The following is a 144179-nucleotide window of genomic DNA, read 5'->3' on the forward strand; positions in this document are numbered from 1 at the left end:
TGTTGAAACTCAACAAATTGATCTTGTATGTCAGTATCAATTTGGCAGTCCAGTCTTCAAAGGCTGATCTATCCTTTAAGCATTAGATTACCACCATATGGGGGGCAGTATGCCTTTTCATTATTCCCTCCTGGAGAACAACCATATGAGAGTTTACAACAAAATTCAGGTCAAACTGGAATTACATCCAGCGGTTGGATACCAATACTGCCTCAAAAACCAAGGGTTGTATATTCAATGAAACCAGTACAACCTGTATCGAATATTCCCACTACAACTACTTTTGTGATTGTATCGCAAGAACAAGCACTACCTATTGTGTGTCAACCTCAAGTCTCTCAAGTTGCAATACAACAGCCTCTTGTCTCTAAGGCTCAATCACAACCTCAGGTTAGTGCCTCCTTACCTGGAACAACTCAAGCTCAAACAGGTACTATCACTCCGCATCTTGGTCAATCATCCGGTATTGTGCAACAAAAAATGGCCCAACAACCATGGCTGGTACAATATCAACAAACGCAATTCCAGCAATCTTACCAAGGACCTAAGCAACAAGGCTTTGTAAGTAATGGGCAACTGCATTTTCAAAATGGTTATCAACAACCATACTATAATGGTTATGTCGATGAACTTTATCAAAGTTACCAACATCAGATACATTACGCTGGTATGCAAATACCTACTGCTCATGTGATTCCATCTTATCCTGGGTATGCTTCGCCTAAACTGAATCAACAGTTGTCTTTTGTAACAACTCTAGAATTACCGGATCTGAACCAGCTGACGAATGATCCAATTGCTTACACCCCTTGGTGGCCAATGATACCTCATAAAATTCCCTCTGATATTCCTAAATTTAATGGAAATCCAGGTGAAGATCCATCGAATCATGTAATGACCTTCCATTTGTGGTGCTCATCTAACACCCTGAATGATGATTCAATCAGGCTTCACCTTTTTTAATGAATGCTAACTGGTCTAGCAGCAAAATGGTATATTGAATTACTTAGAGCTTCGTTCGATAACTTCAGCACCCTTGCCACTACCTTTTTAACCCATTTTCAGTTACCATAAGGTACGAAACGGTGATAAAACTCCTTACCAACTTTAAACAGACAACAACTACTCATATATCTGATCATATTCATGAGTGGCGGCATCATCGTCGAATGGTAAAGACATATGTTCTTGATCAAATTTTAGCTGAATGGTTTATAAAGTCATTATTGCCCTCTATCATAGAGGATGTGGCTAAGGGAGGAGTTGTCACTGAAGAGCAAGTCATTGCTCGTGCACAATATTTAGACTTGATCTATACTTAGTCTGGCACACTCTACGATAAAATTCCTGATGCTCCTAGACCACAATTTTCTGTTCCTCCCCCTCCTAAATCAAACAGGGACTCTCATGCCAGCGATGGCGTGATTGGTACCATAAGCATGAAAACCACAAAGGCTACATCTAAAAAGCCCTTGCAGTTTCTAGTAAAAAAGCAAATGAAGAACCTCTTGCCTCAAAGGTTAATGCCGTGTCATCTGACAAGGGTAAAGAACGAAAGCAACCAGGGGGCAAGAAGAAAGGGAAAAACAAAAAGAAGAAACAGGAAGATTCAACTTCTGCGAAATCTTCTGGAAACCCTTCTGGGTGAAGGAAACATAATCAAGCATGTTTCATATGTGATGAGGACCATTATATGAGAGATTGTCCACTTCGAGCTGAGGTCACGAAGTTTTTAAAGACTTCAAATACCTCAGCGGTATTGACTGATCTGTTTCCAAACCCAGAAACTAATCTGGTTGCTATTGATCATGCTTCCCCATCCCAGGTGCTTATGCTATCCATCTCAAAACAATAAAATGATTCTTTGATATCAAAAAGGAATAAAGATTATGGAAATCCACAGTCATCGAACAACAAGGCTATAGATCAACCCAATAGTTCGACAACAACTTCACTAGAAGTTGTTCCACTCATCATTCCTGAATTAACTATAAAACCGCCAAAGGGAGTAGTACATAAATCGACATTTAATCCTTGTGCCTGAGGATCTGGCCCAATCGCCATCTACTATCTCGACACTCGAAGTACTACAGAATTGCCCCTCCCAAAAGCAGGCTTTGTTATCAGTGATAGGTGGGATTGATCCAGTGGATTCCAATCCGGTGACCTTTAATCATTAAGGACACAAACCTCAGTTACCAGCCCAGCTCGCCTTCCTTATACAGTAAAAAGCCCTCAATAAAATTGTTCATCAAACAATCATTGATGAGGGGGCATCTACCTGTGTTATGTCAATGAGTTGCTAGAAAACTTTAGGCTTTCCACCCTTGTCACGATCATCAATGACATTAAAATCATTTGATGGAAGAACATACACACCATATGGGATATTAATTAACTTGCAAGTCGAACTAAGGGGCAAGATAGTAGAAATTGAAGTCGAGGTCATTGATGGAAACCTTGACTACAATATCCTACTGGGCAGGCCTTGGATTTATGCTATGGCTGTTGTTGTGTCAACATATTTTAGAAAGATTTCATTTCCCTTTTAAGGTGGAATTACAATGATTGACCAAATGACCTTTCTCCCCAACAGTTCGCAAGTTACTGGAAGCATTCCATTGATCCATGGAAGTTCTCAATTGCTTCAAATATCAAAGTAGGTCTCCTAAACGACCCTTCCTTAATGGGTACTTTTTCCCTCTCGCCTCCGAGTAATCTGGCGGAAGTGGCCATAGTGGAAACCTGTCACATGATATCTTCTAAATCAACAAAGATTAAGAAGAACTCTGACCATTTGATAGTGTGGATCATCGCCAGGTGTTTCCCCCAAGCCCTATAGAATTGTTGTAGCAATTATTTTTTTGGGCATGGGTGGCGAGCCCAAATCAACACTCAGCAAGTGTTTAGATAGATAGGTCTCTAGAGTATGGCACCTCTTCTGATCCTTGGTTGCATGTACATTCTACAGACGAAGGAATCATTCAATCAATGATGATAGGAGAGGCACCATGGGAAGATCACCACAATCGTTCCCAGCTTCAAGATAATAAAATGAAGATTATTCTAGCGACCTTAGTCATCCTTCAGTTTTTGATTTTCTATCAAATACTGTAAATATGGTGGATTCCGAGCAAAATCTGTCCAATATTGAAGAAACTATCGCCATTAATATCTCAACCAAACCTAATGTGTAGAGAATATACATGTTGGCAAATCTTGTTCTCCTTCAGAACTAGAAATATACTGCGCTCTCTTTCATGAATTCAGAGATGTCTTTGCACGGTCATATGAAGAAATGCCATGCATTGACTCGAGTATTGTTGAACATGAAATAAATATGTATCTAGATGTCAAACGAGTAAGACAATGGCTTCAACTGGTTCACTCAAAGAAAGCCATCGCCATTAAGGCAGAAGTTGAAAAACTTTTGCATGCTGGTTTCATTTACCCTGTTCCTCTCATTGATTGGGTATCGAATATTGTTCCTTTGATGAAAAAGCAAGGAACGATTGGACTGTGCGTCGACTATAGGGATGTGAATCAAGCCTGTCCAAAGGAAAACTATCCTACACCCTTTATCGACCAGATAATTGATGGATGTGCTGGATGCGAAATATTTTCATCTATGTATGGATTTTCCGGATACAATCAGATCAATATCTGCCCACAGGACCAGTCAAAGACTGCATTTATATGTCCATGGGGCACATTCGCGTACCGTAAACTACCTTTCAGTTTGAAGGACGCAGGGGAAAATTTTTAAAGGGAAATGAACTATGCCTTCCATGACATCAAACACATCGTTCAACTATATCTCGACGATCTACCGGCTCATTCATGAAAGCGGACCAATCACCCGCAGCATTTGAGAGTTATATTTCTACGTTGCCGATACTACAAGATATGACTCAATCCACACAAGTGTGTGTTTTGTGTTGGTTCTGGTCGATTACTTGGTTTCGTAGTTTCTAAGGATGGAATTCGACTCAACCCATGTAAGGTTCAGGCAATCATTGACATGCCTCCACCTTCAAATTTGCTTCAAATTCAAAAACTCCAAGGGAAAGCAAACTTTCTAAGGAGGTTCATTCAAAATTACGCCAAAATTGCTAAAGGTTATATGCATATTTTGAAAAAGAAGTACCCTTCAACTAGTATCCCGTTGCGCAAGATTCCTTTGATGCTTTAAAAGATTCCCTAGTAAAAGCATCATTAATGTACGTTCCTGACTATCAAAAAGATTTTAACCTGTATCTCGTCGCTACAGATACAACCATCGCCATGGTTTTAGTACAAGAATACAATGGAATAGAACATCTTATGTATTATTTAACCGCAACTTAAATGATACAAAAAGCAAGTACTCCTATGTTGAAAAGCTAGCTTTAGCAGCTGTTCAAGTAGTACAGAGATTTCGACACTATATACTCTTTCGCAAAACTACCATTTTGTCAGATTGCAACCCTATGACCTATATTCTATTGCATCAATTGCTAGGGGCAAATATTCCAAATGGATAGCCATTTTGAGAGAGTTTGATCTGGAATTCACCAAATCCAAATCAAAAAAATCTCTAGTCTTCGCAGAGTTACTTTGTGACCTCCCATCACCATCCAATGATTTAACATCTAAAGCATCAATCGTGGATGAAACTCTGTTTCTGATATCATCAAGCGACCTGTGGTACAGAGATATACTAATCTATCTCCAAACCCAAACCTTTAGGCCTAACACCTCTCGCTCGGAACAACGATGTATTCGATACCAAGAAAAAGACTACATGATCGTCGGTGATACACTTTACTATCTTGGTGTTGATATAGTTCTGCAAAGGTGCCTCACGCATGAGGAGGCTGAAAAAGTCCTAAATGACTATCATTTAGGTGCATGTGGTGGGCATCTATCTGGTTACGCTACTGCATAAAAGATCTTACGAGCTGGTTACTTCTAGCCCACTATCTTCAAAGATTGCATAATTGCAGTCAGAAGTTGCCATGCTTATTAGATTTTTGATCGCAAAACCAGATTACATCGCTGCATCCAGTAGTTACTGTTGGGCCATTCACTAAATGGGGCATAGATTTCATGTCATGTAACCCCACTTTGGCCGGGGGGCATGGGTATATCATAGTCGTTGTCGACTATTTTACAAAATGGGCTGAGGTGATGCCTACATTAAACAACAACGGTGAAAAGACTGCTCTTTTCTGTTTCAATCATGTAGTCTCTAGGTTCGGTGTTCCACAGGCTATAGTCACAGACCATGGATCGCATTTTTGCAATCACATGATGGTTGAATTGACTGCCAAATTAGGACTATTCCATGATAGTTCTACTCCATATTATCCACAGGCTAATGGACAGGTTGAGGCAATCAACAAATTCCTTAAGCGCATGCTGCAAAGAATGATTAGAGTCCACAAACTGGATTGGAATTTAATCCTGTACTCAGCTCTGTGGGCATATAGGACTTCAGTGAGAAATGCGACTGGATTTACACCTTTTCAGTTGGCGTATGGCCTGGAAGCTGTCTTACCGATTCAGTGTGAAATTTCATCTCTCAAGCTCGCAATCGATCTACTTCTCGAAACTTTAGAGGAAGAGGCTCGTTTCTTGGAACTAATCCACTTGGATGAAACCCATCGGGACGCCGCGCTGGCTAATGAAGCAAATAAGAAACGTGTCAAAGCACAATTTGACAAAAATTTCAAGCCTCGTATCTTCTCAGAAGGTGACCTGGTCTTGCTCTACGATCAGGACTCTAATAAATTGGGAACGGGTAAGTTAAAATCATTATGGATGGGCCCCTACATTATTAAGCGAGTATTAGCGAAAGGAGCCTAGGAACTAGTAGATTACGATGGGATTCCACTGTCGCAACCCCGAAATGGGTTGTATCTTAAGCATTACTATGCTTGACCAAGTGTAGTAATCTCTTTGTAGATATGCTTTTGTTACATTTTTGTTTTCATCAAGAGTTGTCATTTTGGTTAGGTAATACACTTTGCATTTGTTGCAAATGTCGGCCTTTTTGGAATCATTCGTTGGGTACGCCGACGGAGCTAGTTGTAGTACGCAGAACCAATCTTCTCCATCCTGGGCCATTTTTGCTCCAAGCAGCAAGTTGGTGAGTTTCAGGGGGATATGTATTGGTTGATCAACGAACAACCTCGCTGAGTATAGCTTATTGATTGAGCTTCTCGTTGATGTCATTTCACACGGCATACACCGACTTGTTGCCAGGCTAGATTTGTAGCTCGTCATTCTACAGCTTACGGGCATCTATTCCGTTCATAACCCAGCTATTTATCATATGTTCCTAAGAGTCAGGATTTTGGAAAGACAATTTGATTCCATTCAATATCAACATATTTCCAAAAACTTAAACACATTAACTGATTCATTGGAAAATTATGTGTTAGATAGACATTTGTAGCATTTGTAAATAAAATCATTTCACATTAACATTTGCATCGGATCACATAACTTAACCAAAGTAAAACTCCAAAAATAAAAAAAATATATAACTATTTATAATGTTTTGTGTACAAGTAAAAATTGGTCACACAACTAGGAAACTCAAAAATGAATGTAGAAAAGCATCCTAAACTAATGATTTTGGTGATAACATGTCACCGCCTGTGCGATCATATGCAAGAGCCTAGTCTGTCGACTCGGCACGCCAGTAGTGTGGCATTGTAGCCTCAGAGGTAACTTGTCGGTCCTCACATCTTGAATACTAAGAGTGAGACCCTCGATCTGATCTTGAAACACTGCCAGGGTCTCTGCTATGTCCAGATCACAAAGGAAAACCCTCCCTACAGCCTCTCCTACTGGAACGTCAGCTGCCGCCCTTGGGCATGCCGCTCGTCGCACCGGCCCAACATCTACACAAGCATATGGGTTCGATTAGTCTTGATAAAATTTAAAAACATGAAAACATTATAAAACTGATAAACAAAGATGTGGTCAAATCATTTTTACCAATCACACTCCACTGCTCACCAGCCGGTAACACCAAATCCGGGTCGCCTCGGAAATCCATCCCGACATATGGATACTCTGCAAAGACCATCTCCTGATGGTCAAACCACTCAAAGAAGGAATCAGAGAAAGAAATATGTGACTGACCAGCATGTCTGGCCATGAGATCAACCCACCTCTGCATCCGTGGGTCCCTCGGCACTGACAATCCTAGTGAAATGTACTGAGGCTGCATCAGTGGAATCCTATCCAAGGCAAAAGCAGTCAAAATGGAACCGTAGCCAAAGTTATTGGATCTCCATTCTTCACCTTAGAGAGCTGTTCTTTTATCATAGGAAGTACTGCCTCACACCAGTTGAATACCTTTGGTTCCAGGCATTCCAGGGCATACTGCACATAAGATCTGTTTGCCAAATAAAGAGCCGCACTACCAACCAATCTAGAAAAGGTGAATAAAATGGTCCTCAGGGACCAATCAGTAACATCCTGGATATTTATCTTTTCGTCTCTGCTAGGCTGGGATTTATCTCTGCAAAACTGATGGATATAATCTCTCACAGATTCAACCCCACAGGCGGATCCCGACAGTGAAAGAGGGGCACCACGCCTCGATAACCCTGTCAAAACGTAGATATCCTCGACTATCAGTGGAATAGATTTGCCTCTAAAATGGAATACCTGGTTGATCGGATCCAAAGAAGCGAGAGAATACTACAACAAACTGATTTGTTGCCTCATGCTAGATATACGGAAGAAATTGAGAAAACCACAGTTTCACAATGCAATAATAGTACCCTTATCATGTAGGGAAATCATGTCCTCTTCTTCATGTTCGCATTCATGACATGTAACGACCATCTTGATCCAACAAATATCTGTGTCACAGACAAAATATGAATTAGGATCCTGATTTGAGCAAAAACAGGCAAAAATTTCATGAAAAATCATTGTGTAAAGTTTCCTTTTTGTGCCCATCGCACCCTGCCTGTTAGCAAGGTGAGATGCATACTAACTAGCAAGTGTCCAGCTCAGTATGCATCACACATTTTGATGTAGGCTAGGTGCGATGGATGGAGAATGAGTTCTTCAAACTCCAAGGGCCTAGAAGCAGGGAAAAACTTGCTCAAAATTAGAAAAGAATGGAATGAAAATGAAGAGCTCAGGGTTGGCTCCTACCTGGTCCTGACGGCGCGGAGAATAGTCCATCGGATCTCCCAAAATCAGCTGATGAAATGTGAGAGGGAAAACCACTCCAAAGCTCCCAAATCCCAAATTCGAAGAGAAATGGTAAAAATGAAAGATAAAACTACTTTTTATGTTACTATTCACGTACTTCGAGTAAAATGATAGTTTTTTATTCGTTTTTCAAGCATGTATATGTATTTCTAATCAGTTTGATGGAGCAATTGAGCAGGTTGAACGACCGAAGAAATAATCTAATGTGTTAAATGGTAAATTGAACATCTTAGACCACTATCATGAGCAATGTTTCCGCAAGGTTCAAGCGTGTTAAAAAATAAACCCGCCTATGAGCATAGCTTCTGCTAGTTCATGCTCATTAAAAAATGAATCCACCCTTGGTAAATAACCTTTGTCATTTCCCTGCTGTTAGCCTTTTGAACCTTGGTTGTGTTCTTACCGTCACCTCCATTCTTTTGGCCGATCATATGTTCCCACTTGATTGTTTACCCTTTTGAGGAACAACTGCGACAAGTGGTCTTGTTAACCACCCTCTTCACATTGCCATGTTTTGAGAAGTTCCAAACTTACCTGGAACCAGTTGCTACCCGAAAACACCGCTCATTCCTCAAAAATGAGTCTCTTTTAAACTCTTTTTAGACTCGTTAAATATAAAAAGATTGTCGAGCTATTGGCCTTTCCAGCTCGTTAAAGTAAAGGGAAGCGCCATCACTCCCATATATTTTATTTTTTTGGGACTTGAGGGATTATCAAACAAAAAGATCGAGCACTTGTCTTTTTCAGCTCGCTAAAGCGATCAAAAATTCATCCCTTTCATATTATTTTATACTTTTTTGGACTTAAGGGATTATGCTACGAAAAAGTACTATTGGAGTTTCCTTTTCATCCCTTTTAAAACTCTCTAAACATGAAAAGGATCGAGTTATCTTTGTTGTTAAACTCGTTAAAACTATAGCGACAAACTTGTCCATCCAGACAAGAACGAGTTTCACTGTCGCTAGGCTCGCTAAAATATAGCGACAGGTTTGCCTAAAGGGAAAATTATAGAACAAGCATATGTTATCATCCTCAAGCTTGACAAAAATAAAGAGGTACTAGTCAACAATGATTGGGGAAAACGGGAAGAAAACTTGAAGAATTTTAATGGTAGCAGGTCGCTCTTGAACATGACACTTTCACTCCATCACCATGATTGAGTCGGGTTGGGTTATTCCGTTCATCGGTCATATCACCATTGGTCCTCTGTACCATCCAAATTTTGGGGTTAACGCTACCAATCCATCTCAGTGTCATTGACATGTTCAAGAGAAGTCATTCAGAGAATTCACCATACAGCAAATGCCTCATCCACTGCAATACCTTCACCCTTCATTTTTCATGACTGCCATTCCTGAACCTTGTATCACCAGATCGTTTTCACCTCTAGAAAATCATTTGTTTCGTTTCATGTCATAGATGTGGGAGATATTAAGGCCCTCCTACAGCGAGTCACTTCTTGTCGACATCATCTCATTATCCAAGAAGTTGACTTAGAAACAACCCTTTTGTACTTTGGAGCTTGCATACGTCAATGGCAAGTTTCTCACTTCCAGTGATAGGTTTACATTAATGGCCTTCGACCGAAAGATTTTGCATGGTGTTCGACATCAGATCATATATTCACACCACGTGAATTGTACTGCAGTACCTTGAGGGTCATTATCATTATCGGTGATTCCTCTCGCGCCTATTAATAGCTTACATTATTGGTTGGTAATCAGGCGATGTCTTTCCATGTTCGACTTTAGAACATCTTTTCACATGGATCGACTTGTACATTGGGCGAAGATTGAACGAGTTTGAAGACCCCGGATCTAGTTTCATCCATCTAGGCTATGATATATTCAGGAAAATAAAGGCATCAATTGTACACAGAAGCTGCACAGATAGTCATCTGAGCTAGGGAAGATGACTCTTCATGCGAAGAATCACCAGTCTGCAACAGCAGATGATTGTCTGTCTTATGTACATGAAAATGAATTTATAAAGTTGAGCATGGGAATGCCCGCCTCAGCTAGATCATGAAAATAATATGATGATGATGTATTTTATTGTATATTATACATGTAACCTTCCAGTTGGAATACTTCAGATCCTCATGATAAAGCATTTCACCTGACATCAGAAGATTTACAACCTCATGCTTTAGGGGGAACTGTGATAGACATATTTGGGCACTGCAACCCCAAACTCATATGTCCATAAACCAAGGTATCTTTAACCCCTAAAAGTGTTGTTTCAAACCTAAAGGATGATGGTCAATTGATTACATCATTTCCCAGAAGTTCCACCTGAAAAACCACTCAGAACTGGCCAAACCTGGACCATACTGACTTCTCCATGGTCAAGGTGCAATGCATATTGGCTACTACACTAGCTAGGTGTGATGCATACTGAAAAGGCCTTCTGTAGGGTGTGATGAGCAAGAATGGACAAATGGCAGAGACATTTTGCTAAGTGGAAGCTCATGGAATCTTTCAGAAACTTCTCCCATGACACTTGCCTCTCTGAATTCGCCCAGGGATGAGTAAGAGATCAAACAAATCTCCAAGTGGAATCAAGAACTATCAATGGAATGACACTAATCAGAAACCCAGAGCTGTCTGACACCCTTGCAAGACATTTATAAATGGATCCCTCATCTTAGAGATCTAGAGGCTGGAATTTTGTAATTTGTAAGGAAGTGTTGTTGGTTTATCTGTGAGAAGAGACATTGTATTGTTGGGTGATCTTGCTTTTCATAAGGTGAAGAGGGCTTTGATGCTGGGAGGATGATGCTGGATCAGACAGCTGGGTTGTAATCCTCTCTTCTACTATTAATAAATTTCTTTGAGTTTTCCTCCATATAATCGTGTATTTGTGAATCTTGTTATTTGTGAATGAAATTGTATGGTCAATGTATTTCTGATTCTGCATTGTTTATGATATTATAGATCAAGATGCTTTGAAGGTATTTTGTTACTTTGACTCTACAGGTATTCTCTGAATCGGGACAAGTAGGAGAAGAGTGGCAAGCTCTATCAAGGGAGAGAGAAATCAAGCAAGGAGCCAAGCGGAAGATCCAGGTTGGTCCCCTTTGCTTCTCTCTTATCTGCCATACATAAAGGAAATCAAAAATTTATTTTATTGTTTGTTTCTAAGATAGCTACCCATTTTAGTGGGACTAGCAGATCGAAAAGACACTAGTTTTCCTGGAAACAACCTCCCATTTCCACTTTGGAATCGCGATTAGTTGTAGTAGTTCACCTGGATGTTTACACTCTGATTTCACTCGCTGACAATAAAAACATATCACCATGAACTCTAGTACATCCCTCTTCAAATTTGGCCAATAATAAAATATCTTCACTGTTGTCAGTGTCTTTTTATACCCTAGGTGACCCACATATGGTTTCACATGCAACTCCCTCAAGAACACCTTCTTGAACTCATTCTTATTTGATATATATATCCTGTCTCAGAATTGGACCAACCCATATGTTGTAAGACAATAATCCATACCATGTGCACCTGCACCTGCACCTGTACTCGTACCTATACCTATACCAACATCCTACTGCAATTTGTATGCAATCTCCATATTCTTGACATCCTACTGACATGCCTGCAAGATATTATATTGTAAGTCTATCCCATAGGAGATCATAAATTCCAAGAGATTTACTTGTACCCATCTGATGAGAACATATGCCACCATGTTCTCTTTACCTTTAATGTACCTGATCTCAAAATCAAACCCACTGATCGTTTCCAACCATCTACCTTACGTGGTGTTTAGATTAAACTGTTCAAACGAATACCTCAACCCAATGTGATCACTCATAAATACAAACCTTCTACCAAGAAGATATTGTCTCCACATCTTCAATGCATGTATGATGATTTCTAACTCCAAATCATGTGTCGGGCAGTTCTTCTCATGCTCTTTTAGTTTCTGAGACTCATAACATACCACCTGTCCATCCTGCATAATGAATCCACCAAGTTATCTCTTACAAGCATCTGTTCATACCACAAACTCTTTGTCCAGATCTCCAATATGTAGCACTGGTGCATGTGTCAATGACTGCTTAAGTTGCTCAAACCTAGCCTCACACTCCTCAGTCCATTCAAGCCTTTTGACTTTGCTTTGCAATGATGTGATAGGACAAGCAATCTGTGAGAAGTTCCTAATGAACCTCCTATAGTAGCCTACCAAACCCATGAAATATCTCACCTCATCTACATTCGTAGGGGCCACCCACTACATGATGGCTCTTATCTTCTCTAGATCTACTGCAATTCCCTCCTTGGAGACAACATGCCCTAAGTAGTGTACCTTAGTCTGAAAGAAACTACACCTGTTGAGCTTAACATACAACTGATGTTCTCTCAACAACCTCAACACTGCTACTAAATGTTCTACATGATCTTCCTCATTTTTAGAATATACAAGTGTATCATCAATGAACACAGTAACAAAATTATCCAAATACGGATGCAACACACTATTCATCAAATGCACAAATGTAGATGGAGCATTAGTTAAGTGAAATTGAACAACAACAAACTCATAATGTCCGTACTTGGTCCTAAATGCAGTCTTGTAAATGTCTTCCTCTTTGATGTGTACGTGATGGTATCCAGATGTTAGATCAATCTTCGAGAATATTGTTGCTCCCTTCAACTAATCGAACAAGTCATCAATCCTCGACAATGGATAGATGTTCTTGATAGTCACTTTTTTAAACTTCCTATAGTCAATTCATAATATCAATGTTCCATCTTTCTTCTCTACGAAAAATACCAGTGTGCCCCATGGTGACACACTTGGGCTAATGTAACCCTTGTCAAACATCTCCTTGAGATACAACTTTAACTCAACCAACTTAGGTGTGCTCATCCGGTAAATTGATTTTGATGTTGGAGCTTCCCCTGAAACTAAATCAATAGAAAAAGCTACCTCCCTGTGAGGTGGAAACTCTATAATGTCATTAGGGAGTATATCCTTGAATTTTTGTAAAACTAGGTACCTACTCAACACATCTATATCCTCAACTTCCTTACCCTTTTCAATAGAAATGTGCACTGTGAATAACTTACACCCTTTCTTGGGGCTACACTTTTCTTGCATAGCCGTCACCATCCTAATTGATGTAGCTTTATTCTTACCCTGTAAGACTCTTTGTTTCCCATTATCATTAACACACTCAATGGCTTTATCATAAAAATCCACCTTGGTTCTATGAAGAAACGACCAGTGCATGCCCAACAACATATTGTATGAACCCAACAATAATGCATTCAAATGTGTTACGGCAGGTATACATTCAAGTCAAATTCACAAGATCTTACCCAATGATGAACTCTTTTCTTCGTACCTGTATCCAACTGCACCAGCCAATACTCTGCATGCAGATCCTTACTTAGACTAGACTATCCACCAAGTCAGGACTCACATAGCTATACTTAGATCCAGGGTCAATCGAAATAGAAATAACTTGATCAGAAAGCTTACCGTCCATCTCAATGTTAGATGCCTAATGCTTTGCCTATTTTCTATCCAATGTTGCATAGATGCGTGGAATATTCTAACCAACATCTCTAACAGTTTTTTCCTTCTATGCATTATATATATTAGGCCTACCACTCTGGTACTATGGACATCTCTCCTGTGATGATCTCCTCCATAAGTCCAACACCACACAAGCTCCTTATTGTGTTCCTCAGATCGGTGTCTCTATCCATTGTCTGATGCATTGAACCTCTTAGGTGGTGCAACATTCTCCTTGTTACCTTTACCATGAGGCCTTGCTCTCTTTCTATCCTATTTTCCTTTTTTCTTTACATTACCTCTCAAGTTTGGCTTAGTCTTGGTTCTGTGCTTTGATTGTTCATAGCAATGCCTTAGATTCCAAATGGCCTCCTCCAATGATCTAGGCTCATTGAACTCAATTCTATCTTTAAATGCAACTGGTAACCCACTAGTGAACCTCTGAATCTTTTCCTTTTCCTTTATGAGATAAGGCACATAACTCAGTAACTCCAAGAACCTACTAGTGTACTCATCATCTGTCATAGATCTCATCTTTAGCTCATAATATTCCTTTGCCCTGCCATCAAAGTATATTTCTAACAAATAGTTCTTCTTGAATAATCACTCAAACTCACTCCAACTAAAATATTACTCATGAATACATCTGACATTCTTCACATCCTCCCACTAAATTTCTGCTTTACCTTTGAGACTAAATGCAACCACTCTAGCTTTCATGCTTTCTAAACAGTCATGCAACCTAAAGAATTTCCATATGCATCTTGTGTTTTCTTCATCTCTCCATCAAATATTGGTGGCTTTTCTTTCTTAAATTCATCTGGAAAATATCCCCTATCACTCCTCCTCTAAGGAGGATGAAGATGACGATCATGATGTCTATCTGAATCAGAACTAAAATAATACATGTGTTTATGTCCTCTCCTATTTTGAGTGTACAACAATTTGTCATTTCTCATTGTGTCATCTCTATGTGATTTGTGACCACGATGCGACTGACTACCATATGCCCCATTAGTTCTATCCTCCTTCTCATAGCTGATCTAATGTGGTCATTGTCATTGCAAATTTGACAAATTCTGAAGTATTACTACATTAACCTCTGCTTGTTTCTCCTATTCCTGTATGATTATGTAATTATCTTCCTTACAAATCCTTATTTATTCATTTAAGCTTCTCAGTGTAACTTCCAAATCAGAACAATTCCCAACACCATATTTCTCTTCGGATTCATAGGGAGAGTCTTTGTAGTCAACCATCTTGCTAGCGATTTGATATTTCTTCCTGCAAGGTGTATCATGTCAGCTAAACCAAATCACGGTAAACCAACGTAACTTAGTATAGCTCAGGAAGGATCCCTTGTTTGCAAGATCAACACATCAACATGATACAAGTATAACATAATCATGACATCACATAGGAACATAAAACATAAGCATACGACCATGTAACCATCATTCTAGCTAGGGTCTAGTCATCAATGCATGGCCTCAACAACAACACACACCATGACCTCATGCATGACAACCACCATCATTATGTCGCTAGACACTTAACCACATGCAACCATGAACATGCATAAGTGATGCATAACCATCCACAGATATGCATAAACATGTATGATCAAGCATGAATGAACAATCATTGAAATCAAACCTGCAAGAATGATACATGCAACCAAGCATACGAGAATGTAACCAAACATGAAATAATGTAACCAATCATACTACAATGAAACATGTAAGTGGCATAAATTGACATGTAACCAGTCATATACTGACACTGATGAATTCCATAATAACACCCTAAATTTCACATGAAGACATGACTACAACCATGAACAACCTCATGTAATGCAACAAGCACATGGAATGCATTATTGAGAGACACACGTGCAACTGACATGCATGCATGACCAACACATAGCTAATCCAGTTAGAGGGGTGAACCATGCTCTGATACCACTCTGTAACAACCTCCTCCCACATCTACGCAAGAAATTGGCCAGCCGAGGTAAACATGCAACGAGAGGCCACTATGATATGATTCGACCTCCTAAGTCACATTAAGGAAATGCAACCAACAGAAACACACCATACACACATTAATCCTTAGCTATAGGATGCTCAAGAGCCAATCCAATACTTTAGACAACTTGCCTTGGGGTCCCATTGAGCTTTTGGACAATTTAAGGCTTAATTGCTCCTAGGCTATAGGCACGAGTGCGACCAACAACCCAAAGTCGCTCTCACAGGATTTCCTGCTAGTAACCAGAGACCAAAACTATCAGTGTTATGCCAATGAATCCATGATTTGAGCCACTTTTTCAGGCTTAGAACCCAGGTTACTGCCTAGAATTGAACCATATCTTTAGATCAGTAAAACAACATGGAAATCACAATACTAAAGCAAATACTTCTTTAAGATCTTGACTAGACCCCTACTAGCCACGACAAGAATTTTGTCAAACATATTGCAAATGTGTAATCTACAGGTGTAATCAACAGCTCTCATCATAGGGGCCTCATACTTAGTTGAGAATTTCTAAGAACCATTGATGCCTCAACACATCAACTTCCATTCCATCCATTCGGTCATAGATACATTGATCATTCAATTACAAGTAAAAACATGATGAAAGCCATACATGGTTTTTGTCATAAAACACATACATAACCAACATAATAGGGACATAAATACTCATGAAAGTACAACCATATAGACCACATACAATCCATCAAAATTCTCATTGAAATACAAGGAGAAATAGCCTTTCATTAATGATTTAAAATCCAAACCCAACATGGGACTTCCACATTCCACCCGACTGTAGAATGGATGAGCCAAATCTCTCTTTAGCCATTCATCCCCGTGCCATATTCCAAGAATGAATGTGGGATCTCATAAAAAACATCAATCAAAACTCATCAAGGGCTTCTAGAGACCATCCACCTCAACCCAGCAAGCAGTGATTCCACCTCATGGTTGGACATTATTGTGTGTGGAGCCTGATTATATTTTTTATTCAGAGGAATCGTCGTGTTGGACCCCAGCTCGTGACAGGGCGGAAATGTTTCCCGTCATTTAATTGCCGTCAGGGGGGTCTATGGGGGTGACATGTAATTTCGTAGTCAATATGAGCCGTTCATTAGGTGGATGATCTAACAGTAGAAGTTATGTTTAATTTAGGGTTTTTTCCCCTAGAAGGCAACCCGTCGCTATATATGAGAGAATTATATTGTTCTTATTTATGTGTATTCTTAGCAAGAAAGAGAGAGGAGATTGTGTGAGAGTGAAGAGGGAATTACAATGGATCTGTTGTAGGTTGTATCTCTTCATTTTTTTGGATAATATAAAGGAAGGATTGGTTGTTTCTCCGTGGATGTAGCCCAAATTGGGTGAACCATGTATATCTATGTCTCTCTTGTTTTATGCGTTTTTTGTGTTTATATTTCTGCAATATTTTATGTGTTCCATTTCTCTGTAATATATAATTTTATAAAATACATCACAAAACCATCATCCGATCGGTCTCTATCCCAACCATCTAGGGATCTAGAGCATTTGTTCAGGACTAGTAACCCAACCCATATTTATCATCGGGATCTAGAGCGTTTATCCAACCAAGGCTCCAGGACTAGTAACTCAACTCACCAAGGGCTCCATAGCACTTTTCCAAACAAGGCTATGAAACTAGTAACTCAACCCAAGTTGTTACAGGGCTCCAATGCATTTGTCCAACCAAGGCTACAGGAATGAGTAACTCACCGCAAGCTAAGGAAACATGAGAACCAACCAAAAACAAACCATGAAAGTAAACCCACAATAACCATGGCTATCCAAGAAATGGAAAGGCTAGGAAATCAACTGCCAATCCAGGAAATCCTCCATGCCAATGATAGATCACAACCAAGAAACCACATGCATGTGCCATGTATGCCAAAACTAGTGAAGGAAACATAAATGCAACTTGATACCTGCAAGAAAATATGATGTAGTTGTTGATATTGATGCCTTCTTGCACTTTTCTTCTCTCCATTTGCCTTCTTGCTACAAAAACCCAAGTATGTCATGCACACCAAGGGTGCTCCAAGAAAACTCTAAGTGTCCAAGAGTATGAGACAGAGAGAGAATAGAAGAGAGATCCAACACTAAACTAACGAAAGGTTACCAACTTATCCTCAAAATCTTTTTTATGAATGAGGCCTCTATTTTCTTCATTTTCCATTATTTTCCTTCATTTTCCATCTCACATGAAACTTGTGACCTTTCACCTCCCTTTTCTCCTAGTTTCCATTATTCTCATAAATAAATGTGCCAAAAATGCCATTTTTCCTTTCCAAATCCTTAGCCATTTCCTTTTCCAATTTCGTTGGCCATAAACAATCACAAGTGATCCCCATCACTAGGATTTTGCCCAACATTTAGCTTGGAATAAGTGTCCCATCATCCGTGGTTATTATTTTTCCTTTATTTACATTTATTCCATGGAATTTTCACCACGGCTGTTACATTTATATCTTGAATAAAGCTCAAATACAAAAAAATAATATCAAAACTCCTTAGGAGATATGGAAAGGAATATCAACCACAGTCATACACTTCATAATTTTTGGACGTAAATGTTTGATTAAAATGAATAAAGAAAATATATGGAAATTTGAATCCAGTGCTGATGAAGTAATGTTATTTGGATATGCCTATCAAAGTAGAGCATAGAAATGTTATAACAAAAGGACACAGAAACTTGATGAATGTATTGATGTGAAGGTAGGTGAAGGTCATCCCATAATGAAGCGCATTCCCAAGCTCAATCTCAACCAATTTCCTTCGAAGAGTCACAATCTAATGAAGATGAGAAGAGTATGAAGAAGATCAAAGAGAAGAAGACGAGCCATTTCACACAAAAACTCCATCTAGATATGTTGAATAGAAGCACCAAGATAATCAAATTATATGAGATAAAGAATAAGGAGTTCCAACAAGAGGAAAACTCATTAATGCATCAAACCAAGAGAATAAACCTTCATATCTGTAATGGAGCCTCAAAGCTTTTCTCAGGATGATCAAGATGAACATTGGGCTAAAGATATGAATGAAGAGCTAGATCATATTGAGAAAAATAAGACTTGGGAATATTTTCCAAGTCCAAAAGAAAAAATGTTATTGGAACCAAATGGGTCTATAAAAACAAACTTAATGAATATGGACAAGTTGTAAGGAACAAGGAAAGCCTCTTACACAAAGGATATGCCTAGGTTGAATGTATGTATTTCAAAGAATCATTTGCTACAATATTAAGACTTCAAGAAATCAAAATGTTTTTGGCATTTCCTTGTTTTAAAGGTTTGAATATTTATCAAATGATTGTAAAATCGACATTTTTGAATGGGGAACTCAAAGAAGAAGTTTATGTTGAGCAACGAAAATGATTTAAATGATCAGAAGATAAATATTACATATGCAGAATAAATAAATCTTTGTATGGGATGAAGAAATAACCCAAGGAATAGTATACTATATTTGATAAATATATTCAACGAGGCGGTTTCAATAGAGGTACCACAAAAAAAATATCTATATTATGATTGAAAAATATAACATGTTGATTATTTTTGTCTATGTAGATGGCATTATTTTTGGTAGTGATGATGACTCTATGAACATGAGTTTTGTAGCCAACATGCAAAAAGAATTTGAGATCTCTATGCTAGGGAATTTTCCTTCTTTCTTGGATTATATGTTAATCAATCAAAGAAAGAAATTTTCATATCTCAAACCAATTACCTTAAGGAAAAAATGACAAATTGTGCTATGGAAAATTGTTCTTCTATTAGTATTACCATGGTTATAGATTGAAAACTTAGGAAGGATGATGAATCTCTAGAATTAAAACAAACCATGTATACATATATTATCGGAAACCCGATTTACCTATTAGAATCAAGGCCAAAAATTACACAATCAGAAGTATTGGTGTGCATATTTCATCATGTCCAAAGGAGTATCATGTGAATGAAGTTAAAATAATATTCAGATATTTGAAGGGAATGATGGATTATGGGTTATGATATCCAAGGGAATCATATCTAACACTCAAAATATATACATATGCATATTAGGTTGAAAGTGTTGATGACAAAAATATCACTATTGGAGGAGCCTCCTTTCTAAGAAAATTTATGGTTTCCTAGCTAAGCAAAAAATAAACTTCAATCTCTCTTTCTATAATTGAAGGTGTTAGAGTCGGTCTGGTCATCCCTCTGTCAGAGATCAAAACTCTTTTTGCATTTCATATTTAGGTGTCCCATCTCTCTCTCGATCAGTTGCATTTCGTTAGGAGCATGCCATAAATTTGACGGAAGGGCTTTTGTAATTCATTCCCCTCATGCTTTGCACTGCTGGCTCAGGTCCGTCCATCAAAATCAAATCTTAAAAGTCATTTGCAGTCCTGTTGCAGTTTCTAGGTCATAACAGTCATTTTAGTCATTAGGACTAGGGTTAGTCAATTTGGTCTTCGACAAGGTCTAATAAAGCTAGCAGGCCAGAGGGAGGTTCTTGATAAGTTGTTATTTCAAATATTTTTATCGTCATATAGATGGATTATGACTTTTCTTCAAAATTTTGTTTTGAAGACAAGTCGACATTTTGTTATTTGTAATAATTTTCAAAAATTTTCAGTTCTTGAATTTTTCAAGCACAGTGCTAGTCTCCTTTGCCAAATTCCATGATAACTATCCTTGCAAAAAATTGCCAAGAAATTCATCATTTCAACCAAAAATCAAGGAGGAAACAAAAAGTTAGAGTTCTATTAATTGTGAAAAAGTGTCAATTGTAAAACATTACAAAAATGGGTTTTGGAGAACCAAAAATCAAATTGATGTCTCTATAAAGGTTTTTCCATGAAGATGAAAGTCATTTTGTATGCCAAGGTTGGAGAAAAGCATTTCAAGGCGAATTTGGGTGAGCAGTGCGTGTTTTGGAGAGAAATCGTTTGCAACTAACCGGCACGGCGCACATAATAGGTGGTGTGGCGCACTGGAAGCGCGCGACGCACTGCGAGTTTCTGCCCAGTGTTAATTTGAACGGGCACGGTGCACAGAGAGCGTGCGGCGCATTGGGTTTTTGGTGCAGCGCACACAGTTCAAAGCTCGAAATTGCTTGAAACTTCACCAATTTGCTCATACTTTGAGTGGATTTTCCAGGTAGGCTTGCTATCTTGATGTTGCATCAAATTTTATGATAAGATATGGTGGTGTAAGGGTGATAAAGGTTGAAAAAAAAATTCAAACCCTCTTTCTATAAACAAGCAAACTTGCTGCCAGGGTTTCAGAACCCACAGTTTTGCCACCAAAATCATTTCTCCTTCCCCTTTCCCTTGTTTTCACCAATCCCTAATTCCCAATCACCTAAATTCATTATTCCCCTCTCCTACATGCTCTATCCCAAATCCTCCAACCTCACACCTCAAAACCTATACAATAAGCCCAAACCCTAAACCCTATTCCTATACATCAATCCCTCAAACCCTCTCCCATATTTCCCTATTAATTTTTTCCCAATAATTCCCATTCCTCACTACTGTTTCCCCTTCCTAACAGTCCCTGTTGCATTGGTTTTTTCCCTTTGGTGGCAGACTTCGCGGGCAGACTTTGCACCCTAAAGAGCAGTCAAAACAATTTTCATATACAACAACATCTTTCATTCAAGGTATTTTGTACAGCAGTCATGGCATCTGAGCATTCATTGGACTATGAGGTGGAAACCCAAAGTGACTCTCCCTTGGAAGAACAGGCACCCCGTAGACCTCATAGAAGTGGCAGACATGTTAGGGAAGAACCGATCACCCTTACAGAATTGCAGGCCTGCCCTCTTGCTATGCAGTGTTTTCAACATCAATCATGCTATGAGTTTTGTCAAAAGGTGGCAAGTGTCCAATTTCATCATGAGTTGGCTCATCTTTTTGTGCTGCACTTGCACGGAGATCAAGCTATCTTGGCTGGTGTCACCTTCACACTTACACTAGAATCTGTCTCATTAGCAACTAGTAGACCTAACGTTGGTGAACCATGGCACAAGAAACAGAAGATTGACCGGCAGCATTATGAGCCATACATTAAAACCAGTTTCTTGAGGCAGCTCAAGGGAGTGTTCCCGTTTCGATATCTGAAAGATGAATATGCTCCGCTAATGAGATTGATCATGAAATATTTCAGCTGTGAGGGATGATTCTCTCATCTTTATGCATATCACATCAGGTTGCTCATGCATTTCACCAGGGTACGGATGATGAACATTCCGTATTTCATTTGCTGGAACATAGAGAGGATGACCACCTTTATACAACATAAAACCCCTCAGCAGCAACTTAACAGTGTCTATCATTTTGTTGTTATTAAGATTTTGGTGGTTCATCAGCTTGGATTGCAGGGCATCACTTGGGATGATTTCATCTCTCGTGACTTCTTCAGAGCTTCACATAGATTATTAGAGGTTAGGCATGAAGGTGAACCTTCTCATCGATATGAGCATCATGAGACTGCTAGTGTGCCAGTATTCATCACATATCAGAAAGGCACCAGACGTTTGTTTGCAGCGGAAAAGTGAGTGTTATCTCCACCCGGGGTGGAAGGGGCCTTGCTTTCTCCATTAGCACCACAGGTACAGGACAAAGGCAAGGGGCCAATGCAGGATGAGGGGCCTTCAGGTGAACGAGAGGCCGACTTCATTCTCATTCATGATACAGATACAGATACGGGTTCACAAAGCGCCAAACTTAGAGAGATCATTTAAGAGCAGCAATCAGATATTGAAGCCTTATCCCTTGACTTGGAGAGGGCTAAGTGGACCATGAAGTACTTGGAGCAGAGGAACAAGTAGCTTGAAGATCAGCAGGCAATCATGGAGCTACAAAACATTCATGAGAATCGTCAAGCTGCACAAAGGAGAAGAATTGAGTTCACGTCTTTGGAGCAAGAGATTAATGAGGATCGGGAGGCCAATCTCGAGAGAGTTAACATGCACTTAGAGAGGCTGCTAGACAAGGCCGACAAGGACCATGCATTGCTGAGACACATGGCTTTTCACTACATGGCGCGAAACAAGGTGTGCAAGGCCCGAATCAGGAATTTGAAGGCGAAATTGAGGAAGGTAATCAAGAAGCAAAAGAGGCAAAGGGAGCTTGATCATCTTCAGATATTGGCCAAGGCCTCTTTAGCCCAACATAACACTTGATAAGGAAGCTCCAGCCCAAATTTCAAGAAATTTGGGGCATTTTTGGTATTTTTGTAAATTTTTGTGCAAAAAACAGGGTTTTTCTCCCTGTGCGCCGCGCCACGTGGCGTGCGCTTACGATAGGAGGCTAAAAATGCAAAAAAGTTTATGGTTTTGGATTTTTCATGAAAAATTACGAATTTTGGTGTATGGCCAAGAAGTTTGGGCAAGTTTTGAGTCCTCAGGAGGTCAAAAACACCCTAAAAATGACCTCTCTGCCCCTAATTTCACACACAGGAAGCAGTCTTGGGAGATTGAAGTTTTGGAGGGCCAAATGGGCACCAAATTCAAAAATTCCACTTGGGTTGGAAAGTAGACAGGAAACAAGCACACTTGGGCTCAATTTGGACTTCAGAAAGTGCCTTAAAAGCAGCTCTAAAGTGGCGCGACGCATATAGAAATTGGCGCAGCGCACAGAGGTTTTTTGCCCAATTTTTCACCTTCCAGCTCAGAAATTCGGACAGTTTGACTAGTTTTGCTTTGTGATGTTATTTTTGACTATCTTGATGTAATTGAGTAAACATGATGTAATTTTGGCACTTAGTTACTTGTTCTAGAAGATTCATTCTCTAAAAGGTGAAAATTTAATGAATGAATCAGTTTCCTACCTTATAGAGGCAAGTTGTTTTGACTGCCTAGATTTTAGTGCTTTGTTTAGAATTGGTTGAAACAGCTCCTAGAAGGATGAGCTCGACCCCTAGAGGCAAGGGAATAGGTTGGTTTTTCTATATTATGTAATTTATAAGTCATTTTCAGGGTTGGACTCTTGGGAAAAGTTTGGCACTCTATTGTACATTCATTTGTACATTTTTGGCTAAGGAAAGACCAGGGTTTTGCAGCACTGTTGGGGATCCATGTGGCTTTATGTTTTGATGGTGTGCTTCTTTGAGTAATTGTAAGTTTATCTAGTGTTATGTGTATCATTTTCAAATCTTTCTTCTTCTAAATTTGAACAAATGAGTGATTAAGGTAGAATCCATAACTGCTATGCTCTGCCTTTGAATTTGTTTAAATTTTCATGTTTTCATCTGTTTAAGGAGAATACTTGAGACTCTCTTGTTCTCCTTAGCTCCTCACCAGCCTGATCTATCCATATCACTCACTTTAAAGCTTCAAAATGATCGCCTTCCTTGCCCCAATCAGACCTCTGCAGAAACTACGCCTCATGCCCGAGCCCAAATTTGCCTTTCCCATTTTTTCAACAAAACCCTCAAAAAACCAAATCAAATCCCTGCACTTAATACCTATACTAAGATCAGTTTCAAATTTAGTCATCTAAAGCCTAATCGATTACCTTTTACCGAGATTGACCCGGAGAGAGCCCTCTCCTGTCCTTGTAGGGCTAGCTACAAGGCTGAGCGTGGTTTGATGTGGACTTATAACCTTGTCTTTTCAGCCTGAGACAAATCTAGGCTCTAACAGAAGGAAAATGTATTGTAGCATCCTCTTTCTTTTCTCAAGTTTTATGGATGAAGTAAATTCTAAAGGATATTCAATAAATTTGTTATCATCCTCTCTATATCATGTGTGACAACACTAGTGCGATTAATATCTCAAAGAATCCACTAATGCACTCTAAATAAAACCACATACCCATACAGTGTCATTTTATTCAAGAACAAGTTACTAAACAAACTATTAGATTGGAATACATCTGAACAAAAGAAAAAATCACAAACATATTCACTAAAACGTTACTAAGAGAAATATTTGAATATCTTAGACAAAAAATGGGAGTAATCTCTTCCTTACAGGAAGGAATGACTCACTAATCTTAACTAAAGAGGATAGTGCTACCCTCGAACCTCTAATAGGAGGAGTTTGTATATAGAAAGAAGAGAATTCATTCACATGAAGAACAAGTCCATAGAAATATATAAGAACATTTATGATGAGCAGCCATCTTTAGTAGGTGCCTTTTTCATTGATGTCAAAGGGAGATAGAAAGAAGACATTGAAGGAGAAATCATATTTTGGTCCAACATCAAAGAAATCTAGTAGCTTGATAGGGGGAGTTTAGTTCACTGAGGAGAGGAAGAAAAATGTAGGCATTGGCCAAATAGCTTGATAGGGGGTGTTCAGACTATTTCTATCAGTGACCATCTATGTATAATGGTGTTTCCATCAATTACAAAGGGGGAGATTGTTGGACATAGTGTTGTCATTGACGAAAACCAGTGTCATTGATATGAAAATGTAAGTTGAAGGAATAATGTTGTTGAATATGATAGTTTGATGACTTGAAATATCACATCAAATGATGACTATGTGGCTCAAAGTTTATTGAATTTTTGTTGATGATATGATGTCTAAATCAATCTATAAATGGAATGGTGTCGATGGTTCTCTTTGAGACCTTTCCAACAGTATATTGTACTTAGCCAAACTCTTCTTGGATGAAAAGATATGTCAGTTTCAAGTTTCTCATTGGAGAAAAGGGGGAAACAGAATTAAACCCGAAAGTTGTTAAAGGTCATGTATGCTCCATAGTGGATCTAGGTTTCCTTGGGAAATCAATGATGGTTGGCAACCAACATGGATGAAGTTTAATACGTTAATTTTCATGCATATTTGGGTAGATCATGTGGTTATAAATGAACTATGGCTTGATAAGCAATGGATTGTGTGCATACATGCATGATATTTAATAGAGTTAAAACCCCCACCACGTGGATGTGACATGCAAGCATCTAAGTGCAACAATCCCATAGTGACATGTGGCAACATGGTAATGATGTGGAAATGATGTCATGGTAGCACATGATGACATTGACTTAGTGACATGGAATTACAATGATAATATGTTAGCATGACAAGGTGCCATATTGAATGTTGATTTGGTAGTTTTGGTTGGATAATAGGATAGAATCTACTGAACACATGGTACCACTTAGAGAGTTCCACATGGAAATGGTGACATCATTTTAACATTAAAACAATTTGACTATGGACCCTTGGGTGTGAGTCATATAACATGGTCACATGGATGGTTTAAGGACCAAAAATCAAACCTGTTTTAGCTCAATTTTTCAAATTTGTGTCGACCTGGGGAGGTGACCACCCACATATATATGTGTTCCCAAGTGGTACCAAATTTCGTGTATGTTCAATATTTTATCTGTAAATAAATATGATGCCTGAAGGAACTCTTGGCTCATTACCTACATCTGAAACGTTTTTTTTCATATTGTTTATGTTGTTGGTGATTTATTTGTGTTATTGGCACATTGGTTACATTTTTGGATCAAAGGCTTTGTTGTCACATTAGTTACAATTGAGGCCTATGGGAACTATTAGATATTTATTTGATGTGTGGCCTTAAGGTACTATTGCATATTGGTTATGTTGTGGCCCAAAGGCATTGTTGTAAATTGTTTTTGAGTTTAGAAAGAACAATTGGCATATTGATTACGTCAAAGGCCTCGAGGCATTGTTAGTATATATCTATTGAGTTGTGAGGCCTAAAGGACTTGTTGGTTATGAGGCTCAATGACACTGCTGGGATATCTATTGCATGTGTGGCCTAAAGATATTGTTGGTACATTAGTTCAAAGGCCTGAAGGCACAGTTGGCATATTGATTATGTCGAAGGCCCGAAGGCACTATTGGCATATTGGTTAAGCTATATGGCCCAAATGAATTGTTGGCCTTTTGGTTATGTTTGAGGTTTGAAGGTATTGTTTTCATATTGTTACATTTTGAGGCTAGAAGGCATTGTTGGAATATTGGTTGTGTCTGAGGCCCAAAGGAACTACTAGCATATTAGCTACGATGTTGAGTCTGGTCTAAGACAAATCTGATAAGGGTTGAAGGCTTATTCATTTTACATTATCATCACAACATTGTTGGACCATTGATAAACAAGTATTGGATTCATTCTTTGTAATGACACATCACATAGGAATATTGGTGGTTTTGCTTGGTTAGTTTTGTGGCAGCCATGAGGTCGATTCACAACAAAAGGCATTCAAGGATTTGAAGTACCACCTTTTCTCTGAACTAACCCCCACCAAGTTAGGCCCGTGACAACCATTTGAGATTTAGAAATATTCATCTAATTATGCTCTCAATTAGAAAGGACATCAAATGGTCTATCATAATAAAACACTCTCTAATATTGTCTGGAGATACCCAAACTATGATAAGGAGATGTACTCCATCGTGCAGGCTTGCCAAAATTGGAAGAATTATATTATAGGGAAGGAGATGATCATCCACATTCATTATAGGCCTTTGCAGTCTATGTATACATAAGGAAAGTTCCAAAATTATTGTCATAGAAAATGGTCCACATACCTGAAACAATTCCATTTGAACATCAAATGCAAAAAGGGTAGCACAATTGTGGCACTAACCATAGTTCTTAACTCTTACAGGAATGAGAGCGCTAGGTGGCCATAGTTATACAAAAATGACTCTAACTTTGTTGTGACAAATAAATAAATTTCTATACTTCCGCCTCTAGGATGCAAACTTATGCTACCTAGGCCACCTTTATGTTCCTTCAAGTGAGTGTGCCAAGCTGATCTAGGAGGCACATTACAATCAAGTGGCAGGGCACTTTGGTGTGGATAAGATAGTAACATTAATTGATATAGGTGGATATTGGTGGCCACCCTTTAATTCCACTTGGACGTCCACCATTGTTTCTTTCAATTTTTCAGTTTCCTTAATTGTAGCACAATTTACTATTTTTAGCAGTTTTTCGGGTCCTGAACTTTTGAGCCGTTTTGAGTCCCAAAACAACGTTTTTTGGGAAACCTAGGAGCAACATGGGACCATGGAATGATGATGCTCATTTCAAAGTTTTATTCCTCAGATAAATCTTTCAAACGAGGTATTGTGCACATCAAACGGAGATCGTATGCCAAAGTTACGACCCTGGAAAGTTGATGTACCAACTTACCCAAAACGGGGCCCATAGTTTGGCGCTTCGTCTCTTAGGGTTAGGCATTTCAATGTCTAAGGTTTTCCATTGCTTCTCGACAATAAATAGGCCTTCGAGACTCATTGTAAGACAATTGAGAGGAATGTAGCCGCCACATCTCTTCTCATAGATAAGCTACCATCACCCTAGCTAGTTTATTTCCATTTCTATTTGTAAGCATATTTCAGTATTTTACAGTAATGAAATGAAGTATTATTTATGTTGCATCTCTGTGTGTATGGTTATATCTATAATTTGTTGCGTTCTTGTTTAAATCTGGATCAATGGTATCAAAGTGGTCTTCTCTTTCTCTATCTTTCTTTGCATGTCCCCAACAAGGTCGGGATATAAGGAGTTAGGGCTTCAATTGGTTGAACCTTTGCAAGAATAGGATCATAAATCCTGACGACCTCCCATGGTGGACGAAAAGAAAGAAGAGGGGGCAGGAGATCCTATCAAAATCTTGCTTGAAGAGCCCCTCGAGCGACAAAGGAATGCGATGATGGACAGATTTTCCCAGATCCTTCAGCGGCTACCCAGGGGCAAAACATCTACTTCCAGCAGCTACTCTGGAAGTGCCACACACTTTAAGGTACAAGTTAAATTTGACATCCCCATATTTGAGGGTCAGATAGATGCAGACGCCCTAGATAAATGGTTAAATCTACTAGAAGGGTATTTTTCTATTCATGATCTTTCCAACTGCGAAAAGATTACTTTCGGTATTCTCAAAGCACCCCCCACGTCAAGGACTGGTGGGAAACCTACTGCAAGCAGAAGGATGAAAGTATAACCTCACTGTTTTCAACCGCACCCACTTGGAATTCATTATGCGCTGCCATCAAGGAGTAGTACTACCTTGTCGGAAGCTATAAGGATCAATATATAAAGTGGACCATGCTCCGGCAGGGAAGGGACCAAGACATGCCGCAATTTACCAATATTTCCCATACCCTTCGCACAAAGTTGGGTATCAAGGATTCAGAGCAGCATTTGGTACTCAAATACCACGGCTGCCTGCACAGGTATATCCAGGACGAAATAGAATTCTTGAACATCTCCTCGCTCGGAACAACATACCGATATGTGTTATGTGTAATTTTGCATCTACAGATAAATAAAATTTCCCTAGGTGGGTATCTACACCTATAACAATAGATTTAAATATTTAACCTTTTTCTATAGAAGATAAATAAGAAAAGGGACCTACTTGTTATCTTTTGCTTTCTCTTTCTCTCCTTTGTATGGCTCCTGTCGCTCCTTCTCGAACTTAATCCACTCGAAAAGTACCTGCAATCATAAACATAAGACAAAGACCAATCAAACCAAGAGATATATCTACTATAAGCAAATGGAATCGAAAGCATTTACACATATAATCATCCTACATAAAGACAAGAATATGGGAAAAGGTGTAAACAACGTTATTAAGTAGAAGGAAGAGTTACAACCAAGAAGTACGATCCCATGTCACTCATCCAACTTGAGTTTCATCCTTCATCACACCATAAGCACAATACTCTGGTAGCATAACAATACTTGCTTACAATCTCAAATCTCACGCCAACAGTATCTTCTTACAAATTCTCAAAGTCTAGCGCTTGATCACTTAGATGAGTGCTCAATTTATAGGAAAATGGGGGTAGTTTTGTCATAAATGAGGGTTGAATGGCCTTCCAAACTTAGAGTTAGTTTCCATGGAGGAAGGGATGAGAGGATAGGAGGTTACTTAACACATTCCCTATCCAATTTTGAGCTCATAGGAGATGAGAAGTGTGGGAATCTTCTAGAATGCTCGAGAAGATAAGAATATTCCCATAACCCTATGAATATTTTGTTCAATCTCGCCCAATGCAGGTCAAAGTGGGCCTAGGTGCTCTGCAGTGCACTTACCCTTGACCAAGGCTGCACTGGTCCCTCAAGGAGTCATTTCAGGATGTCTTCAGGCGAGGACACTCTTAGGAATGATAGCATTCAATGTGATGATTTGTCTAGGGCATGTGGCAACATAATTAGGGTGTTATGAGACCTAGAAGTACTGATCTGAATGATGGTAGTGATGTGCCCAAATAGACCTGTAATAGTTGCCTCCTAAAGCATGAATTCAAAAATGATAATGTTGAGTGATATGCTTTATGATGTGATGAGGAGGTTTTGAAGCGGATGTAACCTGCATCAATTACAATACATAATATCATGATATTTTGGATTTTTCATGAATTGTCAAGGTCAAGCATACCCATGCTCAGCATATAAACTTTTCATTACATGTACAATGATAGTCGTCAATAGATATAGACCCATGGTGGAATGACCATCAATGTAAAGCCATTGTACGAATGATTTGGTACATTCTTGAAATCCCAGCCTGGATGGATGAAACTAGATCCGAGGTCTTATATCTCGTTAAATCATTCGCTCAAGTACAAGTCTAACCATGTGAATATGTGATCTAAAGTCAAACATGGGAAGACATCGTCTGATTACCAAACAATGATGTAAGCCGTTAACAGACGTGAGAGAGATCACCAATAGTGATAATGATTCTCAAGGTATTGCAGTACATTATACATGGTGTGAATGGATGTTTTGATGTCAAACACCATAAAAAGTCTTTCGGTCGAAGGCTAGTGATTCAACCTATCGTCGGAAGCGAGAAACTTGAAATTGATGCATGCAAGCCTCAAGGTACTAGAAGGGTGTTTCTAAGTCCACTTCTTGGATAATGTGCTGATGTCAACAAGAATTGACTTGTCATAGGAGGGCCTTGATGTATCCCACATCAACGACATGAAACGAGTGTAATGATTTTTGGAGATGGAATGTGATTGGCGACACAAGGTTCAAGAATGGCGGTCATGAAAATGAAGGTTTATGAGTATTGAAAATAGTGAATTTAACTGAGTGACTTCTCTTAAACATGTCGGTGACACTGAATTAATTGACAACATTGACCCAAAACCAAAGTAATGGATGATATGATAGACAACGGTATGATGACCATCAAGCAGATAACCCAACCCAAGTAGTCACAGTGATGAAGTGAAAGTGTCATGTTCAAGAGCGACCTGCTGCCATAAAGTGGTTTACCCCTTTTCCCATTTCCCCAGTCATCACTGACCAGCACCTCTTTATTTTTTATCAAGCTTGAGGAGGATAACATATGCTTGTTGTATAATTCCACCCTTCTGGTGAATCCATCACTATGTGATGTTTTAACGAGTCTAGCGAAGGGGAAACTCGGTCTTGTCACGATGGACAAGTTTGTCGCTATTTGATGTTTTATCGAGTTTAATGACAATGATAACTCGGTCCTTTTCATGTTTATAGAGTTTGAAAAGGGACAAAAAGAAAACTCCACAAGTTATTTTTCATAGATTTGTCTCTTAAGTATGAAAAAGTGTAAAATAATACGAGAGAGAACCTATTGACCATGTTCGATCAACGCATTCCTTTTTCGTAAATAATCTATCTCAGTCAGAAAAGGGTTAAATTTATATTAAGTATATGTCATTTCCAATATATGGACGAGCTGAAAAAGACAAGTGCTCGACATTCTTTTCATATTTCGAGAGTCTGAAAAGAGCTTAAAGAGGACTCCACTTAGAGGAACGAGTGGTGTCTACGATAATCGCTGGTTCTGGTGATATTGGAACTTCTCAAAACATGTTGACTTATGTGAAGAGGCTAGATAATAAGACCACTCATTGCAACTGTTCCTCAGAAAGGTTAAAACAACCAAGTGAAAGCATATGATCGGCCAAGCAGATAGTGGCGATGGAAGGAGAAAAACCAAGGATCATCTGACAGAAGAGGCCAATAGAATGGCAATCACGAGGGTTAAAATGGAGATGGGTTCATTTTTACACAAGCCTGAACCATATGGAATTATGCTTGGATTCAATTTCATGTTTACACAAGCTTGAACCATATGGAACTATGCTTGGATTCAATTTCATGTTTACACAAGCTTGAAATGAAAAACTATGCTTGGATTCAGTTTCATTTTTACACAAGCTTGAAACGAAAAGCTATGATTGGATTCAGTTTACACGCCACCAGCATGATGACTCGATTCTAGGTGCATGCCCCCCAAGCTTCATTGCATTCCCCTAAATAGACTACTCGTGGCTATCAAGTGGATGGAATGAAGGTTTCATTTACGAGATCATGTGAAAGAATCGATTGGTATTTTATGAGATCTAATCAAAGACTCGAATTGGAACTTTTCTCTAGGGGACCTTGTTTCCATTTTTTAATGAGCTTGACACAAGACAAGGAACTTTGGTTAGATTCCTTGTTTAATTTTTAACGAGCTTGACACAAGACAAGGAACTATGCTCATACCCTTTGTTTCATTTTTTAACGAGGTTGACACAAGACCAGGAACTATCCTCATATTCCTTGTTTCATTTTTTAACGAGCTTGACACAAGACAAGGAACTATGCTCATATTCCTTGTTTCATTTTTTAACGAGGTTGACACAAGACTAGGAACTATCCTCATATTCCTTGTTTCATTTTTTAACGAGGTTAACACAAGACTAGGAACTATCCTCATATTCCTTGTTTCATTTTTTAACGAGGTCGACACAAGACTAGGAACTATCGTCATATTCCTTGTTTCATTTTTTAATGAGGTTGACAAAAGACCAAGAACTATCCTCATATTCCTTGTTTCATTTTTTATCGAGTTCAACACATGACTAGGAATTATTGTTTCATTTTTTATCGAGGTTGACACAAGACTAGGAACTATCCTCATATTCCTTGTTTCATTTTTTAATGATGTTGACACAACACAAGGAACTATGCTTGTACTCCTTGATCATGACCAATAAGAGCTCATGACTTCCAAGAGGTTCTCATCAAGTTGGAGAACAATACTCTTGAAGGGATCTGTAGCAAGGAATCTATTAGAGATATCGGGTTTGAATGCCCCCAGTACATAATGCACAACATCATGGAATTGATCGTCAGTTGATGTAGGCATGCAACGAGTTGCCACATAATTGAACCATGCCGAGAAAGATACCATTGGGACAAAAGGACCATTTAGGGAAGATGGTTGACTAGAAGGCATATTTGGACTAGAAAATGAAAGCTGGTCAACGGTGACAATTCTGCCTTCATGCGGGAAACACATCACTCGAAAATGTGTTGAAACAATAACTCCCATGTCATAAACATAGTCGCGCCCAAGAAGTAAATTGTAATCTAAAGGGCCTGGGACTACCATCACATTGAGATAAACAATTTTTCCTCCCAAAATAATAGGCAACTGAGGAAGGATCCCTAATGGTTGACTGGTTCCTTTGTTAAAAGCCTACAGATTGTGGGTAACATGCACAAGTGGCGGTGAACCGAGCACTTGCCAAGCAGTGGAGGAAAGGATACTCATAGATGCACCTTCATCTATAATAGTTCCAGGTACAATCATATTACAAACATGTACTATGATATGGAAAGGAACATAAGATGGAAAGCGACATCTTACCAGTCGATTCCAATCAAAGGAAGTGACCAGACTACTTGGAGGGGGTACCATAAGAATGGGAGAATTACCCCCTTGAGTTATGAGAATGGGAGGATTTTCCTCCTGTCTTGATGGAACAGGAGGGTTGCCTCCAAGCTCATTGGAATCTGAAGAAATGAAAAGAACCTGAGTGGTATCATACTCACTCTCTATGGGAAAAGTACGATTAATTGAAGGTGAAATTGGGTCAATTGTTTCCTTGACTTGTGATTGGTCAGGTATAGACTAATGGGATTCACATTCAGAGAGAGTTGGTTTGACTGATGGTTGATTTGGGTCAGTCAATTCATCAACTAATGAAGGATTAAGGGAGAGTCTCCCGTAACCAAATGGAAGTCATTGCGGAAAAGCAAGACGATTATCCAACACTCTTTTGGCTTCATCCAGATAGGGACAAAGGTGAATGGGGTGATTCCCTTCACATAGCCTAGAGGGAAACTTAACTTTACCCTTCTTTCCATGAACTTTAGTATCACTAGTTGATGGTGTGTCACCAGCATGATCTCCAGAAGTTGATGACATAGGATGATGTGAACGAGAAGACCAATCTTCTAAGATATAAGGAATACCCGAACAATTTGGAAGAATATAGTATCCCGTACAAAGTTTACAAGGATATCGAACTTTGTGAGGCTTATCAGATGGTTTGTCATAAGAAGTTGCATTCAAAGTAATGGTTACTTGGTTGACACCCTGCTGAATTTTCTTCATCTTCATCTTCTTCTTCTTCCCTTTCTTATTCTTCTTAGACACCCAGTTACTAGTGTCAATACTTTCACCAAGTGAAGAGGAAGAAGTGGAGGAACAAAAAACCGAGGAAGAAGGCAAGGGGTCAATTTTAGGATCAATTGGAGGTTGATTTTTTCTAGTTAGAGGAGTACACGATTGCGGAGAAATCATGACATTTTGAACTAAGGAGGTTGAAAACAACCATAATAGAAAGCCAATGGTAAATCCCAGAAGGGACAATGTAGCCATGTAAGGAGCACTAATATTTCCGAAAGGAGTAAAAGGACTAGGATTCCCATCAAAAGGAATTCCTTGATTGGTAGACCCTAGAGTTGTTGCCATATGTTTCAACCTAAGATCAACTAAGGAGTCATGTGGAGGATGTTATACATGGTCAATTAATTTTACTTTAATCAAAATAACATAACAAAACAAAAGAGGGATAATCTAGGTAAAACAATTACCAAGCAACTTTGAATTACAATATACTACCTCATTAAACCAAGGACTTAACATACGTGCAGGAAGTCTCCCTGAATGCTATGTTCGGTGTATCACAGTTTACAAGGGGGCCGACTCTGTTACGTAAGGATGGATAGAAACCTAATTTAGCCCTCCCATATATACCCAAAAGTACATGGATGCCCAATCTGTGTTAGCGTTGTCTAATGTGAAACCGCACAGTGAGAGCATTTCTTTATACTTTACATACTGTAACACCATCCTATATACCTAAAGGTACGTGGACGAGCTATGATATACTCACGTATGTGGAATGAGGTATCACACTTGGAATGTATCACAGACAAGTTAGTGACAGCTGCTATGTTTAACAACGCCGAACACATCTCTAGCATAGAACCTCTAAATGTTTTTTGTTAGGTGACAATGCTCCATTAGGTTAATTGAGGTTAATTTTAAGTTGATCTTGATTAAGAATTTTTCGTTCAAGGTTCACCACGTGATGTGTTTGAAATTCCTAGAATGCAACTAATATGATAAGAATTATTTTCACTCAATTTTAACAATGAAAACCTTAGCTAGTAGGGATAGAGCAATCAGATTCTTTTAATCAAAGAACAAAGAGAACATCTAATGCAATTTCCCTAAACTATTTCTATGAGCACACACAAACTTTTTTCAATGCATGATGCAAGTTTTTGTTTTCAATTCCCTTAATTCTAAAATGAACAAAAGGAAACTAATGCACATACAATCAATCAATCTTTTTGCAAGAATGAAGACTTTATGATTGTTCCTTTTCGAAAGAAATGAAGACTTTTACGACACTTTCTTTTGAGCAAATATTAATCGGCTATAAACTAACTTTGAAAATGAGTTGATAGTGATAAAGAAATCATTTAAGAAACACTAAACAATCAAGGCCAAAGTAGGGCTAGCAAAGGAAACAAAAATTGATTTCAGAGACACAACAATCATTGACTTTTCAGCAAGCAAAAACAGAAGGAAATTTGGGAAAAATCAAGTCAAAGGTGGGATTTTTGACCTAAGGAGGATTAGCAAAACCCTGAATGGGAGACAGTGTGCTTCAGAGCACTGCACTCAAGCCAAGGGTGCTCTACAGGGCTCTGTGTCCTGACCAAGCCTACGCTGGTGATAGAGAGGCCATTCTAGGGGCTTTCAAGCAAAAGTTTTACCAAAAAAAACTACAAAAAGGCTGAAACAAGATCAATGGAAGCAAGTAAAGTCTACTAGGTTGAACTAGGATGAAGGTAAGCTACTCGGAACTATGATCGTTCCCTAGTATGGTTGCCAATTTTTTATATGGAATTTTGTATCTACAGATAAATAAAATTCTGCTAGGTGGGTAGCTACACCTCGACAAAAGATTTAAAGAGTTTAACCTTTTTCTATAGAAGATAAATAAGACAAGGGACCTACTTGTTATCTTTCAGTTTCCCTTTGTCTCCTTTGCATGGCTCCCATCACTCCTTCTCGAACTTAATCTGCTCGACAAGTACCTGCAATCATAAACAGAAGACAAAAACCAATCAAAGCTAGATATATATCTACTATAAGCAAATGGAATCGAAAGAATTTACACATATAATCATCACACGTAAGACAAGAATATGGGAAAAGATGTAAACAACTTTATTAAGTAGAAGGAAGAGTTACAAACAAGAAGTCTGATCCCATGTCATGCATCTAGCTTGAGTTCCATCCTTCATCACACTATAAGAACAACACTTTGGCAGCATAACAATACTTGCTTACATTCTCAAACCTCACACCAAGAGTATCTCCTTACAAATTCTCAAAATCCAGCGCTTGATCACTTAGATGAGTGCTCAATTTATAGGAAAATGGAGGTAGTTTGGTCATAAATGAGGGTATTGAATGGCCTTCCAAACTTAGAGTTAGTTTCCATGGAGGAAGAAATGAGAGGATAGGAGGTTACTTAACTCATTCCCTATCCAATTTCGAGCTCATAGGAGATGATAAGTGTGGGAATCTTCTAGAATGCTCCAAAATATAAGAATATTCCTAGAACCCTTTGAAGATTTCGCTCAATCTCACCCAATGTAGGTCAAAGTGGGCCTAGGTGCTCTACAGAGCAGGCTTGAATGGGCCTAGGTGCTCTGCAGTGCACTCACCCTTGACCAAGGCTACACTGGTCCCTCAAGGAGTCATTTTAGGATGTCTTCAGGCCAGGAAACTCTCAGGAATGATGGCATTCAATGTGATTATTTGTCTAGGGCGTGTAGAAACATAATTAGGGTTTGATGAGCCCTAAAACTACTGATATGAATAATGGGAATGATGTGCCCAAATAGACCTCTAACAATATGCCGTCAAGATCGAGCAAAATTTTAAACAAAAGAAGCGGGACTTTGGATATATGAATTAGAAACAAGGGAAAGGTGCCCCCAAACCACATAACAAAGGACAAAGCCAAGGCGGGACAACCCAAGACAACCCACCAAAGTTGCAAGAAAAGAATAGCATCGTGAAGCTGAAAAGGGACACTGGAAAGTGGTGTGAGTTCCATAAGAGCTCTACTCACAACACAAGTGAGCGTCAGACCAAATAGTCACTGGTGATCGAGCTAAAGGTTTCAAAATTAGATGCATGTTCTGACTCTAAGTTAGAACCTGGTAGGGGGAACGACAAAGGGAAGCAGATTATCAATGGGGAGCCAATTGCCACTGTTGCTACCACGAAGATCCAGAAGGAGGAACTTGAAGATCTAGAGGAGGAGGAGTGCCTCCTCCACTCCTGGATGTGGGTAAAGGGCTCCCCCCTACAGTTCATTGTTGACAGTGGGAGCCAAAAGAACCTCATTTTGGTAGAGGTCGTGAAGTGGCTGGGCTTACTGACCACAACAAATCCACAACCATACACCATCGGGTGGCTTCACCAAGGATGGGATCTTCGCGTGAGCCAGTAGTGTCACCTTCCATACAACATCAAGCCCTTCACGGATGAGGTATTGTGTGACGTTGCTCCCCTTGATGTTTGTGATGTATTATTAGGCCAAAAATACTTTTGGAAGCGACATGATGTGTATGAATCAAGGCCTCATGCTTTTATTATTACATTGGGAAATAAGTTGTATAGGATACCAGAGGTAGCACCGCCTACTGCCATCTCTTTGGTTACTACAAAACAATGTAGTAAGCTCATTTCCAAAACTGAGAAATTTGTTTTCCTGATGATATGCCCTCAAGGAAAGAAGAAGATAGTGGACACGACCTCCTAGTAGGGCCCCTCTACATGACAACTATAGATGGATAAGGTCGTGGCGGAGTATAAGGACATCTTCACCTCCCCCGCAGGGGTTCCTCTGCACTGTCAGGTCAAGCACTCCATTGATCTAACCCCAGGTGTGCCGCTGCCTAATGGACCAGTCTATTAGTGCTCCGTTCTGTAGAACGATGAATAAAGAGGTAGATTCAGAATCTGCTGCAGAAAGGTCACATCCATCCGAGTTCATCACCCTGTGGGAGCCCGATCGTGTTGGTACAGAAGAATGATGGGACTTGGAGACTCTGTATCGACTATCAAGGGCTGAACAAGGTCACTATCTGTAATAGGTACCTAATCCCACAGATTGGTGACCTCCTGGACCAACTGAAGGGGGAAAATTATTTCAGAAAAATTGATTTGTAGTCAAGGTATCACCAGGTACCAATCGAACCCTCCGATATGTGGAAGACTGACTTCAAAGCCAAGGAGGGCCTTTTCGAATGGTTGGTTATGCCTTTCGGGTTGTTGAATGCTCCTGCAACCTTCATGAGGCTAATGGATGAAATCTTGTGGCCATTCACCAACTAATTTGTAGTGGTATACTTGGATGACATCCTGATCTTCATCCAAATTTTGGAAGAACACCTCCACCACATCCAACAGGTTCTCCAAACACTATGGCAACACGAGTTATTTTCCAATTTGGAGAAATGCACTTTTGGCATGACCTAGGTTCAGTATTTGGGATACATTATTGATGAACGTCGGGTGCATGTGGATCCAGCCAATATCTAAGTCATTTATGATTGGCCATCTCCAAGCACTCTGACAGAGCTCCGCAGCTTTTTGGGCCTCGCCAACTTCTACAGTAGGTTTGTGTTGGGATTTTCTCATATCACTTGGCCCTTGAGTCAAGTCACCAAGGGCAGAGCGAAAGAAAAATTCTTTTGGTCTGAATCTCAATAGAAGGCATTCATAGATTTGAAACATCGTCTATGCTCGGCACTAGTGCTTGCATTACCAGACTTGCAACAACCATTTGATATCGAGACAGATGCCTCTAACTATGCTATTAGGGCAGTCCTTACTCAACACGGGCATCCAGTGGCATATCACAGTGAGACACTTTCAGACACAGTCCGAAAGTATCCCACTTATGACAAAGAGATGTATTCCATTGTGTAGGCTTGCTAACAATGGAAGCATTACATTTTGGGGAAGGAAACAGTCATCCACATAGACCACTGACCCCTGTATTTCATACAGACCTAAGGGAAATTGCAAAATGATCGCCATCATAAGTGGTCCACATACCTCCAACAGTTCCATTTAAATATCAAGTATAATAAGGGTAGCGTCAATAATGTTACAGATTGCCTCAGTCGACCACCGATCATAGCATTAACTACCATGCTCAACTCTTGTGGGCACAAGACTTCCGATTGGCCATTTCTCTACAAAAGCGACCTAGAATTCAGCCACGCATACTAGACACTCTTGGAGGCTCAACATGTTCTAGATTTTAACCTCCAAGATGCCCTGTTATGCCACCCCGATCACCTTTGTGTTCCTCCAAGTGAGCATGCTAAGATGATTTGGGAAGCACACTATAGTTGGGTTGTTGGGCATTTTGGGGTTGAGAAAATGGTGGCAGTGCTGCAGAAGTATTTCTATTGGCCGAATCTTCGATAGGATGTCAGGAAGTACATCAGATCCTGCACTGCCTACATCATTGCCAAACCAACCGTCAAGAATCAAGGCCTCTATAGCTCGTTGCCTACCCCTAGTCGACCTTGGGAATCCATCACCATGGATTACATGTCGAGCCTTCCTTCCACTAAGCATGGAAACGACTGTGTTTTTATGGTCATGGAAAGGTTCTCGAAGATGGCCATTATGGCAGACTGCAAGAAGAATATCACAACAGAAGCCACTGCTAAACACTTCTTTGAATGAGTTTGGGTACACTTTGGGATCCCATAGTCTATCATCTCAGATTGGGATAGCAGGTTCCTCAGTACATTTTGGTCTAGTCTCTGGTCGATGCTCGACACCAAACTCACTAAGTCCATAGCCTTCTATCCCCAAACTGATGGCGAGACAGAGGTTGTCAACAGGATGATTGTACAAATTCTGTGCATGTACAACCCAATGAATCCATGCACATGGGGTTAGAGCCTCCCCTATGTTTAGCACAACTATAACCGAGCTCTCCACAACTCGACTGGCCACAACCATTTTCAGGTAGGCTTGGGATTCCAGCCACTGTGTCCCATTGATGTGGCCATGCCATTTGCAGCTACTCAGGCATATTCAGCTCATGTCCAGTCCAAAACAAAGAAGGAAAACAACTTCATTGAGCACATCCAACATATCCACCAGCAGGTTCACAACATTCTGAAGAAATCAAATGCCAAGTACAAGGAGTGACGTGATCAACATCGGGTGCCACACAAGTTTCAGGTGGGTGACAAAGTCTGGTTGTATTTGCAAAAGGAACGCCTTATCAGAGCCTATCGAAAACTTAGACCACTCCGATATGGTCCTTACACCATTAGCAAGGTTGTGGGAGACAATGCATTTGTGCTTAACATTCCCCCATTCCTTGGCTTGCACCCATTGTTCAATGTGGACCACCTTTGGCCATACTTTGCACCATTACTAGACACATCCAACATTGAAAAACAACTGACACCAACAGAGTTAAATCTAGATTGCATGGAACATGCAGCAACTAATCGGATCATGAACACACATATCAAGCACACTGGCCAGTAGAAGATCCAATTGTATCGAGTTGTCAAAGCAAGCCAACTACTTTACCAGGGCAAGTGGCTCACCGGGGACGAAGTTTAGTAGAAGTTTCCTCATCTCATGGAGGAACTCAACGCAATGGGGACCATTTCTTCCTAAGTGGGGAGGAATGATCCAGGTGGATATTGCTGGACACCTTCCAATTCCACTTGAACCCCCACCATTATTTCTTTCAATTTTTCAGTTTCCTTTATTGTGGCACAATTAACTATTTTTAGCAGTTTTTTGGGTCCTGGACTTCCGAAGCCTTTTTGAGGCCCTAAACGACGTTTTTTTGGAAAATTGGGAGCAACATGGGTCCATGGATTGATGTTGCTCATCCTAGAGTTGTAGTCCTCAAATAGATCTTTCTCAAAAGGTATTATGCATGTCAAACAGAGATCGTATGCCAAAGTTACGACCCCGGGAAGTTGATGTACTAACTTACCCAAAACATGGCCCATAGTTTGGCACTTCATCTCCTAGGGTTAGGTTTTTCGATGTTTAGGGTTTTCCATTGTTTCTTAACAATAAATAGACCTTTGAGCCTCATTTTAAGACTACTTAGAGGCATGTAGCTGCCACATCTCTTCATAGAGATAAGCTACCATCGCCCTAGCTAGTTTATTTCCATTTCTGTTTGTAAGCATATTTCAATATTTTATAGTAATGAAATGAAGTATTATTTATGCTGCATCTCTGTGTGTATGGTTATATCTGTAATTTTTTGCATTCTTGTTTAAATCAGGATCATTACTTGAACAATATTTCTACTGGCCAAAGCTTCAAAATGATGCTTTAATTTATATAAGATCATGCACTATCTATATCATTGCTAAACTAAACACCAAGAAGCTAGGGTATTACATTCCTCTACCTACCCCATACAAGCCCTAGGAGTCAATCTCCATGGATTACATGTCATTTTTTTCATCCACCAAACATGTAAATGGTTGTGTTTTTATGCTTCTTTACTGGTTCTCTAAGATGGCCATTCTGGCACCCGGAAACAAGAGTATCACAATTGAATCTACTACTAAACTCTTCTTTGTGTTTGGGTTTATTTTAGCCTACCTCAAACCATTATTTTAGATAGTGATAATAGGTTCCTAAACACCATTTGGTCCAACCTATGGTGTCTCATGCATACCAAGTTGGCCAAATTGACTTCCTTTCATCCCTAATCAGATTAACAAACATAAGTGTTCAATAAGATGATTGTGCATATCTTACAGATGTACAACTTGGAGCACTTACGTACATGGAAGAAACATTATAGAAATTTTAAAGTCTAAAATGGGCCTCCTAAGGAATATTATAAAATAATAGTGGAAATAATAAAATAAGATTAGACTACCTCGAAAAAGAGAAAAAACTACCTTTTCAACTCGTATTTCAACTTATCTTCCTACGGTTTTACTCAAATTTCAAGTGGGAGAACTCGTTAAATGAAAATTTTTACATTTCATCGAAGGAGTACCCATGTTTCATACTTTTGATGGACCCTACTACACGAAAAATGTGAAATACATTAAAAAACATGATTGTAATAACATTTTGTCATGTCTTTTACATTTTTCGTGTAGTAGGGTCTATTTAAAGTATGAAACATGGGTACTCCTTGGATGAGAAATTAATTATGCATCCAATGAGTGCTCCCACTTGAAATTTGAGTAAAATCATGGGGAGATAAGATGAAAAAGTAGTTTTTTTAATGTTTTAATTTTTTTACCTTTTTACTCCAAAAAAAGTGAATCATCACCCATGGTTGACATCATCATGTTGAATCCTATTGGCTATCATGTTGAAGATAGTTATAATAGGGCCCTTCTTAACTTAATTGGCCATATTATTTTTTAGGTGTGCATGGGGTTCCAACCATTAGCCCCACTTGATGTAGCTATTAAAATTGTATCTACACCGACAAATTCCTTCCATGCTTAGGTTGAGGTGGATAGGGCTACCGAATTTGTTGAGTGGTGTCACATACCCCCTGGGACTATTTCAGTAATTACCTACCAAGCTCTCTCTTAAATTATCGTCAATTAAAATTAGCTTCAATAGCCTTCACACGCATAGCTAGTCACTCATTTCTTGAACAAATACTAAGCATGCAACTATACACATACTCTAAAAAATTTGACAATATCAAAATTAATGCACCATATCCCCTAATACCATACCACAGACTTTTCCTTTGCTTTACTGCATACCTGATGGTAACCTTTATATCCAATTATAAGACTTACATTTCAACTCAACCTTACAACATAGAGGCATCATTCTTTGCATTCAACCTATACGATTCTTGATGACTCAATATTAGCATTAATGGAACATTATCTTATCATGACCATGAATCATGATCATAGTCCTGTTGACACTGCAGAAAGAAGACGGAAATATATCTCATGTAATACAAGCCTCAATAGATGCATTCCACTATATAATGCATAACATAGATGACGTGAACCATAGGCTTACCCAATTCAAGCCTTAGAACGTAATTATGTATATATAGTATCTCAGACCTACTATTTGCCATCTTCAAAACTGAGATAACACCTAAGTTTCAAGATGTTCCACATAAAAATCATTATATAAAACCCATTTAGTAGATTCCTTTACCAAACTTAAATTGAATTACATTTATGTGCAATAATTTTTCCATACCACCACATATAATCATCTCATAGACATAGTTAACACATGAAATTCTACACATGCTTAGTGATCACATACAATATCTCATAACAGTGACAACTCAAGAAATTTCTCACATATGCTAAAGGAATTAAAAATTTAGAGGGTAGGAATCCAACATATGGAACATCGCATGCAAACCAGATTATCTAAAAGGAATGTCAATTGGAAAACCGACCACTTCCACCCACCCTTGAACTGGCTTTCACCAATTCACCCTCGAGCCGAGAGCTCTTGCCATCGATCAACTACGTACTGTCGATCTCTTCCATGGGTATTTAATACCCTCTTTCATGATATGGTTGCCATTAGCAGCATCCCACTTTTATGGATCTTTTTCTCCATTTGCCTATGATTTTCCTAGAAAATCTTGCCTTTAACTCCCGCGAGGCTTTTCATCATAAAAGCATGCCTTTCTGTCCTGTGAGGCTTTTATGTTTTTCAAAACTTACCATATTTCTTTAGCTAAGTAGTTTAATGGATATTTATCTCCAATCCATTAAGCTTATCTAGAATTGGATTTAGAAGTCTTATCATGAAATAGTTATGCCTTCCCATTCACCAATGGGATTTGGCAGGAATCTTATCTCTTAGGATCTCACTTTTCCAAGTGATTAAATTACTTTATTTATTTCATAATAAAGTATTTAGTTTTCTTGTTACACATCAGACTGAGATTTTCTTCGCTTAGGCTATCAAAGTTTTACATACAATGGAGGGATGTTACATACTCCCCCCCTTGAATTTACACCGTCCTCGGTGTATTACTGCATCTTACAATATTATTTCCTTGTTCACAGGTAGCTGCCTTTGAATTTATAGGCTCCCATGGCCTTTCCATCTGATGCAAATCTTCCTATATATATCAGTTACAAAGGAGCACATTTCCTTCCATTGTTACCTATAATATCTATTTCAATCAAATTTGTGAGATATTTTAGATGTAGAAATTCAACTTTGTTTACCACAATGAATATCATAACTTGATATACAGTACTACTATTTGAGTAACTACGGGTTATATTGCCCACCATTTAAATATGATTCCTCATGTTTATTGTATTTGAAGAAATGCATGTTATTCCCCTTCATTCTTCTGAATCCTTTGTGTTCTTTCCGAACACTTGCTTTTTGTAGTTTCCCTACATTAGTCATAACAAGTCAACTAGCACATTTGACTAATCATTATGTATAAAATATCATATCAGATTAGCTCAAACATAACCATCAAATCATAGCCCATATGTATCCATCATAAGCAGAATCATATGTCATATGTTTATTAGGACTGAAGCAAACCATGGAAACTTATCCTTAGTTTCCCATACCAATTCTTAGTTTCCACTTTTATCCTACCTCTATACACACTCTGGATCAGTTGCCTTACCAGACAATCACCCAATGTCTTCATGTGCACCTACACGTATATACATGTCATATATTATCATGCAATACCCGTATCCATATTGGTGGCATATGTACCGCTTGTACACAATACCACACGTACAACTTGTACACCATACCAATGTCCATAACATCACCTGCGTAGCATATACTTCATCCACATTTTTCCAACCATGTTAGTATTATGCTAACAATTCCTTCAACTATTCATCTTACCTTTAGGCAAGTCCAATTAAACCATGTTTGGTTTTTTGACTGGGGAATACAGAATTTCAAAGACCTGTTCAATATCTGTAATCAGAGCATATGTAAATTTTTTTATGTCCAAGTATTCAAGTGCTTTTATTTAGCTAGTCCTTTTCATGTATTTTGGGGTTGCAAGATAATTCAAATAAAATGGTAGCATAGATGGACGACTTTATTATACCAATAACATTAAGTAGCATTTTATCAACAACGGAATATGACCTCCACTTAATCCTAAACAAACTATTGACTATGGTAGTTAGTCTAGTATGGAATTCAATGTTATATTTGAAGTCTAATAACAATCTTAACTTGTCCTTAACCAAGAACAAAATTGTTTGCTACTAAAAATTACTCACATAAAATAATCATGTCCTTTGGTGCATGTATTATTTTACTACTAGCATAACATCCTTGGATCCTCATAAGTTGTCTTAATGCAAAACCTTTTGGTTTTTATCAAGAATTTGTTACTTAATTTGGACAGGTCATACTCTGAATCTAATGTACTACTTACTAACCATTACGTTGATTTGAATTTCTCTACCATTATATCCAATTTGTTTGTTTTTATAAAGTTTAGATATATACAACCAAATTATTTTAATCACATTCCATATGAAGTTCCTTCGAAAAACATCTTTTTTCTTACTTTAGATTTGAAAGATTCTTATAATAATATATTAGTGGAACCCCCTATATATATGGATGGATATGCACATAAAAATTGTGAAGTTTGAGGTTATGTGTTATACTTTTGGGTGCCAGTCCCATTGACCCATTAATGTATGTTGTCTTCATGCATACAATAAGTTTTATTCCATGTGTGCATACTCTTCACAATTCTGACCCTAGTTTAGTCTAGTTTGAACATATAATTTGTGCTTCTTATTTATTACAATTATTTAGATACTGTGTTCCTCCAAGACACCAGCAGGTGCAAACTATGCATATTTAATTTGGTATGCAAGTTTCTACCGAATGTCTGAATAATGACCTGCTAAGGTTTAGTTTCCTTCAATAGTGTATATTTGAAGCATTTCCATTTAACGATTCAACCAATGGGAAAACCACATTCGAAAATGGATTGCATTATTAATCAACACAACCATATTAAATCGATTTTTTTTAAAATAATTTGTCTCTTGTGCTTAACGATATAAATAAAATCTTTAGAATTTATTCTAGGATGAAAATTAATTTACCTTCAACCTGTTGATAGACTCTCATGAGTTTCCTTTCAGTGCTTTACATATATTCCATCTATATACTTTATCTTTGACTTTTCCCCATGTTCTATGGGAAAATACTTGTTTCTCTCCCTTATCGTTCATCCTTTCTTAAAATTTCTAAGAGTATAAACTTTATTCCATTAATTTATGTTATTGACTGCACTATTTTTGCCTTAATTAGTTTGTAACTCATTAAACTATGTCCTCATAATATAATTTTAATATGAGTAAAATGATATGATGATCATATCATTAAAATCCATCAAATAACTATACTTAAAAAAAACATATTCACCACCATCATTTATTCATAACTTTCATATCAATTATCCTTTCTAGTGCTGGTTATAGGCTTTTACTCCTCTTATGTCGAGGTGTTTAGTATTTTAGCCTTCTCTAATTCCAGGATATAATAACTCATTAACTCGGTGCATGCAATTTCTAATACTCTATAAGTAGGCCCATATATATATATATATATATATATATATATATATATATATATATATATATATATATATATATATATATATATATATCTATATATATATATATATATATATATATATATATATATATATATATATATATATAGATATAGATATATATATATAACCAGTCTATGGTTGACCTTTTTCTTCCTTATTGAAATAATCAATATTTTATTTATTGTCTTATTTTTGCATTGCTCGTTTCTCCCCTACAATTCAACATGGCAGTATTATTTATTCCAACGTAGTTTTTCAGGGTTTCTCCTCTCTCGTGGCTACTATAGTTATCAAAAGAACTTAGATTTGGGCACATGCATTGGTTTCCTCCCTTGGTAGGGCATCTTGAGTCTCAAACTTTGTTGTTATTATAATTAGTGAGATTCATTGTATACCTAGCTGATAATGAATACTTTAGTTATTAAAGTTGTCAATAAGATCATAATATAGTATCATAAGTTTTTATTTTTCTTTTTTCTTCTTCTTACCCAAGCTTTTCCCACATCGGTAAGGTATTTTTACTTCTCAGTATCATTTAACCACATAACTCCAAGGATTGCATTCATATTTTCATGTGAGCCTTTATACAACGTAAAAAATATAGCTTATGTAAAGTTATACACACATATTTGTGTAGCTTGGTTATACATAATTTGTAACTTTGACCATGCACACCAATTTTAAAATAAGTATGTAGTTGTGCATCTCCAATTACCATAATGCATTCATCATAATACATAGACTTGAAAATTTCAAGATAAACAAGCAATGCATAATCATAATTATGGAATTTTAAACTGCAATATCAAGGAGGAATTTGTTACCATGATGCGAAAGTGATGCCATCCCGGCCAATTTCATCAAGCATTAAGTGCAAGCTTGCATGGAGGCACTTCATCACTAAGCTTGCCTTCAATCCCAACTGCCCTCATATCTCCAATTGCGGGACAACCACGTATTAGCAAAAAAATGTCAACATGCGCAATTTTCTTTAAAAAAACGAATCCATTCCCATAACAGTCAACATCATCAATTCACATGCTATGGTCATTCACCACTAATAGCACAATTTCATGATAACTACTATCTTACTAGTTAAAAGTTCTGAGCCTCAGTCAGAAAATCGAATTACACAATGTGTGTCATCATACTAAGATCCATATGTTATATGTAAAACAAATGCATGTCATCATGCCACAGTTTTGAAATCGTCATATGCAAAATAAGAAAGGAGGAACGCTTAATGAAATCACATAACTCCTAGGAGGGAGTAAACAAAAGATATGTGTTACACATTAAAACCACTAATTCATAATTTAATTTCCTTTGCCAGAGAGGCATAATCCCTTCGCTCAGGTCCAGTTCACCAACAGCAAAAACAAGCAGCTAGAGAGGCAATGTTCCTTCGTTTGGATCCTAGGTCCCATCTTTATACCCTCCATTTCCTGCGGAGTCTATTCCTGTTCTAAGCTAGGTATGCATGCATGACCTTACCGGTTTTGGTGCGACCAAAGTTTACCATGGACCTTGACTACAGGAACAGGAATATTGGTGAACATGAATAAAAGTATCGACGCTACCTCTGCAAACATATTACAGAGAATTGAAATTAGAGATTGAATGAATTGTTTCTCAATACAGTCACTACCATGGTACAGGGTAAGAAGTACCCTACTTACCAAATCTCTTGCATTTTCCATTGCCCCCATTTTCTTTTAGTGCATCCAATAGTTAGCAGTTAACCCTTACTTTTAGTCATACAGAAAAAAATCGGTTATTCCTATCCTCTTTACCTAAAAGCACCAATATACTATAACCATGCATACATGTGGGTGGCTTGAAGGACATTGGTTAATTAAATGATGAGACCACTTGCATACTACACTATGTTATGTACAGAAAATGCTTGCAAAGAGAAAAAATTCCCCACTTCTTCTTCTCTTATGCATGTCTACAGTTCTCATTTTTCTTAGCAGTCATTAAAGACCCAGTGAAAACACTGAAATGAGGAACTTTCAACATAAGATAGTTCTTTATAATCGACCGTTCTGTTGCACTTAGTTTGAATAACTTAACACAATTTTATGATCCCGATCTCTCTTTAGTCAAGTTCTACGTAGAGACATATAAATAAAAGTTTAGTTGAGCCTTAATTGATGACATGAGGCCCATAAGGCAATATTCCAGTTCAGTTCCATATCTTGCCTGGCTAGGCAAAATCTATTTTCTAATTTCTAAACCAATGAAAACGAAACTTATTGATGCGAGGTCGTATGTACATGTATGAGTAAAACAAAGATATGTGTTTCCTCCACTAGGATCTGATCAATTAAAATGAATTTAGCTCATTATATAAAACGGGCACAGAAAATGGGTTTTGTGGATTGAAAGGAAACAATCATCCTTACCATATTTTTCTCCAATCGAAGCTGAAAATGCAACGTCCCCTATCCAATTTGAGTATCTTGATGCCTATCCCACTGAATTTGATAGAATGGCTTGATCCACAGGATAATTTAAAGCTCGATGGACCAGACCTTTTTTCTTTTGTAAAGTTCATGAGAAAGGATTAAGGCATTACTTTCTCACCACTGCATGGAGTCTGAAGCTTCTCAGCCTAGCTCCATCAATTTTCATGCCAAGCCATTTGTTCAGTGCCAACTCAGCCAGAGACAAGCGAAGGAAGGAGTCGATGAGGGCACCCCCTATGAATTTTTAAATTCCTCATAACTTTACATTGTTCAGTTCTCAATTTTTCAAGAAGAGGGCCTTTTTTCTACAAGTTGCTTAAGGATACCATCAATTGTCTAGACACCTTTTATAAATTTATTGATTCTATGCCATCTATTTGTTTAGAAGCAAGGTCCTCTACAACCATGATGGGAGAGTGCTTGGTTTCTCTCACTCCAGAGATACTGATGGAATTAAATTGGCATGCGCAGAAGAGAATGGATATGGTGTTATGTTGGATATACAAAAATGTTGCTTCTCATAAGTCGATTGAAGAATGAGAAAAGAGTGATCAATTTGAGAAAGAAAAATGAGTTCATTCAATTGGTGATGAATATCTAGAGAAGTCTCATTCAGAAGCCTTTAATGAGAGCTTCCAATTATCAAATCTAATGACAGATACCACACTTTCATCATTACCTCATAAGAATGAGGATAAAATGTGTTCTTCTTCTGTAATTAAAACAAATAACGAATCTAATATGTTTGACTTCCTGGAACCATTCATGTTTTATGAGGATATAATGGTACTGAAGACCCCAAAAGATCGTAAGAGGCCACCAAAGTTAGAGCTTCCCAAGTTTCCAATGGAGTGCTTGTTTAACCAACCGATATCTACTCCTTTTTCTCTTCTCTCTACCCCATCTCCATTTCATATTTCATTAGTTTAAATAGAAATGTCTCTTATTTATAAATTGATACATTTAGTACGCGTTCTCAACGAATTCAAACTTGTGTGGTTTATAAAATCATATGGATGTGATTTTTCATCTTCTCATTTATGCAATATGTACATGACATAGTGACGTAATTTCTCTGCAAATGAGAGGCCCATTTTGGAAAGGTTTGTCTAAGGAAATAGTTTGTAATCTAGAATCAAAATTCAAATTGAAAAATATAAAGGAGTGGATGTCATTGCAAAGGTCTCTACTTGAGTAACATGATTGGATGCCTTTGCAAATATCTCTACCTCACCAATAGGATTGTGAAGTCATATATAAAATTTCCAGTGGTCTCTTGCAAATCCGATAGGATCTGGTCCAATTCCCTTATCTCTTGAATTGATGGCTCCCCAAATAACATAATTTAATCCATGAACTATTGGTGAGTGATGGGAAGATTATGACCACATAGTCTTAGACCCTAATTGAAGACATAAGTAAAAGGTAAAAACTCAAAAACTTAGAATTAAGTAACCTTGGAGGATTTAAGAGGCTTGAAAGCATCGATAAGTTGACAAGATAGTTTCAGCCACTTACTTTAATAAACAACTATTACTTTAAAACAATCTTGTTAAGATCTTTCCAAACATTCTATAGTAGGAATCCTGGAGAAAGAATCAACATGGGTATTCAACATGATAAAATTAGGCATTTTGATTTCAATTGCAACTATTATGGATTCTAGGATATTGGTCTATTGTAGCAGCTACAACCACCCTCCAAAATTTTTGCCTGCACCAATTTTGGAGCCTCCCTTAGAGAGTTTCACTTGATGACTGCACACACTCGACTTCACTCCGTGAGCTCATGTGAGTATTTACATTTACCTTGCTTGTTTATGGCATTGAAGTCTCTGCATGTTGATGTCTAAGTCATTCTTGCAACCATGTTCTGGTTATGCTCAAAGTATTTGCTTCATATGTGTTTGTTGTGTTTGCCATGACATCATCTATCGCACTAACACACGGAGTCACATTCACTATCGTGCAAGCATCGTCTTGATCATGAACGATCAATCACGAGTGTTGCGCTTGTCTCTTGCACTGTCGGTTAATCATGTTGAACATGTGTGTCTGGATGGTTCGGTCGTTTCGTCGTCAAGTCATGCGAGTGTGTGTTCATATGATAACCTATGCATATTTCTATTGTCCACACACTTAGTCATTTTTTTTGAAGTTACAATGACTAGACTCCTCACTGATAGCTAGACCATCACCCTAGTTTCGACTTGATAGATTGTCAATCAGAATAGTGCAAAAGCACCAAGCTAGTTCCTTCAAGCAGCGCTACCAGTAAGGAACTCAAGAAGCACTCATGCTGGCCACCTGGATAGTCGATCGACTGCTCATCTCAGAAATTGAGCAGTGCTCATGAGCAAGCCTCCCACTTCCCATCAGTTAGCTCAGCTCAGAAATTGCGCAGAGATGATCATCGGGCCGACCTTCTAGCTTTAGTGCAGTTTTGACAACCAGTATCTCCCAGCAGCAAACTACCTATTCCCTACAGGAATTGCACAGTTTTTGCTGCTAGTGACCCGAGCAACCAACTGGGAGTTCCCTCAGGGAATTTCACAAGTGTGGCTGCCAGTGACCCCAGCAACCAATTGGCAGTACCCTCTGGTAGTGCCCAAGTCTGGTTGCCAGTGACCCCATCAGCTAACTAGCAGTTCCATTTGGGAATTGTGTACGTTTGGTTGCTAGTGACCCCAACAGCCGACTGGCAGTTCCCCCAGGGAATTGCGCAGTTCTGGCTACCAGTCTCCCGGGTAGTTGCCTAGAAAAATTGTGTAATCCTTGCTTCCTGACCCTTCATGCAGCCCAGACCGTTCCTTTGGAAAATTACACAAATCTGGCTATCCATCCCCTACGGAATTTTCATTCCGGAAAATGCATAAAGCATGCTTGCCTTGCCCTCCTGTAGCCCAGCCTATCCCTCCAAAAATTTGAACAATTTTTCATCCCAACCGAGCCAGACCATGCAGACAGTCACTGTCGACTCAGATTTTTTATCTCCATCCCTCAATGACTCTTGCGCAGTTTTCATCAGTAGTTTCCCGAAGCCAACATCCCGCATCAAAGCCCTGCTACCTCTCCTGGTCACCCACATCTGAAAGATCATGTGTCATGGTAGACTAGGAGTTTTTGGATTTGATGTCATCTCGTCATGAGTGACTACAAGTATAGGTACACCAACAAACATGTCAGTACAAAAAACAAGAAGAACAAAGGGAGCACATGCAGATGGACAGGTTCACCAACAGACGAACGAATGAAGCATGCGAACCAGACGAACGTGATGAACATGCACCTTCATGAACAAGTGAGCCTATCAAGCCTTACAGCATGAAAGCAAGGAACAACATGCTAAAGCTTCATCAAGTGAACCAAGGACCATCAAAGACTCCGCACACTTAACCATTCAGAGGTGAAGCTTTGATACACCACGAAGATATACATCACTCAAAAACACTCTAGCTCAACATGCACTCTAACAGCAGCATGAATGTACCAACGTTGTCATGTCAAGTCATGTCGAGTGAAGTCATGAGTCATGTTTCCCACATCTCCACTATGGGCTTGTTGTCAATCAATGTGATGTAACGTGGAAGTCCAAGAGACCCACTTGTTGAACATAGAGTCATTTAAGTCGGAAAGTCATGGATGTCGAATGGTCATGAGGGTAGTTGAACAACCACAAGGGTCAGTTTCACCCTTGGCTATAAATAGCCCCCTCATTTGTACATGAAAGGACTTTTCACCTCATCTGTCCCCACATAACCAAGATAGCCTGTAATATTTTCCTTGAGGAGTAAGTAGTGGCTCCAACGCCCTACTAATGAGGTTAGTGATGTATGGTGTAATGATGTGTCTTGGAACTTTCGCTTAATTCAGAAGCATGTCAATAGGCCAGCACGTTTTCACGCATGTATTGTATTTTTTGTAACACTGATCTTTAACACTTGTAATCAATGTTGCTTTAACCATGCATTCTACATTGAACTGATTCATTTGTTGTAATGCATAATATATTAATGGAAATGTGTTGTATATGTGTTAATGTTGTCCTGTCCATGTCGACTGCTCTGCTGAAAATCAAACAGACCTTTCACATGAACCTTGTTGTAACAATCGTTGCACTCATCTTGGACTAATCCATGAGTGTTGTACATGTTATCTTACTTTATATGTTGTGACTGCCGCATCCGAGTGGATTGCTCCGCCACAAGATGTGTATGTCCTTTGTGTTGTGTGTTCCTAGCCAAGTTGGGACTGATCCCTTTCAAACTGGAACTCACCTTCACCTTTTTACCCTCACAGTGAAAGAACCATTGACACAAGTACACTTACACTCACTAGGCATGCGAACATCAGTTCTCGAAGACAAAGCGAACCACGATCCTATGTTGACAAGTAAGAGTTGAGGCAAATCCTTAAGAAAATGGCAACTGGGCCATCATACCAGATGGGACTCCCACACCAAATGGTGTGAGGTCTAGTTGGGACTTCATACTGGGGTAATCCTCTGAATGTTGGCGGGTCCAACACCGTCAACATTTCTGGTGCTAGGAGGAGGGCAGCTAGTTGTACATGGCTGAAATTGGCCTCACATTCACTCATCAACTCTCTGGTCAAGGCAGTAATTCACACTCCCTCTCACCTACATGTGACTCTGCAGTTGGTTACTCCTCACCTCCCAAAATTGACCATGAGATTCCATATCAACACCTTCACTCCATCCATCCCATCACTTGCCAGTTTGCAAAAGTAGTGGGACTAATCCTTGGCATACAACAACTTCCATATGCATCAAAGAAGTCAAAAGCTACTCCCACGGGAGTTGTTGTGTCATCAGTGGAAGAAGAAGTCCTTGCCACACTTGAAGGTTTGGTAGAAGCTATTGAAGATGGAGAGGAACCTGCTGTCTTCCAGCAAGGTGAACAAGGCACTCTTGTGATCTTGGGATTACACTCCGGTACATGAGGTGGAGGGGCAGGTAGTGGAGGAGGTGGAGGTGGAGACGAACCAACAAACTCAGAGTTGGAACCATTAGACTCGAAAAGAGATTAATAGGATGATGAAGAAGAAGAGATGGCTGACACAAATTTTGAATAGATGACTCAGGGACCATTGGCTCTCCCGGTTGTTCTACACAAGATGCCAAAGAGAACAGAGAGAATGAACATCAAGTTCAACCATGACAACATGTGAAGGCAGAAGATCATTTGGACAACTTCTACCTGCAGCTGCAGACCCTTGAGGTACGGCATGATGTCGTAGCTTGTAGATTGTTCCCATGTACCTTGGATGATCGTACAGTTGTGTGGTATCACAACCTTCCACCAAACTCCATACAGAACTAGGGTGCATTCATACGCATGTTCCTTGAAAATTTTGCTGATGACAAGACCCCATCTATGTTACTAAAATAATTGGGTAGCCTGAAGATGGAAGGGAAATAAAAGGTAAAATATTTCAACTAGAGGTTTACACGCATATTGAAAATATTTGCAGCAGACACCAAACCTCATTACTCCATCACTTTTGATTACTACACGTCTGTGCTACCGACCAGCATTGCACAGTTCATCAAACGAGCTACGAAACCAACACCCTTGATGAACTACGAAGAGGCTATTGTTGTTGAAAAATAACTGCACGCGATTGGACTCGTCAAGGATGATGAACCAGAAATGGACTCTAAAGATGTGAGAAGGAAGTCCCAAGCGATGGCAAGAAAGGGTAGAGACAAGGAAGCAAATGATATTGAAACCCTTACTTGCATTGTCAAGAACTTAACAACTGAAGTGTCCGAGCTTAAACAATCGAAAACATACACATTTTTAAGGAGCTATTTGCCTACACAGAGATAGGGAAGCAACTCATCAGGCAACAACTGGTCTGATAAAGAAATTGCGTGGAACTCTGTGTTCAATGTCGATCAGTGTGCAGATCCTGAGTTTCGCTCATTTGATGAAGAACATCACCCTGAGAACTTTTGTTCAAACTGGAAGCGAGTCACAAACTAGGCAATAGTCATACACTTGATGCAGAGAGCGGTATGCATAAGTAGCCGAATGACAAAGATTATGACTAAGGTATTGCACCTGTTGAAGCATCAAGTTCTGGGCATGTGGTGAACACATACAAGTGCTTGCAAGTCGTGCCGAGGTCAACACTAAGAAGCATCACCTAAGAAAAAATGACCATTACAATGTTAGGAGTAAAGGGGCTCCCCCTACACTTGGGGAAATGCAAGAGAAGATCAGATTGTTGGTAAGGAAGGTTGATCCATCGGCCGCCCCTAAGCAGAAAATATAAGACAAGTCCGAGAAGACAACGATGGGCAAGAGTACTTCCATGAGTAGCAAACTGCAAAACACTTCACCGAACAAAACGAACATCTATTCTACCCCGGACACCTTGGTAAGTCTACCCCTTTGGACTACAACATTGTTGATGACATGAAGAAAAATTGAGCAAACATTAATTTGTTCAAGTTGGTTAAGATCCAAAGTCAATGAGATATCCTGCTGCGCACACTGGGATAGACAACAACAGACATCACAACCTCTACCAGCAAGGGAGCAAGCACACCTCCCGGATAAATTCCCACTATGCTCAATACACTCCAGATGGAAGAAGCACATTTAGATTGCCCCCCATTCCTGCTATCTTTTCAAATTTTCAACTGCAATGTTCACAATTGTCTGGTTGATTCTAGCGCGACAACCAACGTCATGCCGCTCTCCATTACGAAAAAGATCAATGCATGATAGAGCGAAACATCTTTGCGAATCATAAAACTTGATTGAACATCGGTACCAGACATTGGTGAACTATGAGACATGATCATATGATTATCTCATGACAGTCGAGTCGACCAATGCATCAACATAGTGGTTGTAGACATCCTGGAAGCATACGATTTACTACTTAGCAGAGATTGGTCTAACAAGCTAGATGGATATTTTTCTCTACAGACTAGTCTCACATGTGGCTTTCGTATAAGGGAAAATGCAACAAAATCTAGGTAGAGTCTGAGAGGTACATGAAGCATAACGTTACTTCCCTTAACGACAAGAACAAACTGTTGGCCTTCGTAGAACTCATGTTTGGAAACTGCCTCCTGGAAAATACATTGGAGTGTTATCCTGCACGGCCTACTCCAACCTCATCAGACAAGTAGTTAGGACTCCTTCCTCACCCAGTTGATGATAATGAAACTTGTATAGTTTGTTTTTCTGATAGTAGCAGTAGTAGCAACAACATAGTAGCAGCAGTACCAGCATGCCAAATAGTCCATCTACAAACAATTTGTGGGCCATGAGTCCTGACAAATCAGGAACACATGATGGCTCAAGGATCGAGTGTATCTCAGTCATCCAAAACAATGAACCATGCGTGATTTCAAGATTTTTGAAGTCCAAAGTCACAAAATATGATGCTGAAGCACTCATGCTGAACACACGAAGGACCAACACTATGAATGAATAGAGCAACCCGGGAATCCACCATGATCCTAAGATGGCCAATATCAGTACAAGTTACACACTGCAAAAACAACCAATTGTTGACCACTTGATCAAACAGTACTGAGATGGGTCTACATTAGTTGATGATGACCTGCGTACCCATTGCACGTGAGAAATCCAATATGAGTTTCTAGGTAAAGGAGGAGACAAGCCATTGCAACAAAGAACATCTAACACATACATGTTGTTTTTCCTCCTTTTGCTGAAAAGATTGAATAACATTTGAACTGTTTGGATTACTTGCAAAGTTCATCATCATACTTGGTTTTTGATTTAAATACTGCATGTAAGAAATATTGGAATATCCACTTATGTATTGACTTTAGAAACTTGAACCCTTCTCGGAGTAAAAACAACTACCTCGTGCCATCATCCGAGCCCATGTGGCACATAGTACCTAAAACAGTGGTGTTGTCTTCACTTGAAGGTCTTCTAGAATGCCACCAGGTTCTAGTAGCAGAGCCCAGTGGATCGGTACTGGTCCACGAGAAACTTGGCTCACATACGTATCATTTGCAATCACTTGACGGGAGGATTGATAATCTTCATGTCAATGGCCAAGTCCTCAAACACTAGTTCTAGTAGGTCAGGCCACGCCCATGCCATGTACATAATCTGCTTGTTGTTCGTTTTTTAATTTGGTTTGTTTTGCTTATTATCTTTTCTTTCGCTTTATTTGATTATGCTTTACTATTTTTGTTTACGTTCATTTTGTTTGTTTGATATATTACTATTTTTGTTTCCAGAAATAAGTGCTGCCAACTACTATGTTCTGGGTTTTGAATAGAGTATGTGGTTGAAATTTGAAGAGACTTGTGACACTGCAACACTTGGCCCATCTTGTGTCCATTTTATTTGTGCTTTTTTACAACCTTCAGCTGATGAAGTCCTCATGGAAAATATGAACCATCTGTAAGGGAAGCTTTGGTCCAACTGTGAACCTGTGTCCACACTAGGAAGCCCCATTCTTGTACTCAGCATTCTGCTCTATGTGTTTAAGCTAATCCAACTAGTAGAAATGGAGAAGGGGAGAAATCTAAATGAGAAAACCTATGTCAGAGGTCTTACATGCTTCTTTGAAGGAACAACCTCTTCTGCTCTCAATAAGTCGGGATCCCTCTTCCACCCTCAAAAATAAATAAGTGTCTATGCATAGTTCTCTTTAAAAAGACAAAGGCAAAAGAAGAGAAAGGTTTCCTGCGCAGAGAGGTGAAGCATGCAACTCCACCGGGGTACTAACAAGGCTTGCTAGCAGTGGAGCAATGTGTGAGTTCTTACGTGACTCCGTCGGGGTACTGTCCAGACCTGTTGGCAACGGAGCAACACCAAAGATCAAAACTTATACTCTGGAAATATTCAACTCATGAACTAAACTACCCTTCCTGGATTCGAAACATTAAGATCTAATCTTAACTTTTGATTTTGTTTTACTGAGTTGGCAAAGGGTGAACCATGTATATCCATGGGGTAAGTGGGGAAACTGAAGTAACCTACACAATGATTCAATAGTCCCAGAAATACCAAGGCCCTGAGCTAGCAACAAACCAAAACAAAGAGGCTATAGTTCTACCAATGTGTCACCAAGTGTTGTAGTGGCTACAGCCACCCTCCAAAATTTTGGCTTGCACCAATTTTGGAGCCTCCCTTGGAGAGTTTCACTTGATGACTGCACACACTTGAGTTCACTTCGTGAGCTCATGTGAGTCTTTATATTCACCTTGCTTGTTTATTGCACTCAAGTCTCTACATGTTGATATCTAAGTCTTGCTTGCGACCATGTTCTGGTTATGCTCAAAGTCTTTGCTTCATATGTGTTTGTTGTGTTCACCATGAAAGCATATGTTGCACTCACACACAGAGTCACATTCACTATTGCGCAAGTGTCATATTGATCATGAATGATCAATCACAAGTGTCGCGCTTGTCGCTTGCACTCTCAGTCAATCGTGTTAAACACATGTGTCTGGATTGTTCGGTCATTTCGTCGTCAAGTCATGCCAGTGTGTGTTCGTATGATAACCTATGCATATTTCTACTATCCACACATTTAGTCATTTTTTGTTGAAGTTCTAACGACCAGACTCCTCACTAACAACTGGACCATCACCCTACTTTCGACTTGATCAAATGTCAACCAAAACAGCGCAGAAGCACCAATCTATTTCCTTCAAGCAGCACTACTTGCAAGCAACTCAAAAAGCACTCATGCTAGCCACTCAAACAATCGATGGGCTGTTCATCTCAGAATTTTGATAGTGCTCATAAGCAGGCCTCCCGTTGCCGATTAGTCAGCTCAGCTCTGAAATTATGCAGAGATGATCAGCAGGCCGACCTTCCAACCTTAGTGAAGTTTTCCTAGCCAGCAGATCCGAGTAGAAGACTTCCTATTCCCTCTAGGAATTGCATAGTTTTTGCTGCCGGTGACCCCAACAACCAACTTGGAGTTCCCTCTAGGAATTGAGCAAGTGTGGTTTCCATTGACCCTAGCCACCAACTAGCAGTTCCCTCTGGGAATTGTGCAAATCTAGCTGCCAGTGACCCCAGCAGCCAACTTGCAGTTCCCTTTGGGAATTGTGCAAGTCTGGGTGCTAGTGACCCCAGCAGCCAACTGGTAGTTCCCTCTAGGAAATGTGCAATTCTTGCTGCGAGTCTCCCGGGCATTTCTCCAGAAAAATTGTGGAATCCATGCTTGCTGACCCTTCATGCAGCCTCTCGCATTCCTCTGGAATATTGCGTAAATCTGGCTCTCCATCCCCTACTGACTGTTCATTCTGGAAAATGCATAGAGCATGCCTGCCTTGCCCTCTTGTAGCCTGGACTATCCCTGCCAAAATTTGTGCAATTTTGCATCCTAGTTGAGCCAGACCTAGCAAACAATCACTGTAGACTCAGATTGTCTGTCTCCATCCCTTAGTCGCTCTTGTGCATTTTTCATCAACAGTTGCCTGGAGCCATCATCCCGTATCACAACCCTACTTCCTCTCCCGGTCATCCGCATCTGAATGATCATGTGTCATGGTATATTAGGAGGTTTTAGATTTGACGTCGTCTCGTCATGAGTGAATGTAGGTATAGGTACACCAAGAAACATTTCAAGACAATGAACGAGATGAAAAAAGGGAGCACATGCAGATGGATAGGTTCACCAATGAACGAACGAGTAAAGCATGCAAAGTGGACTAACATGACAAACATGCACCTTCGTGAACAAGGGACCCTGTCAAGCCTTCTAGCATGAAAGAAAGGAACTACATGCTAAAGCTTCATCAAACGAATGAAGGACCATCGAAGACATTGCACACTTCGCCATGCGAAGGTGAAGCTATGATACACCATGAACACATCCATCACTCAACAACACTCTAGCTCGACATGCACTCCAGCAACAGACTGAATGTACCAACATTGTCATGTCAAGTCATGTCGAGTCAAGTCATGAGTCATGTTGCCCACATCTCCACTATGGCCTTGTTGTCAATCAATATGATGTAACATGGAAGTCCAAGAGACCCACTTGTTGAACATAGATTCACGTCAGTCGGAAAGTCATGGAAGTCAAATGGTCATGAGAGTAGTAGAACAACCACAAGGGTTAGTTTCACCCTTGGCTATAAATACCCCCCTCATTTGTACATGAAAGGATTTTTCAAATCCGCTCCTCCCACATAGCCAACAAAGTTTGTAATCTTTTCTTTGAGGAGTAAGTAATGGCTCCAATGCCCCGCTGACAGGGTTAGTGATGTATGGTGTAACGATGTGTCTTGGAACCTTTGCTTAATTCAGAATCCTATCAATAGGCCAACACGTTTTCACACATGTATTGTATGTATTGTAAGACTGATCTTTAACACTTTTAATGCGTGTTGCTTTAACCATGTGTTCTACATTTGAACTAATTCATTTGTTGTAATGCATAATCTATTAATGGAAATGTGTTGTATATGCTGCTAATGTTGTCTCGTCCGTGTTGACTACTCTGTTGGACATCAGATAGACCTTTCATATGAACCCTGTTGTAAAAACCATTTCACTCATCTCGGACTGATCCGTGAGTGTTCTACGTATTATCTTACCTTATATTTTGTGACTGCCACATCCGGGTGGACTGCTCCACCGGAAGATGTGTATGTCCTTTGTGTTGTGTGTTCCTACCTGAGTTGGGACTGATCCCTTTCAACCTGGAACTCACCTTCACCTTTTTCCCCTCATAGTGAAAGAACCATTGACACAAGTATATTTACTCTCACTAGGCACACAAACCTCACTTCTCGAAGACAAAGCGAACCACTCTCCTATGCTGACAAGCAAGAGTTGAGGCAAATCCTTAAGACAATGGTAATCGGGCCACCATATCGAATGGGACTCCCACACCAAACGGTGTGAGATCTAGTTGGGACTTCATATCGGGGTGATCCCCTCAATGTTGGCGGGTCCAGCACCGTTAAGATGGTCTTACAGTAATTTATACCTAAATCCTCCATTAAACTTCTTAGTTGTGTAAGGCCTAAGTGTAAGACATAAATTAGTACCTACAACTCATTCATATCATACAGATGTGGATTAGACCATAGGACTAAATGTTTGAACTTAGCACTCTGATACAATTTGTCACATACCCCCTGGGGCCATTTCAGCAATTACCTACGAGGCTCTTTTTCCTTAAATAACCATCAATTAAAATTATCTTCAATAGCCTTCACAGTCATAGCTATTCCTTCATTTCTTGAACAAATACTAATCATGCAACTATACACATACACTGAAAAATTTGACAATATCTAAAGTAATGCACCATATCCCCTAGTACCATACTACAGACTTTTCCTATGCTTTACTGCATACATGATGGTAATCTTTATATCCAATTATAATACTTACATTTCAACTCAACCTTAAAACATAGAGGCATCATTCATGGAATGTAACGAATATGATTCATGGTGACTCAATATTAGCATTAATGGAACATTATCTTATCATGGCCATGAATCATTATCATAGTCCTATTGACACTGTCGAAAGAAGATGGATTCCACTCTAAAATGCATAACATAGATGACCTGAACCATAGGCTTACCCAATTCAAGCTTTAGAACATAATTATGTATATATAGTATCGCAAGCCTACTATTTACCATCTTGAAAACTAAGATAGCAACTAAGTTTCATAATGTGCCACATAACAATCATTGTATAAAACCAATTTAGTAGATTCGTTAACCATAATTAACTTGGATAACATTTATGTGCAATAATTGTCCCATTCCACCACATATAATCATCCCATAGACATAATTAACGCGTGCATTTCTACACATACTTAGTGATCACATACAATATCTCATAGCAATTACAAATCAAGAAATTTCTCACATATGCTAAAGGAATTGAAAATACAGAGGGTAAGAATCCAACATACAAAACATTGCATGCAAACCAGATTATATGAAAGAATGTCACTTGGAATACCGAGCAACGCCACCCAACCTAGAACTGGATTTCACCAATTCACCCCCGAATTGAGAGCTCTTGACATCGATCAAATACCTCCTTTTGATCTCTTTGATGGCTATTTAATACCCTATTTCATGATATGGTTTCCATTAGCGGTGTCCCACTTTTATGGATATTTTTATCCATTTGCCTAGGCTTTTCCTAGAAAAGCTCACCTTTATCTCCTGCAAGGATTTTCCTCATAAAATATTGCCTTTCTCTCTCGCAAGGCTTTTATTTTTTTCTTAACTTAGCATCTTTCTCCAGCTAAGTAGCTTAATGGATATTTATCTCCAATCCATTAATCTTATCTAGAATTGGATCTAGAAGTCCTATCATGAAGGAATTATCCCTTCCCATTCACAAATGGGATTTGGCAAGAATCTCATCTCTTGGTGTCTCGCTTTTCCAAGTGATTAAATTATTTTATTTATTTCATAATAAAGTATTTAATTTTCTTATTACACATCAGACCTAGCTTTTCTTAGCTTAGGTTAGCAAAGTTTTACATACAATGGAGGGGTGTTACAAGTGGATCCAACATCTCCAACAATCGGTCCATGATATCCTATAGAAATTCAATGGAAAGTATAGTTGTGACATGACTGACATAGGCTTCCACAGAAGTTTCAAGTTGGTGATATGGTGTGGTTACATTTACAGAAAGAGCACTTCACAGGGCTCAATCAGAAGCTAAAACCACTCAAATATGGTCCTTACACAATCACAAAGGCAGTGGGTGATGATGCTTTTAAATTGAGCATTCCTCCTTTCCTTGACTTGCACCCAGTGTTTAATATGGAGCTGCATCGACCATATTTTCCATCTCTATGGAAACTTCAATGGTAGTTGAGCAATTTCCCCCAACAAAACTCAATCCTAATTGCATTGAATAAGCTGCACTAGATTAAACCATGTACACCAAGACAAACGATACCCATTAGCAACACAAAACTCTACACTTGACTATAATGTTTAAAAGAGAATCATTGACATCTTGAAATCTTATTACGATCTCGAATATGTGTATGTGAACGCGCATACCCAAAACCTCTCATAAACCTAATGTAAAAGTGAGAAAATCGTAAAACTTTGTAAAATTTTTGCAATTCATAATTTTAAAGTCAAACCAAAATACTTCTTAATCCATTGATTTGAAATTAGAATGTACTATATGATGCCTAAAGAAATCATTAGATATTAGTATACATTTATTTATTTTTAAATTGAATAAAGATAGACATATTATTATTATTTCTAATATAAAATGTAATATAAAATGTAACTAGCATAAAAAAAAAGGAGTCCAAATAGAAATTATGAAACTTAATTTAATCAAGTGTAGCTCAAAAAAATAAGTTAATAATATTAACCATATCAAATTTAATATTCTTATAAAATTTAAAAGCAAAAGAAAAATATTATTATTTTAAAATAATAATAAATATTCTTATATTCTTATTTATTATATATAAGATGACCAATCATACCATATAAAACTATAATTTTATTATTTTTATTATTATTAAATATCATATATTTTCATTAAAAAAAATTCTTACATTTATTTTTACAAGATTTAAATAAAAAAACAAAATTCACGTGGATATTGCCAAAAAAAATATCTAAACTTTTTATTGAATTGAGATGTTTATTCTACAACCCAATATGAGGGGATGTGTAATTTTGTCCCTTGGGATGCGTAAAATTGTTTATCCATTCATATTCTCTTAAAATAAAAGTAAAAATACAAAATAAAAATAATGTTTAATATAATTTAAAATAAAAAACGAGTATGCTCTAAAATAATTAGAAGTGAAAAAAAAGTTTCAAAAATATTTCAAGAGATTTACATAAACTATTTAAAGATATATGTTAACTAATTTATATGAATATCGATTTTATATATATTTATATATAGCAAAAAAAATAAATTTTTAATCTTATATATACTTTATTTAGCATTGTAACATCCCTCGTGAAAAGTTAATGTTAGTAAATAGTAAAAGTAATTATGAACAAAGACTTTATTTGAAAAAGTATATATAACTCTGTTATTAATTTTATGTTAATTAAAAACAATTGTGTTAGTACTATTTGAACTGAGCTTATGATTAATCATGGTTAGTAACTGTGGAATCAGTTACAATGGAACCCTAACTACCTTCAGGAGGTAGTTGAGACCCCAGAGGAAAAGGGGGGATTGCCAAGTCTGGTTGGGATCAGATGGCAGAGAAGAAAGAAAATGTTCATGCTATGTCTGGTTAGGATCAGATGGCATAAAGGAAAGGAATTTTCCTGTGTACGCTATGTCTGGTTAGGATCAGATAGCGTTTACTGGCGAGACCAGTGTAATTGCAGTCGAGAGGACCTGCAAGTGCTTGGGGGTGGAAGATCAAAGAAGAACTCTTCCTACGGACGGGTGGATTGACAAGCATTACAAATAGGTTTGCAGAGTAGCAGGTATGGCCTACTATGTATTTATTTATTTACCGAGATGTCTCTTATACTGTTCTATGCTAAGAAGATATACTGTTCTATGAGACAAAAATAGAAACAGTGGGAATTATTTGACTGTTATTCTTTAGTTGAAAATGGAAAAGAACAGTAGTTGCTGTAGTATAGACAGAGATTGAAACGCACTTGTATTCTGAAGAAACAAACATTAAACCCTTGCATTCCCATTTGGAAAATAACAGTAAAACAAAACAGAGCAATCAAGTCTTTGCTACTCGAGTAATGGCTAGAAATATGAACAGAGGTAATGCTGTAAACCCTCTACTTACTTTACATGTCAAAGAAATGAATATACATTCTTTACAGAAAGAGTCGAAAAGAAATGAACATACATTCTTTACAGGAGACTGTATTATGCATCTAAAAGCATGACATAAATTCATAAGGTGGGACTGGTATGTCTCGCAAACTGAGTGAATACAGATAAACTGTAACATTATTTACATAAAGTAAAGAAACATAAATGTATGCTAAACCTCAGTCAGGAGGACCGCAAGTATCTCAGAAAGTGAGAACCGAACCCCTGTAACATTCGCATGTGTGGATTAAATACACAGTCAAACGCATTTACGATTATTAACACAAATAAACAATATGTGCGCCAAGGAATGCATGGTAACTATGGTTACATGCATTCTCAGTCCGGCTTTTTAGTAAACCCTCACACAGAACTGTTTCTCAAGCTGGACTGAAGCTTGTTTAGTCATCAGGGGCGTCATAATCGAAACATAACAACACGAATTCATCATTTAACAGAAATACCATAACAGTAATGAAATACCATAACAGTGATAATTATTCAGCGGAATAAACCTTGCAAGTCAAACTTGAAACTGTAGATAAAATCCATCCGAGGAGACGGTTAATCAAGAGAATATGAACAACATCGGACTTGCGGGGTTACCCTTATCTTATACACAAGAAATCTTAACCAGCTTAAGACAGAGTCAAACTATAGTTCCGTCCACAACCATTGTCTGCAGATAGAACGATTCGAATGGCTTAAGATTAAATATACATGCTAAAATAGTTCAAGGACTAAATAATCAAAGCTCAGCCCGCAGTGCTTCCCGACAGTGGTGTTTTGCCTGAGCAGGGCAAGAAACCGGACTATTGACCAGAGAGAACCCTGGATTGTGCAGGGACCGAACCAGAATGGACAATGATTGATATCCCTGCTCAAGGGAGGATGGATTCAGACATTGCTTCGAATGAAGTGAATGTAGAAAGACCGACAGTATGTTCGCATACCTAGTTATGGGCAGCCGGCAAAATGTAAAAACCCCTTGTCCTCAATGATCGGCGATAGCCATTTACCTGAAACCTCAAATCGATAATCGAATTAGAACCTGGGGAAAGAGATGAAAGAACTGTAACAGATTAAAAATAAAATTAATACAGTGTATTACCAGCTAGGAATTGCTGAAGCGATGTAAACCATAACTGTAAACAAAAGAAAAGACCAACCGAAGACTATAGCCGCATACCTGAATCGAAGCACAGCCATGACGACAGCTGGAAGATTGGTGAAATACACACAAGGTTACAGAGCTGTAGCGACTCATCTCATGCACAGATGAAAATTAGAATCCGACAGAAGGGAGACCTGCTATTAAATATCCTTTTCCTTTTACCGTCTCGTGGCAGGTTCCCATCCATCGATCTGCCATAAGCCCTGATCGCCGTCCGATAGCCGGTGGGCATCGGAACCCTTTGGGCGCGAAAACAACATTAACCGAGGTGTCAGGCCGTAACACTTGGAGCTTCGAGCGCACATGGCCAAACGTCATCGCACCGGCTATCCTCCCAAATGGACGACGCTGGTTTGGGCAACTAGTGTCCGATGCAGAGGCCGGACGAGTATATTAAACTCAGACAACTTCGGGATATGGAAATCTGAATGGGTAGCTGTTGCCATTAATATTTATTGTATTCTGTGCAATGTATATGAATTGAAAGCATGCATAGTGGCGGAAACATTTAAAATGGTATATGTAAATGAACGCAATTATATAGCTTTATAACCCTTATGCAAACGAATAACACATGTACAGAATATCATTGATTGCGTACAAATATATGCATACCCACATATGTGTAGAGACAAACTTTAATTCATACCGCTGTATTGTATTTACATGATTATTACCATAGAGAAATTGTATAGTCCGTTGTATTGTATTTACATGATTATTACCATGGAGAAATTGTATAGTTATCAAGGTAATTAACTCCGTGTAACATTTAAATAAAAAAAAAAAAAAATTTTTACTTAGTATGAGAGTGTGACAAGCATTCAAAAATACAATTTAAGCAATGAAAAATAACACATTACATTTTACACTCTAAAAATATTTGGATATAAAAAAATTTAAACTCTTCCTATTAAATTCTTCCTATTAATTTTTTACTTACTAAATATTCCAAAAAAAAAAAAAAAAACTTTCTTTCCCTGAAAGATGAGTATGATCATTATTTTATATCACATTTTAATACATCACTCGTCCAATGTCAGAGAACATCTTTCTTATTAAAATGTATAGATCCTTCGTAATGAATGATGATGTCGACGTGACTCAACTTTTGGTCACCGACAAAGTGAATTAATCTAGAAACTAAGTACGTTATTTAAATATAGAAGGTCGTTGTCTTTTCTGTATTTAAAATACTAACCCTGCCACCAAAACCATTCCATCAATATCACATTAAAACAAAAGGATTTAAATGGCAAGAACATGAAGGCATGATCCATCACCCGACGAATCGAGAAATATGGGCAACATTGATGTGACAGACGCACGTTAGAAGGACCGACATGCAATAACGTGCCATAACCATATATTTTATCCTTTTTATGAAACCAACTTTGTTGAAACAATTTCACAGAACGTGAATGAAAGAAAATAAAGCCAAAAGTTTATTTTAAACTATTTTACTGGGAAAAAACTATTGTTGTATTTGAGGGGAAAATTACTATTTTATCTTAAAGGGTGGGTTGTAATAGCTTAGGAATTTCATTTTATCATAATTGGCCGAAATTTTTTTTGCTGGCAAAATCAATTTGTGAGATGTAATTTGTTTATCAAATTTTATTTTTAGTTGGAAAGAGGGGAGGATCTTTTAATGTTTAAGAGGAGGACAATATGTTCATATATTCATGAAGTGTTGATTATATGATAAATAATCAAGTAGAGATATATGGTGTCTATTAAGACTTCAGGATTTTTGTTAGCCAAAGAACATTATGTGGACACATTTATGCTTATGGGAGATTTTATGTTAATCTTGTATTATGTACTCAAATGCTCCCTCTTAAAGGAAAATTATATTGAAAACATCATCAAAAGAATTAAAAAAAATGTGGGATGTAAATTGAAGATAGGTGAATTAAATATTAATAGGGAAATTAACCCTGCTATATCTCCCTAATAGTAGATGATGTCTAAGTCTATTAATTTTGTTTTAGTTAAATTGGTTTATACAATAAAATATGAAAATGGAAAAATGTGGGGTTTATATGAGTTCATAGCAATCATGAGGAAACATACTTGTAAACAAGCTATCATAAAAGATTCTATAAACAATTACTAAGGTTATGTATTGTAAATTTATCATGAAAAATTCCATAATCAATTACTGCAGTTATGTATTGTAAATTTTCCATAATCAATTACTACGGTTACGTATTGTAAATTTTGTGTTTTGTTGAAATAATTTTATTAAAAAATCAGATGTTCAAAAAAATAATTATTTTAAATTAATTTTTTTTTAACAATTAAAATTACAAAATAAAATTATATAATTTACAAAATTTAAATATAATTTTTTCACCCTACTAAATTCTTTTATATAATTAAATAAAAACATATTTTACACAACACGATCACAACAATTTACACAGAGAAAACACTCCAAACATAAAATAGAATACACTGAAACCTAAACCTAAAACCATGAACTCTTTCCAGCAGGACCATGTTCACAGTCGTTTCCCTTGCATTGATGGCCACATAAAACCATTGAGTAGCGTTTTTGCTTACTTTTGTATACACACGATCCAAAAAGACAAAGCGGCGTTCCTATCCAGCACTCATTGATCCCAATCTTTAACCTAAAAGAGTAAGGCGGGGTATCAACTTTCTTAGTGCTACGTGACGCTTCTTCTAACGTCATAATATTTGTTGTTAATAAGGATACTGGTTATTAATACATATTTATTATTAATACTGGACGCTGTAAATTTAAAAACATATCGATATTTAATATATAAATCTAACATTTTACGTTAAAATATAACATTGAAAAATTAAATAAATACTTGTATTGAAAATAATTTTTATATTTTATAGACACCAAAAAATTTGAAAATATGACATAAAAATATATATTTAATAAAATATAATTACATTTATTTATAATTAATTGTAAACCACAATTCATTCTCATGTAACACTTATATTTATTTCTTTCAAACACCATATTAATATATTTAGACAATTCAATTCACCATCACTAACACTAATTTCGAACGCATTCACTTTGTTAAGTTCATTGAAAATCGATATTAGAAATGTATGTTCAATTCTTCCCCTTAACAAAAACAAAATATTTTTGAACATAGGCTTATATCTTCAGTTCCTAAAGTATTATAGTATTTTATTTCATTTGACTGATATCCGTTACTAAAGCACTGTAGTATTTTATTTACTTGGACTGATATCATATTATTTGTAATATTTCTCGTGAATGTAAATATTATTCTTTTACTCCAACTAGACAAACTATTATTTTTCTGAAAATGTAAATTGTTTTTAATTAAATTATGAGAAGGAATTTTGTAGTTATTAGTGAAAAGAACGTTTTTTTAATTAATTAGTTAAAAGAAGCAGTTACATAATTCAAGAAAAGAAAACCAAAACTTAAAAAGTATTTTAAAAAAAATGATCAAGAGGAGGGAGATCTAAGATCAAGAGAAAGAGGAAGAGAACTGTGCTGAGAGGTAAGGCAGTTGTGGTAGCTAAGTCTAGATCAGATAGCTGGAGACACTCTTAGTCTTTTAATGAAAAAGAATTCCCTTGAACAGGGATAGCATGGGGGGAGATCTACTCTTATAGTAAATCTCATGGTAGGGAGGTAACCATAGCGGGATAGCATGGGGGGAGATCTACTGTTTTAGTAAATCTCATGGTAGGGAGGTAAACACAGTGCAAGCAACTAAAGACTGATAAGTTGAAGATTTGGTGGTAAGTCATAACATCAAATAAGTGACACTCTTTGTTTAAAGCTTTCAACTTACATAGTTTAATCAATTTTAACCTATCAAGTGGAATAAGTATGTAAGTTTAATTTTTGATGGTTATCCTAGAGATTACATTAGTATAGAGTCTTTTAATAGAGGCAATGAATTCTGTGCAAAACTATTTAATTGAAAATATTAAATATATGAACAAGTATTAGAGAAAATAACTCCTTTATTACCTAATGTAGATTACAGTAAAATGGTAAATTGCAATAAATATGTAACTTGTAGCAAATATGTAGAATCTTGTAAATATCTAAATTGCAGTAACTAGCTAGAAAGACAGTGCATATAAACCCTATGATAGACAAGATAGTGACATAGTATTTTCAATAACAAGCTCAGATTGATAGACAACATAGTAACATAGTATTTTCAATAACAAGCTCAGATAAATATATATTGTCTAATGAGATAGTAACATAGTATTTTTAGTAACAAGCTCAGATAAATATATATTGTCTTACATGCGATGGGTAGCAAATTCAGTTGGAAGAAATTACGAGATTTTATCCATAGAGAAATCTTAAATTTAATAGGTAGTCGAAAAAATTACATAGGGAAGTAAAGATTCTTTTCCTAAAAGAACAAGGGAAAGCCTACACGGTTTAGTACTTAAATACAAATAATAACAATAACATTGGAAAATCTCTGAATAGCTTCATGCAATAAAAAGGATTTTCAAATTCAAACCCTGGCAGTTTTCCCTGACTCCAACAGAACTGAAACCAGAAGAATTAGCAGGTATGTCGAATCAGTCTGGCACTCCCTGAGGGATTCCATGCAAATGGAATACCCCACGAAAGATTAGTAGGCTTAGTACATAAATTATAAAATAACTGAAGGCAAAGGAATTAAAAATGCCAAATATTCCAGGAATTCCGAGCCATAGCCAGAATTTGATATAGCTTCGTTATAAACAATATAAATGCTAGACAAAAACTGAGGAAAACCATTTAATCCTTCACTATAACGAGATTAAAACATAGATCTTCTTTTAAAGAGAAAGTCCAAACATGCTTGACATTATCATCATTCCATAACACATCAAAAATATATATGATTTCCATCGTAAATGTCCATATCGTCATACTAGATATAACACAGAGTCTCGTTAGAGCACTGAGAATGGTATAAACCAAATTCATTCATTATACAAACTCTAGTTATGCGAAAACTGAATGTAATACAGATAGAACCAAGACTACAAGCAATGTCCGGGGCCATTTTAATTTTAAAATACAAAACCAGTATCACGGTGGAACTCCAGCTTCCATAAGCCGAGAGCGAAACATAGAACTATCAACACAACAGAAAAGCTACATAGAAAGTTGACTTTCTTGCCATAGAAACCCTGAATATGAGATAACTTAATAACTGAAATACTCGGTATTTGGCTGATTCTTCCTCCAGGAAGACGAAACCTGAAATGGAGTCTCGGCTTCATTATCCTCTGAGGGTTGCGGTAACTAGAAGGGGTATTTGCGTAGTCATAGCAAGAAAAACCAGAGATTAGCATTATCTTAAAAATATATATAAACTTTTGTAATGTAGAAAGGCAGGAAGAATGAAAATGAAATAGTTACCATTGTATAACCACTCAAAAACCTTGATGACATAGATAAACTCTAGCTCGCCCGAGCATTCAAGGCAATTGACCAGCAAAACTAGAAGAAAACTAGGAGCTGAGCAATAGAACCATAAAATAGGCAAGCGCTCACATCAAGCAAGGAGATCCATCGTAACAGGTTCCCAATCAAAGGTCCAGAGCGGAGCCAAAGCCCATGAGGGTTGTAAAGAAGCACAATAATGAACAGGACCAAAATCGCAAAAGGGTAAATGTCAAAACCCTCGAGAATCGAGCGATCATCCCAAGTGACAGGCAGTTCCTATTTCCAATCCTATAGAAACATAAATGAGCGCTAAGTACCTGTGACAGGACATTCGTGACTCCTAAGGCATGCTACATATCCATGAAAGCCATACATATCCATGCATATTCGGCAACTCGATCACCCTACCTCCGGCAAGCTCTAGCATTCAATGTATCTGCGACCACTGCCAGACCTGTCACGTCCCCTCCTGCAACCTCCGTTGGCTTCCTCATCTACCAACGTTTTCCAAATTCCGTTTTATTTTGAATTTATTAAAGGCGCTAAAGGAAATCAAATTTGAATTTTGAATTTGTAATTTCGTTCAGTCCATATTTTATTTGGTTAGAAGGCAGCTTTTTGGCTCCTGGTTCATGTTTGTTTTTTTTTAAGGGGAGCCGCTGAACACATTATTTCTCGGCACCGAAAAGCTCTGGGAGCTACTTCGTATTCGGAACCTCATTATCTCATCACGGATTGGGCATGGACGCTAGTGAAAGAAGGCAGAACCAGTGAAATAATAGACGAGAGAATCCGGCAAAGCGGGGCGGAGAGCATGATGAAGAGAGTTGTTTCAATCGGTATTCTGTGCGCACATGTTATGGTGGCATCCAGACCTCGAATGGTGGACGTTGTGAGGATGCTGGAGGGTGAGGGTGACATTCCTGAAATTCCAGACATGCCTTTGCCGCTTATGTTACATGGTCCGTCTCTGTTAGACCAATTAAACGATTCTTCCCTTTTTCCTTGTATCATTTCTGGGCCTGCCTTCAGCGGATGTAGGTAACTGCATTTCTTCCATTAGAGCACTACCCGAAGTGTGGGCGGTAATTGCAAAACATTTGATAGTAGACAGTTAAGTTCTGTGAAGTAATTTGTATTATAATGTCCAGGAAATTAGTTTGAATATAAGTGTTTAGTTGTCATGTAAACTCGTCGAACTTGTACCAATCTGTGGTGCTTTCGGTGAACCTGTTGTTAATATATATAGTTGCCCTTCTTGGAAAATTAATGTCAATCCAATCTATGGTTGCCCATTCTTCCATGTCCCTAATACATTGATGAAATATTTTGTTGTGGCCGATATTGCTGTGGAATTAGCGGTGGATCGAATCTGAGCATTAAATCCTTCTTTACGGGATAACAGATGGCTTACATTTCCAATTGGGTTGAAGGCCTCCATGCTCATGCTTACCACTCACGATTAGTGCGATGAGTTTCATAATTTCTACTTTAAATTTCTCACATTTTTGAAGTGGGGATATGGCCTACATGTTCATCCTTACCGTTTACACTTAGTACGTGGAGTTTCATATTTTACAATTAAATGCCTCATTTTTCAAGGAGTAGGATTATTGCATCCATGTTCATGCTTTCCATTTGGTACCCTTCATCATTCGCGTTTTAAAGGTGCTTTTTTTTATGCTGATTTTTTCCCTTCACTAAATTATTAGGTGGATAAATTACACTAATGCTAAGCATTTTTTTAATGAACCATTAATAAATAGAAAAGTTTAGTTTTTCACTTTTCAGGTTATTGAGATCAAGATTTTTATAGTCCATGGAATAAAGTGTGGCTTATCGTGATAATTTTTATTTAATATTCAATATTCATTAATTAAGAATTTACATTCTCTCTTTAGTGGACATGTTTGACATTTATTATAAATATTTAACAAAATAAAAGTATAATAAAAAATAAAATTATAAAAAATTGATTGTTTTTTGAAAAAATATATATTTTTGAAAATTTTATATGTAATTTTTAAGAGTAAAATAAATATGTGCATAGACATGTTTATTTTGGAATATCTCTATGAAATATTCTAGTATGAAATTTTATCTTTAAAGTAGTTGTCATTTTTTGTTTTAATTAGATTGATTAATTAAAAATATCATATAAATAAGTGTCATATCAAGTGAGTTATGGTTTTTTTGAGCATGTGTTATTGATAAGCCATGGTATTAGCTCATGATATTGTAACAAAGTCTATTTACATATTATGAAGGTACATGGAAACATGAATGCAAACCTCTGTTGTTAAAAATTCATGTTCCAAGTTTTATTTCAAATGTATTAAATTTTGACATACTTACTGTTTTTATAATAAATAAAAAAATTATTTAAAATATAGTTATCATTTAATTAGTTTTTATCATTTTATTTTTATTTTAATACTCTGAAATGTATAATGTAATTATAGTAGTTGGGAAAATAGTTTATTTTCAAACCTATATAAAATAGAGGGATATGTTGATCCCTTGTTATATATATTTCAGATTTGTTTGGATTAATATCAAAATTAGCACTTAATTTATAAATAATTTTCCAAAAATAATATAAAATAAAAATGTAAATACTGTATTATTTAATTATTTAAAGGATTAATATTATTATTATTTATTATATAATTTTTATTCCACGGTATTTTTTAATTATTGAAATTGTATTTTTAAATATATTAAAAAATATATTAAAATTATGTTTTTAAATAAATAAATAAATTTAATATTTTTCACTATTAAGTATAAGAGTGAAATTGAGTAAAAATATTAATAAAATACATAATTAAATATGAAGGTGGAGGGAAAGAAAGATATTGAGAAAAAAAATTATAATAATATGTTTTTGACCAATATTTACATCCACCCTTACTCTTATCCTTACCATTATATAGAATGTTTTGCTCAATATTGCCCCTAACCTTGCCCCTAACCTTAACTCTGGCTCCTAGAATGTTTTGCCCATATCTCTCCCAATGTCAACTCCCACCTCAATATATTTTAGAGTGGGGTTGGGAGAAATATTGGAAAAAATGTACTTGTGGGTAGGGATTGAGGAAAATATTGGGCAAAAACTATGTTTGGGGATGATGATGGGGAAATAAAATGCCAAATATTTTCCCCAAACCACACTATAACTTTCAAATATATTTTGAAAATAAAATGCCAAATATTCCCCACCCACATATTTTAGCCAATATTTCCACTAGCATTCTCATTTATATTTTGCCCAATATTTTCCTCCACCCAAATCTTTTAATATTTGATATTGAAAATTGTGGTAAAAAAAATATTGAGCAGAATATATCATACTAATATGTCACTCTTATATATTCTACAATTCTTTAAACTTTACACTATGAGACTCTGAGTAGGGATGAAATGAATATTCAAAAAAAAAAACATTATTATAATATTTGTTTTTCAATATTTTTCTCAACCCTATTTATATCTTCATATATTTTATAATTTTTTTTTAAATTTAGAAAAAATTAAAAAAAATAAATTTTATATCATAATTAGTGAAATTAAGATAGAAAAAAATTAAGCCTAATATAAAAAATTATATTATAATTAGTGAATATAATAAATCATATCATAATTAGTGAAAGTAAGATGGAAAAAAAATTTGAGCCCAGTAAGGATGAAAGTAAATATTGGAAAAACCATATTATTATAATATCAAAAAATTGAACCTAGTATATTATAGTAAGGGTAAAAATAAATATTCAAAAAACATATTATTATAATATCAAAAAATTTAACCCAATATATTATAATAAAGATGAAAGTAAATATTAAAAAAAAAAACATATTATTAGAATATCTTTTACTCAATAAATCACTTCTCTCACTTGCATAAATTTTATAATAATAAAAAATTCTTTAATAATCAAATTTAAATTTAAAACATATATAAACAATATCAATACGCCTCTTCTCTCACTTTCATAATATGTCTCTTCTTTCACTTTCATAAATTCTATAATTTAATTTAAATTTAAAATATACATAAACAATAACAACGAGCAAATATATAAATTATAAATAATCCAACTAATTAAAGTATAAAATATAAATAACCCAACTAGACGAAATATATAGTATAAAATATAAGACAACCGGCCAAAATCTAAATTATAGATAACACAACTAACTGACATATTAAAAAAATATAATTAAGATATTGGAATTTATATAAAAATATATAACCTAATTTACTTAAAAAGGAATAAAATGGAAGGGTATAGTTGTCGATTCTTTTCGTATTCCATGTTCTACCGAGAATATGTACAAATGATACTATTAAAATTAGTAAAGTTAGATGCTAAGGATCATGAATGTCATTCATTTATTTTATTTTAATGCTAAAATGGGTCATAAATGCTTTTATACTTTTGGAAACTTTTGGGCAATAATGGTGATACATGCTTACTCTATGTTTAAATAAGTAAAGTTAGATGCAAGGCCGGTGGATGTAGTTCATTTACTAAAAAATGATAACAAAGTCTCTATAAATGTTTTTTATAAATTTTATTTAAAAAGTTGATACTAATTTGAATAACAATTATATCAAACAATATGTTTTTTGGGAAATTAGAAATGGGAAAATAATTTTGTTCTGGTTAGACTTATAGTATTAGAGAAAAAAAATGTTTGGGAGACAAGATTTGAGTGACTTATTTTTGTACATAACTAGCAGGAACTTCTACACGGTGGATCATTATTAGAAAGATGCCCTGACTAATGATGGTTGGAGGAAATGGAAGGAACGTCAGGATTGACCTCAACCCCCTGAGTCAGTTCAATGGAAGCAACTGGACAGAGAGTTAGAATCCAGGAAGCTTACAGTCCAAAATGGACCAGACATTCTTCGATGGGGATATACTACAAAGGGAATATTTACCATCAAAGAGGCTTACCATTTAAAGGCAAGATGGGAGCAGGGGCATCACCATCCAATTTGGAAGAAGCTTTGAAAAGGTGGGTGGTGGTCGAGAGTTGCATACATTCTCTCGTTGGCATATAGGGGTAGAATCCTCACTTGGGATCAACTACAAAAAAGGGGTATCTATGGACCCTTGTATTGTATCATGTGTGGTCAACATAATGAGGATCTCAAACACCTATTAAATCCATGTCCTTTTGTAGTTCAAAAGTGGCACCAAGTGGAAGATCTCTTTGGAAGGATGGATAGAGACCATCAAAGCATTAGAGAAACCATCCTTATATGGTGGACATGCCTCTTCTCAAGCCTGGTCTTAATCGCGCTTGGGGACTATCTCTAGACTCCACACTTTGGGCTATATGAAAAGAGAGGAACTGTAGGACCTTTTAGAATAGCCAACAATCTTAGGAAGCAGTATGGGAGGGAACCATCCAGAATATCCGGGAAACAATCTTGGCTAAGAAATGGCAACCAGATGACTAGCAAGTTATGAAAGATATATATTAATATTCTCCATATTATATTAATATTAGTTTAAATATCTCATAGTATACTTTATATGTATCATGTTATCACCTTCTATGTGCAAATTTTCTAGCAACATAATCCCTATTTTCAATGGCAAGGACTATGCTTCCGTGTAACACTTGTGTAAGGTTGTATTTTTGATAATAAAGAATCATACCTCCATTAAATCAATTTTTGAACCTTAATGCCTAAAAAAAACATGTAGGTAATTTTCATAGCATTAATTTTTTGTTAATAAGAAATCATACTTTGGTTCAATTAGTTTTAGTCCCTAGTGCATCTTCATATTGAGTAGGGATAGATAATTCATTAAGTCGGTCATCCTTCTGCAATTTTGTGAGTGTTCTATATTTTATTTGAAGCAATTCCCATTTATTTCTCCCTAGTCTTAAATCATCGAACTTTGTAAAGTTTGTTATACATTTGTAATTCTGTCTGCATTCCTTTTGCTTTCTTCTAGCTTAATATATACCATTTATTGTTCCTCAAGAGTCCCATTCGAGTTCCATTCTAGTCCCTTAAGGATGAATGCATTCAATTTACATTTAAGTATTAGGAATTTTGTAGAGTACTTTACACACCTGCTCTATTTGAACTTAAAGTTTGTAATGTCTTTTTGACTCTTATAGAGAGCTATTTCCAAGAGCGCATGGAATTTGTGGTTTCGTATACTTTTAATTAAGCATTGAAATCTCATGAATGTTCTCCTATGATTGTTTATGATATTGAATGAAATCATTTTAGAGCTCTTTAAAATATTTGGACCATTTCTTTATTTTTTGTCTATGTATTTGTTTCAAATGTGTCTCCCTCATGATATGTGAATGGATATGTGCCATGGAATGACTTAATTAGATAGTATTTACTTCTTTTTGTTTTTATTTATTTTCTTTAAAATCACATGGTCCACTCAAAGGTGAATATGTTGAATGTTTAATTCCACATTTTTGAGTTAATCAGAAAATGTGAGTGTGTGAAAGAGGAGTATCACCTCTATAAAAACACCATAGAATATATAAAAGTCCCTAGGATGTTGACTTTTATCGTTGACGGGAAACGAGATCAACAACATTGTGTCTTTTGATATGAGGCTTATAGGTATTTTTCAAACAAGTTTTCATAATTTTGTGAAAGAGCCAAATCCTAGTGAGTTGCCCAATAAGTCTATGATCAACAAGGGCCAAGATTTTGTATCTTCACATGGTAGGATATGTGGGCATATACGGAATGTGGGCATATACGGAAGATGTAGGCATATACGGAAACTGGGCATATACGGAAGATGTGTGCATATACGGAAACTGGGCATATAGGGAAGATGTGCGCATATACGGAAGATGTAGGCATATACGGAAACTGGGCATATACGGAAGATGTGCGCATATACGGAAAATGTGGGCATATACGGAAACTGGGCATATACGGAAGATGTGCGCATATGCCCAAACTGGGCATATACGGAAGATGTGCGCATATACGGAAGATGTGGGCATATACGGAAACTGGGCATATACGGAAGATGTAGGCATATATGGAAACTGGGCGCATATACGGAAGATGTGGGCATATACGGAAACTGGGCATATACGGAAGATGTGGGCATATACGGAAACTGGGCATATACGAAAGATGTAGGCATATACGGAAACTGGAATATACGGAAGATGTGGGCATATACGGAAGATGTAGGCATATACAGAAACTGGGCATATACGGAAGATGTGTGCATATACGGAAACTGGGCATATACGGAAGATGTGCGCATATACGGAAGATGTAGGCATATACGGAAACTGGGCATATACGGAAGATGTGCGCATATGCGGAAGATGTGGGCATATACGGAAACTGGGCATATACGGAAGATGTGGGCATATACGGAAACTGGGCATATACGGAAGATGTAGGCATATACGGAAACTGGGCATATACGGAAGATGTGCGCATATGCGGAAGATGTGGGCATATACGGAAACTGGGCATATACGGAAGATGTGGGCATATACGGAAGAAGGCATAACGGAAACTGGGCATATACGAAGATGTGCGCATATACGGAAGATGTGGGCATATACGGAAACTGGGCATATACGGAAGATGTGGGCATATACGGAAACTGGGCATATACGGAAGATGTGCGCATATACGGAAGATGTGGGCATATACGGAAACTGGGCATATACGGAAGATGTGGGCATATACGGAAACTGGGCATATACGGAAGATGTAGGCATATACGGAAACTGGGCATATACGGAAGATGTGTGCATATACGGAAACTGGGCATATAGGGAAGATGTGCGCATATACGGAAGATGTAGGCATATACGGAAACTGGGCATATACGGAAGATGTGCGCATATACGGAAATGTGGCATATACGGAAACTGGGCATATACGGAAACTGGGCATATACGGAAGATGTGCGCATATGCCCAAACTGGGCATATACGGAAGATGTGCGCATATACGGAAGATGTGGCATATACGGAAACTGGGCATATACGGAAGATGTGGGCATATACAGAAACTGGGCATATACGGAAGATGTGCGCATATACGGAAGATGTGGGCATATACGGAAACTGGGCATATACGGAAGATGTGGGCATATACGGAAACTGGGCATATACGGAAGATGTAGGCATATACGGAAACTGGGCATATACGGAAGATGTGGGCATATACGGAAGATGTAGGCATATACGGAAACTGGGCATATACGAAGATGTGTGCATATACGGAAACTGGACATATAGGGAAGATGTGCGCATATACGGAAGATGTAGGCATATACGGAAACTGGGCATATACGGAAGATGTGCGCATATGCGGAAGATGTGGGCATATACGGAAACTGGGCATATACAGAAGATGTGGGCATATACGGAAACTGGGCATATACGGAAGATGTAGCATATACGGAAACTGGGCATATACGGAAGATGTGCCATATACGGAAGATGTGGGCATATACGGAAACTGGGCATATACGGAAGATGTGGGCATATACGGAAACTGGGCATATACGGAAGATGTGCGCATATACGGAAGATGTGGGCATATACGGAAACTGGGCATATACGGAAGATGTGCATATACGGAAACTGGGCATATACGGAAGATGTAGGCATATACGGAAACTGGGCATATACGGAAGATGTGGGCATATACGGAAGATGTGGCATATACGGAAACTGGGCATATACGGAAGATGTGTGCATATACGGAAACTGGGCATATAGGGAAGATGTGCGCATATACGGAAAGTAGGCATATACGGAAACTGGGCATATACGGAAGATGTGCGCATATACGGAAAATGTGGCATATACGGAAACTGGGCATATACGGAAGATGTGCGCATATGCCCAAACTGGGCATATACGGAAGATGTGCGCATATACGGAAGATGTGGGCATATACGGAAACTGGGCATATACGGAAGATGTGGGCATATACGGAAACTGGGCATATACGGAAGATGTAGGCATATACGGAAACTGGGCATATACGGAAGATGTGCGCATATACGGAAGATGTGGGCATATACGGAAACTGGGCATATACGGAAGATGTGGCATATACGGAAACTGGGCATATACGGAAGATGTGGGCATATACGGAAGATGTAGGCATATACGGAAACTGGGCATATACGGAAGATGTGTGCATATACGGAAACTGGGCATATACGGAAGATGTGCGCATATACGGAAGATGTAGGCATATACGGAAACTGGGCATATACGGAAGATGTGCGCATATGCGGAAGATGTGGGCATATACGGAAACTGGGCATATACGGAAGATGTGGGCATATACGGAAACTGGGCATATACGGAAGATGTAGGCATATACGGAAACTGGGCATATACGGAAGATGTGCGCATATACGGAAGATGTGGCATATACGGAAACTGGGCATATACGGAAGATGTGGGCATATACGGAAACTGGGCATATACGGAAGATGTGCGCATATACGGAAGATGTGGGCATATACGGAAACTGGGCATATACGGAAGATGTGGGCATATACGGAAACTGGGCATATACGGAAGATGTAGGCATATACGGAAACTGGGCATATACGGAAGATGTGGGCATATACGGAAGATGTAGGCATATACGGAAACTGGGCATATACGGAAGATGTGTGCATATACGGAAACTGGGCATATAGGGAAGATGTGCGCATATACGGAAGATGTAGGCATATACGGAAACTGGGCATATACGGAAGATGTGCGCATATACGGAAAATGTGGGCATATACGAAAACTGGGCATATACGGAAACTGGCATATACGGAAGATGTGCGCATATGCCCAAACTGGGCATATACGGAAGATGTGCGCATATACGGAAGATGTGGGCATATACGGAAACTGGGCATATACGGAAGATGTGGGCATATACGGAAACTGGGCATATACGGAAGATGTAGGCATATATGAAACTGGGCATATACGGAAGATGGCGCATATACGGAAGATGTGCGCATATACGGAAACTGGGCATATACGGAAGATGTGGGCATATACGGAAACTGGGCATATACGGAAGATGTAGGCATATACGGAAACTGGGCATATACGGAAGATGTGGGCATATACGGAAGATGTAGGCATATACGGAAACTGGGCATATACGGAAGATGTGTGCATATACGGAAACTGGGCATATAGGGAAGATGTGCGCATATACGGAAGATGTAGGCATATACGGAAACTGGGCATATACGGAAGATGTGCGCATATGCGGAAGATGTGGGCATATACGGAAACTGGGCATATACGGAAGATGTGGGCATATACGGAAACTGGGCATATACGGAAGATGTAGGCATATACGGAAACTGGGCATATACGGAAGATGTGCGCATATACGGAAGATGTGGGCATATACGGAAACTGGGCATATACGGAAGATGTAGGCATATACGGAAACTGGGCATATACGGAAGATGTGCGCATATACGGAAGATGTGGGCATATACGGAAACTGGGCATATACGGAAGATGTGGGCATATACGGAAACTGGGCATATACGGAAGATGTAGGCATATTAGAAAACACCCAAGTAGCAGCTTTGTATGAGGAATTTGATAGATAGATATATCACAGAATGTAGATCTGGTCATTTGTTTTAAGCAGAGGAAAAGCAATCATAGTGATTCTTTAAAGGAACCGAAATAGGTTCCTATTGCCATAGGGTCTTCTGCTAATGGCGTCGAGATTTCTAGAGGTTGCAAAAGGCGAGATCGGTTGTCATGGGAAGGAAGCATTTTTCTAGGTATGGTTACCTTTGGGACAATAAATCTAGAAGAAAAAATGTTTACTGCACACCCTCTATATTAAAGGATTAGAAATCGTTGCCAGAGGAGGGGGAAAAGTGTTTGAATAGCATGAAGGATGTTAATCTTCATGGCAACGGTCAAAACAAAGAGATGGAGACTTTCCTCATTTGGAGACTCAGTTCTATGAGTTGTTTTGGCCATGAATCTTTCCAACGAGTTGGAGCTGTTATAGTTGGGAAAAACAACGAACATTTTAGATCCTATCTTGACTTAGCATGTTGAAGACTTGATGTGGAAGCAACAGGAGGTGATAAGGGCAACCCTCGACATGGCCAAGGAGATGGGCGTGAAATAAGGTGAGCTCGGGGCTACATCGAAGAAACAAGAGAGGAAAAATATTTCTAAATGCACACACAGTTTGAACAAAGGTCACGAGGGCCACACTTGAATTAACAAAGTAAGCTCTACACAGCGGTGGTGTCAAAGAAAACTTAAAACTTAGAATCTTTGCACATTGTACTCTGGTTAGGATTCAATCGAAGGTTTGGTAGGTTTGGTTGCTATGCAAATATGCTCCGATATGAAGCTGAAGTCTCGTCTTACGGTTTTGGGCCCGGGTTATAGATGTAATGCATGTAATTGTATTGTGATCAATGTAAGAGACCATGCTCATGTGTTATATTGCAAAAGAGAGAGGATATGTGCATGTGGATTAATTAATTGATGAACCATGTACCTGAAAAGAACACCTAGATAACTGGCGGTTACAGTGGTTGGTGACCCATGTAATCTGGTAGATGGGTTCTTTTTATATGGAAATTGATGTCATATGTACAAAGACATCAACAAGGTAAAACAAAATATTATGGAGTCAATTTTTGTTACATGTAAATGGGCATACTGCTGTAAGCCCTGGTATGGCATGCGTACCCCCCAATAATCACTGGTAAAGTCAGTTAGACCTAGGTGATAAGGGGGATGCCAGGTTAACTGGTATGGTATGCATACCCCTCGATAGTCACTAGTAAATTGCGCATATCTTCCATATATCCCTAACATTATTATATGTGCATATATGACGTATATGCATATCGTTTATGTATCTGCATCGTATATGCGCAAATTCCATATACAGAAATTGCGTAGATACGGAAATTGTGCATATATAGAAGATATGTGCATATACGGAAATTGGTATATGCGCATATCTTCCCTATATCCCTAACTTTCCTATATGTGCATATCTTCCGTATATGCACGTCGTTTATGTATCTACATCGTATATGCGCAAATTCCATATACAAAAATTGCGCATATATGGAAATTGTGCATATACGGAAGATATGCGCACACCTTCTGTATATGCCTAACTTTCCTATATGTGCATATCCTCCGTATATGCACGTCGTTTATGTATCTGCATCGTATATGCGCAAATTCCATATACAGAAATTACGCATATACGGAAATTGTGCATATACGGAAAATATGTGCATATCTTCCGTATAACCCTAACTTTCCTATATCTGCATATCTTCCATATATGCACGTCGTTTATGTATCTGCATCTTATATGCACAAATTCCTTATACAGAAATTGTGCATATACAAAAATTGTGCATATATGAAAGATATGCACATATCTTCCGTATATGCACAATTTTCGTATATGCGCAATTTCTGTATATGGAATTTGCGATATACGATGCAGATACATAAACGACATACATATACAGAAGATATGCACATATAGGAAAGTTAGGGATATACGAAAGATATGCGCACATCTTCCGTATATGCACAATTTCCGTATATGTGCAATTTCTGTATATGGAATTTGCGCATATACGATGTAGATACATAAACGACGTGCATATACGTTATACGGAAGATGTGCGCATATCTTCCGTATATGCACAGTTTCCGTATATGCACAATTTCTGCATATAGAATTTGCGCATATACGATGTAGATACATGAACGAAGATATGCGCAAATTCCATATACAGAAATTGCGCATATACGGAAATTGTGCATATACGGAAGATATGCGCATATACGGAAATTGCGCATATATGGAAGATATGCGCATATCTTCCCAATATCCCTAACTTTCCTATATGTCCATATCTTCCGTATATGTACATCATTTATGTATCTGCATCGTATATGCGTAAATTTCATATACAGAAATTGTGCATATACGTAAATTCCGCATATACAGAAGATATGTGCATATCTTCCGTATATCCCTAACTTTCCTATATGTGCATATCTTCCGTATATGCACGTCGTTTGTGTATCTACATCGTATATGCGCAAATTCCATATACGGAAATTGCGCATATACAGAAGATAAGAGCATATCTTCTGTATATGCGCAATTTCCATATATACGCAATTTCTGTATATGGAATTTGCGCATATAAAATGCAGATACATAAACGACGTGCATATACAGAGGATATGCACATATAGGAAAGTTTGGGATATACGGAAGATATACGCATATCTTGTGTATATCCCTGACTTTCCTATATGTGCATATCTTCCGTATATGCGAAATTTCTGTATATGGAATTTGCGCATATACGATGTAGATACATGAATGAAGATATGCGCAAATTCTATATACAGAAATTGCGCATATACGGAAATTGTGCATATACAGAAGATATGCGCATATATAAAATTACGCATATACGGAAGATATGCGCATATCTTCCGTATATCCCTAACTTTCTTATATGTGCATATCTTCCGTATATGCACGTCGTTTATGTATCTGCATCGTATATGCGCAAATTCCATATACAGAAATTGCGCATATACGGAAATTGTGCATATACGAAAGATATGAAATTGTACATATACGGAAGATATGCGCATATTTTCTGTATATGCAAAATTTCTGTATATGCGCAATTTCTGTATATGGTATTTGCGCATATACGATGCAAATATATAAACAACGTGCATATACGGAAAATATGCACATATAGGAAAGTTAGGGATATACGGAAGGTATGCGCATATCTTCCGTATATGCGCAATTTTCGTATATGTGCATATCTTCCGTATATGCGCATATTTTCCGTATATGCGAAATTTCAGTATATGGACTTTGCGCATATCTTCATTCACGTATCTACATCGTATATGCGCAAATTCCATATACATAAATTTCGCATATACATAAATTGTTACATATACAGAAGATATGCGCATATACAGAAGATATGCGCATACCTTCTGTATCTCCCTTTCCTATATGCGCATATCCTCTGTATATGCACATCGTTTATGTATCTGCATCGTATATGTGCAAATTCCATATATAGAAATTGCGCATATACGATGCAGATACATAAACGACGTGCATATATGGAGGATATGCACATATAGGAAAGTTAGGCATATAAGGATGATATGCGCATACCTTCCGTATATCCCTAACTTTCCTATATGTGCATATCCTTCGTATATGCACGTCGTTCATGTATCTACATCGTATATGCGCAAATTCCATATACAGAAATTGCGCATATACAGAAACTGGCCATATACGGAAGGTATGCGCATATATGGAAATTGGGCATATACAGAAGATATGCGCATGTCTTCCATATATCCCTAACTTTCCTGTATGTGCAGATCTTCCGTATATTCACGTCATTCATATATCTGCATCGCAGATGCGCAAATTCCATATACAAAAATTGCGCATATACGGACACTGTGCATATACAGAAGATGTGCGCATATACGGAAATTGGGCATATCTTCCATATATTCATGCCGTTTATGCTTCTGCATCATATATATGCAAATTCAATATACAAAAATTACGCATATACGGAAACTGTGCATGTACGGAAGATGTGCGCATATACGGAAACTAGGCATATATGGAAGATATGCACATGTCTTCCGTATATTCCTAACTTTCTTGTATGTGCGTATCTTCCGTATATGCATGTCGTTCATATATCTGCATCGCAGATACGCAAATTCCATATACAGAAATTGAGCATATACGGAAACTGTGCATATACGGAAGATGTGCGCATATACGGAAATTGAGCATACACGGAAGATATGCGCATATCTTCCGTATATCCTTAACTTTTCTGGATGCGCATATCTTTCGTATATGCACGTCGTTTATGTTTCTACATTGTATATGCGTAAATTCAATATACAAAATTATGCATATACGGAAACTGTGCATATACGAAAGATGTGCGCATATATGGAAATTGGGCATATAGGGAAGATATACGCATGTCTTCCGTATATCCCTAACTTTCCTGTATAGCCGTGTTCATTGTGTTTATAGAAAAGGACGTTGTTATTTGGATTCAAGGCCCTCGAAAACCCTGTATGGGCTTATCTAGCAGCTAGACATCAATCCAGATTCTTTGTTATATTTGTAAATTTTGTCAAAATAAACAAATCATGTGAGCATGCATACAATCATATAAAAGAACAAATTCATTGCGTAATGTGAATCAAGGATACAATCACAAGGCAAAAACAACAATCTTAAAGAGGTCAGACAATTCATGATTTACACGATAGATTGCCTTGTAACTTCTAATAAACGAAAATAAAAAGTGCATTCAGATGCATAGCTTTTACTCAGCATACAGTCTTTTTCGAACCAAGACATCTTCTATTGCCTTATCTAGATGATCATTTATGGCCTCCAATAAGGAATTAACTTTCACAACTCTGGTAATATATGTGTACATTCTTCTTGTTGGTGTATTCTCCAACACGTGTGACGGGCCCACATTGTTGCATGAACCAACATCCACAATCGTGAAGTAGCCATTATACAGAAAGCATGACATTTATTAGAAGTAAAACAAAACAAAACTACAACCTTTAAAACAAGAATTACCATGTGAACCTAAAAAGGTTGAAGGTTTGAAGAAATACATACTTGTGCATAATAATTTTGAAATGTTGAATGATATTCCCCATAATTCCAGATAAAACAAATTGTTAATATTTTGAAAGAAAGAAATTGAGCTCCACCTAGACTTCTAAGCAAAATGGCACAAAGCAATTTCCAAGACCACAAAATTAGATCCTTCCTATAGACAAATCATTATGGAACTAATTTTAAATGTGGAAGATAAAGACATTAAAAGTTCAAGTGCCCCAAAGAGGCGTGTCCTACTATATATATCAATCAATTGGGAAAACACAGATACTTATGAACAGATTCAAGAAGGACAATATCAAAAGTTTTCCTATTGTCTATGGATAAGACACTTAAGCAATGATAAACATATTATACAAATAAAATGAATAATAGGGTTTGTTTCTATTGATTGACATGACAAAGTGCAACCCATTGTGTTTAAAACTTCTATCTAGCAGCTAGACATCAATCCAGATTCTTTGTTATAGTTTTTAGCATGCAAGTATTTTGCAACTATGAACTCACTAAAAGAAGATAACCAAGTGGAAACCAATATGCATAAAATGTTTTAAATAGTAGTTGGATACTAGTGCATATTCTTGGCATATTTGTTAGTGTGGAAATGTTCTACAACTTTGGATTGAAAAAAGAAAGTGTGCATAAAAGGAGGTTGATTTCGATGTCTTTAACAATTAGAACCATATTACCACATTTTATGAATCCTATGATAGGTCTAAATTGGGTGCCAGTTTTTCAAATTGAAAAACTGGCGGGGGTTGTATGAGGATCTTCCAGTATTGTATTGATTCCTACCAAGGATAAACTTCCTAAAGATGGAGTCTACTTTTTTTTCCTTGTTATAAAACCCTAGATCTTTCATGAAATTGGCGAGTCTTTCAAGAAAATAGGCAAGCTTATTTCTGGAAATCAAAATCATTCAAAAAGGTTTAATAGAAACAAGAGTTTTGACTCTTTAATAAGGTTCATATATACATTGACATGACCCTGCAATTCTCTAACCGTTGAATTGAATCCAATGATTATAACTATGTCCACAACACCCAAAGATGTGTCCATGAAATTTGCAGGTTTGTATGTTCTCTTCCAAAGGAAGTTAGGTGCAGTAGTTATTGAGGCAATATATTACAATAGTCTTAGAAATGCATGACAAATTCCTAGTGGACGAATGGTCATAAACCCCAACAGATTCCACTAATTTTATAATTCTAAACATGCTTTTTATTTTTAAAAAGGGAACATACTCATAATTGTCATAGAGTTTGTGAAGGTATTACTTTTTAGTGGTAATATATTTTTTGCATTAAATCAAATAAGAAACTCAAATTTTTTCATTCGATGATGTCATTGTTTCTGCCTTGTCATTCTAACTTCCACGTTCATATTAATGATGATACTACCAATTTGTCTCCTTTGTATATTTAATATTTGTATCTTCGTTGTTAAATAATTGTTTATATTCATTAATAAACCATCTCCTTTGTATATTTAATATTTGTATCTTCGTTGTTAAATAATTGTTTATATTCATTAATAAACCATTCGCTTCTCTTTTCTTAAAAGGACAATATATACAGAAATAAAGAAAATGAATAAAAAATATATTGTGAATAACATAATCATGTGATGTACCATATTTGTTCAAAATTATTTCTCAAATAATTACATATTGCACTCCAGATTTATGTTATCATATCCATTAGTTGTTCTTCTAGAGATACATAAATCATACACAAATCATTCATTGGCTTATTAACCATCTATCCGCAAACAATTGTATTGTGGGGACATATTTCAAGTTGGATGTTTTTTTGTTTTGTTTCTAGAGTTGTTGGAGCAGCAACACTAGAGAGAAGTGTTGCATGCAGAACAATCTAAAGGTTCAAGAACGGGATTAAGTTGAATTCCTTTCTTGTTGACAGGGAGTGTTGAAAATAGAAATAAGAAATGATAAAAATAGAATCCAAAATTCCAGTTTAATTTGTCCTTGAACTAAACAGAGAATTAGTATCAAATAATATCCTATCACTTGTAATAGTTAACCAGAGTGACTTGACTTAGTTAACTTAGGAATTTCAAGTTGGAAGTCTTTATGAAGTCATGTATATGTTTCCCTACATTATAGGGGTCCAGGATGAGTTAATTGTGAGTTGTAATTAGTTAACTCAGTTTACTGAGTTAAGTCAGTTAAATATTTTCCAAATTTTGAGGGACTAATAGTGAGTTAACAGTCAGTTGGTGCACTAATGCATTAACTAGTGCTACTCCTTAGCTGAAGATTCCCTCATCAGAAACTCATGCATGTCGATTCTGAGAAAGACCCAGTTGAGACTAGAGTGCAGAGACAATGTACGATTTTTATAATTTTCTAAGCTGTACAGATGGTGCATGCGCTAAGGAACTCAACCTTGAAGGGATTACAGACTTTTGGATGCACTGATTTCCCTTTAAATGGAATCAGCTATAGGAATTTTCCAAGGAAATAGGACTCGAGAGCTATAGAATTGGCTAAGTGTTGGCGAAGAGTTTGCTTGTGAGTTGGAGATTGATTTTAGTGAGTGCTGGGATGTTCTTGTGAAACAAGCGTTGTATTATCATCTTGGATTTCTGATTTAATGCAATACAGATAGCGGGGGTTTTGGATGTGGCTTTCCCTTATACTTATTGTGTTATGTGCCATTGATATTATTCCTCTTGTCAATTATTTTTTTCATCGATCTTTATTGGCTTCCGTTGTAAAAGTAGAAGTAGATTCTTGTCTCTTGTTTTAGTAGATTAAATGAGCTTGTGAATCTACAGGACAATCTACATCATTGATGGTGATAGGTTTAGGTGGTGTAGGATTCTAGCCTCTTGGGGAGCAACTTGCTAGTCATCTGGTTGCCATTTCTTAGCCAAGATTGTTTCCCGGATATTCTGGATGGTTCCCTCCCATACTGCTTCCTAAGATTGTTGGCTATTCTAAAAGGTCCTACAGTTCCTCTCTTTTCATATAGCCCAAAGTGTGGAGTCTAGAGATAGTCCCCAAGCGCGATTAAGACCAGGCTTGAGAAGAGGCATGTCCACCATATAAGGATGGTTTCTCTAATGCTTTGATGGTCTCTATCCATCCTTCCAAAGAGATCTTCCACTTGGTGCCACTTTTGAACTACAAAAGGACATGGATTTAATAGGTGTTGAGATCCTCATTATTGACCACACATGATACAATACAAGGGTCCATAGATACCCCTTTTTTGTAGTTGATCCAAGTGAGGATTCTACCCCTATATGCCAACGAGAGAATGTATGCAACTCTCGACCACCACCCACCTTTTCAAAGCTTCTTCCAAATTGGATGGTGATGCCCCTGCCCCATCTTGCCTTTAAATGGTAAGCCTCTTTGATGGTAAATATTCCCTTTGTAGTATATCCCCATCGAAGAATGTCTGGTCCATTTTGGACTGTAAGCTTCCTGGATTCTAACTCTCTGTCCAGTTGCTTCCATTGAACTGACTCAGGGGGTTGAGGTCAATCCTGACGTTCCTTCCATTTCCTCCAACCATCATTAGTCAGGGCATCTTTCTAATAATGATCCACCGTGTAGAAGTTCCTGCTAGTTATGTACAAAAATAAGTCACTCAAATCTTGTCTCCCAAACATTTTTTCTCTAATACTATAAGTCTAACCAGAACAAAATTATTTTCCCATTTCTAATTTCCAAAAAACATATTGTTGATATAATTGTTATTCAAATTAGTATCAACTTTTTAAATAAAATTTATAAAAAACATTTATAGAGACTTTGTTATCATTTTTTAGTAAATGAACTACATCCACCGGCCTTGCATCTAACTTTACTTATTTAAACATAGAGTAAGCATGTATCACCATTATTGCCCAAAAGTTTCCAAAAGTATAAAAGCATTTATGACCCATTTAGCATTAAAATAAAATAAATGAATGACAGCATCTAACTTTACTAATTTTAATAGTATCATTTGTACATATTCTCGGTAGAACATGGAATACGAAAAGAATCGACAACTATTCCCTTCCATTTTATTCCTTTTTAAGTAAATTAGGTTATATATTTTTATATAAATTCCAATATCTTAATTATATTTTTTTATATGTCAGTTAGTTGTTGTGTTATCTATAATTTAGATTTTGGCCGGTTGTCTTATATTTTATACTATATATTTCGTCTAGTTGGGTTATTTATATTTTATACTTTAATTAGTTGGATTATTTATAATTTATATATTTGCTCGTTGTTATTGTTTATGTATATTTTAAATTTAAATTAAATTATAGAATTTATGAAAGTGAAAGAAGAGACATATTATGAAAGTGAGAGAAGAGGCGTATTGATATTGTTTATATATGTTTTAAATTTAAATTTGATTATTAAAGAATTTTTTATTATTATAAAATTTATGCAAGTGAGAGAAGTGATTTATTGAGTAAAAGATATTCTAATAATATGTTTTTTTTTTTAATATTTACTTTCATCTTTATTATAATATATTGGGTTAAATTTTTTGATATTATAATAATATGTTTTTGAATATTTTTTTTTACCCTTACTATAATATACTAGGTTCAATTTTTTGATATTATAATAATATGGTTTTTCCAATATTTACTTTCATCCTTACTGGGCTCAATTTTTTTTTCCATCTTACTTTCACTAATTATGATATGATTTATTATATTCACTAATTATAATATAATTTTTTATATTAGGCTTAATTTTTTTCTATCTTAATTTCACTAATTATGATATAAAATTTATTTTTTTTAATTTTTTCTAAATTTAAAAAAAATTATAAAATATATGAAGATATAAATAGGGTTGAGAAAAATATTGAAAAACAAATATTATAATAATGTTTTTTTTTTTGAATATTCATTTCATCCCTACTCAGAGTCTCATAGTGTAAAGTTTAAAGAATTGTAGAATATATAAGAGTGACATATTAGTATGATATGTTCTGCTCAATATTTTTTTTACCACAATTTTCAATATCAAATATTAAAAGATTTGGGTGGAGGAAAATATTGGGCAAAATATAAATGAGAATGCTAGTGGAAATATTGGCTAAAATATGTGGGTGGGGAATATTTGGCATTTTATTTTCAAAATATATTTGAAAGTTATAGTGTGGTTTGGGGAAAATATTTGGCATTTTATTTCCCCATCATCATCCCCAAACATAGTTTTTGCCCAATATTTTCCTCAATCCCTACCCACAAGTACATTTTTTCCAATATTTCTCCCAACCCCACTCTAAAATATATTGAGGTGGGAGTTGACATTGGGAGAGATATGGGTAAAACATTCTAGGAGCCAGAGTTAAGGTTAGGGGCAAGGTTAGGGGCAATATTGAGCAAAACATTCTATATAATGGTAAGGATAAGAGTAAGGGTGGATGTAAATATTGGTCAAAAACATATTATTATAATTTTTTTTCTCAATATCTTTCTTTCCCTCCACCTTCATATTTAATTATGTATTTTATTAATATTTTTACTCAATTTCACTCTTATACTTAATAGTGAAAAATATTAAATTTATTTATTTATTTAAAAACATAATTTTAATATATTTTTTTAATATATTTAAAAATACAATTTCAATAATTAAAAAATACCGTGGAATAAAAATTATATAATAAATAATAATAATATTAATCCTTTAAATAATTAAATAATATAGTATTTACATTTTTATTTTATATTATTTTTGGAAAATTATTTATAAATTAAGTGCTAATTTTGATATTAATCCAAACAAATCTGAAATATATATATATATATATATATATATATATATATATATATATATAGTATTTAGTGTGTGTGAGAGTGAGTTTGGTTGGACTATATTTTCATCATGTCCAATATATCAACCTATGGGGAATTGAATTGATCACTTCATGTCAAGAAGTACTTTAAGAGAATGTCCACTCACCATCTATCCAAAACCCTAGAGACAATATTTTATATTAATTTAATAATAATATTACAAATTAAATAAATTAATATAAATAATTCTGAATTTATATATATATATATATATATATATATATATAATTTGAATAAATTATTTTCAGTCACTTAGCTATTTCAAAATAATATATTTTATTAAAAAATAATAATTTTCATTTTCATTTAAATTAGATAATGGATTAGTTTGAGTGGTTAAATATTGTGAACTACAAGTAGAATGCTATATAGACAAGTTCCAAGTTTAACTGATTTTGTGAATAATGTTTCGTTTCACATTGATGGAGAAGTGAAGGCTTAATATTTGAGCTTTATAACAAGGGATCAACATATCCCTCTATTTTATATAGGTTTGAAAATAAACTATTTTCCCAACTACTATAATTACATTATACATTTCAGAGTATTAAAATAAAAATAAAATGATAAAAACTAATTAAATGATAACTATATTTTAAATAATTTTTTTATTTATTATAAAAACAGTAAGTATGTCAAAATTTAATACATTTGAAATAAAACTTGGAACATGAATTTTTAACAACAGAGGTTTGCATTCATGTTTCCATGTACCTTCATAATATGTAAATAGACTTTGTTACAATATCATGAGCTAATACCATGGCTTATCAATAACACATGCTCAAAAAAACCATAACTCACTTGATATGACACTTATTTATATGATATTTTTAATTAATCAATCTAATTAAAACAAAAAATGACAACTACTTTAAAGATAAAATTTCATACTAGAATATTTCATAGAGATATTCCAAAATAAACATGTCTATGCACATATTTATTTTACTCTTAAAAATTACATATAAAATTTTCAAAAATATATATTCTTTCAAAAAACAATCAATTTTTTATAATTTTATTTTTTATTATACTTTTATTTTGTTAAATATTTATAATAAATGTCAAACATGTCCACTAAAGAGAGAATGTAAATTCTTAATTAGTGAATATTGAATATTAAATAAAAATTATCACGATAAGCCACACTTTATTCCATGGACTATAAAAATCTTGATCTCAATAACCTGAAAAGTGAAAAACTAAACTTTTCTATTTATTAATGGTTCATTAAAAAAATGCTTAGCATTAGTGTAATTTATCCACCTAATAATTTAGTGAAGGGAAAAAATCAGCATAAAAAAAAGCACCTTTAAAACGCGAATGATGAAGGGTACCAAATGGAAAGCATGAACATGGATGCCATAATCCTACTCCTTGAAAAATGAGGCATTTAATTGTAAAATATGAAACTCCACGTACTAAGTGTAAACGGTAAGGATGAACATGTAGGCCATATCCCCACTTCAAAAATGTGAGAAATTTGAAGTAGAAATTATGAAACTCATCGCACTAATCGTGAGTGGTAAGCATGAGCATGGAGGCCTTCAACCCAATTGGAAATGTAAGCCATCTGTTATCCCGTAAAGAAGGATTTAATGCTCAGATTCGATCCACCGCTAATTCCACAGCAATATCGGCCACAACAAAATATTTCATCAATGTATTAGGGACATGGAAGAATGGGCAACCATAGATTGGATTGACATTAATTTTCCAAGAAGGGCAACTATATATATTAACAACAGGTTCACCGAAAGCACCACAGATTGGTACAAGTTCGACGAGTTTACATGACAACTAAACACTTATATTCAAACTAATTTCCTGGACATTATAATACAAATTACTTCACAGAACTTAACTGTCTACTATCAAATGTTTTGCAATTACCGCCCACACTTCGGGTAGTGCTCTAATGGAAGAAATGCAGTTACCTACATCCGCTGAAGGCAGGCCCAGAAATGATACAAGGAAAAAGGGAAGAATCGTTTAATTGGTCTAACAGAGACGGACCATGTAACATAAGCGGCAAAGGCATGTCTGGAATTTCAGGAATGTCACCCTCACCCTCCAGCATCCTCACAACGTCCACCATTCGAGGTCTGGATGCCACCATAACATGTGCGCACAGAATACCGATTGAAACAACTCTCTTCATCATGCTCTCCGCCCCGCTTTGCCGGATTCTCTCGTCTATTATTTCACTGGTTCTGCCTTCTTTCACTAGCGTCCATGCCCAATCCGTGATGAGATAATGAGGTTCCGAATACGAAGTAGCTCCCAGAGCTTTTCGGTGCCGAGAAATAATGTGTTCAGCGGCTCCCCTTAAAAAAAAACAAACATGAACCAGGAGCCAAAAAGCTGCCTTCTAACCAAATAAAATATGGACTGAACGAAATTACAAATTCAAAATTCAAATTTGATTTCCTTTAGCGCCTTTAATAAATTCAAAATAAAACGGAATTTGGAAAACGTTGGTAGATGAGGAAGCCAACGGAGGTTGCAGGAGGAGACGTGACAGGTTGGCAGTGGTCGCAGATACATTGAATGCTAGAGCTTGCCAGAGGTAGGGTGATCGAGTTGCCGGAATATGCATGGATATGTATGGCTTTCATATGTAGCATGCCTTAGGAGGCACGAATGTCCTGTCACAGGTACTTAACGCTCATTTATGTTTCTATAGGATTGGAAATAGGAACTGCCCAAGTGACAAGGGTCATTGATGAGGGAAGCCAATCCCAAGAAAAATGTTGTAGGTAGCCCGTGTGATGTATAACAGTACGCCACCTAGGCTAGGACAACCAGGGCCTTTAATAAAGCACAAACATATGGCGAGCCTTGAGCACATGAAATCTAAGGCATAACCAATTGTACTGAGAGCTAAATAAATTACAAATGAGTGCATTGAAGGTTAATTACCATTGCATGTATGAGTTATCACCATTGTGTATGTAAGACCATATGAATTAGATTATAATATTTTAATTCATGTCTTCCTTAAATAATTGCGAAAAATCGTAAATAGAAAAGTGAATAACATGTTGGGTTATATGTTAAGTATGGATTAGATTATAATATTTTAATTCATGTCTTCCTTAAATAATTGCCAAAAATCCTAAATAGAAAAGTGAATAACATGTTGGGTTATATGGTAAGTATGGTGGTAAGTAGGTAAATAATTCCAAATCTTTATTTACTATCACATTATTTTTTTATATATACGTTGTTTTATATACGGATGTGTTACATATGGTATCAGAGCGGACTTAGGTTTCCAAAACTGAGACCTCTGGGATAAGAAATAACAGTTTTGATGATATGCACGTAGGAGGTAGCAAAATTCAGTATGAGGTGAACTGGGAATCCGCTACATGGCTCCGTAATGGGAGCAGGACCAACACCATTTCAGGAAGGAAACCCTGAGTTCTGGGTGCAATTGGGGGATGAGTCACAAAATCCCAATACAGACATCCAGACGACTGTACAAGAATTGAAAGGTGAAATGGCCCGACTCTGGGCAGACAATGAGAGATTAATGCAGGAAAAAGAAAAGATTCTGAAAAGCCTATCGGATAGGCAGAATCATCGACCCTTAATCCCCAGCCCAGAGCGTGGCCATACGACCAGGGAACAAGAATTCCGAACAGAAAACGTGGAAACAGAGGGAGGTGAAGAAAACCAAGAAGAAGAATCAGGTAATGTGTCCGATCATAAGGCTCAGAAAAAGCAGAAAATTGAACTCCAAGGAGAGTTTCGAAAAATCAAGCCTCCTCTCTTCGATGGAGAGCAAGAAGAGGCGACAGAAGCATGGTTAATTAACATGAATAAGTACTTCTAGCTGTATGAGTATGATTTCAATCTGAAGGCCCATCTGGCAATTTTCCAGCTTCAAGGGAAAGCCACTTTATGGTGGGAGGAGGTAAAAATTGTCCATGGGGTCAATGAGCAAAATATAACATGGGAGAAATTCCATTCTTTTTTAAAAGAAAAATATCTAACCGAAAGGTTTTATGATGAGAAAGCAAAAGAATTACATGATCTTCGCCTGGGCCAAATGACCATGGATGAATTTATAACCAAATTTACATTGTTATTGCAGTATGTCCCTTATATTCGCGAAGAAAAGGCAAAAGTACAACTTTTTATCAGCAGCCTCCGTTGTTCAGGAAGGAAAGGCTAGAATTTGACAACCCAAAGACTATGGACGAAGTCATTCAGAAAGCAAGAATCTGCTATTAGCAAAATAAACCAAAAGGTGATTCAAGTAAAAGGTGGGCTGATAAAAAGGGAATTAAATTTAATCCCAACCAAAAGGGAAATAAGGGCATTAGCAACAAAGGCTCATATAAAGGACAAATTAACCGAAGTATGAATAAACCCAGATTTAAAGTACCCGGTGAGATCAAGACAAATGAACAGGCTGGCAGAAATGAAGCCGAATTTATTAACAAACCACCTGTGCAGTGTTGGGGGTGCGGAGGCCCACATTACATCAAAAATTATCCTCACCACAAGGGAGCAGACCAGATATCTCAAATTCAAGAGGCATCTACAGTAGGAGAAGTGGCTAGAAGCCTTCCAAAAATTAACGCAACACTGGAGGATCACCATGCAGAATTTCAACTGACTATGGTTGAGTTTGAAGGTACTATTTTTTACCAGACTTGTTCTATTTTAATAGATCCTGGGGCCACTTTAAGGTACATTAGTCCCAAGATAGTGGAACAATGTAGATTACAAGATGTTAAATTTAAAATTTCATGGTTAGTACAACTAGCTACAAGAGAAAAAAGAAGAGTCTTATCCAAAGTAAGTAACTATCCTTTAAAAATAGCTAGTCAGCCTATTATAGCTAATATGAATGTATTACCCCTGGGGTCGTACAACATTCTCATAGGTATGGACTAGTTGGAGAAACACTGGTCCCTCATAAATTGTAAAACAAAAATTGTTAGTTTTCGGGATGAAGTAGGGGTGAGACAGGAAGTTCAAGGTGTGCAGAAACCTCTACAGTTAAGGCCTATAACATCCTCCCAGTTAGCCAAATTCATAAGAAAAGGTTGTGAAGTCTATGCCATCCAAGTGGGGTATGCTGATTCCAAGGATAAATATGTATCCCTTGAGAACATACATGTGATACAAAATTTTCTAGATGTGTTTCCTGAAGAAATACTAGGTTTACCCCGAAAAAGAGACATAGACTTTACCATTGAGTTAATTCTGGGAGCTGCCCCAGTTTCTCGAGCACCATATTAAATGATTATACCAGAACTAACGAAATTAAAGATGCAACTCCAGGAGTTTCTTGATAAGAACTATATCTGTACCATTGTGTCCCCTTGGAGGGCTCTGGTATTATTTGTTAAAAAGAAAGACAGAATCCTGCAAATATGCATGGATTACCGCTAGCTAAACAAGCTGGCCGTTAAAAACAAATACCCCATTCCTCGTATAGATGTGATTTTTGACCAAGTTAAGGGCACAACCGTCTTCTCAAAGATCGATCTCCATTTTGGGTATCATCAGATCAAGACCAAGGAGGAAGATATTGTAAAAATTGCTTTCAAGACACGTTATGGTCCTTATGAGTTTGTGGTTTTACCTTTTGGGCTAACTAACGCCACAGCTACCTTCATGTGTCTCATGAATAGCATTTTCCATCAGTTCTTAGATAAATTTGTATTAATCTTCATCGATGACATAATGATATACTCTTGGAATATGGAGGAGCATAAGGAATGGCACCGCATTGTACGACAGGTCCTAAAGAACATCAACTATACGCTAAGTAAAGTAAATGTGACTGCTTTAAGGAGCATATCCAATACTTGGGACATGTCATCACCAAGGACGGAAATGCAGTTGATCCGAAAAAGATAAGAACCATTATGGAGTGGCGAGTGCCAAAGGATGTGGCCGATATAAGATCATTTATGGTTCTGGCTAGTTACTACCGAAGGTTTGTGGAGGGATTCTTTAGTGGCATATCCTATTACCTCCTTATAAAAGAAAGGAGGAGGTTTCAAGTGGACCCCTGATTGTCAAAGGAGCTTTGATCAGCTCAAGCATCTTCTTACCACTGCACCCATTTTGAGCATTGCTGATCCCAACAAGGAATATGTGGTTTGTACAGATGCTAGTAAGGAAGGAGTGGGTGGCGTACTTATGCAAAAAGGTAGAGTGGTGGCTTATGAATCTAGAAAACTGAAAGAATATGAACAAAAATATTCAGCATATGATTTGGAATTGACAACGGTCATTCACGCCTTAAAAATGTGGTGACATTACCTATTAGGTAAGAGATTTTTATTAATGACTGACCACCATAGTCTGATTAATTATTTCAAGCAGCCAACTTTAAATGCCAGGCAAGCTCATTGGGCAGACTTCCTGAGTGAATTCGATTTCGAAATCAAACACATAAAAGGGAAGGAAAATTGAGTGGCATATGCTTTAAGTCGAAAGGTAAGCTGTTTACATGAAATTTATTTTAGTGAATCCCAAACGACTTTTTTTGAGTAGATTCAAGAATCAGCCATGCAGGATTCTACATATAGACATTTATGGCAGCAAGCAAAAATTTCTAACAGCCATGAACAACAACTGGGTTATGAAATAAATGCAGAAAATTTACTAGTTTATAGGAAAAGAATATATGTGCCCAACCAGCAGCATCTCAAAAATTTAATTTTGGATGAATACCACAAGATTCCTTATGCAAGTCATCTTGGATACCAAAAGATGATTTTGGCCCTGTGGAAGAAATTTTTCTGGCCCAGTATGAAGAAAGAAGTGGCAGAATACTTAGCCAAATGCTTGGAGTGCCAGCAAGTGAAAGCTGAGCACCAACACCCAGCAGGGTTACTTCACCCTCTACCCATTCTGGAATGGAAATGGGAAACGATATATATTGATTTCATCACGGGACTGCCTAAGTCATGAAAACAAAATGACTCCATCATGGTGGTGGTGGAAAAACTACGCAAATCAGCTCATTTTACACCTATTCAAACAACTTATAGAGTAATCCAAATTGCCAATATTTTTATGCAGCAAATTTTTAAATTGCATGGAATTCCCAAGATGATCATTTCCGATCGAGATGTAAAGTTTACATCAGATTTTTGGAAAGCCCTCTTTGAGGTATGGGGACACAACTTCACTTCAGTACAACTTATCATCTGCAAACGGATGGGAAAAATGAATGAGTGAATCATATTTTCGAAGACACGTTGCGTGATTATGTCATGCAACAACCCACTAAATGGGAATACTCTCTTCACCTGGTGGAGTTTGCCTACAATAATGGGTACCATGAGTCCTTATGAATGAACCCCTTCGAGGTACTATACGGGTGCAAGTGCAGGACACCCTTGAGTTGGAGTGGACCGGAGGATAAGTTGTTGCTAGGACCAGACATGTTAGAAGAGATGGAAGAAATGGTGAAAAAGGTAAGAATCAATTTAAGAGCTTCTCAGGACAGGCAAAATAATTTTGCTGATCGGAAGAGAAGTTTACGGGAATTCCAAGTAGGGGACCATGTCTACATTCAAGTTCGAGCCAAGAAAAGTACCTTACAATGGGCCTGGTGTGCTAAATTAGCACCCCGATTTTGCGGACCCTTTCAAATCCTGGCTCGAATCAAACCAGTGGCTAATCAACTTGCCTTACCCAGTCACATTTGTGTACACAATGTATTCCATGTCTCTCTACTTATAAAATATGTTTATGATTCTAAACATGTAATCAAATGGCAAGACATCTAGGTAATATATAAATATGTTTATGGTTTCTCTTTAGGAATAAATATTAAACAAACTGGTTAAGACTTTACAATTTTTTTTTTTCTTTTATGTTCAAGTCGAACGGGAAGGTGAGTTCTTGGTCGAACCCCTGGTTATACTAGATCGGAGAGAATTAATGCTGCGGAAATGAGTTATCACCCAGGTTAAAGTGCAGTGGCAGCACTATGGGCCGGAAGAGGCCACCTTGGAAGATGAACATGTCATGAAAGAAAACTTTCCAGGGTTATTTGCAGGAGAACATCGAGACGGTGTTCCAACTTGGGGGGGAAGATGTAATATCCCTCGTTAATGTAAATATTATTTCTTTTATTGCAACCAAACAAACTATTATTTTTCTGAAAACATAAATTGTTTTTGAATTAAGTTATGAGAAGGAATTTTGCATTAGTGAAAAGAATGTTTCTTTAATTAATTAGTTAAAAGAAGCAGTTACATTTTCCAAGAAAAGAAAACCAAATCTTGGAAAGTATTTAAAAAAAATGATCAAGAGGAGGGGAATCTGAGATCAAGAGAAAGAGGAAGAGAAATGTGCTGAGAGGTTAGGAAGTTGTGCTAGCTAAGTCTAGTTAAGACCAGATAGCTGGAGACACTCTTAGTCTTCTAATGATAAATAATTCCCTGGAATAGGGATAGCACGGGGGGAGATCTACTGTTATAGTAAATCTCATGGTACGGAGGTAAACACAGTGCAGGCCTATGTGTAGACCAAACAGGAGCAACTAAAGACTGATAAGTTGAAGATTCGGTTATAAGTCATAACATCATATAAGTGACACTCTTTGTTTAAGCTTTCAACTTACATAGTTTAATAAATTTTAACCTATGAAGTCGAATAAGTATTATTCAGTAAGTTTAATTTCTGATGGTTATTACATTAGTACAGAGTCTTTTAATAGAGGCAATGAACTCTGTGCAAAACTATTTAAATGAAAATACATGAATAAGTATCAGAGAAAATAACTCCTTTATTACCTAATGTAGAATACAGTAAAATGGTAGATTGCAGTAAATATGTAACTTGCAGCAAATATGTAGAATGTTGTAAATATCTAAATTGCAGTAAATAGCTAGAAAGACAGTGCATATAAACCCTATGATAGACGAGATAGTAACAGAGTATTTTCAGTAACAAGCTCAGATAAATATATACTGTCTTACGTGTGATGGGTAGAAAATTCAGTTGGAAGAAATTACAAGATTTTATCCATAGAGAAATCTTAAATTTAAAAAGGTAGTCGAACAAATTACATAGGGAAGTAAAGATTCTTTTCCTAAAAGAGACAAAGGAAACCCTACAGGGTTTAGTACTTAAATAAAAATAGTAACAAGGATAACATTGAAAAATCTCTGAATAGCTTCATGCAATAAAAAGGATTTTCGAATTCAAACCCTAGTTGTTTTCCCTAACTCCAACAGAATTGAAGCCAGAATAATTAGCAAGTATGTCGAATCAGTCTGGCACTCCCCAAGGGATTCCATGAAGATAGAATACCCCACGAAAGATTAGTGGGATTAGTACATAAATTCTAAAAGAATTTAAGGCGAAGGAATTAAAAATGCCATATATTCCAGGAATTTCGAGCCATAGCCAAAATTTGATATAGATTCGTTATAAATAATATAAATGCTAGAAAAAAGATGAGCAAAACCATTTAATCCTTCACTATAACGAGATTAAAACATATATCTTCTTTTAAAGAGAAAGTCTGAACATGCTTGACATTATCATCATTCCATAACGCATCAAAAATATATATGATTTCCACTATAAAGGTCCATATCGTCAAACTAGATATAACACAGAGTCTCAACAGAGGACTTAAAATGGTATAAACCAAATTCATTCATTATACAAACTCTAGTTATGCGAAAATTGCATGTAATAAAGATAGAACCAAGACTACAAGCAATGGTCGAAGCCATTTTAATTTTAAAAGATAAAACCAGTATCACGGTGGAACTCTGGCTTCCATAAGCCAAAAGCGAAATGTAGAACTATCAACACAACAGAAAAGCTACATAGCAAGTCGACCTTCTGGCCATAGAAACCCTGAATACGAGATAACTTAATAATTGAAATACTCGGTATTTGGAAAATTCTTCCTCCAGGATGATGAAACCTGAAATGGAGTCTCAGCATCATTATCTTGTGAGGGTTGCAGTACCTGGAAGGGGTATTTGCATAGTCATAGCAAGAAAAACCGGAGATTAGCATTATCTTAGAAATATATATAAACTTTTGTAATGCAGAAAGACAGGAAGAATGAAAATGAAATAGTTAGCATTGTATAAATGCCCAGAAACCCTGATGTCGTAGTTGAACTCCAGCTCGCTTGAGCGTTGAAGGCAATTGACCAGCAAAACCAGAAGCAAACTAGGAGTTGAGCAACAGAACCGCAGAATAGGCAGGCGCTCACATCAGGCAAGGAGATCCATCGTAACAGGTTCCCAATCAGTGGTCCAGAGCAGAGTCGAAGCCCATCAGGGTTGCAAAGAAGCACAATAATGAACAGGACCAAAACTGCAAAAGGGTAAATGTCAAAACCCTCGAGAACCGAACGATCATCCCAAGTGACAAGGGCCGTTGATGAGGGAAGCCAATCCCAAGAAAAATGCTGCAGGTAGCCCGCGTGGTGTGTAACAGTACACCACCTAGGCGAGGATAGCCAAGGCCTTTAATAAAGCATAGACAAATGGCGAGCCTTGAGCACATGAAATCTAAGGCGTAATCAATTGTACTGAGAGTTAAATAAATTGCAAATGAGTGCATTAAAGGTTAATTACCATCGCATGTATAAGTTATCACCATTGTGTATGTAAGACCATATGAATTAGATTCTAAGATTTTAATTCATGTCTTCCTTAAATAATTGCCGAAAATCGTAAATAGAAAAGTGAATAACATGTTGGGTTATATGGTAAGTATGGTGGTAAGTAGGTAAAGAATTCCAAAGCTTTATTTACTATCACATTAATTTTTTTATATATACTTTGTTTTATATATGGATGTGTTACATAATTATTTTGAAAATATTCCGATTACTAGAGTTACTCAACTACATGATGAATATGTTTATACATAATATTATTTATGTTTATTTTCATTTATAAATGAAAATATAATTATATGATTATAAAATTAAAAAGTATGGAAATAATAAATATTTGGTTGTAAGATATTCCCAATATGTTAAGTTTTATATCACATAATCCAATCTAAATCACTTGAAAATCCAAGATATAAAATGAAAGGAAAGCTACACACAGGTATTGAAATGGGTTGAGATTATTAGTACGGGAAATTTTGGGAATATTATTTTGAAATTTCAGAGATAATAGCTTGGCTAATTTTGTCTGTCCTAAATTTTTAATTTACATATGTTTTTAAAGAAATATTTTAAATGCAAAAATAATATAGGAAATAATGAAAACATAAACTATTACACATATCTGATTAGTTTAAATTAAAATTATTATAAAACATTATAAATCATTGCTTATTTGGTTTGCTAATATTTTATTTTCACTCTAATAAATAAAATATTTTGATGTCTACTTTAATAATATAATTTTATATAATTTTACAGATAAAGTAATTAAAATTTAAAAAAAAAGACTTATATTTCTCAATATCGAAATATACTCTCGTAATATATATATATATTATGGGTGTATATATATATATGCTTGTGTGTTAATGTTTACCTTAGTAAAATATTTCAATACTTGAAAAGGAAAAAGTAATTAAATATCAAATAATTTAGTTAATTCTTAGTAAGAGGAAAATGTGTAATTCATTCAATTTTTAATATGAAATAATAATAATAATAAATTATTGAATAATAAATAAAATGTAAACAATGAAAAATTATACATGGTCTATATAGAGAGAGACAGAAAACCACTAGAGATCTATGTTAATGAGAGAATTATCAAGCACTAAAAGGGATTAAATCTCTTAACATGTAATTTATTTTCAAGTTTTGCATTCTTTAAAGAGGTTTTCATATAATGAGATTTAATCTCTCTCACCTCTTGGTGGATCCATGCTTAAGATATATCTACATTGGTTTAACCTTGTTGATGATTGTAGTATTCCAAAATATTTCCCAAATTACATTCAAGATGAAAATATCCTTGTAATATCAATAGTTTCATTAGAAATACACAACCTTTCACTCAATCTTCATATTTTCTTTCATTTTCACCTTTGAAATAAAAGTGACTATGGGCAGGCCATCTTATTTCCTTGCAAAAATGGTGTAGTATGAAATTCATTATCTTATTTACTTGCAAAAATGGTGTAGTATGAATTTCATTCATTGTCTTGCAATGGTCATTATTAGCATTTATTAATGGGAAATCGTATAAAGACAATATGTCTTTAATTCCAACTATTATCTCTAGAAAAAAAAATGAAATTGTCTCTTAAGAAATAATAATACTTGTGTTATATATTGTCTTTATAGAGACAAATTTTTAAAAATAATAATTTGAGACAATTTTCATAAATACAATATTTATGACAGTAAACAAGGTTTTTGCTTCTTTTTGTCTCAAGAAAATTTACCCAAAAATTGTCTCAAATAGTCTTAAAACCCCCTTCTATGTTGTTTTGAAGTAGGGGTCAGGAGAGACTGGAAATGAAAGGAAAGCTACATACATGCATTTGAAACTAGTTGACATTATTTTAATTGCAAATTTTGGGAATATCTTTTTGAAATTTTAGAGATAATAACTTGGTGAACTATTTAACCTCATTGTTGATTGTAGGATTCCAAAATATTTCTGAAATTATAATCTATATAAAAATACCTTGATATAATTTCATTAAAAACACACAACCTTTCACTCAACCTTCATATTTCCCTTCATTTTCACCTTTGAAGGAAAGGTAACTATAGCCAAACCTCCCTCTCTTATTTCCGCTAGTAGAAGCTATATAATACATGAGTAATGGCCACCACATCTTATATTTGTGAATTATCCAAGAAAAGAAATTTTTCTAGAGTGATGTGTTTGGAAAGAGTTGCTTTGATCCAACTGAATATGATTTGAAATATCAATTTGTAGATTGAATTACACAATCAAATAGACGTGTACTTAGAAAAAGTATATGGATGTGCCACTTTGGATATGAGAGAAATGAATGAGCGGATTTATAGAACCTGAAATCATGCATGTGCTTCTTGTTTCTTTAGCCAAGCCACCAAATAAGACTCCATGATATCCAAAAAATGTATAAATAGTTATAATGCCCATTCATCTGGACCGTGTCTCTTAGCCCTAGCCATGAAAATCAAAACCCCAGACAATTCTTCCTTGCTAATGGGCCTCCCCATGTTATCACTTTCCTTTGGATTGACCATTGTAGGATGCATATTAATGAAATTCATTTGTGAGTCAAAAGGGGCTCCATCTCATTCTATGAACTGCCAATTGAAGAATCTCATCGCCTTCCCATGTATATCTTTTAGAGTGTTAAAACGATTCCCCTCTTCAACTTTTATACTCCATATAGAGTTATCCTTCCTCCTTTTAGAAGCTTGATTGTGAAAATGCCAAGTATTTTTGTCTCCTATCGATACCCAAATGGCCCAACTTTTTAAACACCATTCCACCTATTATTTTTTGAGAATATATCCCTTTCTTGATTCATAAGATAAAAGCTTTTTTTTTTAGCCTCAGAGAAATGGGTAGGACCTAAAGGATCGTTCAAGGCTCGGTATGTTTTTTCCTAACGAAAACAACTCCTTATTAAGTGACTTATTTTTCTCCCTTTCAAATTGTCTCACTTTTTGGCTCAAAAATTTCAGTTTGTAACTAAAGACAACCATACAAGAGCATATCGAATGTGGAGCTGGTTTACTCCAAGGCTCTCGAACCAAGGCATCAAAAGCCTTATCATTTAACCATAAGTGATTAAACTTAAATGGATTTTTTCTTCTCTCATTAACCCCTAACCATTCGAGAAAAATGGGATCATGGTCTAAATTAGAAGTGTTATATGACCAAGAGTGTAAACCATCCAATCTCACTAACAACTCCAAATTGTCAAAAAATTGATCAATTCTCTTCAAATCCCTTCCTGATCCCAACCATTTGTTCCACCATGTAGGGCCAATACGGTTAGTAATAACATAATGTAACATGTACTGATTGAAAATCTCTTTAAAATAACCTTACAACTTGTCTCTTCTCATTTTTGAATCCCAAATCTCCCATGGATTCATATTTAGGCTAAGATCACCTACCACTCATAGTCTACATATTTCTTGGAAATTGGGTCGACGAAGGAGAAGTCTCTTTTGAGACACATTCATCATAAGGAGGTATGGGATCATTATCGTGTCGTAAGTTTTCATGGGGAATCCTCTAAAAGGAAATGTTGAAGTGGGGTTTACATATTTGTGAAGCTTGGAATCTCCTTTCAATTCAGTTGACATGGTTTCTCTGGGTCAATTAATAAATTTGAGCTATTAGCTCTCTCGGTAGCACTTTTGTGTGTAAAATGGTTAGATATTGAGGACTTCAGTGTTTTTGGTGATTAAAAAGTGATCATATATTGGGTTGTACAACGATCTTCTTATAAACAACCTTCTCTCATATTTTGGATGCAACATATCAGAATTCTAATGAGATCCTTCCAAAATGTTTCTATTAACCATGTATTTGAATAACATAACAAAGAGCAATATTTATTGTCTAAGAAGAGGTGCAATCAACTGCCAGGAAATATCTTCTACTCTCCCTTTCATAATGGTATTCTCAATAGTAGGGGAGTTTCAATTATTGAAGGATTTCTTAAATAATCACTTCTTGAACATTTTCTATAGTTTGTTATAAATGTTCATTATTTTTCTTTTTATCACGAAGTAAGATTAACATTTAGTAGAACTATATTTTTTCAAAAGAAAATGAAATAGAGGAAGGAATATGTTATGATGATAAATATCTTCATAGGTTCTAGTAGATACATAGTGATTTAGAGGAAATAACTTTTCAATTTCTGAGACTTTGTTCAGACCTTTATTTGACCTAGAGAAGCAAGAACATATGAAATGACTATTCATAATATGTATCTACCCTTATTTTGTATCCAAGAGAACCTAGTAACCATCCTAACACATAACTACTAGTAAATCTCTAGGGGTCTACATCTTATCCTCCTCTTTGTAAACCAAGTCACAACTGGGGGATCTGAACCTTGGATCTCTTAGTTCTCACATATTTCACATTACTTCAATGACCATTTCAGCTGCCCCCCTTGGATGAAGATGTATCTAATTTTACTCAGAATATGTAACTACTTTTATATTTATTAATGAAAGTATGATGGTTTTTTTCTCTTGAAAAAAAGAAGTCCTATAATACAACTTCATTAGCTACCTTGCGAACAAATTAGTTTTTCTCAATCACATATATTGTTTGAGAAGTCAATCACGATTAGTATTCATTAACATGGACGTATATGTGATATAGACCTTGTAGGTTTTCTACATAATTAAAAAATGACGAGTTTATAATGGTGATGATGATGGACTAAAAGATATTGGAATTCACAACTCTATTTATTGTGAGTGATCTCACAAGACCACGCTCTGAGGACCCACACATGCTTCCTTCCCCGGACTACAAGTTGCTTCCTTGGAAACTTTTTGTTATAAATTAATTAAAATTATGTAATTAAAGACAAAATATTTTAGAAACACATGCAAAAATGCATAAAACAAGATAGACATAGATATACATGGTTCATCCAATTTGGGCTAAGTCGACAGAGAAACAACCAGTGCTTCCTTTTATATTATCCAACAAAATGAAGAAATACAACCTACAAAAGATCCGTTGTAATTTCCTCTTCGCTCCCACACAAACTCCTCTCTCTCTCTCTCTCTCTCTCTCTCTCTCTCTCTCTCTCTCTCTCTCTCTCTCTCTCTCTTGCTCAGAATAATCATACAAAGACGCAATACAATTCCCTCATATAAATCGAGGGTTACCTTATATGGAAAAAAACCATAAATTAGCATAACTTCTACCATCATATCATCCTCCTAATGAACATCCCGGATTGACTATGAAATTACAATATTTTACAAGGAAAATTTTCATCTATTTTTATCTTTGGGGGTGCTACCCTTGAACCCTTGGCTGGGGGGCGGGGGGGTCTCATAAAAGTTGTCATCACCCCTCATGGACCCTTTGACGATGATTAAATGGGTGGAGTCGCCACCCCCTTAGGAACAAGGCTCCAACGTGAATGAAACAAAAACCTCTGAATAATCAGGAAGATATTTAGTCTCCACATCCAACAATCTCACACTTGGATTCTGATTCTAAAAAATCCACCACTGCTTCACTTGTTGGACAATGATTCCACTTTCGACCTATATGTTTCTCATCTTCATCATCATACTTGAAGACCAATTGAAACTTAGCAGAATCTTAGTTTTCTCCCCGGTTACAACTTTTTTTAACATACCTCTAGGATTCTGGCTAGTATGTATCTTTTCAAGCTTCAATTGTCCATCTTCCAACACTGACTATTTGAAATGATACTCCAGATGTATATTTTTAGTCTTGGAATAAAATGTTGATTTATTTGCTAGATAAAGTATACTATAGTTGTCACTGTATAACCTGCCCATCTCTTGCTTCTTTCTCAATTCGTCCATAAACCTTTGTAACCAAATAATTTCTTTTCTAGCCTTTATACCAGCACCATACTCTATTTTCATTGTTGAAAGTGAAATAATGTTTTGCAACTTTGAAACCCAACTAAGAGTTATTCCACCTACAATAACCACATACAATGTGGTGCTCCTCCTTTTATCTCCATCACCTGCCATATCTGCATCAACATATCCCAATAGACAAATATTTGAACCACCAAAATATAATGCTTGATTTTTGGTACCTCCCAAATACTTGAGAATCAACTTCACTGCCATCCAATGTTGATTTCTAGGATTGTTGATATATATTTTTAAAATTCCCACTGCATGTGAAATATCAGGCCCTATGCAAACTATTGCATACATTAAGCTTCCAACTGTTGATGCATATGGAACTTTCCACATATAATCCATCTCTTCTTGGGTCTTGGGACACATCTCCTTACTTAGTTTGAAATGGATAGCCAAAGGTGTACTAACTAGTTTTGCATTCTATATATTAAATATTTCCAACACCTTTTCTATGTACTTACTATAAGATAACGTTAATTTGTGATTTTTCCTATCTCTAGTTATTCTCGTACCAAGGATTTGTTTCATAGCACCCAAATCCTTCATTGCAAACAAATTTTCCAAATTTCTTTTGAGCACATTTATTTCCTGCATGTTAGACCCCGCAACAAGCATGCCATCTACATACAATAGCAATACAATATATCTACCAACATTTTTGTTTTTAAGATAAACACAATGGTCAGAGTGACATCTAGAATAACCTTGTTAAGGCATAGACCTGTCAATTTGTAGATACCACTCCTTGGAGCTTGTTTTACGCCATGCAATCCCTTCTTCAATTTGCAAACTAGTTTCTCCTTTCCTTTGACCTCATAACATTGTGGTTGCTGCATATATATTTCTTCCTCTAAATTCCAATCGAGAAAGGATGTATTTACATCTAAGTGCTCAATATGCAATTTTTTTTCTTCCACTAGACTTAAAATTAATCTGATTGAAGTCATTTTAACAACAGGAGAAGAAATTTAATCAAAGTTTATACCTTTCTTTTGTGCCAACTCCTTCGCTACAAGTTTAGCCTTATACCTTTTTTCCTTCATCTTATTCCTTGAACCTATAAACCCATTTATTATGGAATTTTGTCTTACTTGCAGGAAACTTGACTAAGTCCCAAGTCTGATTATGAATCACGGAGGCCATCTCTTCTTCCATGGCTTGCTCCAAGTTATTTCTAGTTTCTATCTGCATTTCTTGTTCATATCATTGAGGTTCACCAAAATCAATCAACAATACATAATATAATGAAGGAGAGTATCGTTCAAGGAATCTACTTATCTTGGTAGATCTTCTAACACCAATTTTAGGTATTTTTGTTTCCTGATGTTGTTGTGGTCATCGTTGTTGTTGTGGTTGTTGATCATTGTGATTTTCAAGCACCTTTACTTTTTATGCGATCTCATAAATCACTGCATATTCTTTGTTTTACTTTTCATGTTTCTTTTCCTACATTTGATCCTTATACAAGACTTTTTCATTGAATATAACATCTCTACTCCTAATGATTTTCTGGTTTTTGTATTCATATAAGCGATAACCAAAACCATTAACACCATATCTAATAAAGGTACACTTATTTGATTTTTCCTCAAGAGTTGTTATATTTTCTTTATTAATGTGGACAAAGGCTTCACAACCAAAAGTCTTTAGAAATAAGTAGTTTACCTTTCTACCTTTCCATGCCTCCTTTGGAATACAACCATCCAAGGAACTCGAAGCACCTATGTTTATTACCTAAACAACAATATCTACAACATCTACCCAGAATATTAAGGGAAATCCTACATGAAATCTCATGGACCTTGCACGCTCCATGTTTGTCTTGTTCATCCTTTCTGACACACCATTTTCCTATGGAGCTCGTTGAACAATTTTCTCTCTATGAATTCCATGTTCTGAACAGTATTTATCAAAATATTTGTTCCAGTATTCACCTCCATTGTCTGATATGAGACACTTCAACTTATTTCCTGTCTTATTCTCAACCAAATCTTTCCATTTCATGAAAGTATCAAATACATCAGATTTATTCTAAATACCATAAATATAGTTTTTTCTAGTTGCATCATCAATAAAATTAACATAATAATGAGAGCCACCAAAATAAGACACCTGAGCTGGTCCCCATACATATGTATGCACAAGCTCTAATTTTTTTTTATCTTCTTTTCCTTCCCAACTATGATAAATATAACTCTCTTTTGTTTTCCCTAAGCACAATTCTCACAGAGATCCAAATTAACAAGATTCAAAACTGGCAACAAATTTCTTGAGTGAAGAAGCTATATCCCTTCCTGAGTAATGTGTCTGAGCCTATAATGCCACAATGTCGTATCTGCTCCTGTGGAGGTTAAAGAATTAACACAATTAGAAATACCATTTCATAAATACAATGTACCAACCTTTTCTCCTTTGTGATTACCAAGGCTCCTTTAGTGACGTTTTAGATTTTTTTTCATGAGTGTAGTTACACATCCTTCACCACCTACCTGCCGTGTTGAAATTATATTTTTCTTCAAATATGGGAAATTCCTTACCCCCTTCAATATCCATTGGTTTCCATTTTATTTATTTATAAAATCCTTACATATTCCAATGATTTTATAGGGTTTTTCATCACCCAAACGAACGTGTCTAAAATATTCTTGACCATAGTCCTGAAAATGTTTCCCATCATGTGTCGCATGGAACGAAGCCCTTGAATTTAACACTCAAGAATCAATAATATTCTGTAATGAAAGAATCAAAGCATCTTGCAACACATCACCTGTCACATTCGCTTCATGATTATTCTCTTCTTGTCCATCTCCTTCTTTTCCTTTCCAAGATTTGTATCCTTTCTTCAGATGTCTTTTCTTCTTGAATTTCCAGTACACTATCCATGATCTTGATTTGGATCTACCTTTTCTTGAATTACTGCGATTTCCTAGGCTCCTTCCTCTTTCCACTTTTCTCCCCCTAGTCTTTGCAGTCAAATCATTAACTCAAGTCTCACCTGAGATTTTCTGTCACATTTCCCCACTAAAGATGACACCAAAAACATCATTGAACTTTAAAGTACTAGATCCAAAGATAGAGTCACTGATAGCTATAACTAACCCATTCCAACATTCTAGAGATGAGCACAAAAACAACAAAGTCTTGACTTCATCATCAAAATTTACCCCTACAAAACTTAACTCACTGGTAATGTGTTAAATTCATTTAACTCATCAGCAACTGATCCACCTTCTGACATCTTAATACTAAATATATGCTTCATAAGAAATACCTTATTTGAGGCTGAGGGTTTTTCATATAGTTTTTCCAATGTTGTCATTAAACATTTTGTTTTCGTTTCCTTTGAAATGATGAATGCCACCGACACTGCCAAACATATTCATATTGTTCCACATGCCTTTTTGTTGAGAATCTCCCATTTTGTGCTGTCATACTCATTGACTTCTTTGTTTTTCTGTTCCGTGGTAGGTCCAAATCTTTTTGATACAGATAATCTTCCATATGCATCTTCCAAAGCTAGTAGTTTTGGTCATTAAATTTCTCGACCCTAAACCTACCATCTTCCACCATTTCTCCCACTTGAACCAGGAACCATTCTCTCCAACGAGTTTATTAGCCAAATAGACCTTCGACTCTAATACCAGTTGTTAGAAATTAATTAATGGAGCAATGGAATACAAAAAATATTGCAGAAACACAAATACTGAAATGCATAAAACAAGAGAGACACAAATAAATGTGGTTCACCCAATTTTGGCTACATCTAGGGAGAAACAACCAGTCCATCCCTTTATATTATCCTGCAAAATGAAGAGATGGAATCTACAACATATCTAGTGTAATTTTCTCTTGGCTTTCACACAACCTTCTCTCTATCTCTCACACACACCCTCCTCTCTCTCTCTCTCTCTCTCTCTCTCTCTCTCGCTGAAAATAATCATACACAGTCACAATACAATTCAATGATATAAATTGAGGGTTTCCTTCTAGGGAAAGAAGCCATAAATTAACATAACTTCTACTGTGAACGACCTAGATTGACTATGAAATTACAATATTCTACAAGGAAACATTTCATCTATTTTTAACTTCGAGGGCAGTACCACCGAACCCCCACCAGTGGGGGGGCTCATAAAGTCATTGTCTCTCCCTCTAACATCAATTAAATGGGCGGCGTTGCCACCTCATTAGGAATAGGGATCCAACACGACTGAAACAAAAACTTCTGAATAATCATGAAGATAATCATGACCATTTAATTTATATGATTTTGGTAGTTGTAGTGAAATTATAATTTTACTTCTGATATTTTTTATAAAATGTTTATGATGATGATGGTTAATGTCCAATAAGACCAATGTGGTCTATCAGACCTTAATATAAGATATTAATTAATAAACTTTTAATATATTATTTCTATGATAAAAGGAAAGGGAAAAAAATGTTCCTAAATCATTATAATTTTGCTGACTTAACAAGTTAATAAGATTGGTAGTGTGGAAAATGATTTGGAAGTGAGAACATCTATGAGAAAGAGCTGGGAAATCCAAGATAAATTTATTTTCATCTTCAAACCTTTTAGTATCACAAAAGTGACATATTCTTTCATCTCAAGGTTTTTTTGGAATACATCAATGCTCGGTTTTGTTAAACTCACATGGACAGCAAAAGAGAATATGAAAGATAAATCAGTGAGTTCATTTTTTTATTAACAATAGAGATACATTTATAATACAATGTTGTGACTCTTGGGTTTCAGATCCCAATGTCTCTTGGACTGCTTAGTCTTTTCGGCTTCCACACTAACCCTTTAGGATTAGGTGTCCAACATTCCCCCCCTTAATCCAAAGGGTTATGTATGAGTCCAAGAAGAGAGCTGTAATACAAAATGTGAAAAAATGCATGGCAGCACTAGGCTGAATGTGATCTATGAAATGTTGGTATAAAGGGCGGTGGTTTAAGGATGACCACCAACACTGGAATGCTTAGTGCAGTTCCCAGAACTCTTCCAAAACTGGCAAGAAGCTGGAGTCTTCTGCTAGAGGAAGTGTTCTTAATCTGTGATGGTTTAAGGATGACCAACAACTCTGGAATGCTTAATGCAATTCCTGGAACTCTTCCAAAACTGGCAAGAAGCTGGTGTCTTCTGCTAGAGGAAGTGTTCTCAATCTGTTCACGGGCATCTTTGTCTCTGGCTACAACTCTGAAACTGGTGTGGCAGGTTGTGGCTCAGGCTCGCTTGATGTGACTTTGAAGCTTGTAGATGACCATCATTTCCCCCCCTGTCAGATACAAGGTGAGAAGATGGAGAAAACTCAACTGCAAGATTGTTTAATACTCTGGAACAAGTTCTGACATGTGTTTGGAATATCTTCTTGGCTGTTGATGCCCATTGCCAAGAAGCGATCCATCCAAGATGAATCTTTGTTCTTGCAGGACGTTTGTTTTTGAAGCATCTGTGTGAAGAATGGCTGGTTTTATGATAGTGCTTACATGGATGAAGATCAAAACAATGATCTTTCAAATGGCCAACTCGGTCACAGTGTTGGCATTTTACAATCTGTTGTTGTTGTTGCTGCGGTGGAAGAGGAGTAGAATCTGGAACAGCTGAAACTGAACTGTCATAAGGAGCAGGTGAACTGTCATAAATGAATCCAGCACTTTGAAACTGAATGGGCTTGGCGTAGTCTGGAATATGAAAGGACAAGTCCTTGTCATATCCAAGACCAGTTCTGTGCTTGTTGTGGACAAGCTGTTCCCAAGGTCTGATGATGGGCTTGGGAAGTGCAGACTGAGTTTCTGCATCTGCATGTTCAACTGCTGCTTTATTTGAATGAACTGTACCATTATTAATATGCTGCTGATGGGTGGTTGTCTCAATGTTCTGAACAGAAACAGGTTCAGAATGGTGTCTATTTTGATGTAGCTCTTCTTGCTGTAGCTGTGATTCAAGCTGCAAAAAATCGATCTTTTCTTGTGCATCATGCAGGCAGGTCTGAATGTCACAAAGAGTGTCTTTGCTAACATTTACCTTCCCACCAATAGTGGAGTGTATTAGTGTATTCAGTAACTCTAATACATCATCAAATCTAGCCATTGTCTTAACAAAGAAATAAACACTCAGCAAGTCTAGACAAACCCCAGCTATTGAAAAGGCACTCAACTAATTCCAGCTAAGAATTTAGCCAATCACTAACAGATTTGTGTCCAGCAAGAATGAGAGGCTCAAAGTCCTTCCAACACAGATACAATAGATATGTTTCACCCTTAAAATGCTCAGGTATACCAAGATACGCTTTGTATGGATGCACAATTAAATGACTTCTTCCTTCTTTGAAATTCGAACTTCAACTACAGGAATGGATTACATATACCTCTGATATATCAACTCTAACAGAGATCTGAAGTAGAATATACCAGCAAATGTTAGGAAGAACAGTGGCTGTAGATAAGTGTTATAACATCAAAGAAGCTCCATTCTTCAGCAGGATCCAACTGGGCACTTTCTGGCACTATAAAGATCTGAGTTTATAGTCCTCCTTTTATAGTATCAGCAGCAAGCTTTTGGAGCAAGAAATATATGTATATCAGAGACCCCAACTTCAGCAAATAACCCAGATTTAAGAGGCAGCTCGAATAGGCATGTCATAGGGTAGTTTGACCTCCACTAATCAGCAACAATCCTTCACTAACTTGTTACCAGCATGGAAAGTGACGGTGCCAAAGTAATCCAAATCGAAGGGCAAAACATTCCATTAATTGTTGTAAAGAGGGATGGTGGCTTCAACTATGCTTCGACTGATATGACAGCACTGTGGTACCGGCTTAATGAAGAGAAGGCACAGTGGATCATATACGTGACAGATGTTGGTCAATCGTTGCATTTACCATATCCAAAAGCAAGGCAGGTTGGATTTTGGCCTAGTTCTTGGTTCAGATGGTAAACGCTTTCGGACTTGTAGTTCAGAGGTCGTTCGCCTTGTAGATATCAGATACCAGATACGATGGGAGCGCTGAATAAATGATGGTCTTCTTCAAACATGGGGCTGTCCTTCACTGGGCCAAGAATATATTGCAGCCTGCACAAAATGACGAGAAGCATGCCGTTCTCCTTTGACGGGAGGCATTGTCAAAACTCCAAATGATTGATAAGATACTTCTTAGGGGCGGTGAGCTTTAGAGTTCGACCCTCTCTTTAACTGTACAGATGCAGATCAAACCCCTAAATCTTCTACCGGAAAAGGCCTTCTTTTGGTATTTTTGCCCTAAATAGTCTTGATACCTCTACAGGAAATTAAAATAATGAGACGACTGATTTATGTCGCCGTTGAAGAAAAGCAATTCCTGTAAAGAAACCGCTTTGCTTCATTACACACCAAATCTGATCCCAAATCTTGCCAAAATAGCTTAGATTTCACGAAATTCTCGCCTTCAAAGCTACAATCCAAAACCTAAATCCAATCCTTGGTTCTCCATCGAAATTGACTATCCTTGGTTCTCCATCAAAATTGCCTTTTAACAGAAAGCTTTTCCAAGGAAGACACAAGCCTAAAAGCACAAACCGCTCCAAAAAAGCTCGAAATAACAGCCAATGCTTCGATAGATCGCCCCCTACTCATAGAAATGCCGAAAAAGAAGATTCCAAACAAATGCTATCGAAAGATTAGCTTTTCTAGCCACGGGCGAAAGCTAAGCTACCTTTACCACATTGGAAGAAATCCGATTATCCGAGTATTTATCACCTACAGGTTCCTCGGCCCAGCAGCCCGTCATGGAAAATACAAATCAATGCTGCACATATCCTTCAGACTGGCTTCGAACCCGTAAGAGGAAGAGGAAGGGTCATTGATTTCTCAGAAACTGACTGCAATATCAGATTTGAGAGACTCACGGACTTCGAATTTGAAGCTTTCCCCAGGCTACGTGAGATATTCGCATTTTTTCGGTTCCATTTGAAATAAAATTCCTCAGAAATGGAGGGTAACTGGATCGAAAATCTCTGTGTCGAAGGTTGAAGTGTGCTTAATTTCGTATATCAGGGATCTTGCGATCGAATCACCTTACACCCAACTGCATCTTTTTCAACTTGAAGGTCACTGCGTAGTAGAATGGGAAAAAAATCAGGCGTACAAAGCCATGCAGAGGGCCAAAATGGCCACTGCTGGCGGGCCGGAGGAAATCGAAGACGGAATGAGTGGCATGCTGCTCGTTTGGCAAGCTTTCAAACTTCTCACACAATCACCTGGGATGAATTCAGAAACGGCATTTTCGATGCTGCTTAGGGTCGTAGCAGGACAACATCTGAAAGGGAGGCCGGTTGGCGTGCAACAGGACTGGCAATGGAGCGCTGATACAACAGTGTGGTGACAGTTATGGACGAGCAGCAGTATAGGTTTGGTGATCAGCGTGGAAAGAGCCGCAGTGTATGAAGGGAGGCCAGCTAGCGATATTTACCAAGCATAACGGTTGGAGGGCGGTCTATTCAGAGAATAAAACGTATACTGACACCATCTGCATGGAGCAGGCTTCAGGCAACAACAGCGTATTATATGTCAGAGCAGGGTAGAGGAGCAGCGTTGTGTATGCAGAGAGCAGCGTGAAACCCTTATGGACAGAGATAATGAAGACCACATTAGCGCTATTCAAGGCAGCTCAGACACAGGATTATGGGCAGAGGTACAGGACTGACATGCACATAACAGGCCACAGAAAAACAAGCGGCTCTAATACCATGTTAAACTCACATGGACAGCAAAAGAGAATATGAAAGATAAATTAGTGAGTTCATTTTTTTATTAACAATAGATATACATTTATAATACAATGTTGTGACTCTTGGGTTTCAGATCCCAAGGTCTCTTGGACTGCTTAGTCTTTTTGGCTTCCACACTAACCCTTTAGGATTAGGTGTCCAACAGGTTTCACTTCAAAAGTCATGATAATGAGTTCTTATCTTTACAATGTTCATTTTCTTCTTAGCACTTGTCAAAAAAGAACTATTATTTTGGTTAGAAAGAGTGGGGTTGATCACCTCCTTATAATACCTTAGCTTCCTTTTACTAAAAATATCCTTATCATCCCACAATGTATCCTTAAATTTAAAAGTGATAATATTTTTAATTATATTATCCTTCTTCTCCAATATGGTCTCCTCCATTATCCCCTAATATTCGATCCAAGACTGGGCATCCCTGTGCCATCCCCACTTGAGTTAGAGGTGGGGATTTTGGCTAGGGTTAGAAGAAATTTTGGGTAATTTTTTGTCTTCCATGTTGTAAGGCTTCATCTTATACATCAAATACCTAAACATAGCCATGCTTTCAATGGGGGAAAGAATATCTCCAATTAAGAGGAGAGGATAACAAGTATTTCCTTTAATCTTGAGGTTGTAGGTTTTTTTTTTTTGGATCAACTTGATCTTCCCAAAACATTGTCTATATATACTACAACTCCAAACCTCACAGCCATATAAAATAATAGAGGCGACGAGAGTATCAAGAAGGAACTTTTTTTTACTGTAAACTGAAAGATGATTTAACTTACAATTGTTCTCAAGATCATAATAAACTTTCCAGCCTGTAATAATCCTTTTCTCAATGCTATAATTCCAGTTGAGTTGATGATGAATGTCAATACCTAAATATTTATATAAAGAATCATTCTCTAAGTAATTTTTATCATATATGAAATTATCATGGTTTATCATTTTGGATAAATTATCATGACTTTAGTGTTATCGTTATTAACAGTCATAGTCATTTTGGAGAAGCAATCATGGAGGATTGTAAGTTCCTTTTTGAGATCATCATGGCTTTTGGATACAATAATTATATCGTTTTCATAAAGGAGAAGAGTGATGACCATATTAGGGTTCTTCAGACCATCGCATCCCGCAACTTCCAAACACTCTTTGAGCTTTCCATTTAGCTCTTTTACCATGGCTTTCAAGCCAAAGGCTAATATTATTTTCTATAATGAGCCCATATAGTTTGGATAAAATGTGGCTAATCATAATGGTCATATAGTGAGAGGGAACATTTTTATCCCCAATTTTAAAGATAGGTACAGTAAGGCTTTGCATCCAAGGTGTAGGGAAGTCATGTTTTACTGCCAATTTGAGGAGTTTTTGAATATGAGGGATGAAGAGAGACCTTCCCATTTTGAAAATGTCATCTTTTTCACCTTCAATATCCCTAGAATTCTCATTAACAAGCTTCGTAGTCCTAGACTCCACCTATTTGAAAGAAAAGATATCCTCCTCTATAGGAGTGTTTAATATGTTTTCCATGGTGTCCGAGGAGTCATAAATATTCTTAAGGTAAATAATATCCCAGATCTTTAAGGGGATCGAATTATTTTATTTTGCTTTATGAACAAGAATATTCCTCCAAAAATTTATAGGTTCAACTTTAGAAAGGTGAAGAAGACATTCTTTCCTCTTATTAATATAGGACATTTTCTTCCTACTGGTAAGAGCTTTGTACACACTTATCCTTTCAAGTTTAACAGTTTCATTAGCAACATCTCTAATTGCATTCCTGGCAGTTTTACAATCATTATTGTACCAAAGGTTGAAATTTCTATTATTCTTTTCATACAAAACCCCTATAGAGAATTTGTTCATTGTAGTTGAAATGGTTGTAGTAAAATTGTGATAGATGTGATGGATATTATCATTATATGTTAAGAAACCTAAATCCCTATTTAAATCCTGTAAGAAGAGATTGATTTTATTTTTTTCAAAACGAATGTGACTTTAACCCTCATACTTATTTTGCATGTGGTTGGTGTGGATGTCAAGATTTAGGGTTAAGGATAAAGGCATGACGTCTGAATCAAGCTCATGGTCGTTTTGGAGGTCAAATATTAAAATATGGTTGAGATGGGCATCTAATATTGTATAATCCACAACATTACCGTCCAACTCATGAATACATGTCATCTATATAGAAGTTGGCCTCTTATTAATTCCAATAGAAATTAACATGTCGTGGGAAATACAAAGCTTGATAAGCTTAGTACCAAATAAGTTCTTGGTTGTGTCTTCATAATCTATTTTGAGTCTATTAGCTAAGTCACAATCCTCATCTAGACAAAGGAATTTAGGGTTAGAGTTATTACTTAGGAGGCTAGATTGGCTAGTAGAGGTTCTAACATTGAAGTACCCAAGAAAAAGGATATTACATTCAGTCATTAAATTGTGGATATCATGCTCTAAAAAGTTGAAGGGAAATTCTTATCTAGGTTATTTTTCTTATACGAGGTAGAGTTAATAGGACTGAAATATAAAATTGCAAGAAAAATCATATTGGTGTTAAAATAAGAAATCTCGATCCACGTGTACTAATTAATGGGGTTATCTTACGAGGCCAAATGTGAGAATAAATGTTATCTTTTATATAACAAACTATACCCCCAAAACCTTGACGAGGGGATTTCTTGTTCCAAGTTGACCAGAGAATGAATCCATCTGTGTGGGGGACCCTAGATTGATCATGCTCCCGAATTTCAACTAAGATAATCATATCAATATCACTCACGATCCAACTTAACATGGGACCTTTACACCATGGAAAACCACAACAATTCCATAAGAGGATACAAAGTGTTCCTAATTCCTATTCATCACTTTAATTTTGGACTCTATCTCTAATGATAGATTTCATATTTCTAATGGTTTCTCTTTTACCCTCCTTTCTTTCCTCCCTCACCTTTTGGACTTCTTTCCTTAGTTCAACTTGGTCTTCTAGAATAAGATCTTCGTTTATAAAGATTATTGATCCTTTTAGGCATGGAGATATACTAAATATATCTAATTTATAGTCATTACAATTTATCTTAACATCAAGCCCTTCACGGATGAGGTATTGTGTGATGTTGCTCCCCTTGATGTTTGTGATGTATTATTAGGCCAAAAATACTTTTGGAAGCGACATGATGTGTATGAATCAAGGCCTCATGCTTTTATTATTACATTGGGAAATAAGTTGTATAGGATACCAGAGGTAGCACCGCCTACTGCCATCTCTTTGGTTACTACAAAACAATGTAGTAAGCTCATTTCCAAAACTGAGAAATTTGTTTTCGTGATGATACGCCCTCAAGGAAAGAAGAAGATAGTGGACACGACCTCCTAGTAGGGCCCCTCTACATGACAACTATAGATGGATAAGGTCGTGGCGGAGTATAAGGACATCTTCACCTCCCCCGCAGGGGTTCCTCTGCACTGTCAGGTCAAGCACTCCATTGATCTAACCCCAGGTGTGCCGCTGCCTAATGGACCAATCTATTAGTGCTTCGTTCTGTAGAACGATGAATAAAGAGGTAGATTAAGAATCTGCTGCAGAAAGGTCACATCCATCCGAGTTCATCACCCTGTGGGAGCCCGATCGTGTTGGTACAGAAGAATGATGGGACTTGGAGACTCTGTATCGACTATCAAGGGCTGAACAAGGTCACTATCTGTAATAGGTACCTAATCCCACAGATTGGTGACCTCCTGGACCAACTGAAGGGGGAAAATTATTTCAGAAAAATTGATTTGTAGTCAAGGTATCACCAGGTACCAATCGAACCCTCCGATATGTGGAAGACTGACTTCAAAGCCAAGGAGGGCCTTTTCGAACGGTTGGTTATGCCTTTCGGGTTGTTGAATGCTCCTGCAACCTTCATGAGGCTAATGGATGAAATCTTGTGGCCATTCACCAACTAATTTGTAGTGGTATACTTGGATGACATCCTGATCTTCATCCAAATTTTGGAAGAACACCTCCACCACATCCAACAGGTTCTCCAAACACTATGGCAACACGAGTTATTTTCCAATTTGGAGAAATGCACTTTTGGCATGACCTAGGTTCAGTATTTGGGATACATTATTGATGAACGTCGGGTGCATGTGGATCCAGCCAATATCTAAGTCATTTATGATTGGCCATCTCCAAGCACTCTGACAGAGCTCTGCAGCTTTTTGGGCCTCGCCAACTTCTACAGTAGGTTTGTGTTGGGATTTTCTCATATCACTTGGCCCTTGAGTCAAGTCACCAAGGGCAGAGCGAAAGAAAAATTCTTTTGGTCTGAATCTCAATAGAAGGCATTCATAGATTTGAAACATCGTCTATGCTCGGCACTAGTGCTTGCATTACCAGACTTGCAACAACCATTTGATATCGAGATAGATGCCTCTAACTATGCTATTAGGGCAGTCCTTACTCAACACGGGCATCCAGTGGCATATCACAGTGAGACACTTTCAGACACAGTCCGAAAGTATCCCACTTATGACAAAGAGATGTATTCCATTGTGTAGGCTTGCTAACAATGGAAGCATTACATTTTGGGGAAGGAAACAGTCATCCACATAGACCACTGACCCCTGTATTTCATACAGACCTAAGGGAAATTGCAAAATGATCGCCATCATAAGTGGTCCACATACCTCCAACAGTTCCATTTAAATATCAAGTATAATAAGGGTAGCGTCAATAATGTTACAGATTGCCTCAGTCGACCACCGATCATAGCATTAACTACCATGCTCAACTCTTGTGGGCACAAGACTTCTGATTGGCCATTTCTCTACAAAAGCGACCTAGAATTCAGCCACGCATACTAGACACTCTTGGAGGCTCAACATGTTCTAGATTTTAACCTCCAAGATGCCCTGTTATGCCACCCCGATCACCTTTGTGTTCCTCCAAGTGAGCATGCTAAGATGATTTGGGAAGCACACTATAGTTGGGTTGTTGGGCATTTTGGGGTTGAGAAAATGGTGGCAGTGCTGCAGAAGTATTTCTATTGGCCGAATCTTCGATAGGATGTCAGGAAGTACATCAGATCCTGCACTGCCTACATCATTGCCAAACCAACCATCAAGAATCAAGGCCTCTATAGCTCGTTGCCTACCCCTAGTCGACCTTGGGAATCCATCACCATGGATTACATGTCGAGCCTTCCTTCCACTAAGCATGGAAACGACTGTGTTTTTATGGTCATGGAAAGGTTCTCGAAGATGGCCATTATGGCAGACTGCAAGAAGAATATCACAACAGAAGCCACTGCTAAACACTTCTTTGAATGAGTTTGGGTACACTTTGGGATCCCATAGTCTATCATCTCAGATTGGGATAGCAGGTTCCTCAGTACATTTTGGTCTAGTCTCTGGTCGATGCTCGACACCAAACTCACTAAGTCCATAGCCTTCTATCCCCAAACTGATGGCGAGACAGAGGTTGTCAACAGGATGATTGTACAAATTCTGTGCATGTACAACCCAATGAATCCATGCACATGGGGTTAGAGCCTCCCCTATGTTTAGCACAACTATAACCGAGCTCTCCACAACTCGACTGGCCACAACCATTTTCAGGTAGGCTTGGGATTCCAGCCACTGTGTCCCATTGATGTGGCCATGCCATTTGCAGCTACTCAGGCATATTCAGCTCATGTCCAGTCCAAAACAAAGAAGGAAAACAACTTCATTGAGCACATCCAACATATCCACCAGCAGGTTCACAACATTCTGAAGAAATCAAATGCCAAGTACAAGGAGTGACGTGATCAACATCGGGTGCCACACAAGTTTCAGGTGGGTGACAAAGTCTGGTTGTATTTGCAAAAGGAACGCCTTATCAGAGCCTATCGAAAACTTAGACCACTCCGATATGGTCCTTACACCATTAGCAAGGTTGTGGGAGACAATGCATTTGTGCTTAACATTCCCCCATTCCTTGGCTTGCACCCATTGTTCAATGTGGACCACCTTTGGCCATACTTTGCACCATTACTAGACACATCCAACATTGAAAAACAACTGACACCAACAGAGTTAAATCTAGATTGCATGGAACATGCAGCAACTAATCGGATCATGAACACACATATCAAGCACACTGGCCAGTAGAAGATCCAATTGTATCGAGTTGTCAAAGCAAGCCAACTACTTTACCAGGGCAAGTGGCTCACCGGGGACGAAGTTTAGTAGAAGTTTCCTCATCTCATGGAGGAACTCAACGCAATGGGGACCATTTCTTCCTAAGTGGGGAGGAATGATCCAGGTGGATATTGCTGGACACCTTCCAATTCCACTTGAACCCCCACCATTATTTCTTTCAATTTTTCAGTTTCCTTTATTGTGGCACAATTAACTATTTTTAGCAGTTTTTTGGGTCCTGGACTTCCGAAGCCTTTTTGAGGCCCTAAACGACGTTTTTTTGGAAAATTGGGAGCAACATGGGTCCATGGATTGATGTTGCTCATCCTAGAGTTGTAGTCCTCAAATAGATCTTTCTCAAAAGGTATTATGCATGTCAAACAGAGATCGTATGCCAAAGTTACGACCCCGGGAAGTTGATGTACTAACTTACCCAAAACATGGCCCATAGTTTGGCACTTCATCTCCTAGGGTTAGGTTTTTCGATGTTTAGGGTTTTCCATTGTTTCTTAACAATAAATAGACCTTTGAGCCTCATTTTAAGACTACTTAGAGGCATGTAGCTGCCACATCTCTTCTTAGAGATAAGCTACCATCGCCCTAGCTAGTTTATTTCCATTTCTGTTTGTAAGCATATTTCAATATTTTATAGTAATGAAATGAAGTATTATTTATGCTGCATCTCTGTGTGTATGGTTATATCTGTAATTTTTTGCATTCTTGTTTAAATCAGGATCATTACTTGAACAATATTTCTACTGGCCAAAGCTTCAAAATGATGCTTTAATTTATATAAGATCATGCACTATCTATATCATTGCTAAACTAAACACCAAGAAGCTAGGGTATTACATTCCTCTACCTACCCCATACAAGCCCTAGGAGTCAATCTCCATGGATTACATGTCATTTTTTTCATCCACCAAACATGTAAATGGTTGTGTTTTTATGCTTCTTTACTGGTTCTCTAAGATGGCCATTCTGGCACCCGGAAACAAGAGTATCACAATTGAATCTACTACTAAACTCTTCTTTGTGTTTGGGTTTATTTTAGCCTACCTCAAACCATTATTTTAGATAGTGATAATAGGTTCCTAAACACCATTTGGTCCAACCTATGGTGTCTCATGCATACCAAGTTGGCCAAATTGACTTCCTTTCATCCCTGATCAGATTAACAAACATAAGTGTTCAATAAGATGATTGTGCATATCTTACAGATGTACAACTTGGAGCACTTACATACATGGAAGAAACATTAGAGAAATTTTAAAGTCTAAAATGAGCCTCTTAAGGAATATTATAAAATAATAGTGGAAATAATAAAATAAGATTAGACTACCTCGAAAAAGAGAAAAAACTACCTTTTCAACTCGTATTTCAACTTATCTTCCTACGGTTTTACTCAAATTTCAAGTGGGAGAACTCATTAGATGAAAATTTTTACATTTCATCCAAGGAGTACCCATGTTTCATACTTTTGATGGACCCTACTACATGAAAAATGTGAAATACATTAAAAAACATGATTGTAATAACATTTTGTCATGTCTTTTACATTTTTCGTGTAGTAGGGTCTATTTAAAGTATGAAACATGGGTACTCCTTGGATGAGAAATTAATTATGCATCCAATGAGTGCTCCCACTTGAAATTTGAGTAAAATCATGGGGAGATAAGATGAAAAAGTAGTTTTTTTAATGTTTTAATTTTTTTACCTTTTTACTCCAAAAAAAGTGAATCATCACCCATGGTTGACATCATCATGTTGAATCCTATTGGCTATCACGTTGAAGATAGTTATAATAGGGCCCTTCTTAACTTAATTGGCCATATTATTTTTTAGGTGTGCATGGGGTTCCAACCATTAGCCCCACTTGATGTAGCTATTAAAATTGTATCTACACCGACAAATTCCTTCCATGCTTAGGTTGAGGTGGATAGGGCTACCGAATTTGTTGAGTGGTGTCACATACCCCCTGGGACTATTTCAGTAATTACCTACCAAGCTCTCTCTTAAATTATTGTCAATTAAAATTAGCTTCAATAGCCTTCACACGCATAGCTAGTCACTCATTTCTTGAACAAATACTAAGCATGCAACTATACACATACTCTAAAAAATTTGACAATATCAAAATTAATGCACCATATCCCCTAATACCATACCATAGAATTTTCCTTTGCTTTACTGCATACCTGATGGTAACCTTTATATCCAATTATAAGACTTACATTTCAACTCAACCTTACAACATAGAGGCATCATTCTTTGCATTCAACCTATACGATTCTTGATGACTCAATATTAGCATTAATGGAACATTATCTTATCATGACCATGAATCATGATCATAGTCCTGTTGACACTGCAGAAAGAAGACGGAAATATATCTCATGTAATACAAGCCTCAATAGATGCATTCCACTATATAATGCATAACATAGATGACGTGAACCATAGGCTTACCCAATTCAAGCCTTAGAACGTAATTATGTATATATAGTATCTCAGACCTACTATTTGCCATCTTCAAAACTGAGATAACACCTAAGTTTCAAGATGTTCCACATAAAAATCATTATATAAAACCCATTTAGTAGATTCCTTTACCAAACTTAAATTGAATTACATTTATGTGCAATAATTTTTCCATACCACCACATATAATCATCTCATAGACATAGTTAACACATGAAATTCTACACATGCTTAGTGATCACATACAATATCTCATAACAGTGACAACTCAAGAAATTTCTCACATATGCTAAAGGAATTAAAAATTTAGAGGGTAGGAATCCAACATATGGAACATCGCATGCAAACCAGATTATCTAAAAGGAATGTCAATTGGAAAACCGACCACTTCCACCCACCCTTGAACTGGCTTTCACCAATTCACCCTCGAGCCGAGAGCTCTTGCCATCGATCAACTACGTACTGTCGATCTCTTCCATGGGTATTTAATACCCTCTTTCATGATATGGTTGCCATTAGCAGCATCCCACTTTTATGGATCTTTTTCTCCATTTGCCTATGATTTTCCTAGAAAATCTTGCCTTTAACTCCCGCGAGGCTTTTCATCATAAAAGCATGCCTTTCTGTCCTGTGAGGCTTTTATGTTTTTCAAAACTTACCATATTTCTTTAGCTAAGTAGTTTAATGGATATTTATCTCCAATCCATTAAGCTTATCTAGAATTGGATTTAGAAGTCTTATCATGAAATAGTTATGCCTTCCCATTCACCAATGGGATTTGGCAGGAATCTTATCTCTTAGGATCTCACTTTTCCAAGTGATTAAATTACTTTATTTATTTCATAATAAAGTATTTAGTTTTCTTGTTACACATCAGACTGAGATTTTCTTCGCTTAGGCTATCAAAGTTTTACATACAATGGACGGATGTTACATACTCCCCCCCTTGAATTTACACCGTCCTCGGTGTATTACTGCATCTTACAATATTATTTCCTTGTTCACAGGTAGCTGCCTTTGAATTTATAGGCTCCCATGGCCTTTCCATCTGATGCAAATCTTCCTATATATATCAGTTACAAAGGAGCACATTTCCTTCCATTGTTACCTATAATATCTATTTCAATCAAATTTGTGAGATATTTTAGATGTAGAAATTCAACTTTGTTTACCACAATGAATATCATAACTTGATATACAGTACTACTATTTGAGTAACTACGGGTTATATTGCCCACCATTTAAATATGATTCCTCATGTTTATTGTATTTGAAGAAATGCATGTTATTCCCCTTCATTCTTCTGAATCCTTTGTGTTCTTTCCGAACACTTGCTTTTTGTAGTTTCCCTACATTAGTCATAACAAGTCAACTAGCACATTTGACTAATCATTATGTATAAAATATCATATCAGATTAGCTCAAACATAACCATCAAATCATAGCCCATATGTATCCATCATAAGCAGAATCATATGTCATATGTTTATTAGGACTGAAGCAAACCATGGAAACTTATCCTTAGTTTCCCATACCAATTCTTAGTTTCCACTTTTATCCTACCTCTATACACACTCTGGATCAGTTGCCTTACCAGACAATCACCCAATGTCTTCATGTGCACCTACACGTATATACATGTCATATATTATCATGCAATACCCGTATCCATATTGGTGGCATATGTACCGCTTGTACACAATACCACACGTACAACTTGTACACCATACCAATGTCCATAACATCACCTGCGTAGCATATACTTCATCCACATTTTTCCAACCATGTTAGTATTATGCTAACAATTCCTTCAACTATTCATCTTACCTTTAGGCAAGTCCAATTAAACCATGTTTGGTTTTTTGACTGGGGAATACAGAATTTCAAAGACCTGTTCAATATCTGTAATCAGAGCATATGTAAATTTTTTTATGTCCAAGTATTCAAGTGCTTTTATTTAGCTAGTCCTTTTCATGTATTTTGGGGTTGCAAGATAATTCAAATAAAATGGTAGCATAGATGGACGACTTTATTATACCAATAACATTAAGTAGCATTTTATCAACAACGGAATATGACCTCCACTTAATCCTAAACAAACTATTGACTATGGTAGTTAGTCTAGTATGGAATTCAATGTTATATTTGAAGTCTAATAACAATCTTAACTTGTCCTTAACCAAGAACAAAATTGTTTGCTACTAAAAATTACTCACATAAAATAATCATGTCCTTTGGTGCATGTATTATTTTACTACTAGCATAACATCCTTGGATCCTCATAAGTTGTCTTAATGCAAAACCTTTTGGTTTTTATCAAGAATTTGTTACTTAATTTGGACAGGTCATACTCTGAATCTAATGTACTACTTACTAACCATTACGTTGATTTGAATTTCTCTACCATTATATCCAATTTGTTTGTTTTTATAAAGTTTAGATATATACAACCAAATTATTTTAATCACATTCCATATGAAGTTCCTTCGAAAAACATCTTTTTTCTTACTTTAGATTTGAAAGATTCTTATAATAATATATTAGTGGAACCCCCTATATATATGGATGGATATGCACATAAAAATTGTGAAGTTTGAGGTTATGTGTTATACTTTTGGGTGCCAGTCCCATTGACCCATTAATGTATGTTGTCTTCATGCATACAATAAGTTTTATTCCATGTGTGCATACTCTTCACAATTCTGACCCTAGTTTAGTCTAGTTTGAACATATAATTTGTGCTTCTTATTTATTACAATTATTTAGATACTGTGTTCCTCCAAGACACCAGCAGGTGCAAACTATGCATATTTAATTTGGTATGCAAGTTTCTACCGAATGTCTGAATAATGACCTGCTAAGGTTTAGTTTCCTTCAATAGTGTATATTTGAAGCATTTCCATTTAACGATTCAACCAATGGGAAAACCACATTCGAAAATGGATTGCATTATTAATCAACACAACCATATTAAATCGATTTTTTTTAAAATAATTTGTCTCTTGTGCTTAACGATATAAATAAAATCTTTAGAATTTATTCTAGGATGAAAATTAATTTACCTTCAACCTGTTGATAGACTGTCATGAGTTTCCTTTCAGTGCTTTACATATATTCCATCTATATACTTTATCTTTGACTTTTCCCCATGTTCTATGGGAAAATACTTGTTTCTCTCCCTTATCGTTCATCCTTTCTTAAAATTTCTAAGAGTATAAACTTTATTCCATTAATTTATGTTATTGACTGCACTATTTTTGCCTTAATTAGTTTGTAACTCATTAAACTATGTCCTCATAATATAATTTTAATATGAGTAAAATGATATGCCGATCATATCATAAAAATCCATCAAATAATTGTACTTTAAAAAAAACCATATTTACCACCATCATTTATTCATAACTTTCATATCAATTATCCTTTCTAGCACTGGTTATAGGCTTTTACTCCTCTTATGTCGAGGTGGTTAGTATTTGAGCCTTCTCTAATTCAAGGATAATAACTCATTAGCCTTGTGCATGCAATTTCTAATATTCAATAAGTAGGCCCATATATATATATATATATATATATATATATATATATCTATATATATATATATATATATATATATATATATATATATATATAGATATAGATATATATATATAACCAGTCTATGGTTGACCTTTTTCTTCCTTATTGAAATAATCAATATGTTATTTATTGTCTTGTCTTTGCATTGCTTGTTTCTCCCCTACAATTCAACATGGCAGCATTATTTATTCCAACGTAGTTTTTCAGGGTTTCTCCTCTCTCGTGGCTACTATAGTTATCAAAAGAACTTAGATTTGGGCACATGCATTGGTTTCCTCCCTTGGTAGGGCATCTTGAGTCTCAAACTTTGTTGTTATTATAATTAGTGAGATTCATTGTATACCTAGCTGATAATGAATACTTTAGTTATTAAAGTTGTCAATAAGATCATAATATAGTATCATAAGTTTTTATTTTTCTTTTTTCTTCTTCTTACCCAAGCTTTTCCCACATCGGTAAGGTATTTTTACTTCTCAGTATCATTTAACCACATAACTCCAAGGATTGCATTCATATTTTCATGTGAGCCTTTATACAACGTAAAAAATATAGCTTATGTAAAGTTATACACACATATTTGTGTAGCTTGGTTATACATAATTTGTAACTTTGACCATGCACACCAATTTTAAAATAAGTATGTAGTTGTGCATCTCCAATTACCATAATGCATTCATCATAATACATAGACTTGAAAATTTCAAGATAAACAAGCAATGCATAATCATAATTATGGAATTTTAAACTGCAATATCAAGGAGGAATTTGTTACCATGATGCGAAAGTGATGCCATCCCGGCCAATTTCATCAAGCATTAAGTGCAAGCTTGCATGGAGGCACTTCATCACTAAGCTTGCCTTCAATCCCAACTGCCCTCGTATCTCCAATTGCGAGACAACCACGTATTAGCAAAAAAATGTCAACATGCACAATTTTCTTTAAAAAAACGAATCCATTCCCATAACAGTCAACATCATCAATTCACATGCTATGGTCATTCACCACTAATAGCACAATTTCATGATAACTACTATCTTACTAGTTAAAAGTTCTGAGCCTAAGTCAGAAAATCGAATTACACAATGTGTGTCATCATACTAAGAGCCATATGTTATATGTAAAACAAATGCATGTCATCATGCCACAGTTTTGAAATCGTCATATGCAAAATAAGAAAGGATGAACGCTTAATGAAATCACATAACTCCTAGGAGGGAGTAAACAAAAGATATGTGTTACACATTAAAACCACTAATTCATAATCTAATTTCCTTTGCCAGAGAGGCATAATCCCTTCGCTCAGGTCCAGTTCACCAACAGCAAAAACAAGCAGCTAGAGAGGCAATGTTCCTTCGTTTGGATCCTAGGTCCCATCTTTATACCCTCCATTTCCTGCGGAGTCTATTCCTGTTCTAAGCTAGGTATGCATGCATGACCTTACCGGTTTTGGTGTGACCAAAGTTTACCATGGACCTTGACTACAGGAACAGGAATATTGGTGAACATGAATAAAAGTATCGACGCTACCTCTGCAAACATATTACAGAGAATTGAAATTAGAGATTGAATGAATTGTTTCTCAATACAGTCACTACCATGGTACAGGGTAAGAAGTACCCTACTTACCAAATCTCTTGCATTTTCCATTGCCCCCATTTTCTTTTAGTGCATCCAATAGTTAGCAGTTAACCCTTACTTTTAGTCATACAGAAAAAAATCGGTTATTCCTATCCTCTTTACCTAAAAGCACCAATATACTATAACCATGCATACATGTGGGTGGCTTGAAGGACATTGGTTAATTAAATGATGAGACCACTTGCATACTACACTATGTTATGTACAGAAAATGCTTGCAAAGAGAAAAAATTCCCCACTTCTTCTTCTCTTATGCATGTCTACAGTTCTCATTTTTCTTAGCAGTCATTAAAGACCCAGTGAAAACACTGAAATGAGGAACTTTCAACAGTAAGATAGTTCTTTATAATCGACCGTTCTGTTGCACTTAGTTTGAATAACTTAACACAATTTTATGATCCCGATCTCTCTTTAGTCAAGTTCTACGTAGAGACATATAAATAAAAGTTTAGTTGAGCCTTAATTGATGACATGAGGCCCATAAGGCAATATTCCAGTTCAGTTCCATATCTTGCCTGGCTAGGCAAAATCTATTTTCTAATTTCTAAACCAATGAAAACGAAACTTATTGATGCGAGGTCGTATGTACATGTATGAGTAAAACAAAGATATGTGTTTCCTCCACTAGGATCTGATCAATTAAAATGAATTTAGCTCATTATATAAAACGGGCACAGAAAATGGGTTTTGTGGATTGAAAGGAAACAATCATCCTTACCATATTTTTCTCCAATCGAAGCTGAAAATGCAACGTCCCCTATCCAATTTGAGTATCTTGATGCCTATCCCACTGAATTTGATAGAATGGCTTGATCCACAGGATAATTTAAAGCTCGATGGACCAGACCTTTTTTCTTTTGTAAAGTTCATGAGAAAGGATTAAGGCATTACTTTCTCACCACTGCATGGAGTCTGAAGCTTCTCAGCCTAGCTCCATCAATTTTCATGCCAAGCCATTTGTTCAGTGCCAACTCAGCCAGAGACAAGCGAAGGAAGGAGTCGATGAGGGCACCCCCTATGAATTTTTAAATTCCTCATAACTTTACATTGTTCAGTTCTCAATTTTTCAAGAAGAGGGCCTTTTTTCTACAAGTTGCTTAAGGATACCATCAATTGTCTAGACACCTTTTATAAATTTATTGATTCTATGCCATCTATTTGTTTAGAAGCAAGGTCCTCTACAACCATGATGGGAGAGTGCTTGGTTTCTCTCACTCCAGAGATACTGATGGAATTAAATTGGCATGCGCAGAAGAGAATGGATATGGTGTTATGTTGGATATACAAAAATGTTGCTTCTCATAAGTCGATTGAAGAATGAGAAAAGAGTGATCAATTTGAGAAAGAAAAATTAGTTCATTCAATTGGTGATGAATATCTAGAGAAGTCTCATTCAGAAGCCTTTAATGAGAGCTTCCAATTATCAAATCTAATGACAGATACCACACTTTCATCATTACCTCATAAGAATGAGGAAAAAATGTGTTCTTCTTCTGTAATTAAAAAAAATAACGAATCTAATATTTTTGACTTCCTGGAACCATTCATGTTTTATGAGGATATAATGGTACTGAAGACCCCAAAAGATCGTAAGAGACCACCAAAGTTAGAGCTTCCCAAGTTTCCAATGGAGTTCTTTTTTAACCAACCGATATCTACTCCTTTTTCTCTTCTCTCTACCCCATCTCCATTTCATATTTCATTAGTTTAAATAGAAATGTCTCTTATTTATAAATTGATACATTTGGTACGCGTTCTCAACGAATTCAAACTTGTGTGGTTTATAAAATCATATGGATGTGATTTTTCATCTTCTCATTTATGCAATATGTACATGACATAGTGACGTAATTTCTCTGCAAATGAGAGGCCCATTTTGGAAAGGTTTGTCTAAGGAAATAGTTTGTAATCTAGAATCAAAATTCAAATTGAAAAATATAAAGGAGTGGATGTCATTGCAAAGCTCTCTACTTGAGTAACATGATTGGATGCCTTTGCAAATATCTCTACCTCACCAATAGGATTGTGAAGTCATATATAAAATTTCCAGTGGTCTCTTGCAAATCCGATAGGATCTGGTCCAATTCCCTTATCTCTTGAATTGATGGCTCCCCAAATAACATAATTTAATCCATGAACTATTGGTGAGTGATGGGAAGATTATGACCACATAGTCTTAGACCCTAATTGAAGACATAAGTAAAAGGTAAAAACTCAAAAACTTAGAATTAAGTAACCTTGGAGGATTTAAGAGGCTTGAAAGCATCGATAAGTTGACAAGATAGTTTCAGCCACTTACTTTAATAAACAACTATTACTTTAAAACAATCTTGTTAAGATCTTTCCAAACATTCTATAGTAGGAATCCTGGAGAAAGAATCAACATGGGTATTCAACATGATAAAATTAGGCATTTTGATTTCAATTGCAACTATTATGGATTCTAGGATATTGGTCTATTGTAGCAGCTACAACCACCCTCCAAAATTTTTGCCTGCACCAATTTTGGAGCCTCCCTTAGAGAGTTTCACTTGATGACTGCACACACTCGACTTCACTCCGTGAGCTCATGTGAGTATTTACATTTACCTTGCTTGTTTATGGCATTGAAGTCTCTGCATGTTGATGTCTAAGTCATTCTTGCAACCATGTTCTGGTTATGCTCAAAGTATTTGCTTCATATGTGTTTGTTGTGTTTGCCATGACATCATCTATCGCACTAACACACGGAGTCACATTCACTATCGTGCAAGCATCGTCTTGATCATGAACGATCAATCACGAGTGTTGCGCTTGTCTCTTGCACTGTCGGTTAATCATGTTGAACATGTGTGTCTGGATGGTTCGGTCGTTTCGTCGTCAAGTCATGCGAGTGTGTGTTCATATGATAACCTATGCATATTTCTATTGTCCACACACTTAGTCATTTTTTTTGAAGTTACAATGACTAGACTCCTCACTGATAGCTAGACCATCACCCTAGTTTCGACTTGATAGATTGTCAATCAGAATAGTGCAAAAGCACCAAGCTAGTTCCTTCAAGCAGCGCTACCAGTAAGGAACTAAGGAAGCACTCATGCTGGCCACCTGGATAGTCGATCGACTGCTCATCTCAGAAATTGAGCAGTGCTCATGAGCAAGCCTCCCACTTCCCATCAGTTAGCTCAGCTCAGAAATTGCGCAGAGATGATCATCGGGCCGACCTTCTAGCTTTAGTGCAGTTTTGACAACCAATATCTCCCAGCAGCAAACTACCTATTCCCTCTAGGAATTGCACAGTTTTTGCTGCTAGTGACCCGAGCAACCAACTGGGAGTTCCCTCAGGGAATTGCACAAGTGTGGCTGCCAGTGACCCCAGCAACCAATGGGCAGTACCCTCTGGTAATTGTGCAAGTCTGGTTGCCAGTGACCCCATCAGCTAACTAGCAGTTCCATTTGGGAATTGTGTACGTTTGGTTGCTAGTGACCCCAACAGCCGACTGGCAGTTCCCCCAGGGAATTGCGCAGTTCTGGCTACCAGTCTCCCGGGTAGTTGCCTAGAAAAATTGTGTAATCCCTGCCTCCTGACCCTTCATGCAGCCAAGACCGTTCCTTTGGAAAATTGCACAAATCTGGCTATCCATCCCCTACGGAATTTTCATTCCGGAAAATGCATAAAGCATGCTTGCCTTACCCTCCTGTAGCCCGGCCTATCCCTCCAAAAATTTGAGCAATTTTTCATCCCAACCGAGCCAGACCATGCAGACAGTCACTGTCGACTCAGATTTTTTATCTCCATCCCTCAATGACTCTTGCGCAGTTTTCATCAGTAGTTTCCCGAAGCCAACATCCCGCATCAAAGCCCTGCTACCTCTCCTGGTCACCCACATCTGAAAGATCATGTGTCATGGTAGACTAGGAGTTTTTGGATTTGATGTCATCTCGTCATGAGTGACTACAAGTATAGGTACACCAACAAACATGTCAGTACAAAAAACAAGAAGAACAAAGGGAGCACATGCAGATGGACAGGTTCACCAACAGACGAACGAATGAAGCATGCGAACCAGACGAACGTGATGAACATGCACCTTCATGAACAAGTGAGCCTATCAAGCCTTACAGCATGAAAGCAAGGAACAACATGCTAAAGCTTCATCAAGTGAACCAAGGACCATCAAAGACTCCGCACACTTAACCATTCAGAGGTGAAGCTTTGATACACCACGAAGATATACATCACTCAAAAACACTCTAGCTCAACATGCACTCTAACAGCAGCATGAATGTACCAACGTTGTCATGTCAAGTCATGTCGAGTGAAGTCATGAGTCATGTTTCCCACATCTCCACTATGGGCTTGTTGTCAATCAATGTGATGTAACGTGGAAGTCCAAGAGACCCACTTGTTGAACATAGAGTCATTTAAGTCGGAAAGTCATGGATGTCGAATGGTCATGAGGGTAGTTGAACAACCACAAGGGTCAGTTTCACCCTTGGCTATAAATAGCCCCCTCATTTGTACATGAAAGGACTTTTCACCTCATCTGTCCCCACATAACCAAGATAGCCTGTAATATTTTCCTTGAGGAGTAAGTAGTGGCTCCAACGCCCTACTAATGAGGTTAGTGATGTATGGTGTAATGATGTGTCTTGGAACTTTCGCTTAATTCAGAAGCATGTCAATAGGCCAGCACGTTTTCACGCATGTATTGTATTTTTTGTAACACTGATCTTTAACACTTGTAATCAATGTTGCTTTAACCATGCATTCTACATCTGAACTGATTCATTTGTTGTAATGCATAATATATTAATGGAAATGTGTTGTATATGTGTTAATGTTGTCCTGTCCATGTCGACTGCTCTGCCGAAAATCAAACAGACCTTTCACATGAACCTTGTTGTAACAATCGTTGCACTCATCTTGGACTAATCCATGAGTGTTGTACATGTTATCTTACTTTATATGTTGTGACTGCCGCATCCGAGTGGATTGCTCCGCCACAAGATGTGTATGTCCTTTGTGTTGTGTGTTCCTAGCCAAGTTGGGACTGATCCCTTTCAAACTGGAACTCACCTTCACCTTTTTACCCTCACAGTGAAAGAACCATTGACACAAGTACACTTACACTCACCAGGCATGCGAACATCAGTTCTCGAAGACAAAGCGAACCACGATCCTATGTTGACAAGTAAGAGTTGAGGCAAATCCTTAAGAAAATGGCAACTGGGCCATCATACCAGATGGGACTCCCACACCAAATGGTGTGAGGTCTAGTTGGGACTTCATACTGGGGTGATCCCCTGAATGTTGGCGGGTCCAACACCGTCAACATTTCTGGTGCTAGGAGGAGGGCAGCTAGTTGTACATGGCTGAAATTGGCCTCACATTCACTCATCAACTCTCTGGTCAAGGCAGTAATTCACACTCCCTCTCACCTACATGTGACTCTGCAGTTGGTTACTCCTCACCTCCCAAAATTGACCATGAGATTCCATATCAACACCTTCACTCCATCCATCCCATCACTTGCCAGTTTGCAAAAGTAGTGGGACTAATCCTTGGCATACAACAACTTCCATATGCATCAAAGAAGTCAAAAGCTACTCCCACGGGAGTTGTTGTGTCATCAGTGGAAGAAGAAGTCCTTGCCACACTTGAAGGTTTGGTAGAAGCTATTGAAGATGGAGAGGAACCTGCTGTCTTCCAGCAAGGTGAACAAGGCACTCTTGTGATCTTGGGATTACACTCCGGTACATGAGGTGGAGGGGCAGGTAGTGGAGGAGGTGGAGGTGGAGACGAACCAACAAACTCAGAGTTGGAACCATTAGACTCGAAAAGAGATTAATAGGATGATGAAGAAGAAGAGATGGCTGACACAAATTTTGAATAGATGACTCAGGGACCATTGGCTCTCCCGGTTGTTCTACACAAGATGCCAAAGAGAACAGAGAGAATGAACATCAAGTTCAACCATGACAACATGTGAAGGCAGAAGATCATTTGGACAACTTCTACCTGCAGCTGCAGACCCTTGAGGTACGGCATGATGTCGTAGCTTGTAGATTGTTCCCATGTACCTTGGATGATCGTACAGTTGTGTGGTATCACAACCTTCCACCAAACTCCATACAGAACTAGGGTGCATTCATACGCATGTTCCTTGAAAATTTTGCTGATGACAAGACCCCATCTATGTTACTAAAATAATTGGGTAGCCTGAAGATGGAAGGGAAATAAAAGGTAAAATATTTCAACTAGAGGTTTACACGCATATTGAAAATATTTGCAGCAGACACCAAACCTCATTACTCCATCACTTTTGATTACTACACGTCTGTGCTACCGACCAGCATTGCACAGTTCATCAAACGAGCTACGAAACCAACACCCTTGATGAACTACGAAGAGGCTATTGTTGTTGAAAAATAACTGCACGCGATTGGACTCGTCAAGGATGATGAACCAGAAATGGACTCTAAAGATGTGAGAAGGAAGTCCCAAGCGATGGCAAGAAAGGGTAGAGACAAGGAAGCAAATGATATTGAAACCCTTACTTGCATTGTCAAGAACTTAACAACTGAAGTGTCCGAGCTTAAACAATCGAAAACATACACATTTTTAAGGAGCTATTTGCCTACACAGAGATAGGGAAGCAACTCATCAGGCAACAACTGGTCTGATAAAGAAATTGCGTGGAACTCTGTGTTCAATGTCGATCAGTGTGCAGATCCTGAGTTTCGCTCATTTGATGAAGAACATCACCCTGAGAACTTTTGTTCAAACTGGAAGCGAGTCACAAACTAGGCAATAGTCATACACTTGATGCAGAGAGCGGTATGCATAAGTAGCCGAATGACAAAGATTATGACTAAGGTATTGCACCTGTTGAAGCATCAAGTTCTGGGCATGTGGTGAACACATACAAGTGCTTGCAAGTCGTGCCGAGGTCAACACTAAGAAGCATCACCTAAGAAAAAATGACCATTACAATGTTAGGAGTAAAGGGGCTCCCCCTACACTTGGGGAAATGCAAGAGAAGATCAGATTGTTGGTAAGGAAGGTTGATCCATCGGCCGCCCCTAAGCAGAAAATATAAGACAAGTCCGAGAAGACAACGATGGGCAAGAGTACTTCCATGAGTAGCAAACTGCAAAACACTTCACCGAACAAAACGAACATCTATTCTACCCCGGACACCTTGGTAAGTCTACCCCTTTGGACTACAACATTGTTGATGACATGAAGAAAAATTGAGCAAACATTAATTTGTTCAAGTTGGTTAAGATCCAAAGTCAATGAGATATCCTGCTGCGCACACTGGGATAGACAACAACAGACATCACAACCTCTACCAGCAAGGGAGCAAGCACACCTCCCGGATAAATTCCCACTATGCTCAATACACTCCAGATGGAAGAAGCACATTTAGATTGCCCCCCATTCCTGCTATCTTTTCAAATTTTCAACTGCAATGTTCACAATTGTCTGGTTGATTCTAGCGCGACAACCAACGTCATGCCGCTCTCCATTACGAAAAAGATCAATGCATGATAGAGCGAAACATCTTTGCGAATCATAAAACTTGATTGAACATCGGTACCAGACATTGGTGAACTATGAGACATGATCATATGATTATCTCATGACAGTCGAGTCGACCAATGCATCAACATAGTGGTTGTAGACATCCTGGAAGCATACGATTTACTACTTAGCAGAGATTGGTCTAACAAGCTAGATGGATATTTTTCTCTACAGACTAGTCTCACATGTGGCTTTCGTATAAGGGAAAATGCAACAAAATCTAGGTAGAGTCTGAGAGGTACATGAAGCATAACGTTACTTCCCTTAACGACAAGAACAAACTGTTGGCCTTCGTAGAACTCATGTTTGGAAACTGCCTCCTGGAAAATACATTGGAGTGTTATCCTGCACGGCCTACTCCAACCTCATCAGACAAGTAGTTAGGACTCCTTCCTCACCCAGTTGATGATAATGAAACTTGTATAGTTTGTTTTTCTGATAGTAGCAGTAGTAGCAACAACATAGTAGCAGCAGTACCAGCATGCCAAATAGTCCATCTACAAACAATTTGTGGGCCATGAGTCCTGACAAATCAGGAACACATGATGGCTCAAGGATCGAGTGTATCTCAGTCATCCAAAACAATGAACCATGCGTGATTTCAAGATTTTTGAAGTCCAAAGTCACAAAATATGATGCTGAAGCACTCATGCTGAACACACGAAGGACCAACACTATGAATGAATAGAGCAACCCGGGAATCCACCATGATCCTAAGATGGCCAATATCAGTACAAGTTACACACTGCAAAAACAACCAATTGTTGACCACTTGATCAAACAGTACTGAGATGGGTCTACATTAGTTGATGATGACCTGCGTACCCATTGCACGTGAGAAATCCAATATGAGTTTCTAGGTAAAGGAGGAGACAAGCCATTGCAACAAAGAACATCTAACACATACATGTTGTTTTTCCTCCTTTTGCTGAAAAGATTGAATAACATTTGAACTGTTTGGATTACTTGCAAAGTTCATCATCATACTTGGTTTTTGATTTAAATACTGCATGTAAGAAATATTGGAATATCCACTTATGTATTGACTTTAGAAACTTGAACCCTTCTCGGAGTAAAAACAACTACCTCGTGCCATCATCCGAGCCCATGTGGCACATAGTACCTAAAACAGTGGTGTTGTCTTCACTTGAAGGTCTTCTAGAATGCCACCAGGTTCTAGTAGCAGAGCCCAGTGGATCGGTACTGGTCCACGAGAAACTTGGCTCACATACGTATCATTTGCAATCACTTGACGGGAGGATTGATAATCTTCATGTCAATGGCCAAGTCCTCAAACACTAGTTCTAGTAGGTCAGGCCACGCCCATGCCATGTACATAATCTGCTTGTTGTTCGTTTTTTAATTTGGTTTGTTTTGCTTATTATCTTTTCTTTCGCTTTATTTGATTATGCTTTACTATTTTTGTTTACGTTCATTTTGTTTGTTTGATATATTACTATTTTTGTTTCCAGAAATAAGTGCTGCCAACTACTATGTTCTGGGTTTTGAATAGAGTATGTGGTTGAAATTTGAAGAGACTTGTGACACTGCAACACTTGGCCCATCTTGTGTCCATTTTATTTGTGCTTTTTTACAACCTTCAGCTGATGAAGTCCTCATGGAAAATATGAACCATCTGTAAGGGAAGCTTTGGTCCAACTGTGAACCTGTGTCCACACTAGGAAGCCCCATTCTTGTACTCAGCATTCTGCTCTATGTGTTTAAGCTAATCCAACTAGTAGAAATGGAGAAGGGGAGAAATCTAAATGAGAAAACCTATGTCAGAGGTCTTACATGCTTCTTTGAAGGAACAACCTCTTCTTCTCTCAATAAGTCGGGATCCCTCTTCCACCCTCAAAAATAAATAAGTGTCTATGCATAGTTCTCTTTAAAAAGACAAAGGCAAAAGAAGAGAAAGGTTTCCTGCGCAGAGAGGTGAAGCATGCAACTCCACCGGGGTACTAACAAGGCTTGCTAGCAGTGGAGCAATGTGTGAGTTCTTACGTGACTCCGTCGGGGTACTGTCCAGACCTGTTGGCAACGGAGCAACACCAAAGATCAAAACTTATACTCTGGAAATATTCAACTCATGAACTAAACTACCCTTCCTGGATTCGAAACATTAAGATCTAATCTTAACTTTTGATTTTGTTTTACTGAGTTGGCAAAGGGTGAACCATGTATATCCATGGGGTAAGTGGGGAAACTGAAGTAACCTACACAATGATTCAATAGTCCCAGAAATACCAAGGCCCTGAGCTAGCAACAAACCAAAACAAAGAGGCTATAGTTCTACCAATGTGTCACCAAGTGTTGTAGTGGCTACAGCCACCCTCCAAAATTTTGGCTTGCACCAATTTTGGAGCCTCCCTTGGAGAGTTTCACTTGATGACTGCACACACTTGAGTTCACTTCGTGAGCTCATGTGAGTCTTTATATTCACCTTGCTTGTTTATTGCACTCAAGTCTCTACATGTTGATATCTAAGTCTTGCTTGCGACCATGTTCTGGTTATGCTCAAAGTCTTTGCTTCATATGTGTTTGTTGTGTTCACCATGAAAGCATATGTTGCACTCACACACAGAGTCACATTCACTATTGCGCAAGTGTCATATTGATCATGAATGATCAATCACAAGTGTCGTGCTTGTCGCTTGCACTCTCAGTCAATCGTGTTAAACACATGTGTCTGGATTGTTCGGTCATTTCGTCGTCAAGTCATGCCAGTGTGTGTTCGTATGATAACCTATGCATATTTCTACTATCCACACATTTAGTCATTTTTTGTTGAAGTTCTAACGACCAGACTCCTCACTAACAACTGGACCATCACCCTACTTTCGACTTGATCAAATGTCAACCAAAACAGCGCAGAAGCACCAATCTATTTCCTTCAAGCAGCACTACTTGCAAGCAACTCAAAAAGCACTCATGCTAGCCACTCAAACAATCGATGGGCTGTTCATCTCAGAATTTTGATAGTGCTCATAAGCAGGCCTCCCGTTGCCGATTAGTCAGCTCAGCTCTGAAATTATGCAGAGATGATCAGCAGGCAGACCTTCCAACCTTAGTGAAGTTTTCCTAGCCAGCAGATCCGAGTAGAAGACTTCCTATTCCCTCTAGGAATTGCATAGTTTTTGCTGCCAGTGACCCCAACAACCAACTTGGAGTTCCCTCTAGGAATTGAGCAAGTGTGGTTTCCATTGACCCTAGCCACCAACTAGCAGTTCCCTCTGGGAATTGTGCAAATCTAGCTGCCAGTGACCCCAGCAGCCAACTTGCAGTTCCCTTTGGGAATTGTGCAAGTCTGGGTGCTAGTGACCCCAGCAGCCAATTGGTAGTTCCCTCTAGGAAATGTGCAATTCTTGCTGCGAGTCTCCCGGGCATTTCTCCAGAAAAATTGTGGAATCCATGCTTGCTGACCCTTCATGCAGCCTCTCGCATTCCTCTGGAATATTGCGTAAATCTGGCTCTCCATCCCCTACTGACTGTTCATTCTGGAAAATGCACAGAGCATGCCTGCCTTGCCCTCTTGTAGCCTGGACTATCCCTGCCAAAATTTGTGGAATTTGGCATCCTAGTTGAGCCAGACCTAGCAAAAAATGACTGTCGACTCAGATTGCCTGTCTCCATCCCTTAGTCGCTCTTGTGCATTTTTCATCAACAGTTGCCTGGAGCCATCATCCTGTATCACAACCCTACTTCCTCTCCTAGTCATCCGCATCTGAATGATCATGTGTCATGGTATATTAGGAGGTTTTAGATTTGACGTCGTCTCGTCATGAGTGAATGTAGGTATAGGTACACCAAGAAACATTTCAAGACAATGAACGAGATGAAAAAAGGGAGCACATGCAGATGGATAGGTTCACCAATGAACGAACGAGTAAAGCATGCAAAGTGGACTAACATGACAAACATGCACCTTCGTGAACAAGGGACCCTGTCAAGCCTTCTAGCATGAAAGAAAGGAACTACATGCTAAAGCTTCATCAAACGAATGAAGGACCATCGAAGACATTGCACACTTTGCCATGCGAAGGTGAAGCTATGATACACCATGAACACATCCATCACTCAACAACACTCTA

The sequence above is a fragment of the Pinus tabuliformis genome, chromosome 3_2 (assembly GCF_031772625.1).
Source record: "Pinus tabuliformis cultivar Carrire ecotype Pingquan chromosome 3_2, CPIR1, whole genome shotgun sequence".
Classification (NCBI taxonomy): domain Eukaryota; kingdom Viridiplantae; phylum Streptophyta; class Pinopsida; order Pinales; family Pinaceae; genus Pinus; species Pinus tabuliformis.